Below are 132500 nucleotides of genomic sequence, written 5' to 3'. Positions count from 1 at the left end.
TTTTTAAACAAATTTACATTGTTTTATGTATATTTTGCATATCTATTTCAATACAAATTTACCTTATCTTATATGCATTTTGTATATATAATTTTATAAAAATATGCGTTATTTGATGGGTATTTTGCAACTTTATTTTCATACAAATTTACATTATTTTACTGATATTCTGTTTATTTATTTTGATACGATTTTACATTTTTCTATGTGTATTTTCTATATATTTTTTTATAGATATTTACATTATTTAAACTCAGACTTTATAAAAAGTATGGAGCTCCTCCCGAAGAAAAAAAAAATAACACAATATGTTGTCCATGTAATAAGTAGATATATGGTTATATAACCAACAAAACAAACACAACAATAATTAAATACATTAACAAAAGTAACAAAAACAGGTACTAAAAAATATAAATAATTGAAGGAGAATAATGAGTGCCAACACCAGACACTCATCTGAACATGCTTAGCACTGGCCTCAAGAACAGAGCTAAGTTTTTCATGATGGTAACATTGGTGGTTTGCATCAGTGATATATATTTGAAATGTGATGGCCTGTGTGTATAATAGCTTGGTATGTACATATCACGCAACCTTACAATTTCACTATCAGTGCACTCAAAAAGAACATGGAGTTCATCTCCCGCAACACCAGCATCACACTTATCTATTACAAAGCCGATCTTCTCTATTTACACCTTGATTCCTGCCAGCATTAACAGTTGCATTAACTGTTGTTACAAGTTCTCAATCTCGTCACCATTATTGGGTTGCTCTTCTGTACCCTTGAAATATACCACTCCATGCCATAATCCACCTCAAACATTTTGTAGTTACTGCACAGAGATTTTGTTACTATGTTGTTGTGCCAAGTTGCAATTCACTGGTCTTTCAATCTCAATTCCACAGCTTTTTTAACCCATGTTGTATTGGGAACATCTTGAGACAACCATAACCATGACATACCACACTCATCACAAATGTTTTTAATACAGGCTAACCATGGAGAAGTATATACCCCTAATCTATCCAAATGTAACAAGCAGTGATACACTACCGAACAAAATTTTGTATCTCTACCTAAAATAATGTTAGACCAATATCCCATCATTCTGCTCTTTACATGTATGTCAAGTGGAAATACTCCCAGTTCACCATATACCATGTCATTGCTAGTATTCCTATGAGCTCCCAATGCCTGTTTTACAAATTTCATATGCAAAGATTCTAACTCTAACTCTGTAAAATCCCCAAGTCTCTGAAGCAGAGGTCAGTACGGGCAACACTGGGTATTAAATAGTTCAGTTTGCATGTCGGCTGGCAAGTCAAATTTCCTACACTTTCCTATCAGTGAATACATTGCCCGTGTTGCCTGTTTTTTAAGCTCCAGCTCGCCTTTACGGAACCTTCCATTGTAATTAAATAACACAACAAGATACTTATTGTCTTGCACTACTTCAATGTTTTCGCCTCCAAATTCAAATTTGTAGTTATCAATGTTGGCTCTTCCCCTACTAAACATGACTATTTTTGTTTTGTTGCTGTTAAGTTGTAGTTTCCATTGATTACAGTACAACTTAAAAGCAGTCCAGGCTTCCCTCCTCACTGTCACACAAAATAATTGTATCGTCTGCAGACATTAATACCAGGAGTTTTAGGTATGAATTGAAGAAATCATCACTAAAATCTACATAATCACAATTAAAATTCAAGCAATTTACTTCCAATATCATTAATATAAAAAGCGAAGAGCAATGATGGCAAATTTGCTCCCTGCCTTACCCTGCATTACATACAAAGGTGTCTGATGTCTGTTGGCTCAGCGTGACACAAGACCTGATTATAAGTTTAGCAGGTTTGGAGTTAAAGTCTTTGCTTAAATTGTCCTTTTACTGGTTTTGTGGTTTACACGGAGCGTGTGATGCGAACTCTATCGAGACGAAATGATGACTGCCCTCGGCAGCCGCACAAGCTATGTGCGTCATCGTTCGTTCATGAGGTTGCCTAGTCTAAGAGGGTTTATACAGATAGAGGGAGAAGAAGTGGAAACGGATAGATATTTAGGAGTAATATTTACATGTTTACAATGCTCGGTCAGGCTAGCGTGGCGCCCACGCCACGATGAAAGTAAAACTCTATGTACAAGGATGGCCGGGCCAAATGAGGTATAGAAAGTATGAAGACGAGAAAGGAAGTACACAGTATAAGGGAATGGGAAAAAAAATAATGAATGGGTTACAGGATTATAAGCCCATAAGGGACAAATAGCAGTTAAATGTAAGTTAAACAATTGTCACATGGGTACATTACCTAGAGTAATGGTGTATAAACAAATAAAGACAAGTGCACAAAAAAAAATTCCTAATATCTAAACTCCCGGGAGAATGAGCTATTAACGAAATATAATATGAGAAATAATATATAATAGAAAATACTATCATGATCATGTATTAAATGGTATGGTTATACATACATGGTTTAGGTAAGTTAAAATATGGAAACAAAAAAAAATGGTGGTATATGGATATATAGGTGTATATAGAAATGGCAAATAGATATATATCACAGAGGACTTGCATGTTATTTAGTTATTGTAAAGAAATTATCCTGTCCTCGGGTTAGGGATAAATGGCATATGAAGATATTTATGCTCAAGGAGAAAAAGATATTATAGGACAATGGGAACATGGTCTATGCCGTTGCTGGCTGTAAGGTGCGCTGGAGGACGGCTCGACGCAGGAAGGCGTAGCGGCGGTGGAAGACACAAATGAGTAGGGTAGCTAGGATCACAGTGAGCGTGAGTACTGTAGTCAGTGACGCGAGGATGGGGTATACAGTGTCGGGGCGAAGGTCTGGCCATATGGTGAGAGATGAAATGGGTTGTAGGGTGATGTTTGGTGCAATGAGTTTGGGTAAGGTGTCTCCTAGTGGGTGTAAGGGTTTGAGTTGTAGGGGAGTTGTTGGTGCCGGCAAGTTGAAGGGTTTGAGGTTGTAGGTATGAAAGGTTTTGTTGAGCAATAGATGGTTAGATTGTTTAGTTGTCAGGTTGTGGGATGTGAGACTGCAGGCCTCCAAGATGACAAAGGAGCCGTGGACAGCGGTGTTGCTAGGTCGGGATCCAGGGCAAGTGACTGTAAGAGCATTGGAATGATGGAAATAGAAGTACCGCCAGGGTTTCACTCTAAGGTAGGGCGGTAGGGGTGAGAAGGGAAGGGGTTACAACACCATCTAACACGTCTCTGAGCAGTGTAAATGTGTCCTGCAGTGCTAATTTAAAATTTGTGATTGCAAGGTAGACAACTCTGAGGTTTGCTGCCATTAAAGCCAAATGGTGAGCCAATAAGTACTGGTGTTGGTCCTGCTGAAGCTGGGTTATGAGGGATGTGAAGTTGTTGAGGCGGTCTATGATAACTTTTCGAGTCCTAACAACCGTCTCAATAGCTTTGTTTTGGGAACTGAGAACAATGGCCTGGTTATTCAAAATAGTACCCCATTTGTCTAACTGATCGTGAACTTCAGCAACATCGGCTTCTGTAGCTGTACCAATGAGGCCTTTTAACAATCTCCCACCAATGTCGATGAGACCACGCTTGGACCTGGCGTGGGCTACTGGTGTTTTAAGGTAAGTTGAAAAATTGTTCCATTCTAGCAGACTATCAAATGATTGTTGGATATTTAGGAAAGATAGCATGAGAGTAGAGAAATATGTCAGCGTGAGTGGATGGTTTAGTTTATGAACTGTGTCCGATGTCTGCTGGAGAACCGCTTCCGCTTGCCGGATCTGGCGCCGGAACTGGGGTATATGGAGTCGCTCCAGCTTTTGAAAATCGCATAGGGTAATGCGGACATCGACCACGTCCTCCACCACCATCACGGGGCCGTCTGGCTCCACGATTGCCCCCACACGTAGGTGTTGTTCATATGAGGGCTGCTTCGTGGCATTTGTGGGGAGGACCAGGAGAACACCTCCCAAGACACATAGGCAAGGGAGTAGCATCGCAACTGGGTGAGAGAATAGAAAGTGGTTAGTGGATGGATAAGGTAAAAAAAAAAAGGTGTGAGAGAAGAGAAGGGACACTAAGGGATGAAGATGGTTCTCCGTACAAATGCATCAGTTTGCAGATGTGTATGATCTTAGTTTCTTCCTGTAGTCGTTGGTAGCGTCCACCTCAGCTGGGCCTGGAGTATTTGTCGGTGTCGTTAGAGGGTCGTCAGCCGCAGGGGTCGACGCCTCACAGGTTGAGGAAGAAGGTCGGTTAGTGCGTTTTAGGTGGTCTAGGTGTGCAAGCTTTGTTTCCAAGGTAATCAGGTGGCGGATCTTGACCTTATTCCCCTTGTCGTAGGCCAGTACGCGGTATGGTCCCTCAAAGCGAGGTGCTAGTTTGTTTTTGGGTTCCTGATTTTTTAAATAGGCAATGTCCCCTATGACCAATAATTTGTCGGTTGCTGATTTCCATTGTGACGCATTCATGGCAGCCTTGCTATCCTCGATGTTGGAGGTAACCCGTTTATAGATCTTCTGGAAGTCTGTCCCTCTGACTCGAACGTAGTCATCAAAATTATAGATGGGTGTGTCCTCTTTGAGGAGGAATGAGTACGGCAATCGATGGTCCTGGCCAAAAATGACATAGTGAGGTGTGTCACCTATTGATTTATGGAGAGATGAGTTAAGAGAAGCCATTACCTGAGGCATCCATTCGTGCCAAGTTACTGAGACATCACCGACCAGAGAGCGAAGTGTCTGAATGATTTTGCGATTGTGTCGCTCGACCATGCCATTGGAAGCTGGATGATAAGCCATGGTATTTACCTTATCAACTTGGTATTCCCTGCAGATTGCCTCCAAGATTTTATTGTTAAATTCTGTGCCATTATCTGAGAGGAGGACTTTAGGGGTGTTATATTTACAAAAGACTTCATCAATGAGAGCTTTAGCCACAGTAGTTGCTTGCTTGTCCACTATGGGAACTAGAACCGAGAAACGACTGAAATGATCAATGGCAACCAATAGGTAGTTGTGGCCTTCAGTAGTTTGTGGTAATTTCAATAGGTCAATAGCAATGGTATCCCATGGCTCGAAAGGTATGGGATAGCTTTTGATGGGGACTTGCTGAGTAATGGATCCATAATTTTCTGCACAAGTGTGGCAGTTATTGATGTAATCAATGATGTCGAGCCGCATACGTGGCCAATAATATAACAAACGGGCTTGCATCAAAGCTCTACTTTTTCCAGGATGGCCTGCATGAGGGGAAGAATGTATGTTATGCAAGATCATAGAGACTAGGCTTTCTGGTACGACGATTTGTGTAACTTCCCTATGCGGACCGTATTTAGTTGTGATGTATGTATTCCTGACGAGGATGCCGTCGTTGAGATCAAAGTCAGTTAAGGGTACAGGTAGCGTTGGCAAGGAATTGGGGTCGCCACTCTGCAGATAGTATAGGATGGGTTGACAGAAGTTATCTGTTTGTTGCGCTGCGCGTATGGAATCATTCAAAGTTGGGTCATGAGTTCGACTTGGGTCATCAAAATGATCTACATCCATGTCCATTATCGCGCCGATATTTCTGGATAGGGCGTCCGCTACATGATTTACTGCTCCAGGGACATGAGCAAATGAGGGATTAAAGTCTTGGACAATGAGGCTCCATCGGGCCAATTTCCCGTGAGGGTTTTAGTATTGAATAATTCCACCACGGCTGCGTGGTCGGTTCTGACATGGATATTGTAGCCATAAATGATGTCACGAAAATGACGTAATGCCCACACGACCGCAAGGGCCTCAAGGTGGGTAGTACTGTAGTTTGATTCTGCTTTGTTGAGCGTGCGACTTGCATATGCTAGAGGTTGTAATTTATTTCTAACATCATATTGCATGAGAGCGGCTCCTAGGCCCGTGCCACAAGCGTCTGTGTACAGGAAAAAGTCTTTTGTGTGGTCTGGGTAGGCCAGGACAGGCGGGGATGTTAGTGTTGTTCTAAGGTAATCAAAAGCTTCCTGATGTTCCGCCCCCCATGTAAATGTGGAGTCTTTGCGCAAAAGTTGAGTGAGGGGTCTTGCAATGCGTGAATAGTCCTTGATAAAGGATCGATAGTACCCGGACAGTCCTAGGAAGGAGCGGACAGATTTCACGTCTGTTGGCACAGGATAGTTAAAAATAGCCTTGACTTTGTCAGGAGTCGTATGTACACCATTCTGATCTAGTACATGGCCTAAGTATGTGATGCTTGGACGCAAAAAATGACATTTTGGGAAACGCAGAGTTAGACCTGCCTGGTAAAGGCGATTAAATACTTCTTGTAGTAAGGTAATGTGTGAGTCGACATCCTGTGACACTATGATGATGTCATCTATAAAGGCGAAAACCTGTTTGCCAAGGAGGCCATGCAAGACTTTGTTGACTAGCCTTTGGAACGTTAGTGGCGCACCACTAACTCCAAAGGGGAGTTTACGAAACTGCCAGTGACCCGAAGGGGTAGAGAAGGCTGTAAGCGGTTTACTATGCTCATCGAGGTCTACCTGCTAATAGCCACTTGCTAAATCTAAGGTCGTGAAAACCTTGTTGTTTATGCCCATGCTGCATAAAATATCCTGCAAGTGAGGTAAGGGGTATCTTTGAGGGTGCGAAACAGCATTTAGTTTCCTGTAGTCTACAACTGGCCGAAATTGGCCGTTTTTCTTCTTCACAAGGAAAATGGGAAAGTTCCAGGGAGAAGTAGTGTGTTCTATGATACCTGATGCTAACATGTCTTTAACTGCAGTATCTAGGATAGCTCTTTGAGAGTGTGGTGTTCTGTATGCAGGCACATAGATGGGGTTGGTATTGGGATCAACCGGTATTGTATGTGTTAAAACATTTGTGGATCCAATAGGATCATCCGGCAGACTGACAATGGAGTGGTATGTCTCTAGTAGGTTGTGCAATTTCTCCCTTGCTTCTGGAAAAGCCAGATCTTCGAGATGAGTAGCTAGATAATCATTTACGGTTTGTTTATGATGATCACTCCGCAAGATCTCAGAGGGGGAGATGATCTCTGATTCCTGTACGCTACCTATGTGTTCAGGTAGAACTTCAAAGTCAACGACGCATGTCCCTTGACGGAACTTGCGTACGTATGGGGAGGAGTTGTGCATTATTAGGAAGGTTTGACCATTTTTATCTACTTTGCAAAGTGCATCCTCCATAGTCATGGCTGTCATCTTCAAGCTCTCACTCATACAGATAGCCTCACATTCATCACTTATACCAGCAAGACGCATTTGAAGCATAGCTGATCCACGTCCTTCTAACGTGACGCTGCCACCAATATAAGTTTAGCAGGTTTGGAGTTAAAGTCTTTGCTTAAATTGTCCTTTTACTGGTTTTGTGGTTTACACGGAGCGTGTGATGCGAACTCTATCGAGACGAAATGATGACTGCCCTCGGCAGCCGCACAAGCTATGTGCGTCATCGTTCGTTCATGAGGTTGCCTAGTCTAAGAGGGTTTATACAGATAGAGGGAGAAGAAGTGGAAACGGATAGATATTTAGGAGTAATATTTACATGTTTACATGATGTTGTCATACATGTTTCTGATTACATTACATATTTTCCCATGCACCTTTTCCTTCACCAACTTGTACCACAAACCTTCACGCCACACCATATCAAAAGCTTTCTTGTAGTCCACAAACAGACAAAAAAGCTTCCTTTACCTCCAGCTGAACAAATCAATTATGCATTTAAGCAAAAATATATGATCCAGTGTAGAGTACTCATGCCTAAAACCTGCTTGTGTTTTATTAATAATAAACTTAGTGTTTGAGTACTCATTGAGTCTCTCGTAAGCAGCTTCCCCATACAACTAAGCAAAGTGATCCCCGGTAGTTATTAACATCCTGAGCGTCACCCTTATTCTTATAAAGTGGCACTATTGTCCCAACCAGCCACTCAGATGGCAGCATCAAGAATCTTATTAAACAGCTTAACATATAGGGGGGCAAAATATGCTGAGTACTTTTAATGTATTCATTTAATATCATGTCATATGCTGGGGATTTATTGTTTTTTTTTAAATATTTCTAGCAACCACTTCGTTGGTTATAGGGTCATTAAGTAATGGTGAGCGTTCATTATCCATATCATCATGATCATTTAGAATATTTACTTCATTATTATCAATGTTGTCATCACTCGCTAACTGTCTGAAATGCTCGGAAATTCATTTAATGTAATGGGGATCTGATGGCTCTTTTTCTGACCATTAAGGATTTTCCAGTATTCTTCAGGGTCATCACTTTTGCATTTCCTAAGTACTTTAATTATGTTTGTCTTCTTGGTTTTTTTTTATACTTCTAAGATTTGTTTTGTATTTTCTGCTTTCCTCAGTCATTCCTATTCCTATTCCTGTGCAAATGATATATATGCCTTGCCTTATGATACCCCTTTCTTGCTTTCCAGCATTGTTTGTCATAACCATGGAGGTATTATAACAGGAGGCGCCCTCCCGCGCCGTCCCCATACAGGCGAGTGAAGCCAGTGGGCGGAGCTTACTGCGTCTGTGGGCGGAGCTTACAATCGGCAGATAGACCCAAGACATTGCGATCTCCTGGGCTGAACTAAGGGAATTTACGACTTGTTTTTGCATACTAGACGAAAAATAAAATAAAAGAATTGATGCTTTGAGTTATGAAAAGTACATATTTTCCTATTTATTTCATATAGATCTATTATCAACGAGCCACCTTTTAGTGGTCAGTGGCCGCCACAAAATAATGGTCAAAATAGAACACACATATCTCTATGGGTGCATGCACACGGGACACTTTTTTTGTGGTCGCCACAAAACAGTGGCGAGTTGTGGCGGGCGGAGCCATTTTCCGACCACGCCACTGTGGCCAGCGATAGATACCGTTGTTTCAAATGGCAGCGTGCACACGAGCCACTATCGGTGGCCACCACCCTGCCACCCGCCGCTTTCCCTCTGTCTTGAGACACTTGAACACCTGAATTTTAACGGTCATAATGATATATAAGTATGACCACGAATAACTTGTGTTCAGGATATAATGAAAAAGCTCTTATATGCTTTCATAACTAATGTTTCATTTCGTTACACAGTTTTGCAAATTAATTGATTGTGGTACGGATTAATTACTGAATATGGTAGTTTTATTTACCCGGAAGTAGAGAGGGGGAAAGGTTAGTGTCAAGGATCCAGTGTTGGGTGCTGTAATCGGAAGGGATAACAAACAACAAGATAAATGGTTAGACACCAGTTTACTTCAAGTACAGTAGAAAACCCCAAAACAGGCCTCACAATCTGAAGTCTCCAACAAGAAGGCTTCAGCACGCCGGACACAGCAATGACCCGTTGCTCGGCTTCTTCCTCCTCTGAGCGTCTCGTCCAGTGGCAATGACGAGGCAGCACAGCTTCGTCCTTGAAGTGGTGTAGACGTAGGAGGCGCAGGCGGAAAAGGGGAGTCAGGTTCACAGCAGTAACGGGAGTCCAGGGCGTGGAGGGAGAGGTAAGGCACCCAGAACGAGCCCACGGTATCTGAGTTAGCCCAGTGAGAGCAGGGTGGAGCTTTAGTAGAAGCAAGTGTTCAGGGCGAGGCGAGGCCGCTGTATGACGAGGAAGGCGCTGGCGGCCAAGTTGCCTCCTATAGCGGATTGAGAAGCCTCGGTGGTTCAATCGACCGAGGCGTCGAACGGCGTCAGGCGAACGAGCAGCGGGAGTGAAGCAGGTGATTCGCTGCGCCTCGGTAGTTGAACCGCTTCGAACGGCAAGATGCGGGCGGGCGGCAGGAGTGCCCCGGTCGTTCGCCCGCTAAGTTGGTAGTTGCCCTCACACAGGCCCCCATACAAGAATCTAGTCCAGGTAGATTCCACAAACAACTACCAAGTGGAAAGAAAAAAGAACATAAGCCAATAAACTAAAACAGGGAGGAGACTGACGAGGAAACAGGAGTGACTTATGCAGGAAGTCTACTCAATAAATCGGCCACCACATTATCCTTCCCGGCCATATGGACGACACGGTACCCGTAGTCCGGTAGACCCAAGGCCTATCTCAACACCCGGACGATGTCCTGCTGAATCGCTGAAGTACAGCCAGGCGGGGTGGAGAATACGTCCCGGTCGTCCATAAGTGGTTCATCGATGGGAAGTTCTGTGGAGCTGGCGTCAGGTGATGGCTCCTCCACTACGGGAATGGGGCTGACAAGAGGTTCTTCCGTAGCTGGTGGAGACAAGGGTCCAACGAGGTCGATGGCAATTTGGGGAAGTAGTTCTGTAACGACAGGTAAGGGTTGGAGGGAGATAGGACGTACACGACCTCTCCCCGACATCCGTTGGCACTTATCACAGGAAAGACAGTAAGTACGGATGTCTGCTCCTATACCTGGCCTACCTTATTGGAAAGCGGGGAGGTGAGGCACTTCCTGTAGAGATGTCCGTTGCGATACAGGTACTGGAAGGAGGATCCGTTCCTTGCTTTGTCGACGTGTCCTGATGAGGCTTTCTGCCGTATTGCTGCTAAGGAGGCACAGGAGGCTTGAAGCTGGGAGAAGTCTTGAGGGGTTACTGAAGGAGGTAGAGGTTCCGGAAGGACAAGCGGATGAAGCCTCTTCAACCTACCAGCACGAGTGGTAATGGCGTCCGGGGATCCGGGGGTCAGGGGGTGCCGGGGATGTCGGAACACGAGGAGTAGAAGTCCCTCGCGGCAACTTTGAAGGTGAGGATGTTCTGGAAGAATCAGATGGAGATTGAGAAGAGTCAGGGTCATGGGGATCCCTTACCCCAGGCACGTTTCCGATGAGGGCCCCAACAAACTTAATAGGACCTCGTACCACTTCAGTCCAACCGGTGAAGTAGGGACAGCTTAAGTGGCACCTCACCACGGGAAACTTGTCCACTCGTCCTAGATAGTCAGCAAGGGAGACCTTTGGACAACTCTCAACATCTATATCAGGTAGCAAGTCTTCAGAGACGATCACACAGGAACAGCCAGTATCCCTGATGATGTTGGAGCTCCAAGACCCGTTAATAGTGCCCGAAACAGAAAACTTCGGGACACTTTTGTCACTAAGGCAAAAGCCTACCTGATATGATGGTTTAGCAGGTTCGACATCTTTGAAGGCGCGGGGATTCTTCGGGCAGCGCGGACGTAGATGGCCTTCCTCCCCGCATTGGTGACACCTCAGGGTTACTGTACTGGGCTGGGCAGAGGTCTTGGAGGAGGCTCCCGGAGAGGATTCTGAAGATTTCGTGGGCGAAGCAGCCTTAGAGGGGTCTCGGGAATTAGGAAATGAAGCTTTAGGGTAGGCATTGCGGGCAGACGACCAGTCGTCGGCAAGTCTCACTGCGTCGGGAAGATGTTTCGGCCGGCACTCCTTGATGAAGATCCTCAAATCTGGGGTGAGATTAGTTAGAAACTGATCCAGGAGCATAAACTCCCGGAGCTCTTCGTAAGTGCAGGGGACATCAGAGGCTTCCAACCACGCCTGGAACAACCGAGTCAGATGGATGGAGAACTGCTGGTAGTTTATCCCAACTCTTATCCTGGCGTGACTGAAGTCTTGACGGTAGTTTTCCGCCGTTTTACTAAAGCCCGTGAGGAGAGCTTTCTTCAAAAGAACGTAATCTTCGATTATATCAGCTGACAGGGAAGAATACAGTTCAGTGGCCTTACCCGTGAGGAGACAACCCAACCTCGCAGCGTAGCTATCCTTGTCGATCCGGAATAGTTCAGCCACCCTTTCTAAACGATGAGGTAGTTGTTGATGTCCTCTCCCTCTTGGTAGGTGGGCAATTTCGGTCCTCTCACGTTCTCGCAGGAAGGAGAAGCCGTTTTCCCATGGGCGACGACACGGGCGAGTTCTATTTTTTTTTTTCCACTTGCATCTTGGCAAGTTGAAACTCTCTCTCAGCAGCCCGCTCTTCTGTCTCCCTCTCGGCCAGGAGACGCTTTTCCTCTCTCGGCAAGGAGACGCTTTTCCTCTCTCTCGGCAAGGAGACGCTTTTCCTCTCTCTCGGCGAGGAGACGCTTTTCCTCTCTCTCGGCAAGGAGACGCTTTTCCTCTCTCGGCAAGGAGACGCTGTCCTCTCTCGGCAAGGAGACGCTTTTCCTCTCTCTCGGCAAGGAGACGCTTTTCCTCTCTCTCGGCAAGGAGACGCTTTTCCTCTCTCTCGGCAAGGAGACGCTTTTCCTCTCTCTCGGCAAGGAGACGCTTTTCCTCTCTCTCGGCCAGGAGACGCTTTTCCTCTCTCGGCAAGGAGACGCTTTTCCTCTCTCTCGGCAAGGAGACGCTTTTCCTCTCTCTCGGCAAGGAGACGCTTTTCCTCTCTCTCGGCGAGGAGACGCTTTTCCTCTCTCTCGGCGAGGAGACGCTTTTCCTCTCTCTCGGCAAGGAGACGATTTTCCTCTCTCTCGGGCAGGAGACGCTTTTCCTCTCTCTCGGCAAGGAGACGCTTTTCCTCTCTCTCGGCAAGGAGACGCTTTTCCTCTCTCTCGGCAAGGAGACGCTTTTCCTCTCTCTCGGCAAGGAGACGCTATTCCTCTCTCTCGGCAAGGAGACGCTTTTACTCTCTCTCGGCAAGGAGACGCTTTTCCTCTCTCTCGGCAAGGAGACGCTTTTCCTCTCTCTCGGCAAGGAGACGCTTTTCCTCTCTCTCGGCAAGGAGACGCTTTTCCTCTCTCGGCAAGGAGACGCTTTTCCTCTCTCGGCAAGGAGACGCTTTTCCTCTCTCTCGGCAAGGAGACGCTTTTCCTCTCTCTCGGCGAGGAGACGCTTTTCCTCTCTCTCGGCGAGGAGACGCTTTTCCTCTCTCTCGGCGAGGAGACGCTTTTCCTCTCTCTCGGCAAGGAGACGCGTTTCGTCTCTCTCGGCGAGGAGACGCTTGTCCGCTCTCTCGGCGAGGAGACGCTTTTCCTCTCTCTCGGCAAGGAGACGCTTTTCCTCTCTCTCGGCCAGGAGACGCTTTTCCTCTCTCTCGGCGAGGAGACGCTTTTCCTCTCTCTCGGCGAGGAGACGCTTTTCCTCTCTCGGCGAGGAGACGCTTTTCCTCTCTCTCGGCGAGGAGACGCTTTTCCTCTCTCGGCGAGGAGACGCTTCTCTCTCTCGGCGAGGAGACGCTTTTCCTCTCTCTCGGCGAGGAGACGCTTTTCCTCTCTCTCTCTCGGCGAGGAGACGCTTGTCCTCTCTCTCGGCGAGGAGACGCTTTTCCTCTCTCTCGGCGAGGAGACGCTTTTCCTCTCTCGGCGAGGAGACGCTTTTCCTCTCTCTCGGCGAGGAGACGCTTTTCCTCTCTCTCGGCGAGGAGACGCTTTTCCTCTCTCTCGGCGAGGAGACGCTTTTCCTCTCTCTCGGCGAGGAGACGCTTTACCTCTCTCTCGGCGAGGAGACGCTTTTCCTCTCTCTCGGCGAGGAGACGCTTTTCCTCTCTCTCGGCGAGGAGACGCTTCTCTTCTCCGACCGAGATCCTCACCCTCCAGCCCCAAGGCTACAGCCTGAGCTTTAAACACCTCAAAGCTGGACATGGTTAATATGGACAACAAAGCAAAAAAGTATAAACCCAACAGGTAATGACACCAATAAGACCCAACAAAAAAACAGACCAAGAAAATGTAACACAGAACCAAAACAAACGTGAAGAGTCAAGACACAAAAGGAAACAAGAAAAAGTAGGAAAAAGCCCTGCAAAAAGGGTACTAAGGGGCGTAGAAGCCAACCCAATACTCAAACGAGTGATTGGGTGATAAGGGCAGCACAAGGGCTGAAAAAGGGCTATGGCAGCACCAACAAATCCCACCGTGGGCGTACAACAGCCCAAAAGAACGGTGAAGGATTAAACACTCACTTCCGGGGCGCAGACAGCAAGTGGCGCGCAAAGGCGACTAAACAAGCCAACCCTTCCTGATTAGCAGTTGACCCAATCCTGGCGAGGTCGCCACATGTCAAGGATCCAATGTTGGGTGCTATAATCGGAAGGGATAACAAACAACAAGATCAATTGTTAGACACCAGTTTACTTTAAGTACAGTAGAAACCCCAAAACAGGCCTTACAATCTGAAGTCTCCAACACGAAGGCTTCAGCACGCCGGACTCAGCAATGACCCGTTGCTAGGCTTCTTCCTCTTCTGAGCGTCTCGTCCAGAGTGGCAATGACGAGGCAGCACAGCTTCGTCCTTGAAGTGATGTAGACGTTGTGGACGAGGGAGGCGCAGGAGAAAAAAGGGGCGTCAGGTTCACAGCAGTAACGGGAGTCCAGGGCGTGGAGGGAGAGGTAAGGCACCCAGAACGAGCCCACGGTATCTGAGTTAGCCCGAGTGAGACCAGGGCTGGAGCTTTAGTAGAAGCAAGTGTTCAGGGCGAGGCTCGGTCGCTGTCTGATGCGGAAGGCGCTTCCCATAGCGGGTTGAGAAGCCTCGGTGATTCAGTCGACCGAGGCGTCGAACGGCGTCAGGCGAACGAGCAGCGGGAGTGAAACAGGTGGTTCACTGCGCCTCGGTAGTTGAACCGCTTCGAACGGCAAGATGCGGGCGGGCGGCAGGAGTGCCCCGGTCGTTCGCCCGCTAAGTTGGTAGTTGCCCTCACAGTTAGGTAACCGCAAAGACTGCTGAATTGTCAATAAACTACATTTAATGTGACTTAATATTCTTCATGTTCAGTCTTATATTAAAATTGCCGCAAGTCTCTCTTCTACTGGGTCACAATTCCTCGTGTTGATGTCCTGCCGTGTTATACGTGGACCAGTTATTGTCATAAGATGATTAAACCTATCCTGTGACCTCCTAAAGTCGTAAAAAAATATCGTGTTCTTTTAGCTCTGTAAATGATGTGTGGAATGCTACACGCAGTAGTCTGTTGCTAAGTATATATGGGGTGAACCCATGGCAGTACTTTCTTCAGCGCTTTTTACCAAGAGAGCACAGACAGCTGCTGCGTCTACGAGATCCATAACGCCACGTGCTGACCTCATTAGTGGCTGCCACCGAGTGGCTCGTGTGAATGGTGCACCTACCCACCATTTTTCGTAGTGACCATTTTTTGTGGTGGCCACTTTTTGTGGCGGCCACTGACCACTAAAAGTGGCTCGTGTGATCCCAGCCTTAAGGTCAAGGCAGTCTCTTGGCCCAAAAAAAAAAGCAATGAAAGGGCCGCGGCATTCCATGACATAGTGTTGCAGTGTGTGGCCCCTCGGCCTGAGTGCAGAAGGCACAAGGGAGATACTAACCACCCAGTAGTACCTAAAGCCTAGCCTAAGGCGCATTCCTACCACATCGCGAGGTGCACTGTCGCCCATAGGGGTAAACACAGTGGTGGGAGACACTTGCATAATGGAGGCTGCTGGTGCTGCCATTGTCACAGCAGTGTCTGAATTGGGTAGCAATGCTATTATGGAAATAATCCCTAATTATATTCTTAACATAACTAAGCGTATAGTCAGTGCCAGGGTCCACTGTGTCATCCTGAAGGGCACGTCGACCAAGGCAGTCTGTCTTTTCATTGTGCTGGCTGCCCACATGGGATGGCACCGTGGCACCTGCGGCCTCAAGGGCACGGGGGGCAGTCAGGCACTTAGTTACAAGATCACAGTCTGTAGGGGAGGATGACACAAGTTTATGTAATGCAACCTGGCTATCGACAAACAAGTATACATCTTTGCGGAAAGCTGCTACAGTGTGGAGAGCCTCAAGTATGGCATACAGCTCAGCCCGGGTCGAGGACAGGTACCCTGGCAGCCGCCTGGTAACCTCAATGTCAGTGTACAACAGAACTGCAGATTTCTATCATATATAGCCCTATCTGGTTATAAAGTTCTCAACTCACCTGTGAAATGATATAGAACCACTACGCTCCCTTTTCGTACGGCCATATGAACATAAGAACATAAGAACGTAGGAGTCTACAAGAGGCCGGTAGGCAGGCCTGTACAGCTCCTTTGAACCTAAGCTCCTGTGTATCTAACCCCACCTAATATCGCTGTCCATGAATTTATCTAATCTATTTTTTAATGTGACAATTGTATTGGCACTCACCACATGACTGCTAAGCCTATTCCACTCATCCACCACTCTGTTAGTAAACCAATTTTTGCATCTGTCCCTGTTGAATCTGAATGTATCCAGTTTAAACCCATTACTTCGTGTCCTACCCGGTTCTCTTACCAACAAAACCTTATGAATGTCTCCCTTATTAAAGCCCTCTATCCTTTTATAAACCTCGATCATGTCTCCACGCACCTTTCGCCTTTCTAGAGAATGCAAGTTTGACAGTTTGAGTCTTTCCTTGTATGGCAAGTTTCTCAGCCCCTGAATCATCTTAGTCATCCTCCTCTGCACCAATTCTAGCATTTTGATATCCATTCTATAGTAAGGTGACCAGAACTGAACCGCATAGTCAAGATGAGGTCTAACTAATACTAAATATACTTTGAAGAAGACTTCGAGGCTTCTGTAGCTTACGCTCCCAGAAATAAATCCCAGTACCCTATTTGCTCGATTTCTAGCTTGACTACACTGTGCTCTTGGACGGAGATCAGAGCTCACTAAGACCCCTAAATCCCTCTCGCACCCAGACCTGCTTATGAAAGTGTCATTAAGCAATAGTTACGTGATGGGTTGTTCCTACCTACACTCAGAAAAGGCAGGGATTGTATGCACTTTCAATGCGTCCACTGGATCAGCTGATATATGTTTTGAGTCTAAAGGGGGTGGGAGACAGCGGACCAATAGCGCGTTGGCTTCGCGTTCGTGACGTCATGGCGGCTCCTCCCATAATACCTCCATGGTCATAACCCTTTACAGCGGCATTGCTCCACTTTCTGATAAATGTTTTTTTTCTTATGTTGTGGAAAAGTTGCAAGTGCAGGGTCAGTCAATATTTGCTTTAATTTCTGATTAATATCATCTATGGATAGATTATTCAACTCAACCATCAACTCATTTACATTATACTCACAAACATTCCCCACATGTACACCCCTTCTCTCAGCATTCCACTTTCCTGGCCTTTCACTTGCTCTTCTTTGTTCTGCCTCCTGGGCACTCATGCTTACAGCGGGTACATTACGTGGAACAATATATTTCATCATTACGTGTAATCCACAGTGTAAATCAGACAATAAAGAATCATAATCCAATACTCTAAAAACCACCACATACTGCATAACTTCAGGTGAACCTAAGAAGTAATCTATAGTTGTATTATATGCAGTTGTAGGCTTGCCAATACCACAGTCTTCCCCCATCCTTCCATTCAATATAAACACTTGATGATTTTTACAAAGTTCAACCAGTTTCCTGCCATAAAAGATCCTGTCTAGGGCCAGAGCTTGGTTTGTTGTGTGTGTCTTAGGTATACCATAAACAGTTGCACTTATCTGGGGTACCTCGGCAGGCACCCGATCATCATCACCAGCACCAGAGGGAACATCAGACATAGTGAGAGGATGAGCATTAAAATCACCACAAAGTACATGCATATAGTCATCACTGGTATAAGTTATCAAAACATTGTCCAACTCATCAAAATGCTCTTCAGTGCCATATCTTGAGTGTGAGGAGGGAAAGTAAACACAGCTTATTACCAACTCCTTACCTAAATTTGCACTCCCTCTGTCTACTGTAATTGAGAGTTTGTTCTTATGTGCCTCCACTGAAAGCCAAAAAAATTTCTTATGGCAGTAAGTAGACCCCCCAAACTGTGTGTGTGTGTGTGTGTGTGTGTGTGTGTGTGTGTGTGTGTGTGTGTGTGTGTGTGTGTGTGTGTGTGTGTGTGTGTGTGTTTTTGTGTGTGTGTGTGTGTGTGTGTGTGTGTGTGTGTGTGTGTGTATTTTTTTCTTGCAATGTGTGTGTGTGTGTGTGTGTGTGTGTGTGTGTGTGTGTGTGTGTGTGTGTGTGTGTGTGTGTGTGTGTGTGCCAGTCAGTCTGTTTTAATAGACTCAGTCTTGTGTTTGTTTCTGTGTGTCAGTGTGTTTTAACAGACTCAGTCTTGTGTTTGTGTGTGTTTGCCAGTCAGCGTGTTTTAACAGACTCAGTCTTGTATATGTGTTTGTGTGTCAGTGTGTTTTAACAGACTCATTCTTGTGTTTGTGTGTGCCTGTCAGTGTATTTTAACAAACTCAGTCTTGTGTTTGTGTGTGTGTCAGTGTGTTTTAACAGACTCAGTCTTGTGTTTGTGTTTGTGTGTCAGTGTGTTTTAACAGACTCATTCTTGTGTTTGTGTGTGCCTGTCAGTGTGTTTAAACAAACTCAGTCTTGTGTTTGTGTGTGTGTCAGTGTGTTTTAACAGACTCAGTCTTGTTTTTGTGTGTGTGTCAGTGTGTTTTAACAGACTCAGTCTTGTGTTTGTGTGTGTGCCTGTCAGTGTGTTTTAACAGACTCAGTCTTATGTTTGTGTTTGTGTGTCAGTGTGTTTTAACAGACTCAGTCTTGTGTTTGTGTTTGTGTGTCAGTGTGTTTTAATAGACTCAGTCTTGTGTTTGTGTCTGTGTGTCAATGTGTTTTAACGGACTCAGTCTTGTGTTTGTGTTTGTGTGTCAATGTGTTTTAACGGACTCAGTCTTGTGTTTGTTTGTACCAGTCAGTGTGTTTCAGCGGACTCTGGCACGGGAACTGGTTCAGGCTCAGGCTCTGGCACGGGCACTGGTTCAGGCACTGGCACGGGCACTGGTTCAGGCTCAGGCTCTGGCACGGGCACTGGTTCAGGCTCAGGTTCTGGCACGGGCACTGGTTCAGGTTCAGGGTCTGGCACGGGCACTGGTTCAGGCTCAGGTTGTGGCACGGGCACAGGTTCAGGCTCAGGCTCTGGCACGGGCACTGGTTCAGGCTCAGGGTCTGGCACGGGCACTGGTTCAGGCTCAGGTTCTGGCACGGGCACTGGTTCAGGCTCAGGTTCTGGCATGGGCACTGGTTCAGGCTCAGGCTCTGGCACGGGCACTGGTTCAGGCTTAGGGTCTGGCACGGGCACTGGTTCAGGCTCAGGTTCTGGCACGGGCACTGGTTCAGGCTCAGGCTCAGGCAAGGGCACCGGTTCAGTCTCAAGATCTAGCACGGGCACTGGTTCAGGCTCAGGCTCTGGCACGGGCACTGGTTCAGGCTCAGACTCAGGCACGTGCACTGGTTCAGGCTCAGGCTCTGGCACGGGCACTGGTTCAGGCTAAGGCTCAGGCACGGGCACTGGTTCAGGCTCAGGCTCTGGCACGAGCACTGGTTTAGGCTCAGGCTCTGGCACGGGCACTGGTTCAGGCTCAGGCTCTGGCACGAGCACTGGTTTAGGCTCATGCTCTGGCACGGGCACTGGTCCAGGCTCAGGCTCTGGCACGGGCACTGGTTCAGGCTCAGGCTCTGGCACGGGCAATGGTTCAGGCTCAGACTCTGGCACGGGTACTGGTTCAGGCTCAGGCTCTGGCAGGGGTACTGGTTCTGGCTCAGACTCTGGCACGGGCACTGGTTCAGGCTCAGGCTCTGGCACGGGCACTGGTTCAGGCTCAGGCTCTGGTACGGGCACTGGTTCAGACTCAGGCTTTGGCACGGGCACTGGTTCAGGCTCAGGCTCTGGCTCGGGCACTGGTTCAGGCTCAGGTTCTGGCACTGCCACTGGTTCAGGCTCAGGCTCGGGCACGGCACTCGTTCAGGCTCAGGCTCTGGCACGGGCACTCTTTCAGACTCAGGCTCTGGCATGGGCACTGGTTCAGGCTCAGGCTCAGGCACGGCACTCGTTCAGGCACAGGCTCTGGCACGGGCACTCTTTCAGGCTCAGGCTCTGGCACGGGCACTGGTTCAGGCTCAGGCTCTGGCACAGGCACTGATTCAGGCTCAGGCTCAGACACGGGCACTGGTTATGGCTCAGGTTCTGGCATGGGCACTGGTTCAGGCTCAGGCTCAGACACGGGCACTGGTTCAGGCTCAGGTTCTGGCACGGGCACTGGTTCAGACTCAGGCTTTGGCACGTGCACTGGTTCAGGCTCAGACTCAGGCACGGGCACTGGTTCAGGCTGAGGCTCTGGCATGGGCACTGGTACAGGCTCAGGCTCTGGCACGGGCATTGGTTCAGGCTCAGACTCAGGTACGGGCAGAGTCTTCAGCCTAAGGCTCTGGCACGGGCACTTGTTCAGGCTCAGGCTCTGGCACGGGCACTGGCTCAGGCTCAGGCTCAGGCACGGGCACTTGTTCAGGCTCTGGCACGGGCGCTTGTTCAGGCTCAGGCTCTGGCACGTGCAATGGTTCAGGTTCAGGCTCAGGCACAGGGACTGGTCCAGGCTCATGCTCTGGCACGGCTACTGGTTCAGGCTCAGGCTCAGGCAAGGGTACTGGTTCAGGCTCTGGCAAGGGTTCTGGTTCAGGCTCAGACTCTGTCACGGGCAATGGTTCAGGCTCAGGCTCTGGCACGGGCACGGGCACTGGTTCAGGCTCAGGCTCTCGCACGAACACTGGTTCAGGCTCAGGCTCTCGCACGAACACTGGTTCAGGCTCAGGCTGTGTTTGTGTGTGTGTCAGTCATTGTGTTTTGAGGGACTCGGTCTTTTGTTTGTGTTTGCCAGTCATTGTGTTTTAACGGACTCAGTCGTGTGTGTGTGTGTGTGTGTGTGTGTGTGTGTGTGTGTGTGTGTGTGTGTGCCAATCAGTCTGTTTTAACAGACTCAGTCTTGTGTATGTGTGTGTGTGCTAGTCAGCGTGTTTTAACAGACTCAGTCTTGTATTTGTGTTTGTGTGTCAGTGTGTTTCAACAGACTCAGTCTTGTATATGTGTTTGTGTGTCGGTGTGTTTTAACAGACTCATTCTTGTGTTTGTGTGTGCCTGTCAGTGTGTTTTAACAAACTCAGTCTTGTATTTGTGTGTGTGTCAGTGTGTTTTAACAGACTCAGTCTTGTGTTTGTGTTTGTGTGTCAGTGTGTTTTAACAGACTCAGTCTTGTGTTTGTGTGTGTGCCTGTCAGTGTATTTTAACAAACTCAGTCTTGTGTTTGTGTGTGTGTCAGTGTGTTTTAACAGACTCAGTCTTGTGTTTGTGTGTGTGCCTGTCAGTGTGTTTTAACAGACTCAGTCTTGTGTTTGTGTTTGTGTGTCAGTGTGTTTTAACAGACTCAGTCTTGTGTTTGTGTGTGTGCCTGTCAGTGTATTTTAACAAACTCAGTCTTGTGTTTGTGTGTGTGTCACTGTGTTTTAACAGACTCAGTCTTGTGTTTGTGTGTGTGTGTGCCTGTCAGTGTGTTTTAACAGACTCAGTCTTGTGTTTGTGTTTGTGTGTCAGTGTGTCTTAACAGACTCAGTCTTGTGTTTGTGTGTGTGCCTGTCAGTGTATTTTAACAAACTCAGTCTTGTGTTTGTGTGTGTGTCAGTGTGTTTTAACAGACTCAGTCTTGTGTTTGTGTGTGTGTCAGTGTGTTTTAACAGACTCAGTCTTGTGTTTGTGTGTGCCTGTCAGTGTGTTTAACAGACTCAGTCTTGTGTTTGTGTGTCAGTGTGTTTTTACGGACTCAGTCTTGTGTTTGTTTGTACCAGTCAGTGTGTTTCAACGGACTCTGGCACGGGAACTGGTTCAGGCTCAGGCTCTGGCACGGGCAATGGTTCAGGCATTGGCACGGGCACTGGTTCAGGCTCAGGCTCTGGCACGGGCACTGGTTCAGGCTCTGGCTCTGGCAAGGGCACTGATTCAGGCTCAGGTTCTGGCACGGGCACTGGTTCAGGCTCAGGTTCTGGCACGGACACTTATTCTGGCTCAGGCTCAGGCAAGGGCATCGGTTCAGGCTCAAGCTCTAGCACAGGCACTGGTTCAGGCTCAGGCTCTGGCACGGGCATCGGTTCAGGCTCAAGCTCTAGCACGGGCACTGGTTCAGGCTCAGGCTCTGGCACGGGCACTGGTTCAGGCTCAGACTCTGGCACGGGCACTGGTTCAGGCTCAGACTCTGGCACGGGCACTGGTTCAGGCTCAGACTCAGGCACGGGCACTGGTTCAGGCTCAGACTCTGGCACGGGCACTGGTTCAGGCTCAGACTCTGGCACGGGCACTGGTTCAGGCTCAGACTCATGCACGGGCACTGGTTCAGGTTCAGGCTCTGGCACGGGCACTGGTTCAGGCTCAGACTCAGGCACGGACACTGGTTCAGGCTCAGGCTCTCGCACGGACACTGGTTCAGGCTCAGGGTCTCGCACGGACACTGGTTCAGGCTCAGGCTCTCGCACGGACACTGGTTCAGGCTCAGGCTCTCGCACGGACACTGGTTCAGGCTCAGGCTCTCGCACGGGCACAGGTTCAGGCTCAGGCTCTCGCACGGACACTGGTTCAGGCTCAGGCTCTCGCACGGGCACTCGTTTAGGCTCAGACTCTGGCACGGGCACTGGTTCAGGCTCAGGCTCTGACACGGGCACTGGTTCAGGCTCAGACTCAGGCACGGCCACTGGTTCAGGCTCAGGCTAAGTCACGGGCATTGGTTCACTCTCAAGCTAAGGCACGGGCACTGGTTCAGGCTCAAGCTCAGGCTCAGGCACGGGCACTGGTTCAGGCTCAGGCTCAGGCACAGGCTCTGGCACAGGCACTGGTTGAGGCTCAGGTTCAGGCACAGGCTCTGGCACAGGCACTGGCTCAGGCTCAGGCTCTGGCACGGGCACTGGTTCAGGCTCAAGCTCTGGCACGGGCACTGGTTCAGGCTCAGGCTCAGGCACGGGCACTGGTTTAGGCTCAGGCTCTGGCACGGGCACTGGTTCAGGCTCAGGCTCTAGCACAGGCACTGGTTCAGGCTCAGGCTCTGGCACGGGCACTGGTTCAGGCCCAGGATCAGGCACGGGCACTGGTTCAGGCTCAGGCTCTGGCACGGGCACTGGCTCAGGCTCAGGCTCTGGCACGGGCACTGGTACAGGCTCAGGCTCAGGCACGGGCACTGGTTCAGGCTCAGGCTCTGGCACGGGCACTGGTTCAGGCCCAGGCTCAGGCACGGGCACTGGTTCAGGCTCTGGCACGGGCACTGGTTCAGGCTCAGGCTCAGGCACGGGCACTGGTTCAGGCCCAGGCTCAGGCACGGGCACTGGTTCAGGCTCAGGCTCTGGCACGGGCACTGGTTCAGGCTCAGGCTCTGGCACGGGCACTGGTTCAGGCTCAGGCTCTGGCACGGGCACTGGTTCAGGCTCAGGCTCTGGCACGGGCACTGGTTCAGGCTCAGGCTCTGGCACGGGCACTGGTTCAGGCCCAGGCTCAGGCACGGGCACTGGTTCAGGCTCAGGCTCTGGCACGGGCACTGGTTCAGGCTCAGGCTCTGGCACGGGCACTGGTTCAGGCTCAGGCTCTGGCACGGGCACGGGCACTGGTTCAGGCTTAGGCTCTGGCACGGGCACTGGTTCAGGCTCAGGCTCTGGCACGTGCACTGGTTCAGGCCCAGGCTCTGGCACGGGCACTGGTTCAGGCTCAGGCTCTGGCACGGGCACTGGTTCAGGCTCAGGCTCTGGCACGGGCACTGGTTCAGGCCGTGTGATTAACGGGCGTGTTGTTTACGGGCGTCTATTTGGCGGGTATTTAATTCGGAATGTCTCGGGGACGATGCCGAGGTGGAGGAGGCCTCTTCCGTGAAGGTGTCACCGGCCTGCACCTCTGCTGGGCTAGGGCCGGCAGTCTCCTCCTCTTCGGGCCCCGCGCAAGAAACATCCTCGTCCGCCTCAAGGTTTCGATTGAAAACTTGAGACGCCGCAAACGTTAGCTGGAATATTAAAATCGATGAACTAAGTGGTGACAGCGGTTGTTGCAGTGCTTGTAAGTTTTGAGATGGACGTGAAAGATTGAGTGAAGAGAAGGAACTCCGCCACCACCATTGTTTCCTTAAAATGGTGAATTTCCACGCAGCAATTCCGTCATCTTATGTCTCTCTTCTGTGGAAGAGTAGTATAAATATAGTAGTAGGAGAAGGAGGAAAGAACATATACGCGAGGGTGTGTTAGGGGGAGAGGAATAACCAAATAGAGTGAGGATGAGGGCGAACTGTGAGGTGTAAGAGGACAGAACAAGAGCTTGGGGAGGGATGGGAAAGGAACTGCGTAAGGTGAAATACAGAGGAATCGATTTCCCAGGGTTGAAAATCGAGTCTCTTGCGCATTATTATCTAAGGAATCGTTTCTAGAGTCGGTTCTCGCCCACCCTTAATTAATGAACAGCCGGTTAATCTTCTCTGTGGCTTCTCGTGGAAGTTGCTGGTGTTTTCGCAGACTATGTTGTGATACTGGCGATTATTTTACACGAATTCTGCACCTTGAACTGGGAAACTGCTAGCCATGAACACCCGGTTAATCTGTTCTCTGGCCTTGGGAAATAGTCGCAATGGGCGGCAGTCTGAGACGTTTAAAACTATGGACTTACCTTGAAGGGAAAGAATGTAGCTCGAAAAAATCTAAATATAAAAGAAAGATATGACTCGGTTTGTATGCATAGGAAAGTACTGTTTTATCATAGTCTTCATTAACAATAGTGTGGGCGATTTGTCTATTTTAACCCGTTTTTGAAGGCGTGGTCAGCTGGTTATATTGATGTTTTTTATATCCCTTTCCTTTACGAGTAAGTTTGTAATACGTCGACTTTACTCTGTGGATTTATACACTTCTAACTCTATCCCCCAAGAACTACCGAAGCCAAACTAGCCACATAACTGTAAATAAATAGCAATGCGACGTTTAAACTAATCTGCCTTTAGAATCTAGACTAGGCCAGAGTGAGTATGACTGACCCTGCTCCCCCCATCCTTTTTCTCCCCCCTCCCCCTCCCCCCCAAAAGTGTAGCCTATTATCTTATATCTGAATGTTGTTGTTGTTGTTGTTGTTGTTGTTGTTGTTGTTGTTGTTGTTGTTTATTCATAACTTTGACCTATGTCTGTATGTGGGATTTGGGCCCAGTTTTTGTTATGAATTTAAGTTGTGTGTGTGTGTGTGTGTGTGTGTGTGTGTGTGTGTGTGTGTGTGTGTGTGTGTGTGCGTCAGTGTGTTTTAACGGACTCGGTCTTGTGTTTGTGTGGCCCAATATTCCAGCTAACGTTTGCGGCGTCTCGAGTTTTCAATCGAAACCTTGAGGCGGACGAAGATGTCTCTTGCGCGTGGCCCGAAGAGGAGGAGGCTGCCGGCCCTAGCCCAGCAGAGGTGTTGGCCGGCGAGTCCTTCACGGAAGAGGCCTCCTTCACCTCGGAATCGTCCTCTAGACATGCTGAATTAAATACCCGCCAAATAGACGCCAGTAAACAATACGCCTGTTAATCACACGCCCTGAACCAGTGCCCGTGCCAGAGGCTGAGCCTGTACCAGTGCCCGTGCCAAAGCCTGAGCCTGAACCAGTGCACGTGCCAGAGCCTGAGCCTGAACCAGTGCACGTGCCAGAACCTGAGCCTGAACCAGTGCCCGTGCCAGAGCGTGAGCCTGTACCAGTGCCCGTGCCAGAGCCTGAGCCTGAACCAGTGCCCGGGCCAGAGCGTGAGCCTGAACCAGTGCCCGTGCCAGAGCCTGAGCCTGAACCAGTGCCCGGGCCAGAGCGTGAGCCTGAACCAGTGCCCGTGCCAGAGCCTGAGCCTGAACCAGTGCCCGTGCCAGAGCGTGAGCCTTAACCAGTGCCTGTGTCTGAGTCTGAGCCTGAACCAGCGCCCGTGCCAGAGCCTTAGCCTGAACCAGTGCCCGTGCCAGAGCCTGAGCCTGAACCAGTGCCCGTGCCAGAGCCTGAGCCTGAACCAGTGCCCGTGCCAGAGCCTGAGCCTGAACCAGTGCCCTTGCCTGAGCCTGAGCCTGAACCAGTGCCTGTGCTAGAGCCTGAGCCTGAACCTGTGCCCGTGCCAGAGCCTGAGCCTGAACCAGTGCCCGTGCCAGAGCCTGAGCCTGAACCAGTGCCCGTGCCTGAGCCTGAGCCTGAACCAGTGCCTGTGCTAGAGCCTGAGCCTGAACCAGTGCCTGTGCTAGAGCCTGAGCCTGAACCAGTGCCCGTGCCAGAGCCTGAGCCTGAACCAGTGCCTGTGCTAGAGCCTGAGCCTGAACCAGTGCCTGTGCTAGAGCCGGAGCCTGAACCAGTGCCCGTGCCAGAGCCTGAGCCTGAACCAGTGCCCGTGCCAGAGCCTGAACCTGAACCAGTGCCTGTGCTGGAGCCTGAGCCTGAACCAGTGCCCGTGCCAGAGCCTGAGCCAGAACCAGTGCCCGTGCCAGAGCCTAAGGCTGAACCAGTGCCCGTGCTAGAGCCTGAGCCTGAACCAGTGCCCGTGCCAGAGCCTAAGGCTGAACCAGTGCCCGTGCCAGAGCCTTAGCCTGAACCAGTGCCCGTGCCAGAGCCTGAGCCTGAACCAGTGCCCGTGCCTGAGCCTGAGCCTGACCCAGTGCCTGTGCTAGAGCCTGAGCCTGAACCAGTGCCCGTGCCAGAGCCTGAGCCTAAACCAGTGCCCGTGCCGGAGACGGAGCCTGAACCAGTGCCCGTGCCAGAGCCTGAGCCTGAACCAGTGCCCGTGCCAGAGCCTGAGCCTGAACCAGTGCCCGTTCCAGAGCCTGAACCTGAACCAGTGCCTGTGCTAGAGCCTGAGCCTGAACCAGTGCCCGTGCCAGAGCCTGAGCCTGAACCAGTGCCCGTGCCAGAGCCTAAGGCTGAACCAGTGCCCGTGCCAGAGCCTAAGCCTGAACCAGTGCCCGTGCCAGAGCCTTAGCCTGAACCAGTGCCCGTGCCAGAGCCTGAGCCTGAACCAGTGCCCGTGCCAGAGCCTGAGCCTGAACCAGTGCCCGTGCCAGAGCCTGAGCCTGAACCAGTGCCCGTGCCAGAGCTTGAGCCTGAACCAGTGCCCGTGCCAGAGCCTGAGCCTGAACCAGTGCCCGTGCCAGAGCCTGAGCCTGAACCAGTGCCTGTGCTAGAGCCTGAGCCTGAACCAGTGCCCGTGCCAGAGCCTGAACCTGAACCAGTTCCCGTGCCAGAGCCTGAGCCTGAACCAGTGCCCGTGCCAGAGCCTGAGCCTGAACCAGTGCCCGTGCCAGTGCTTGAGCCTGAACCAGTGCCCGTGCCAGAGCCTGAGCCTGAACCAGTGCCCGTGCCAGAGCATGAGCCTGAACCAGTGCCTGTGCTAGAGCCTGAGCCTGAACCAGTGCCCGTGCCAGAGCCTGAGCCTGAACCAGTGCCCGTGCCAGAGCCTGAGCCTGAACCAGATCCCGTGCCAGAGCCTGAGCCTGAACCAGTGCCCGTGCCAGAGCCTGAGCCTGAACCAGTGCCCGTGCCAGAGCCTGAGCCTGAACCAGTGCCCGTGCCAGAGCCTGAGCCTGAACCAGTGCCCGTGCCAGAACCTGAGCCTTAACCAGTGCCCGTGCCAGAGCCTGAGCCTGAACCAGTGCCCGTGCCAGAGCCTGAGCCTGAACCAGTGCCCGTGCCAGAGCCTGAGCCTGAACCAGTGCCCGTGCCAGAGCCTAAGGCTGAACCAGTGCCCGTGCCAGAGCCTGAGCCTGAACCAGTGCCCGTGCCAGAGCCTAAGGCTGAACCAGTGCCCGTGCCAGAGCCTTAGCCTGAACCAGTGCCCGTGCCAGAGCCTGAGCCTGAACCAGTGCCCGTGCCTGAGCCTGAGCCTGAACCAGTGCCTGTGCTAGAGCCTGAGCCTGAACCAGTGCCCGTGCCAGAGCCTGAGCCTAAACCAGTGCCCGTGCCGGAGCCGGAGCCTGAACCAGTGCCCGTGCCAGAGCCTGAGCCTGAACCAGTGCCCGTGCCAGAGCCTGAGCCTGAACCAGTGCCCGTGCCAGAGCCTGAACCTGAACCAGTGCCTGTGCTAGAGCCTGAGCCTGAACCAGTGCCCGTGCCAGAGCCTGAGCCTGAACCAGTGCCCGTGCCAGAGCCTAAGGCTGAACCAGTGCCCGTGCCAGAGCCTAAGCCTGAACCAGTGCCCGTGCCAGAGCCTTAGCCTGAACCAGTGCCCGTGCCAGAGCCTGAGCCTGAACCAGTGCCCGTGCCAGAGCCTGAGCCTGAACCAGTGCCCGTGCCAGAGCCTGAGCCTGAACCAGTGCCCGTGCCAGAGTTTGAGCCTGAACCAGTGCCCGTGCCAGAGCCTGAGCCTGAACCAGTGCCCGTGCCAGAGCCTGAGCCTGAACCAGTGCCTGTGCTAGAGCCTGAGCCTGAACCAGTGCCCGTGCCAGAGCCTGAACCTGAACCAGTTCCCGTGCCAGAGCCTGAGCCTGAACCAGTGCCCGTGCCAGAGCCTGAGCCTGAACCAGTGCCCGTGCCAGAGCTTGAGCCTGAACCAGTGCCCGTGCCAGAGCCTGAGCCTGAACCAGTGCCCGTGCCAGAGCATGAGCCTGAACCAGTGCCTGTGCTAGAGCCTGAGCCTGAACCAGTGCCCGTGCCAGAGCCTGAGCCTGAACCAGATCCCGTGCCAGAGCCTGAGCCTGAACCAGTGCCCGTGCCAGAGCCTGAGCCTGAACCAGTGCCCGTGCCAGAGCCTGAGCCTGAACCAGTGCCCGTGCCAGAGCCTGAACCTGAACCAGTGCCTGTGCTAGAGCCTGAGCCTGAACCAGTGCCCGTGCCAGAGCCTGAGCCTGAACCAGTGCCCGTGCCAGAGCCTAAGGCTGAACCAGTGCCCGTGCCAGAGCCTAAGCCTGAACCAGTGCCCGTGCCAGAGCCTTAGCCTGAACCAGTGCCCGTGCCAGAGCCTGAGCCTGAACCAGTGCCCGTGCCAGAGCCTGAGCCTGAACCAGTGCCCGTGCCAGAGCCTGAGCCTGAACCAGTGCCCGTGCCAGAGCTTGAGCCTGAACCAGTGCCCGTGCCAGAGCCTGAGCCTGAACCAGTGCCCGTGCCAGAGCCTGAGCCTGAACCAGTGCCTGTGCTAGAGCCTGAGCCTGAACCAGTGCCCGTGCCAGAGCCTGAACCTGAACCAGTTCCCGTGCCAGAGCCTGAGCCTGAACCAGTGCCCGTGCCAGAGCCTGAGCCTGAACCAGTGCCCGTGCCAGAGCTTGAGCCTGAACCAGTGCCCGTGCCAGAGCCTGAGCCTGAACCAGTGCCCGTGCCAGAGCCTGAGCCTAAACCAGTGCCAGTGCTAGAGCCTGAGCCTTAACCAGTGCCCGTGCCAGAGCCTGAACCTGAACCAGTTCCGTGCCAGAGCCTGAGCCTGAACCAGTGCCCGTGCCAGAGCCTGAGCCTGAACCAGTGCCCGTGCCAGAGCTTGAGCCTGAACCAGTGCCCGTGCCAGAGCCTGAGCCTGAACCAGTGCCCGTGCCAGAGCCTGAGCCTGAACCAGTGCCTGTGCTAGAGCCTGAGCCTGAACCAGTGCCCGTGCCAGAGCCTGAACCTGAACCAGTTCCCGTGCCAGATCCTGAGCCTGAACCAGTGCCCGTGCCAGGCTGTGTTTGTGTGTGTGTGTGTGTGTGTGTGTGTGTGTGTGTGTGTGTGTGTGTGTGTGTGTGTGTGTGTGTGTGTGTGCCACTCAGAGTGTTTTAACGGACTGGTTCAGGCTCATACTCTGGCACGGGCACTGGTTCAGGCTCAGGCTCTGGCACGGGCACTGGTTCAGGCACAGGCTCTGGCACGGGCACTGGTTCAGGCTCAGGCTCTGGCACGGGAACTGGTTCAGGCTCAGGCTCTGGCACGGGAACTGGTTCAGGCTCAGGCTCAGGCTCAGGCACTGGTTCAGGCTCAGGCTCTGGCACGGGCACTGGTTCAGGCTCAGGCTCTGGCACGGGAACTGGTTCAGGCTCAGGCTCAGGCACTGGTTCAGGCTCAGGCACGGGCACTGGTTCAGGCTCAGGCTCTGGCACGTGAACTGGTTCAGGCTCAGGCTCTGGCACGGCCACTGGTTCAGGCTCAGGCTCTGGCACGTGAACTGGTTCAGGCTCAGGCTTTGACACGGGCACTGGTTCAGGCTTAGGCTCTGGCACGGGCACTGGTTCAGGCTCAGGCTCTGGCACGGCCACTGGTTCAGGCTCAGGCTCTGGCACGGCCACTGGTTCAGGCTCAGGCTCTGGCACGGCCACTGGTCCAGGCTCAGGCTCTGGCACGGCCACTGGTTCAGGCTCAGGCTCTGGCACGGCCACTGGTTCAGGCTCAGGCTCTGGCACGGGCACTGGTTCAGGCTCAGGCTCTGGCACGGCCACTGGTTCAGGCTCAGGCTCTGGCACGGCCACTGGTTCAGGCTCAGGCTCTGGCACGGCCACTGGTTCAGGCTCAGGCTCTGGCACGGGCACTGGTTCAGGCTCAGGCTCAGGCACGGGCACTGGTTCAGGCTCAGGCTCAGGCACGGGCACTGGTTCAGGCTCAGGCTCAGGCACGGGCACTGGTTCAGGCTCAGGGTCTCAGGCAGGCACTGGTTCAGGCTCAGGCTCGGGCACGGGCACTGGTTCAGGCTCAGGCTCAGGCACGGGCACTGGTTCAGGCTCAGGCTCAGGCACGGGCACTGGTTCAGGCTCAGGCTCAGGCACGGGCACTGGTTCAGGCTCAGGCTCAGGCACGGGCACTGGTTCAGGCTCAGGCTCAGGCACGGGCACTGGTTCAGGCTCAGGCTCAGGCTCAGGCACGGGCACTGGTTCAGGCTCAGGCTCAGGCACGGGCACTGGTTCAGGCTCAGGCTCAGGCTCAGGCACGGGCAGTGGGGCACTGGTTCAGTCTCAGGCTCAGGCACGGGCACTGGTTCAGGCTCAGGCTCAGACTCAGGCACGGGCACTGGTTCAGGCTCAGGCTCAGGCACGGGCACTTGTTCAGGCTTAGGCTCTGGCTTCTACTTCCTTTCATAAAAACAGCCGCCCATACCGTTAGAAAACTACTTTTGAGAAGATTTATGTTTGCCCATCCATTGTTGAATATAATAACTGGGCAAAATAACACGCCTCACCTGTCCGCTCACTTCCGCTAACTGGTTATACCTGCGTGGGCATGTGTGTGTGTGGGGGGAGTTTCTCTCTTTCAAAATGTTCAATAGACAATTATGATCCTTAAAGGCAACAATTATATGGCCACATGTACTCAAGAGTATAAAGACCTTTCTACGTAACAGAAGTAAGTAGGAGCACACACACACACACACACACACACACACACACACACACACACACACACACACACACACACGAAGAATTGGATAATAACGTTTTATTAAGAGTTATAAAACTTGAATCATTGTTATAAAGCTTCTAGTGAAAATGTTGCCAGTGATACGCCAATATTACACTCATTATACAAGACAAGAAAGAAAAAAAACATGTCTCCATATGGAAGTAAATAAAAAAAAACAATTGTTCATTACTTCAACTTCCCAAAAATTTCTTAATTGATGCTCAAACCACATTCATCACAGTAAAAATTGCAGCGGTATACTTGTTGTCCTTCGTTTCCTTCTCAACTTCAATAAAAGCAAAATATAAAGCACAGGAATCGTTGGCCATTTTCTCTCCTCTAAACTTCATTCCTTCCTCTCAACTTCATTACAAGGACGAGTTAGAACAGAGGAATCGTTCGCCATTTTCTCTCCTCTAAACTTCATTCCTTCCTCTCAACTTCATTACAAGGACGAGTTAGAACAGAGGAATTGTAGGTCATTTTCTCTCTTCTATATTTCATTCCTTCCTCTCAACTTCATTACAAGGACGAGTTAGAACAGAGGAATTGTAGGTAATTTTCTCTCTTCTATATTTCATTCCTTCCTCTCAACTTCATTACAAGGACGAGTTAGAACAGAGGAATCGTAGGTCATTTTCTCTCTTCTATATTTCCTTCCTTCCTCTCAACTTCATTACAAGGACGAGTTAGAACAGAGGAATCGTAAGCCATTTTCTCTCCTCTAAACTTCATTCCTTCTTCTCAACTTCATTACGAGGACGAGTTAGAACTGAGGAATCGTAGGCCATTATCTCTCCTCTAAACTTTATTTCTTCATCTCAACTTCATTGCAAGGACGAGTAAGAACACATGAATCGTAGGTTATTTTCTCTTTATACTTCATTCCTTTCTCCCCCCAAGCTCACTACCACCGAGAGTAAAACCACAGGGATTATAGGTCTTCTCCGTATACTTCATTTCTTCCTCTCCTTCACTGCAAGCAAGACTCGTAGGTCATTTCCTCTTCTCTTTACTTCCACCTCCAGCCATACCGTCAACAGATCTCCAGCCCAGTGTGTAGGACCAATCAAGAACCTCCGCGATTGCCACTTCTGCAGCGACACAACCACAATAATCGCTGTCTCGAGTCTGGCCTATTATTCCGGACCTCCACGCCAGCCTCCCTCCATGCACTCTCTTTTTTGCTAACAAGAGCGGCCAAAGCGAGGCGATCAGGCACCAAGCAATACGGTCCAGTCTGCAGCCACGGGAAGTATGACAGTCACCACCTGGGTACGATGTCATTGCTAACTTTCATTCCCCCTCCACCTCCTCCTCCTCCTCCTCCTCTTGTTTTTTTTTTTTTTCTACTTTTTCTTCCTTACTTTTACCTCTTCCTTTTCTTCCTCTTTTCGATCTTTTTTTTTTCTCCTTTTTCTACTTTTTTCTTCTTCTTTATCTTCGTTTTCTTGTTTTTTTCTTTTCTTCTTTTTCTTCTCCCTCATTTTCTCCTCCTCCTCCTCCTCCTTCCCCTTCCCCCTCTTCGTGCACACTACCCGTACTATCATAATTATAGCTACTTCCAAACTACCTCTGCTATCTGACTTTATTTATTTGGCTACATATTAACTTTTTTCCTTCGGGGTGTGGTTAGTCGCCGAGCCCAGATCCGTGTAGCTCTTCACCAATCAGCCACTCGTTGAATATCATGTAGTAGAATCGGATCCGCCTCGCCAGTGATCCATGGACTTGAACACTGAGTAGATCAATTATTCAAGACATGTCGTGGTTCGTCTTTATCTTCGTATCTCGCGTGCACTTCAACTCGACCCTTTTCGCGGCCCTCAACACCAGTCATGTCGCTTTACACCAATGATACGCACTGCACACCCTCATCCTGCACCGCAATTGAAACCAGAACACCTCAAACACACCTCGCATCATGGCGCTCTCCGTTCTCCATCCTCCTTCACCCCTTCCATCCTTCCTTCACCCTGTCCATCCTTCCTTACACCGCACCCCTCACCCTCACCCTGGAACCAGAGCACCACCACCACACCCCGCACACCTCGCATCATGGCGCTCTCTCCGTTCTCCATCCCTCCTTCACCCTTTCCATCCTTCCTTCACCCTGTCCATCCTTCCGTCCATACTACAGACTCTTACCTCGCGTCACCCTTGGAACCATCAGGACACCATTCAACACCGCGCATCAATCACATCATAACCCTCTTCACCCTTTCCATCCTTCCTTCCAGCGCTCCATCTCCTGCAACAAAATTCAGTTCACTCTTTCGTACTTGCTCCAATAATTGCGTTTTCTTTATTTCAGATGTAAAATAAATCCTTGAAGTTTTTGTCTCGCTTCATTGCAACGTTACATACCACGTAGGGTGCCGCCTGACAACATACCAAGCCTAACCTTCTGGTTGAATGATTTGCGACAGGACTGGTGAAACTTGGCCTCCCATTGCGAACAAGTCCTCACCTTGCACAGTGCGATATAAACTGCTATATCATAGTTCTAGTGCTCGAGGCTCAATTTGTTTCCAAGTTGGTTCCCTCAAGGCTCCTTTCTTGTCTTTGAATACTGCAAACTTGATGCATCGCTCAGTCTTTCCTGACACCTTCACTTCAAGCCTTTTGCAGAAGATTCATTCTGGAGGGAGCAGCTGTGTGGCAGAGGAGGATGGTGGTTTGCGAGGGGAGCGAGATGTTGAGGCTTCGAGTTCTTTAGATGTTAAACTATAGACTTCAGGTGATCCTGGTTTGTAATAAAGTTTTGGTTGCAGCCTAGGTGATAGCCGATTGCTTCTAGATCTGCATCAGCAAAATTTTCTGGAATGCGACTCCAGACATCCACCATGCGACTGGGTGAGTCAAGAGGTTCAAGGCGACGTTTGTCATGAATACCATGTAACTGTGCCAGCTTGTCAGTGGCGGACCCCTTGATGTTACTGAGTAGTGTGAAATCACCATGCTGAATGCCACTCATATGCAGAATACAATATACAGTAGGACGTTTTTTTAGTTCTTCTGCCCCACCGCCGTTATCACATTTGTGTTTCTTTAGTTTTGGCATGACTGCCCATCAACACAATACCAATAACTAATGTATAGTTCAAAAGTTATCCCGATTATTGATTTCCATCATATATCCAAGATTGCCGCCAAAGAACCCCTGTTGAGGAGATGGGAGAAGATGAGGACAAGGAACTGGAGCAAGAGGTTGATTATGATGAGCTTCTTGATGACGATGACTAGATATACAATAGTTCAGTGAGTAATTGATATTGCATACCGCTTCTGTAGGATATCCTGTCATGCAAAATGGATGGGATAAATTCTTGCATATAATGACTTATTTAAATCATATCTTATTTCTTTTCCTAATTACTAGCAATTATCGGTGATTGCAGACCTCATCGGATTATTATAGTTTTGTATATATGCAAATAACTCATTTGCAAGTGTATGAGTATAAAAAAAAATTTTTTTGCATATTTATCGAGTTTTGTGTTCAACTTAACCTAATCACAAAAATATCCCCATCAATCAATTTCTCAAGTCAACTTTACCCAGAAAAATTTGTTCATTTGTCTCTGCATGATGGCTAGTTCAAAAGCTATGCGATTATTGATTATCGTCGGAAATCCAAGATGGCCGCTAAAGAACCCCTTGGGACAAAGTTTCATGATGGGAACATAAAAATCTGTTTACTAGACACCTTGAGGATTACAAACATGTAAGTGAGAAAAATATATCACCATGGTGCATGGGGACCCCATCTCCCGACTCGACTATCTTGACAGAGTATGAAGCCGACAGTTGTATCAAAAAGTTTAATTAAGAATACGCCGTTCAAGGGAGGCTGCTGTTTAGTTTACTACTGGAAGGGACGAAAGAGTGGAGATTCTGGTTAACCCTTTCATTTGGACACGAGGAAGATGGGGCGTGGAGTCGCTAGGGCAGGATAACGGGGCTTGACTAGGCTATATGGGTCTACCTCCATGATATGGGTCCCAGCGCGTGGCGGCCATATTCCGCGCGCGCCCAGTCCCTCCTCCCCTCCCTCCCCAATCTCTTCTCTAAGGGATACGCAGCTGTTACCGGCGCCCTTCACGCGGAGATGAGGTGACGAGAGGATTGAGTAAATGATATAGTGCCGTGAGGCAGCGGCGGCGTGGGGCACAGCGGGCGGGAGGCAGAGAAGAGGGTGTGGTGGAAGGAAGCTCCTGGAGACAGGCGGCTCATTCTGGCGCCCGACGCATCTGATTGGCTGTTCAGTAGCGCGTCTGTGATTGGTTCACTTCGCCTCCCATCTCTCCCTCTCGCTTTCGATGACGTCATTTGTAAACAAAACTCAGCTGACAAGCCTGACAGCGAAGGAGATGTACAGGGATGGGAGATGCCTGACATTATACGGCACCCTTTGCAGTCACCCTTGACGACATAGGGCATTATAATAATATAGATGGCTACATTAAACAAATAAGATGTGGCAAGTATAACAGGTGGGGGCACACCCAGATGATTCGTCACCCATGCTTCAAATAGTGCAACTTTCAGTATAAATGACTGCTTGTAGTGATATTAGCGAATATTTAGTGGCGTTAGTGACTATTTAGCGATGTTAGCAACTATTTAGGGGCGTTATCGACTGGTAAGGTCTTAAGGGATGCTTAGTGTAGCGAAACCTTTTTTTATCTTGGGCGAATCCACCAGGGAGCGAACAGTTTAAGGTGCGAATACCTACAGGTGGCGAAACCACTGGGAAGCCCTCTTTAAAGGTGTCCAGACCTTGAATACAAAGCATAAGCCGACTTACAATTGGAACCCATTTATTGCTAAGTAAACAGAGGTTTGGAGTTTTAAGTAAAAGTCGCCGTAGGGTTAGGTAAGTCAAGTCCATAAGGATATAAATTAATCAGCCCTGCAAAGTTAATTTCAGCTGGCTCACAAATTTAGATTAGCCATGCACTTCTCAAATAACTCGTTACCATAGCCTGCAACCTTGACTGCTGTGCAATATTCCATGAACATGTATCTGATCCATACGGTAATGTTGGCAAATGATGCTAGTCCTTACGTCCCTCTTCACCTCCATGAAACATTAAAATCCTACCCAGTGCTTCTAAAACATTCCTACATTTTACATCCCCTGTCCTTGTTCCACCATCCACTTCTACATGCTTACATAACACTGTCCCCAGGCATATACTAAAAATCTTTATCAACCTAACTTTCCTGTTCACCTATCACTACCCCACATTTTTCGGTATTCATTATGCACTTCACCACTTTCTTCTTGGTGTTTTACCCACCTCATGAGATAGAGCTCCTCATTACGAGTAAATTGAACCCCATATTGACAAGGCGCACTCTGTTTATAATGGCGACACAGAATTTTAAAATTTAATTGCATTTTTAGCGATCAGAAGTCGGCAGCGATACATCAACCGGCATCAAAGCCAGAGGGCACACTGGGTTAGGTTAGGTTAGTTGGTTAGGTTAGGTTGGGTTGGGTTAGGTTGGTTAGGTTAGGTTTGGTTGTCTGTTCTGGACGAAACTAATTTTTTCTGGTAGATTTCGGCTTGTTTTAATTAATCTACTAGTTATTTTTGTAAATCACATTAGTTTCTGGGGAATAAAAAAATTTGGTTGATTTGCCAAAAACAAGTGGTGGATTAATTAAAACAAGCCAAAATCTACAAAAAAATCAGTTTCGTCCAGAAAAGAGGTGTTGAAATACTTAATACTTACCTCTTTTTCTGTGACTGGCACATTCTCCATTTCTCCCTATTTAAGGCGTGCTGCACACATACACCTCTACCTAAACAGATGGAAGATACATTACCGAATGAACTAGGTGTATGAAATAGAAGATATAGTGGGGCTGGGGAGGTAAGTTGTGCATAATAGGGGTAAATTATAACAAGGCGTCATCAATAATGATATATTTACAAACTCCTTATGTAACAAAAACTTTTGCTAATTGCGATGACAATCCTGACATGCTCATTTTTAATAGGTTGTTTTATCCTTTATCCTTTGGCCAGAGGCAAAGGCCACATATCAGACACATTCCAGAAGAACATGGTACATTCAAGTACGTATAGCCTTGGTTGAGATAATACCGAATCCTCAAAAATAAATTTAAGTAAGGAAACCACTCACTGACATGGGACTCAATACATAATACAAAAGCATCTACGACTTTTTCCTTGACACTATCCTTTCCCTTTGGCCAGTGCCAAAAACCACATATCAGACACATATCAGAATTACATACTACATACAAGTATACCCAGCTTTGGTTAATATAATAATCCTCAAACATTAAAGTAAACAGACCACTCAGTGGACATAGGATTCAATACATAAGACAAAAGCATCTACTTTTTTTTTTTACCTTGATACACTAGCATTGCTTTTAATACAAAGGGTTACTGAAAAATTTGTGGACTATGGTAGAAAGACATGAGATAGGTACACCTTTAACTTGACACATTTTTCGATCACACCTTAGACCTTAATACCTCAATAACTATGTTCATCGTCTATTCTACCTTCTGATAGTACTGGAACACTTACATCAGACTCAGACTCCAGAGGTTTCGTCACCAGCTGGTGTTCGCACTCCAACCAGTTAAACTAAGGCTATCCTCAACCAGTTAAATCTGACATTCTCCTGCGTGTGGGGGGCTGCACCCACTACCCCCGCCTGATTCAAGATAAATTAATCTTCATGAAGTCGGGATTAGCATATTCAAATGAGATGATTAGGTACCGAAACTAATGCGCGATCGAACACCTATAGGTGGCGAAACCTCTGGCGGAAGTACCTACAGCAGCAAAGTTTCATGCACAAGTGTCAGCCTTGCTATTTTTATTCCTACCTAATTTGCTTCGGCGGTACATATACTAAAATTGCGGTGGTAATAAGTAAAGAAAACGCATATAGCAAGGCGGTCAGCCAGTCATGTTATAAGTTTTACTACATACATTCTTAACTGATTTTATATTCCACTAATTCTTTCATACCCTGTCTATCCCCACTTGAAACAAAATGATATCATTCTTACCAGGTGTGGGTGAAGATGAACAGCCACTGTTACAGGCTGTGGTGGAGGTATACCATGTCGGGATAGCGGCATCAGGTCATCCCTCTCTACCGTTGTGGCGGTGCCGCGGTGGTATTACTACTGTAGAACGTGTAGGCACTGCATCACACTATGTGGAGTAATGTAAATGTCTAAGGAGACAATGATATTAGCCGGGAAATGAATGAGTCTATGTTGAGCAGTCTCTGCTATGATATCCCGCCAGGTTTTGTTTACAAATGACGTCATCGAGAGCTAGAGAGAGATGGGAGGCGAAGTGAACCAATCACAGACGCGCTGCTGAACAGCCAATCAGATGCGTCGGGCGCCAGAATGAGGCGCCTGTCTCCAGGAGCGGAATGGGCGGTGGCGCCCGCGTGAGTGCGGCCCGTGTGATGTGATTGGTCAGCTCGCGGCCAACCCCGGCATTGTGTTCTCCCCTCAGCGTCACTGTTCCTGCCACCCTTCATGTACAGACGAGCCGCCAGCAGCCGTAAGTGACTGTTATCATGCCCACAGTGCGGTGACGAGGGGAAGGAGAGGCCAGGGCCGCAGAATGAGAGGCAGGGAGCGGGGCGCGGGGCGAGAGAGAAGGACGGGTGTCGCCCGGCGGCGGGCACGTCACCAGAGGCCACTTTGTGCTGTATCTGTCGCCCTATACTGTGCCGGTACTGGCGCCTCTCACACCGAGACGAGGTAATGTGAGCTTCAGGTCAATGGAGGCACCCCGTTGGGCAGCAGCAGGGGACGGGCAGGGCAGAGGAGGGCCGGGGCGGTGTGGCGGCGGTGGTGGAGGGCGGGGCGGCAACGGCAGCCCGTGACGTGATGGCCGTTACGCTGTGACTCATTCACACGTATTACACTAGCGTGGGCGGCTTTCCTGTGCCTGCGGGCTGTTGGCACTCCTCCTAGTGGACGTTGTCTTTAAAAAATAAATCAGTATGAAGATGACGTAGCAGCGGTAAGCATGTGAGAGCTTCGGCCGTGGCGGGGCAGTGTTCGGGGCGGCCATTTTACAGTGTGAGGCAGCGCGATGGAGCCCCGCAGGTGTGCAGTGCTCGCTGCGCCCCGTCGTCGCTCCGGCGATGGTCAGCTGACACGGGCATCTCGGAGTGTCCCGGGGCGTCCAGTGACTTGTGTATGTTGATGGCGTGACACAGCAGCAGCCTTTGAACTGTAATGACACCTCGTGAGGCAACACACACACACACACACACACACACACACACACACCGTCCCCGCCTCCGCCACACTCTTCAAAACGGGCGGAACAATAATAACAATAATAACAGTAATAACAGCCTTCAAAAAAAATCCCAAACTCGGCGGCGACCCTCCCAGGCTTGGTCACTTTTCGGCCTCCGTTGATTACCCCGCGCCACGCCTCGCCGCTCTTTCCTGGCTAATATTTGAGCAGTTTCTGGATACCACATCAACAATGCTTTCGACGGCGGCGGGGGCAAAATGTGTAATTGTGTACACAGTTTCGAGCGGGCTCTTCATCGGACTTCCTCTCCCTCGCCCGTGAATGGCCGCGTCGATAAAGTGAAGGAAAAATCGCCTTGACGGGGAAACAAGAGAATGATAGTAACTGTTGACCTCGGTGGTGCTGGTGCTGGTGGTGATGGTGGTAGAGATAGTGGTTGTTTTTGGTAGTTGAGGTGATGGTAGTGAAAATAGGAAATGGTGGTGGTGGTGGTGACGGTGGTGGTGGTGGTGATGGTGCTAATAGATTCATCACCACGCTAGCACCAATCAGTCAAGAGCGTGTTTCGTTGACTCAAGGAATCATATTTAGTATAACACGGTGCAAATAACTGATTATTTTCTTCTGCTCAAATCTTCTCAAGCGGTGCTTTTGTTTTAGGTCGAGGTAAATCATTTTACATTTGCGTTCATTTCCATGCATCGGCTGAAGAATTCACTTTTGGCTCATAAGTGTTTTTCACATTCATGGTGCAGAGGCCTTCTCAAACTATTACTAGGTTTATATAACTACCCATAGAAGCACCCACAACCGCCATGAAAGCCTTATTGAATGTGAATGTTTGTGGATAACGATCCAGAACCTCTATTTTGAGCTACATTCAAAATTCACAACGCTTAAAGTCTTGTCGAACTATCTATTTTTTTAAGTCATTGACTTAAATCAAAATTTATATTATTTGATTTCTTTTTAATTTCATTGATTTAAATCTTGATTTTATTGCAGAGCAACAATATAGAATGGAAAAATAAACAAAGAAAACACTCTAACTTTGATATCAATATTTTCCCTGTCAACTTCACATATTTTCCTGAGCTGATATAGATTCTATATCTTTAGTCAGCCACACATGTGCCGTCTTTTGTCCTGGGGCAGAACAAGACGATGACCGCCTTTTTGACGGTATCTTGCTGAGGCAGAGTGATGGTTTAATAAGTATTTTACAACATGAACCACATGTTCTTCTATGTTACCAATTTCCAAATCATGAGCCAAAACATTCAGAATGTGTGCAGGGCAACCATGGGTTAGCAACCTCTGTTCATTTGCTTTTTTTTATTACAGCTAAAGAAACTGCTCAAGGGTAACGAACAAAGCTGTAAAAAAGCCTGCTAATCGCTGTTCCCACAATAACATAAGTAATGAGCGGCCAAAAGAGAGGTCAATTTCGGGAGGAGAGGTGTCTTAATTCTGGATCTGGATCTGGACAATAATGCGAGTAGTTATATTTGTGCAATACACGATCACTTTTTACTTGCATGGATCCGAACACAGTGGGAGCGGAAAGTGATTCCCTATGTCATTGCCATGTTATAGTCTATGGATGACATACACGATCACTTTTGCGTGCAGGGGTTCGAACACAGTGGGAGCGGAAAGTGATTCGCTATGTCACCCCCATGTTATAGTCTATAGTCACGATCACGTGCAGGAGTTCGAACGTGGTGGGAGCGGAAAGGGACCGGTCCATGGTATGGTCTATGGATAACATAGACGCTCAAGTCCGTCCCGCGCTCCGCTCGCTTCCCTGCTGGCCGCCTCGTCCCGGCGGTGTGCCCTAGAGAAGGCTCACGATTGCGTGCAGGGATCCGAACACAGTGGGAGCGGAAAGTGATGCCCTATGGCCTATGTCATTGTCATGTTATAGTCTATGGGATGACATACACGATCACTTTTTGAGTGCAGGAGTTCGAACGCGATGAGAGCGGAAAGGGACCGGTCCATGTTATGGTCTATGGATAACATAGACGCTCAAGTCCGTCCCGCGCCCCGCTCGCTTCCCTGCTGGCCGCCTCGGCGGTGACCCATCATCACTTGGCAGAGGCGGCATGTCCTTCAGGTTCACCACGCTCTCCGGCGGTAGCATGTCCAGGGAGGTTTACCGCGGGAAGTGTGACAGTATGTGGATAGTTTTAAGTCACTCGGTGGTGACTGAAAAATCAGAGGCGGTAGCATGGGGATTCGAACCCGCGTCATCCATCTCGCGGTGAATGTAGGTCCACGACGCTACCAATCCAGCCACCGCGTACCCCGAGTCTCAAGGGCGCGTGCTGATGTGAGGAGGAAGTGACATCATGGTGAGACACTATACTTAACAAGCAACGAGGATACAGAACCAAAACCAGATACATTTTTATAATTCTTATTTAAAAACACAAAAACGCATACAATGTAGACGGATACAACTCGGAAACTTTTTTATAATTTTTATTTAAACACACATAAACGCTTCTTAGTAATTGTATACAAACACACGCAAATTAAATGGTTGCAACTCGTTTCTTTTTCATTTGAGATGGAGGTAAGGGTGCAGACGATGGATTGAGGGTTGATTTTTCTTCCTTTGACGGGTGCTTATCATCCTTTGTATAGTAACTGTATCTTTTTATTTTGGGGAAGATGATGTATAAGTAACCGCACACATGTTAAACATAGAGTTTGAGGTTAAGCATATACGTTAAGCACACAAAAAACAAAGTTATGTTAAGAAAAGGAGAAAGAGAAGAGAAAAGGAGGAAGAGAGAAGAGAAAAGGAGAAAGAGAAAAGGAGAAAGAGAGGATAAAAGGAGAGAGAGAAAGAGAAGAGGAAGGGAGAGAGAGAAAAAGAGGAGAAAAGGAGAGGAAGAGAAAAGAGAAAAGGAGAGGAAGAGAGAGGAGAAAAAGAAAGGAAGAGAAGAAAAGGAGAGGGAGAAAGAGAAGAGAAAAAGAGAGAGAGAGAGAGAGAGAGAGAGAGAGAGAGAGAGAGAGAGAGAGAGAGAGAGAGAGAGAGAGAGAGAGAGAGAGAGAGGAGAAAAGGAGAGGAAGAGATAGAAGAAAAAGAAAGGAAGAGAAGAAAAGGAGAGGAAGAGAGAGAAGAAAAAGAAAGGAAGAGAAGAAAAGGAGAGGAAAAAAGAGAAGAAAAAGAAAGGAAGAGAAGAAAAGGAGAGGAAGAAAGAGAAGAAAAAGAAAGGAAGAGAAGAAAAGGAGAGAGAGAGAGAGAGAGAGAGAGAGAGAGAGAGAGAGAGAGAGAGAGAGAGAGAGAGAGAGAGAGAGAGAGAGAGAGAGAGAGCTAGAGAGAGAGAGAGAGAGAGAGAGAGAGAGAGGAGAGAGAGAGAGAAAAAGAAAGGAAGAGAAGAAAAGGAGAGGAAGAGAGAGAAGAAAAAGAAAGGAAGAGAAGAAAAGGAGAGGAAGAGAGAGAAGAAAAAGAAAGGAAGAGAAGAAAAGGAGAGGAAGAGAGAAGAAAAAGAAAGAAAGAGAAGAAAAGGAGAGAGAGAGAGAGAGAGAGAGAGAGAGAGAGAGAGAGAGAGAGAGAGAGAGAGAGAGAGAGAGAGAGAGAGAGAGAGAGAGAGAGAGAGAGAGAGAGAGAGAGAGAGAGAGAGAGAGGAGAAAAGGAGAGGAAGAGAGAGAAGAAAAAAAAAGGAAGAGAAGAAAAGGAGAAGGAGAAAGAGAAGAAAAAGAGAGAGAGAGAGAGAGAGAGAGAGAGAGAGAGAGAGAGAGAGAGAGAGAGAGAGAGAGAGAGAGAGAGAGAGAGAGAGAGAGAGAGAGAGAGAGAGAGAGAGAGAGAGAGAGAGAGAGAGAGAGAGAGAGAGAGAGAGAGAGAGAGAGAGAGAGAGAGAGAGAGAGAGAGAGAGAGAGAGAGAGAGAGAGAGAGAGAGAGAGAGAGAGAGAGAAGACACGCCCCCAGCGGCGGGTCGTTGCCCGCTCATCGACATATATGTACCCATTTACAATATGTAAGATGTAAAAATAAAGAAAGAAAAAAAAGAAGAGAGAAGAGGAAGATGAAAAAGGACAAAGAGAAAGGAAGAAAGAGAAATTATATGAATGAAGGGGAGTTGGCTTATGGGAGCACGTGGAATCACTAACACAGTTGGAAATATACTATGGAAGATGGCGATGATGGGAAAGTCGTTACGTAAAATTCGCTACACACCTGCTTCCGCCCTTCACCCCCCCCCCCCCGCCCCCACCGCACCCCTACCTCCTCTAGCAGATGTGATAGGTATCTCCCACTCTCCCGCGTTAGGCGAACAAAGCTGAGCCCTGGTGGGGAATGGTTTAACGTCACGGTGTTGACTCGTCTCTGTTGCGGGATGATGGTATATTTCTCGTGAGAATGAGAAGCAATGCTTTGTGTAAACAGTGTGGGAGACGATAGTCGTTTAGTGGATCGTGTCGGTCGTGTGTCGTCAGTGACCGCCGTGGAGACGACTCATTGTTTAAACATTGTGGGAGACGTTTCACATCTCTCCTTCCGTCCATGAGTGTTCTTCACCACGAGCTAACAATGCAGAAAAACTCTGTGAAAGCTGTGGAATGGTATTCGGCGGGATACATCTCCACCCCCTCCCCCCTTTCCCGCGTTTTTCCGGGCGTCAAGATAAATAATTAAACTACCACCGCGATAGTCTTTATAAAAGGAATAGTTAAAATGAATGGGATTTTATGATTTTCATTGATATCTAGTGAGAAACTAACATGCCAAAATCTTATATTAGCTTAATGCAGGTCGATTATTTTTCGTTTGTCTTAAATCCAAACTTAATCCAGTCTGAATAGTTAAACCATTACATGAACACAATAAATTTTTAATTACACTCTAAAAATACATCTTAATTCTGGATGAGAGGGATTCAGACAAGTTATAGTACACACATAGGGCATACATGATAATAATAATAATAATAATAATAATAATAATAATAATAATAATATTGCAACGTTCTGTGGATCATATGTACGTTTCTACTACCTAGTTACCACGTCCCCATCACCTTTTAAGAATCCTTTTACTACATCCCATTACGCCAATGCTATGTATTGGTACCTTTAATGTGCATATTCCCACAACCTTTCTGATAATTGGGTGGCTTCGTGGTGCAGTGGTTAGCACACTCGGTTCATAACCGAGAGAGACCGGGTTCGATTCCCGGAGGGAGTGAAAAATATTGTTGATTAAACCTTCCCATACTCATATCTTTGAGCATGCGAAGACAATGAAGTGTAAAAAAAAAGTTGCTTTTTTATCTCTTAAAGGAAGAAATACAATCACAAAGGAGTAGGTCAAGTAGGTCATTGCGTTCTTTTTTGTGTGTGTTTTGCTACGTTACTGTTACCTTTAGCGTGAATATTGCCACATTCTTCCTACTAAGCATACCATTACCTTTCTGCTACGTTTCTTGCAACGGTTCCTTCTATTACCTGTGTCATACATCATATCTTCGTTAACTGCTCACAGTCACATAACCATAAATTTTACTTTTCGTTAATGCATATAAACGACGCTGAAAATCAATGTATTACTTGAAGATGAGATGATCGTAAAATCTAACTTGTTCTTAGTCAGCAAATGAGCAAAGATAAGACAAGACAAGACATTCTTAACTTATTATATTTTATTCATACTTTTCTCCATTCTTTTTTTTTTGGGGGGGGGGGTTGAATCAGTATATGCAATCCAATATAACACATTTATTTAGAACATGTCAAAGTGCTAATTATTGAGAGGGTGATTTTTTTTATTTGAAAAAACAGAAAACAGACATATAGTTCACTAGTTAAGGCACTTGTTCTTTCCAGACTTTATGGAAATGATTTGATGACGGTAAAATCTTGAACTCCATATAAGCATTGTAACGCTGTTACCTTCACTAATTCCACACATTCATTTGCTTACGGAGGACATAATAAGAAAGAAAGATAGTTATACTTTGAGCTTTCAGAAAAATAGGTAATTTAATCTACAACTTTAACTATATTTTTTTCCTAGACACTTAAAAAAAAAAAACACCCATAACATGACACACAATTCTCAAAATGAATCTTAAGTACATTAGGAAGAAGAGTATGCACTTTTTGGGGGAGTATAGAAAATGATTTTGTTGATTAAACCTTCCCATACCATATCCTTGAGCATGCAAAGACAATGAAGTGTGAAAAACATCAAAATTATAAAAAAAATACACTCATCACATTTTTTTTCTATCCAAATGTTCGATCCCACCCACACTATGCATATCTTCTGTTTTGAGTTTGTATTTTATTCCATTTGATACCAAGGTTTTGAGTATATTGAGGTATCACCACCTAACTCCTTGCTGATGTAATATATAACGGTTAGTATTCATTTCACAAATAATGCCTCAAAACACTAAAGAGCTTTAAATTGTCAACAGGAATAGAAAGAAAAAGAGAACCCAAGAATAGAGTGAGAGATTTACGTTACTTTTCATCTGTTGGGTTCTTAATGTTCTTTACGAAGGTTTAGCGGTAGTAGAAAATATATAACGTATTATGTAACGTGACAAAAATGTAACGGAATAGTAATGGAGGGTAACGAGAAGAGCAGTTGGTTGAGTAGAAATGAGATGTGTCGGCGCAAGAGCAATACAACTCTCAATTGTCATATGGTTATTGACCATTTTACAACAATGAGACACATCGCACTAAAAAGTGTTTAAAACTATCAAGGAAGAACAAAATTCCAAAAGGAAAGTGGTACAGAGAAATATTCACCTAATTGAATTAAGATCATGAAATACTTGGTATTAAGAACTACTGATCATAGTTCAAGGGAGGATTTATTTTTCTCATCAATCAAAGTCTTCCAGTAATATGAACAATATTCATTGAAACGTATTATTGGTCGACATTTTTCTCTGGTAATCATACTCACTTACTGTATACTGTGAATCTATGTATTTGTTTTTGGAGCTGCAATTCTTTACATACCTAATCCCGGAACGAATGAACTTTTTTATCTTGATACTTGTAACTAAAATTGATATGTACTTGTCGCACTTTTTATTTTCTTTCAGTTTAATTGTTAGTCATTTCATAACTCCTTTATTTTCTCTGCATACAATATTTTCTGATGATGACAGGATAAGATTAGGATAAAGTAAACCTAATCCAGCAATATATTCTATTATGCCCAATAAAGAATGCCAGAATTCATTTACAGCCATGTCCGAGTACTGCAGAGCATGTCTGGTTCCTAACATGCTTAATTTGGCAATGTGTTTTACATTCACTATTCTATTTATTAGTGCGTATCTTTGGTAATGATCATCAACAGGTGAAAAGATTATAATACGCTAAGCACATAAGAGAGGAGTTTGCCCACCAGAAGATACATGAGACACATGTCACTAATACCTTCCATACAGTAACCGAATTGGCTCTCCAGCACGTTTTGATAAGCTTTCTGAAGGCCCGGTCTAGGCAATATGGTTATCCTGAGTCCTTTCTAGGCTGTGTGTTCTGGCAATACAGAACACATAAATATTTTATTCTCATTGGTCTCATAAAACTTAGCATTACTGGTCACACACTGATAAAAAAATATGGTTCTCATCTTCTCCATATTTGAGAGTGTTGATGTTCTATGCGTTGACCACATTGAAGAAAAGGCTCCATACTTCCTGGGTGTTGACTATTATTACTACTTTTTTTTTTTTTTAATAGGATCTTGGAGATACACTTATATTGTTCCCTAATCCTGTGGTTTACTGTGGTTTGGTTCCATTCCACACTAAATAATAGGACCCACTATAATCCTTGGTATTGTTGACCTTGTCCTTAATGAATTAGGTAAAATATTATAATATATTTGCTCGATAAGATCATTTTATTTCAGGGAAAGTATATCAATTTTTTTTGTCGTTTTTATTTGGTGTTATTGACAGCTTGACTTACTCCTTTGTGATTGTATTTCTTCCTTTACGAGGAATACCTGTATATTTTTTTCGCCATTCATAGTGTGGGGGGGATCGAACATTTGGGTAGAAAAAATGTGATGAGTATTTTTTTTTTATAATTTTGATGTTTTTTTTTTTTCACACCATTGTCTTCGCATGCTCAAGGATATGAGTATGGGAAGGTTTAATCAACAAAATCATTTTCTATACCCCTAAAAAAGTGATACTCTGCTTCCTAATGTACTTAAGATTCATTTGAGAATTGTGTGTCATGTTATGGGACAGTTTTTTTGAACAACAGAAAAAGAGTGGGAGATAGGACAGTAATAACTGTGGGACACCACTGTTAATAGATTTAGGGAAGAACAGTGACCGTTTACCACGGCAGAAATAGAACGGTCAGAAAGGAAACTGGAGATAAAGGTACAGAGAGAAGGATAGAAACCGTAGGAGGGTAGTTTGAAAGCAAAGATTTGTGCCAGACCCTATCAAAAGCTTTGATATGTCCAGCGCAATAGCAAAGGTTTCACCGAAACGGCTAGAGAGGATGACAAAGAGTCAGTTAAGAGGCTGGGAGATCACCAGTAGAACGCCCTTGCGGAACTCATACTGGCGATCAGATAGAAGGTCAGAAGTGGAAAGGTGCTTTTGAATATTCCGGTTAAGATTGATTCAAAAGCTTTAGATGAACAAGAAAGTAAAGCTATAGGACGGTAGTTTGAGGATTGGAGAAGGCATACTTCCAGCAAGAAGGAAAGGTAGATGTTGACAGGCAGAGGCGAAAGAGTTTGACCAGGCAGGGTGACAGTACGGAGGTACAGTTTTTAAGGACAATAGGAGGCAGTCCATCAGGTCCATAAGCCTTCTGAGGATTGAGGCCAGAGAGGGCATAGAAAACATCATTTTGAAGAATCTAATAGAATCTTGGAGATCCACTTATATTGTTGACCTAATCCTGTGATTTACTGTGGTTTGGTTCCATTCCACACTACTCTCTAATAGGACCCACTTTAATCCCTTGGTATTGTTGACCTTGTCCTTAATGTATTAGGTCAAATATTAGAATATATTTGCTCGGTAAGATCATTTTTATTTCAGGGGAAAGTATATCTATTTTTTTGTGTGTTTTTGTTGGTGTTGACAACTTGACTTACTCCTTTGTGATTGTATGTCTTCCTTTACGAGCAATACCTATTTTATTTTTTATTTTATTTTTTTATTCGCGATGCATAGTGTGGGTGGGATCGAACATTTGGATAGAAAAAAAAAATGTGATGAGTGTATTTTTTTTTTTTTTTTTTAATTTTGATGTTTTTTTTTTTTTTTTTTACACTTCATTGTATTTACTCAAGGACCATATGAGTATGGGAAGGTTTTTAATCAACAAAATCATTTTTCTATACTCCTCCCAAAGAATTCATATTCTTCTAATATACTTAAGATTCATTTGAGAATTGTGTGTCATGTTATAGAATTATTTTTTTTTTTAGTGTCTAGGGAGAAAAAAAATAGTTCAAGATTATGGAATTAAATTACCTATTTTTCTGAAAGCTCAAAGTATAACTATCTTTTCTTTCTTATTATATCCTCCGTAAACCAGATGAATGTGTGGGTGAGTGAAGGTAACAGCGTTACCAATGCTTATATGGAGTTCTTGAATTTTACCGTCATCAAAATCATTTCCATAATGTCTGGAAAGAACAAGTGCATAACCTTGAACTATATGCTGTTTTGTTTTTTTCAAATATATATAAAAATCACCCTCTCAATAATTAGCACTGAGATGTGTTCTAAATATTGTGTTATATTGGATTGCATATATACTGATTCCACCCCCCCCAAAAAAAAAAGAGAAAGGAGAAAAGTATGAATAAAATATAATAAGTTAAGAATGTCTTCTCTTATCTTTGCTCATTTGCTGACTAAGAACAAGTTAGATTTTTACGATCATCTCATCTTCAAGTGTAACTACATTGATTTTCAGCGTCGTTTATATGCATTAACGAAAAGTAAAATTTATGGTTATGTGACTGTGAGCAGTTAACGAAGATATGATGTATGACACAGGTAATAGAAGGAACCGTTGCAAGAAACGTAGCAGAAAGGTAATGGTATGCTTAGTAGGAAGAATGTGGCAATATTCACGCTAAAGGTAACAGTAACGTAGCAAAAACACACACACAAAAAAAGAACGCAATGACCTACTTGACCTACTCCTTTGTGATTGTATTTCTTCCTTTACGAGATAAAAAAGCAAGTTTTTTTTACACTTCATTGACTTCGCATGCTCAAGGATATGAGTGTGGGAAGGTTTAATCAACAAAATTTTCCACTCCGCCCGGGAATCGAACCCGGTCTCTCTCGGTTATGAGCCGAGTGTGCTAACCACTGCACCACGAAGCCCCCGAGTATCAGAAAGGTTGTGGGAATATGCACATTAAAGGTACCAATACATAGCATTGGCGTAATGGGATGTAGTAAAAGGGTTCTTAAAAGGTGATGGGGACGTGGTAACTAGGTAGTAGAAACGTACATATGATCCACAGAACGTTGCAATATTATTATTATTATTATTATTATTATTATTATTATTATTATTATTATTATTATTATTATCATGTATGCCCTATGTGTGTACTATAACTTGTCTGAATTATCCCCTCATCCAGAATTAAGATGCATTTTAACAGTGTTATTATTATTATTATTATTATTATTATTATTATTATTATTATTATTATTATTATTATTATTATTATCATTATCATGTATGCCATATGTGTGTACTATAACTTGTCTGAATCCCTCTCATCCAGAATTAAGATGTATTTTTAGAGTGTAATTCAAAATTTATTGTGTTCATGTAATGGTTTAACTATTCAGACTGGATTAAGTTTGGATTTAACACAAACGAAAAATAATCGACCTGCATTAAGCTAATATAAGATTTTGGCATGTTAGTTTCTCACTAGATATCAATGAAAATCATAAAATCCCATTCATTTTAACTATTCCTTTTATAAAGACTATCGCGGTGGTAGTTTAATTCTTTATCTTGACGCCCGGAAAAACGCGGGAAAGGGGGGAGGGGGTGCAGATGTATCCCTCAGAATACAATTCCACAGCTTTCACAGAGTTTTTCTGCATTGTTAGCTCGTGGTGAAGAACACTCATGGACGGAAGGAGAGATGTGAAACGTCTCCCACAATGTTTAATCAAAGAGTCATTTCTACGGCGGTCACTGTCGACGCACGACCGACACGATCCACTAAACGACTTTCGTCTCCCACACTGTTTACACAAAGCATTGCTTCTCATTCTCACGAGAAATATACCATCATCCCGCAACAGAGACGAGTCAACACCGTGACGTTAAACCATTCCCCACCAGGGTTCAGCTTTGTTCGCCTAACGCGGGAGAGTGGGAGATACCTAACACATCTGCTAGAGGAGGGTGGGGTGGGGTGGGGGGGGGTGAAGGGCGGAAGCAGGTGTGTAGCGAATTTTACGTAACGACTTTCCCATCATCGCCATCTTCCATAGTATATTTTCAACTGTGACAGTGTTTGCACGTGCTACCATAAGCCAACTCCCCGTCATTCATATAATTTCTTTTTCTTCCTTTCTCTTTGTCCTTTTTCATCTTCGTCTTCTCTCTCTCTCTCTCTCTCTCTCTCTCTCTCTCTCTCTCTCTCTCTCTCTCTCTCTCTCTCTCTCTCTCTCTCTCTCTCTCTCTCTCTCTCTCTCTCTCTCTCTCTCTCTCTCTCTCTCTCTCTCTCTCTCTCTCTCTATCTCTCTCTCTCTCTATCTCTCTCTCTCTCTCTCTCTCTCTCTCTCTCTCTCTCTCTCTCTCTCTCTCTCTCTCTCTTCTCTCTCTCCTCTCCTTTTCTCTTCCTTTCTTTTTCTCCTCTCTTCCTCTCCTTTTCTCCTTTTTCTCTCTCCTTTCTCTTCTCTTTCTCTCTCCTTTATCCTCACTTTCTCCTTTTCTTTCTCCTTTTCCTTTTTTCTTCCTCTCCTTTTCTCCTCTTTTCTCTCTCCTTTTCTTAACATAACTTTTTTTTTGTGTACTTAACGTATGTAACCTCAAACTCTATGTTTAACATGTGTGCAGTTACTTATACATCATCTTCCCCAAAATAAAAGATACAGTTACTATACTTTCTTTCTCAAAGACAGAGTTTTAATGTACAACACAACTTTGTGTACTTGATTAATCTCAAACTCTTATTTACCATGTGCGTGTGTGTGTGTGTGTGTGTGTGTGTGTGTGTGTGTGTGTGTATGCAAAGCTAACAGGTAACAAAGTCGTAACTGTTTCAATCCGTCGTTTACACACAATATCTAACCTCCATCTCTGTTGAATAAAATAAAAATTATAAAATGATTCTGGTTTATTTCTGTATCCTCGTTACTTGTTAAGTATAGCATCTCAGCATTTTATTTATTTATTTATTTATTTATTTTTTTTTATGTCGTTGCCTGTTGCACCGGTAGGCATCTTCCTGGTGTCCTGATGGTCGCTGCATCCCGTTCTGGCGCAGGCGAGTGTTTATAGTAGCACCATCTTGCATTGGTTCTTGATTCACTTGGACGGCTTGATGGATAGTGTTCAGAACACCATGTGGATAGTTTTAAACCCCTCGACGGTGACTGAAAAATCCGAGTGGTATCCTGGGGGTTCTAACCCGCGTCGTCCACCACGCGGCGAATGTGAACCCAGTACGCTACCAGTTCGGTCACCGCATACCACCCCTACGCTCCCTCTTAGACAGAACGAGGCATGGCGCAGCCCATGTCTCGCCGCTCCGGACTCGTCACCTCCCACCAACCGCACCATAGCACATCCCTCGCCCCTCCCCATAGCATGTCACTGCCGATCCCTCTCTGTCCCGCCCCACGCTCCCTTGCCCCGCCAAAACAAGCCGCTATGACATAGGATACTACGGAAGTCTTTCCGCCTCCGCCCCACGCTCCCTTGCCCCGCCAAAACAAGCCGGTATGACAGCCTGCCACTACGGCTGATTTTTCCGCCCCGCCCCACGCGCCATTGCCCCGCCAAAACAAGCCGCTATGGCGCAGGATACTACGGATGTCCTTCCGCCCCCCCACCCACGTGTTTTTCCGCCCCGCCCCACGCTCCCTTGCCCCGCCAAAACAAGCCGGTATGGCGCAGGATACTACGGATGTCCTTCCGCCCTCCGCCCCACGTGTTTTCCGCCCCGCCCCACGCCCTTGCCCCGCCAAAACAAGCCGATATAACAGCCTGCCACTACGGCTGTTTTTCCGCCCCGCCCCACGCGCCATTGCCCCGGAAAAACAAGCCAGTATGGCGCAGGATACTACGGATGTCCTTCCGCCCCCCCTCCCACCTGTTTTTCCGCCCCGCCCCACGCTCCCTTGCCCCGCCAAAACAAGCCGGTATGGCGCAGGATACTACGGATGTCCTTCCGCCTCCGCCCCACGTGTTTTCCGCCCCGCCCCACGCTCCTTGCCCCGCCAAAACAAGCCGATATAACAGCCTGCCACTACGGCTGATTATTCCGCCCCGCCCCATGCGCCATTGCCCCGGAAAAACAAGCCAGTATGGCAATATTATAACTACTGCCATGACCCATCAAAAGTCACTCTTATGTCAAATACACCATCTTCATCAGGGCCCATCTTCAGTTCTTTCAAATAATGTTTCTTTACAGCATCAGCACACAACTGTAATACACTTTCTGCTCTTTTCTTGGCAGCGTCAGCTACTTCTGTGGAATACTTGAAATATCTTTCATACAGTGGCTTCATACACAAGTTACTCAGTAATTTATGAAATCCCTCATACCCACTGCCCATCTCCATATTACTGTACACCATCATTTTTGTCAAAGGGGTTTCATTTATTTTCAAATTTTGTTTTCCATCACAGTTATCACACATAATAACAACTTTACTGTCCAAATCATGTTGACCTAAACACAGTTTCACTTTTCCATAACATTTACCACAAGACAAATTTGCTGCAGCCTCTTCTAGTTCCCTTTTCTCAATGATGATACATTCTCTGTCCACAGACACACAAGGCTCTGGAGATGCAAGCATCACTTTCCTCCTCTTGGCACTAGACATCTCTGACAATGTAGGGGTGGAGGTGGAGGGGGTGGAGGGTGCAGTGGCCAGCGTGGTGACGAGTTATCAGTTTCATTCTCACTCCTATTTCTCTTTCTCCTTTCTTGGTCTTTCTTCCTTTTTGCTTCCCTGGCCTTCTCCAGGTTCCCGCGTCGATGCTGGGCAGATTTCGTAACTCCACCCATGCTTCCGACCAAGCAAGAAATGAATGGCAGATAGACGCGGTGATAAATCCTCTTTACTCATCTGCGTTCATCTGACTTCTGATGCCCTGCAGATAGGATAGGCATCTCTGGGAAGGGTGTACAGTTGTCAGATGCTTCTAAAGACATAAATATTGTTGTTGAAAACAGAAAAAATCCAAAAGGTCCAATACTGCCAGGTTAATAAGCTTCAAAATAGCTGTACTACCTGTAAGTTAGATTGCCGCTACTTGAACATTTCCATCTATTTAAGTAAAATAAGTAAAGATAGAAACTCCGTACCGGCACGAAATTTGGTGAGAATGCTGCCCACCACATCCCTATTTTAGCAATAAAAAAAGAAAAAGAGGCTTTTCATCAAAAACACTCATTCGGCCTGAGTTAAAACTGCAAACAAACTGGTTGGCTTCATCGGACGAGTCTTCAATAATAAATCGGAAAAGTAATATTAAAACTGTATAATTTGTTGGTTCCCCGTCTAGAGTACTGTGTACAGTTTTGGTCTCCTACTACAGAAAAGACATAGAAAAGTTGGAACGGGTCCAACGAAGAGTAACAAAGATGATTCCTAGATTGAGAAATTTGGCATATGAACAAAGGCTTAAAGAAGTAAATTTATTCAGCCTATCAAAACGAAGAATGCGAGGCGATCTAATAGAAGTGTTTAAAATGTTTAAAGGATTCAGTGATATTAATGCGGAAGATTACTTTACAATGGATCGATCAAATAGAACAAGAAGAAATCGCCTAATTTGAAGATAAGTGGTAAAAGATTCTTCGTCGTACGAAGTTAAAACACTTCTTCAATCGAGTTGTTAATGTTTGGAACTTCTCATCACCTTGTGAGATGCTGGTTGATAGTACAACAAAGTTACGGCCTTCAAGAATAGAATAGATAAAGTGCTTTTGAACCAACCAGCAACTAAGATAGTTACCCATTGTCGTAATAACGTAACACTAAGTTCTTTTGAATACTGGTGTCCTGTCCGCTTTTTATCGCCCGGGTTAGGGGTGGTAGCAGTAATGGTAGTTCTTTCCTCTTTCCTACATAAATTCCATGCAGTTTTTCCATGCTGCACATGGTTCTTTCTTCTTCCTGCCAGCTTTGGCTGGAGGGATGGGGGTGGGAGGAGCCTTCTGCCTTTTAGCTGTCCTTCTCATCTTCCACCTTGATTAGATAGTTAGTGTAGCTTGTCATGAAACAGCCTCAAAAGGACCATTAGGTCTGCTGTTGTTTGCCTCTTTTCTTTGTGTCTTGTGTTCCTTTGTGTTCCTATCTCTCCCTCCTTCCCTCCTCTCTTCTTCCCCTCCTTCCTCCCCTCCCTATCTTTTGCTCCTCCTTCCTTCCCCTCCCTATCTCTCCTCCTTCCCTCCTCCTCCTTCCCTCCTTCCTTCTGCTCGCTCCCTATCTTTTTTTCTACTTTCCCTCCCTATCTCTCCTTCCCTCCCTCCCCTCCTTCCCTCTTTCCTTCCCTCCTCCCTATCTTCCCTCTTTTCTCCTCCCTCCTCCCTCCTTCCCCTCCTTCCTTCCCCTCCTCCTATATCTTTTCTCCTTCTTTCCTCCTCCCTATCTCTCCTTCCCTCCTCCCTTCCCTTCCCTCCTTCCTTTCCTCCCTCCCTATCTTTTCTCCTTCCTTCCCCTCCCTCCCTTATCTCTCCTTCCTCCCTCCCTCCTTCCTATTTTCCGTCTTTCCCTCCTTCCCTCCCCCCCTTACTTCTCCTTACCATAAACTCCCACGAAACCTATTTTCCTTTCTCCCTTCTCCTTTTCCCCTTCCTCCCTTTCCCTCTCGTCCTTCCTTCCCTCTGGTTTCTCTCTCTCTCTTCACCTCTCCCTCCTCCTCCTCCCTCCCACTCTCCTCCTTCTTTTCTCCACTCCCCTCCTGTTCATGTTTTCCTCCTCCGTCTTCTTTGTCTCTCCTATTTTCAGCCTATTTTTCCTCTTTTCTTCCCTTGTTCTTCCTTTCCCCTTCCTTTCTTTCCCTTCTATTGAAATTCTCTTCCTCCCTCCTCCTCCTCCTGTCTTCCCTGTCTTCTCTCCTTTCCTGATCTCTGTCTTCTCGCCTTCGTCCTGTCACTTTTGTTTTCATCTCCTCACTTGTCTCTCCTTGATCGCTGGAAGTGTTCCTCTTCTCCCTTCATCTCCTCCTCCCACTCTTTCTTCCCCTTCTCCTTTCTCTTTCTCATCCGTCTGGAGTCGTTCGTCTCTCTCCTCCTCCTCTTCATCCTCTCTCTTCATTCTCTTATTTTCTTCTCTCTTCCTTCTTCTCCACTCCTTTAGCTCCTTCCCTTTCCTTTCTCTGCATCTCTTCCTCTCCTTCCTTCCTCCTGTCTTCCATTCTCCTCCTCCCCTGTGTTAATGGTTTCGGTCTCTTCTCTCTCCTCATCCCACGTCTCCTTCCTCCTGCTTTTCTCTCCATCTCCTCTTATTCTCTCTCTCTCGTCTCCTTCCGCCCTTCCCTCCTCCTCCTTTTTCCTCCTCATCAAACCCTTCCTTTCTGTCTCCTCCCTCTTCTCTCTCTCTCTCTCTCTCCTCACACACACACACACACACACACACACACACACAGCTTATGAGAGAGAGGTGAGAGAGAGAGAGAGAGAGAGAGAGAGAGAGAGAGAGAGAGAGAGAGAGAGAGAGAGAGAGAGAGAGAGAGAGAGAGAGAGAGAGAGAGAGAGAGAGAGAGAGAGAGAGAGAGAGAGATATTTACCTTCTTTTGATATCCTTCGCTGCCGGAAACGCCACATCACCACCACAAGAACAACAAGAACACCAACACCTATCATTGCCGACACAACGATGATGGTGATGGTGGTGGTGGTGATGGTGGTTGTAGGGGTGGTGGTGGTGGTGGTGGTGATGTAGGTGCAGTTTATCCATGAGAGGCTTTGTCTTGTGTATCCTTTTCTGGTGCATGGTCGATTCAGGTACTGTGATCTCCACCTTGAGGGCCCGTGAGCCTCAACAGTAACAGCCCGGTAATCAGGGAAGTAGCCTGTTCTGAGGCACCCAAGAGCACAATCACCAGCCCATACTGCAAACTGAAGACCGTGGCCATTGTTGCTGCCATAGTTCAACACACGTGCCCACAACCCCCACCACTGTGCGTCCCCAGGGAAGCAAGTGGCGTCCAGCGTGAACCAGGCGTCACTCAGCCAGCCATCGCCCTCCGCCACGAGCCTGATGCCTTTGAACCCTGGATCGGGGTACGTATAAGGCGGTGCTCCAGGCGCCCTGTTATGTTCCTGGTGGTAACGTTCTTCCATCTCATCCCCTGAGGTGGTAATTTGGGCAGGGCAGCGGGTCCCAGCGGGTCTGAAGGAATTTCCGGCCGCAAGCAACGATGATTCAATAAACACCAAGAGTAATGGCAGCCTGGCCTTCATCGTGGCTCACCGTGTGTGTGTGTGTGTGTGTGTGTGTGTGTGTGTGTGCAGGGGAAGAGTGTTGAGTCTTGGAGACGCACCAGCGAGCAGCGACCACTCCTGCAGAACGAGAGAGACACTGGGGAGAAATGGCTGTGCCTGTGATTACATACTGGGCGCGTTTTAGATAATTTTCCACAGCTTCCAGATCTGGGACAGGATGTTTCGTGCGTGCCTTGCGGTGTACTACTTCACGCCTCAACACAACTTACCTGGGCTCAGTACGACTGTTACTCAGCGCCACAGAGAACATCAACCGGGATCTCACGGTGACTTTCTGTTCAAGGTGCAGAAGCTGAGTAAAACTATCGCGAGGATCACAGAACAGTCCATGCTGGAAAGTCTCAGCACCTTTCAATAGAGGTTTTTTCAAACAGGCGAAGTGAGGCGCCGAGACGCTTGAAAATGCGGCTTTTTGTCTCCCTTGCAGCCGACGGAAGGAAGGGAAATGATCAGAGAAGAATGGACACGAAAGGAAGGGAAATGATCAGAGAAGGATGGACACGAAAGGAAGGGAAATGATCAGAGAAGAATGGACACGAAAGGAAGGGAAATGATCAGGGAAGGATGGACACGAAAGGAAGGGAAATGATCAGAGAAGGATGGTCACGAAAGGAAGGGAAAGGATCAGGAGAAGAATGGACACAAAAGGAAGGGAAATGATCAGGGAAGTATGGACACGAAAGGAAGGGAAATGATCAGAGAAGAATGGACACGAAAGGAAGGGAAATGATCAGAGAAGAATGGACACGAAAGGAAGGGAAATGATCAGAGAAGAATGGACACGAAAGGAAGGGAAATGATCAGTGAAGGATGGACACGAAAGGAAGGGAAATGATCAGAGAAGAATGGACACGAAAGGAAGGGAAATGATCAGGGAAGGATGGACACGAAAGGAAGGGAAATGATCAGAGAAGGATGGACACGAAAGGAAGGGAAATGATCAGAGAAGGATGGTCACGAAAGGAAGGGAAATGATCAGGGAAGGATGGACACGAAAGGAAGGGAAATGATCAGAGAAGAATGGACACGAAAGGAAGGGAAATGATCAGGGAAGAATGGACACGAAAGGAAGGGAAATGATCAGAGAAGAATGGACACGAAAGGAAGGGAAATGATCAGGGAAGGATGGTCACGAAAGGAAGGGAAATGATCAGAGAAGAATGACACGAAAGGAAGGAAATGATCAGGAAGGATGGACACGAAAGGAAGGGAAATGATCAGAGAAGAATGGACACGAAAGGAAGGAAATGATCAGAGAAGAATGGACACGAAAGGAAGGGAAATGATCAGAGAAGGATGGTCACGAAAGGAAGGAAATGATCAGAGAAGGATGGACACGAAAGGAAGGGAAATGATCAGAGAAGAATGGACACGAAAGGAAGGGAAATGATCAGAGAAGAATGGACACGAAAGGAAGGGAAATGATCAGAGAAGAATGGACACGAAAGGAAGGGAAATGATCAGAGAAGGATGGACACGAAAGGAAGGGAAATGATCAGAGAAGAATGCACACGAAAGGAAGGGAAATGATCAGAGAAGAATGGACACGAAAGGAAGGGAAATGATCAGAGAAGAATGGACACGAAAGGAAGGAAATGATCAGGAAGCATGGACACGAAAGGAAGGGAAATGATCAGAGAAGAATGCACACGAAAGGAAGGGAAATGATCAGAGAAGAATGGACACTAAGGGAAGGGAAATGATCAGAGAAGAATGGTCACGAAAGTAAAGGAAATGATCAGAGAAGGATGGACACGAAAGGAAGGGAAATGATCAGAGAAGAATGGACACGAAAGGAAGGGAAATGATCAGAGAAGAATGGACACGAAAGGAAGGGAAATGATCAGAGAAGAATGGACACGAAAGGAAGGAAATGATCAGAGAAGGATGGACACGAAATGGAAGGAAATGATCAGAGAAGAATGGACACGAAAGGAAGGGAAATGATCAGAGAAGAATGGACACGAAAGGAAGGGAAATGATCAGAGAAGGATGGACACGAAAGGAAGGGAAATGATCAGGGAAGGATGGACACGAAAGGAAGGGAAATGATCAGAGAAGGATGGTCACGAAAGGAAGGGAAATGATCAGAGAAGAATGGACACGAAAGGAAGGGAAATGATCAGAGAAGAATGGACACGAAAGGAAGGGAAATGATCAGAGAAGGATGGACACGAAAGGAAGGGAAATGATCAGGGAAGGATGGACACGAAAGGAAGGGAAATGATCAGAGAAGAATGGACACGAAAGGAAGGGAAATGATCAGAGAAGAATGGACACGAAAGGAAGGGAAATGATCAGGGAAGGATGGACACGAAAGGAAGGGAAATGATCAGGGAAGGATGGACACGAAAGGAAGGGAAATGATCAGGGAAGGATGGACACGAAAGGAAGGGAAATGATCAGAGAAGGATGGACACGAAAGGAAGGGAAATGATCAGAGAAGAATGGACACGAAAGGGAAGAAAGAATAAAAGGAATGCAAAGGAAAAAAAAGAACAAGGGACGAAGAACAACAACAATAAAAGATTAAATTAAAGAAGAAGAATAAAAGGTTAACAAAAGAAGGGAAAAATTGAAAATACAGAGAAGAAAGAAAGCAGAGAGAGAGAGAGAGAGAGAGAGAGAGAGAGAGAGAGAGAGAGAGAGAGAGAGAGAGAGAGAGAGAGAGAGAGAGAGAGAGAGAGAGAGAGAGAGAGAGAGAGAGAGAGAGAGAGAGAGAGAGAGAGAGAGAGAGAGAGAGAGAGAGAGAGAGAGAGAGAGAGAGAGAGAGAGAGAGAGAGAGAGAGAGAGAGAGAGAGAGAGAGAGAGAGAGAGAGAGAGAGAGAGAGAGAGAGAGAGAGAGCGAGAGAGAGAGACAGAGAGAGAGAGAGAGAGAGAGAGAGAGAGAGAGAGAGAGAGAGAGAGAGAGAGAGAGAGAGAGAAAGGAGGTCTGAGTCTGAGTGTATGTGATACGAAGTTATGACTCTCCCTCCTCCACCTCCTCCTCCTCCTCCTCCTCCTCCTCCTCCTCCTTTCATTCATTCATTCATTCAACCGGTCAGTTCAACTAAACAAGGTCCCGGAAGACTGGAAGATGGCGAACGTAACACCGATTTTCAAAAAAGGAGACAAAAGCGTTGCATTAAACTACAGGCCCATAAGTTTGACATCAGTGGCAGGAAAAATACTGAAAAGATTAGTAGAGATAAACTTGTTAAGTTTCTAGACAACAATAATATAAGCGCCGACACCCAGCCTGGCTTCAGAAACAAGCGCTCCTGCCTAACGACTTTTTTAGACTTCTTCCAAGGTATATAGACGAACTGGGATGCCCACATTCCCCAATGATGTTATATACTTGACTTTCAGAAAGCCTTCGACAAGGTACCGCACGAGCGACCTTAAGAAACTGCACTCGGCGGGCATCGGAGCCAATCTGATCGCGTGGATAAGAGATTGGTTCACCGACAGAAAACAACGAGTACTACTCAACGGACAGCCTGATTGGCTACCAGTCACTAGTGGAGTGCCTCAGGGTCAGTGCTGGGACCCATCCTCTTTATCATATATCAATGACCAGAATCAGGACTGAAATCCACAATATCGAAATTTCCAGATGACACCAAGGTGGGTGGAGATGCCTCACAAAGACCGACTGCGAAATCATTCAGAAAGACCTCAATCACATTATCGAATGGTCGGAAAATGGCAAATGTCTTTTAATGTTGACAAATGCAAAGTCATGCACATTGGGTCCCAAAATAGTAACCATACATACATCATGAATGGGAGACCTCTGCAAGCGATGCAGGAGGAGAAAAGGATCTTGAGTCACTATCAGCAGTGACTTGAAAACACGCGAATCACTGTAAAAAAGCATATAACAAGGCCAACATTATGCTCGTGTTCATAGCGAGGAACTTCGAGTGTAAAACACCAGACGTGATGCTATCCTTGTATAATTCCATGGTAAGACCGCACCTCGAGTATGCAGTGCAGTTCTGGTCTCCCAATTACAGAAAGGACATTGCTCTACTGGAAAGGATTCAGCGACGCGCCACAAAGATGATTCCAACCTTCAGTGCTCAACCGTACGAGGAACGACTCAAGCGACTCAATCTCTTTACATTGGAGAAAAGACGCCTACGAGGGGATATGATTCAAGTCTTCAAGTATCTAAAAAAGTTCAATAACGTCGATTACTCCAAATTCTTTGAACTGCAAACCAACTCAAGAATTTGTAATAACGGTTTTCCCATTCAGTCTAGTCGATGTAACACAGACATTGGAAGGAGTTTCTTTCAAACCGAGTCATCCGCCACTGGAACACCTTCCCTCAGAAGTAGTAAATGAATACCATCAACTCCTTCAAATATAGAATCGACCGTCACTTCGCTGCGTCGGGAGTAAACTGAATAACGAGGTGCTTTCATCTGCTCACCAACCCCCAAGTGGCGGTCGAGCAGACTAAATCACCCAAGCGGGCGACCTCGTAATGAGCCAATAGGCTTTCTGTTGCCTGCATTTCCATGTTTCCATGTTTCCTTTAATTGTATATAATGGAATAGTGAAATTTGGATGTCCGTTCCGAGACTTTACTAACACTTGTCGCTAATCAACTCTCTCCAGCCTTTCCGTCTTTATATAATTAATGACCCGTCTTATTCCCTTATGCTTGTTCAGTAAGTTTGTTGATCGTGTTTCTTTATTTGTTTATTTTTTCTCTTCTCTCGTTTGTGTGTCCCGTATTTTTGTGCCTCAGTGGTCAGTTTGTCTTCGTCCAGGCTGCATCAGCAGGTATCATTCATAAACTCCCTTTCGGTTTTCCTATGACTAATTTCACGTCCCATTCCCTTTAAGTTTCGTTCGGTTAATCTGCTTCAGTGTGTATTCGTGAACTCCCTTTCGGTTCTCTTATGATTAATTTCACGTTCCAATCCCTTTAATCTAAGTTCGGTTAATCTGCTTCAGTCTCTTCGTAAACTCCCTTTCGGTTCTCTTATGATTAATTTCACGTCCCATTCCCTTTAATCTAAGTTCGGTTAATCTGCTTCAGTCTCTTCGTGAACTTCCTTTCGGTTCTCTTATGATTAATTTCACGTCACATTCCCTTTAATCTTCGTTCGGTTAATCTGCTTCAGTGTGTATTCGTGAACTCCCAAGAAGGGGTCGGGTAACCTTTCCCTGCAGGCCATACACTCAGGCGATGCGGCGCCCAGGGAACACATATTTGATACCATTTTCGTAGGAGTTTGGGTCATTTTCAGGGCTAGTTGAAAGACCCCGGTGATGGTTGGACCCTTCTTCTGTACCCTGAAAGTGAAAAAAACCCTCATGAAAACCCGAGTGATATCCTTTTCAGCTCTTGCAACTAGTTGACATGAGAAGGGTGTGTGTGTGTGTGTGTGTGTGTGTGTGTGTGTGTGAGAGAGAGAGAGAGTCTGGAGACAACAAAGGCTTGCTGGTGACAGGATATCGTTTCCGCTGCTGATAACATGAGTACACGTGACACCTTTTACTACGACAAGAAGGAGAAGAAGATGAAGATGAAGAAGGTGAAGAAATAGAAGAAAGGAAAAGAAAGAGTACATTAGAGGAATAAAGAGGAAGAAAGAAGAAAAATGAAAAGAAAGAGAGGAAGAGAAAAAAAAGAGGAAAAAAAGAAAAAAAGGGAAAAGGAAAAGAAAGAGGAAGAAAAAGAAGGAAAGGAAAAAAGAGGAAAGAGAAGAAGAAAGAAAAAGAAAAGAGAAAGAGGAAAGAAAAAAAGAGGAAAACGAAAAAGAAAAAGAAAATGATAAAAGGGAAAAAACAAATAAGACGAAAAAAAAATAAAAAAGGAAAATAAAAATAAAAGAGGAAAAATAAGAGGAAAGAGAAGAAGAAGAGGAAGAAGAAAAAGAAAAAGAAGGAGAAGGAGAAGAAGAAATGAAAATAAAATAAAGAAAAAGAAGAGGAAGCAGAAGAAGAAAAAGTAAAAGAAGAAGAAGAAGAAGAAGAAGAAGAAGAAGAAGAAGAAGAAGAAGAAGAAGAAGAAAAAAAAAAGAAGAAGAAGAAACGAAAATAAAATAAAAAGGAAAAGGAGAGGAAGAAGAAGAAGAAGAAAAAGAAGAAGATAAGAAGATGAAAAAGAAGAAATAAAGATAAAAATATTAAGAGGAAAAAGAGGAGGAAAGAGAAGAAGCAGAAGAAGAAGAGGAAGCTAAAAAGAGTCGGCCATCCATCTCATAATCTAACCTTTGGACTCACTGAAGAAGCAAAAAAAAAAAAAAAAAAGAAAAAAAGAAACCCATATCCCCAGTAGAACGCGTCGCCTTCCAGTTCTCATTACTCTTGGCGCAATCGTGAACAGGTCAGGTCAATACTAGAGGTCATCAGGGCAGAAAATGAAAATCGGCATATTCAGAGAAGGGAAAAAATCCCGCTGAGATTGAAAGGTGACTGTGTGTGTGTGTGTGTGTGTGTGTGTGTGTGTGTGTGTGTGTGTGTGTGTGTGTGTGTGTGTGTGTGTGTGTGTGTGTGTGTGTGTGTGTGTGAAAAGATTAGTGAGGAAGTAGAAATATGAAGGAAAAAAGGGAGAGGAGGGAGAAATATTAAGGGAAGAGAAAGGAAGGAATAATATGAAGGAGGGAGAAGGAGGAAAGAAATAGGGAAGAAGAGAAGAGAGAAGAGACGAAGGGAAAGGGGGAGAGAAGGAAGAGAGGAAAGGAGGAAACTAAAAGAAGAGAGAAAACAAAAACAATAAAAATAACGAGAAAAAAAAAATAAATATACGCAATATACGCAGAGAGAGAGAGAGAGAGAGAGAGAGAGAGAGAGAGAGAGAGAGAGAGAGAGAGAGAGAGAGAGAGAGAGAGAGAGAGAGAGAGAGAGAGAGAGAGAGAGAGAGTACAAATGATAAGAGTTCTCCAATACAGTATCTCTCTCTCTCTCTCTCTCTCTCCAGAATGACACAGAATTACACCCATAAATATTAACGCACAAAGTTCACGCACATGAAAATATACGCACATTCACTTACGCACGTAACAATTTAAGCATGTACACACACACACACACACGTGGTTTTGATGAAATTTCTCCCTTGGTCGTAAGACAAACTGCCAGCATAATTTCCTTGCCATTAACACACATAGTTAACCTCACATTAAAGAAAGGAGTTTTTCCGGACGAACTTAAGAAAGCTAAAATTATTCCATTATTTAAGTCAGATAATAGAGATGATGTCAATAACTACAGACCTATATCAGTTCTTCCTGTGTTCAGTAAAGTCTTTGAAAAAGTGATATGCACTCGTCTTGTAAATTTCATTGAGAAAAATAATTTATTTTCGAATTGTCAGCATGGTTTTAGACCAGGGCGCTCTACTGAGTCGGCCATATTTCAGTTTACCAATAATGTATAAATATCTGAAAAGAAACATTATTTAGTTGGAATTTTTTAGATCTTTTCTAAGGCTTTGATTCGCTATGTCATAAAATTCTTTTAAGTAAACTTAGTAATTTTGGGATTCGGGGAGTTCCTTTAGAATTATTCAAAAATTATTTAACAAATCGATTTCAAGCTGTTTACTGTAATTCTAAATATTCTTCTTTCAAGCCTATCAACAAGGGTGTACCGCAAGGATCTATCCTAGGACCTATACTTTTTCTCATCTATATTAATGATATTGTCAATGCTAGTAATAAATTTACATACCATTTATGCTGACGACACTAATTTACTATTAGATGATAAAAATATAAATAGTTTGCATATAAACATTAATAATGAGCTCAATTCAATTAATATGTGGCTTAAACATAATAAGTTAAGGTTAAATATCACTAAAACAAAATACATTATCTTTCAAAACCGATCAGTCACTACTAACATGCCACCTATAACACTTGAAGGAAAAGTACTTGAACGAGTTTCTTATACTAAGTTTTAAGCGTTTTCATAGATCAAAATATCAATTGAAATACCAAATTAATTCTGTTGCAAATAAACTATCTAGATATGTGGTATACTGTATCGAATAAGAAATAGCCTTACACAAGAAGCTAATTTATCAGTATTTATTATACACTTTGTTACCTGCATCTCATTTATTGTGTATCTGTGTGGGCGTGTACGTGGCCTTCCTTTCTTAAAAATCTTCAGGTTTCTCAAAATAAGATATTTAGGTGTATGTTTTATATGAACAAGTTTGATTCCACACATAACGTATTTTCCACACATAGATTTCTTTTAATTTTGAAAACATTCATTGTTATTTTCTACTATTATTTATTTATAAAAACCTCGCACTGATGCATGGAACTCATCCTTTTCAAGTTATTAATACATTGCATAATACGCAGGAACAATATAAACCTTATCTCTCCACAGTTCAGGACAGTTCTTTTCAGAAATAGTATTTTATGCTCAGGACCTCAAGTTTGGAATTCTTTTGCCAGTAGAAATAAAAAATCTCCTTAATAGTAATAATTTCTCTCTATTTAAAAGTCAGTAAAACACACTTATTTGCAATCCAAAACAATCACGGTTAAAATTATAATTTATTCTGAAACATGAACACAAATTTACATTATTAAATCTAATCAGTGAATTGCCTAGTACTATTGTCCATATTATTTTTATTATTGTTATTATTCTTATTATTATTATTATTATTATTATTATTATTATTATTATTATTGTGATTATTATTATTATTATTTTTATTGTTCTTATTATTATTATTGTTGATGCTGTTGTAGTTGTTATTATAGTTAACATTTTAGATATAACTATTATAACTTCATCTGGTATTATAGTTAATGTTGTTATTTATTGTATATTTGTATTTAGCTTTATGGTTGGGAGCTATCTGCAACCTTTAGAAAGATATTAATAGTGCAATGAAATAAATATACAGTCTGTCGGGAAGCTTCGGCTTGACAGGCTAGATTCGTTGCCAGAATTATAATTATATTCATATGTATATATCAATGTGTGTATATTATGGCAATAAACATTACTTACTTACTTACTTACTTACACACACACACACACACACACACACACACACACACACACTGATTATTATTATTATTATTATTATTATTATTATTATTATTATTATTATTATTATTATTATTATTATTATTATTATTATTATTATTATTATTATTATTATTATTATTATTATTATTATTATTATTATTATTATTATTATAAGTAACTCCGGCTTATCATTAACCATTCTTCCTCCAAGAGCATAACGGGGCGGCGGCTCCCATCACACAGGAAGTTGAGGCCGTGAAACAGTCTCCCCTCCATTGATACTGATATCGCCACTCGCCAGCATGGTCCCGCGACACTGTTTGTTGACTTCCCATCGTGCTCCGTGGCCACTAACGCATGATTCGTAGCGTTCATAAACATATTAGCTGGACCCACCCCTGACTTCCCATCGTGCTCCGTGGTAGCGGCCACTAACGCATGATTCGTAGCGTTCATAAACATATTAGCTGGACCCACCCCTGACTTCCCATCGTGCTCCGTGGTAGCGGCCACTAACGTGGATCGCATGATTCGTATCGTTCATAAACATATTAGCTGGACCCAACTAATCTGCCGTCTTGATAGTTCAGGACCCATAGTTTCAAACGTTTCACATCGCCGTGTCAAGAACCTCTCAGGATACGGGTGTGTTCATATCTCTGGCGGTGTTTTGTAAGATTTCTACGGGACAAGCACTCTTGGGAACCCGACGCGGTTCGGGGTGTGGTGCGACAATCTGATCAGGAGGAAAAGTGGAAAGAAAAGAGTGACGATGGAAAGAAAAAGTGACGATATAAATATGAGGAAAAATGTCCTTAATTTAAATTCAATGCAAAGAAGGACGGACGAGACGCGGGCGGGGAGGGTGTTGCGACCGTCTGAGCAGGAGGAAAAGTGGGAGGAAAAAGTGATGAATTAAATACATGAGGAAAAAATGTCCGTAATTTAAATTCAGTGGAAAGAGGGAATCTGGACTTCGTTGTAAAAGAGAGAGAGAGAGAGAGAGAGAGAGAGAGAGAGAGAGAGAGAGAGAGAGAGAGAGAGAGAGAGAGAGAGAGAGAGAGAGAGAGAGAGAGAGAGAGAGAGAGAGAGAGAGAGAGAGAGAGAGAGAGAGAGAGAGAGAGAGAGAGAGAGAGAGAGAGAGAGAGAGAGTCCAATCTAAGACAAAAACAGCTTGATTAAAAGAAAAAAAGACCAAGTGAAATTTAAGATGAAAAAGAAAACATGAAAACCAACGCAAAATTAGAAAAAAATGTAGGAAATAGAAGAATATTTGGAAGGGAAATCATTTGTGCTTCCTGCAAAGGTCTGAGAAAGAACCTCAGAAAACTTTGCATCAGACAAAGAGGAAAGAATTAATTATATGGACCTGAGGGGGAAATATAACAAGATAAAAAGATTAACTCAAATTTAAAGGAAAAAGAGATTTATATGAAGGGCTAAATAAAATATGCGAAAAATAATTACAAGAGAAAAGACTAATTCAGCACATCAACACACACACACACACACACACACACACACACACACACACACACACACACACACACACACACACACACACACACACACACACACACACACACACACACACACACACACACACACACACACACACACACACACACACACACACACACACACACGGCCATAGGCAAAATTGGTGTACAGTCAGGGTGGTGGATAAGGAATAGGGTTAGAGTCATGTGGTGAGTTAAGATAAGTTGGGTTTATCATTTCACGTGTAGATAAATTCACCTAGCAGTGATATTAGGTGGGGTTAGATACACGGGAGCTACACGGGAGCTCTGTGTTCCTCCAGAGGAACGGCTACCTGAGCTGTCTCTGCAGACTCCAAGTTCTTATGTTACACACACACACACACACACACACACACACACACACACACAGACTACCACCTCCATTACTACTACTACTACTTAACTACTTAACTCTCTAACTACCTAACTAATTAACTATGAACGGATAAAAAGGGGAGGAAAAGAGGGAATGGAGAGAGGGGGAGGAGGAGGAAGGGAGGGAGGAAGAGGAGAAGGAAAGGAGGGAGGAAGAGGAGGAAGGGAGGGGGAGGAGGAAGAGAGAGGAAAAAGGACTGGCTATTTGCTATCTGGACGTAAAGAGAGGAGGAGGGAAGGTACGCGTGTGTGTGTGTGTGTGTGTGTGTGTGTGTGTGTTACCTGCGCTGATAGTCGTGTGAGGTAATTAAGATTTCAACACCTGTCAGTATGAAGTTAATGAACAGTGCAATGATCTTTTTAGTGGTTTGAGGTAAAATTGAATCACCGGTCAGTCTTTGTGTCATTAAGAACGTACTGGTTGGCTTACGAGTCGTGTGAGGGAAGACGTTAGTAGTACCTGTCAGTAGTAAGTACTGGAACATTAAGGTATGGTGTAGTTTTGTGACCCTGGTGGCAGTTCGACTCCTCTGTACCGTGAACCTAAGGAAACACACATTTGACAAGGCTTTCCTAGGAGTTGTGGGCATTTCCAGGGGTAGTTTTGTGGCCCTGGTGACAGTTTGACCCTTCCTCTTACCGTGAACCTAAGAAAACACACATTTGACAAGGCTTTCGTAGTAATTGTGAGCATTTCCAGGGGTAGTTTTGTGACCCTGGTGGTAGTTCGACCTCTCCTCTTTACCGTGAACCTGAAAACACATATTTGACAATGCTTTCCTAGGAGTAGTGGGCATTTCTAGGGGTAGTTTTGTGACCCTTCCTCAGTACCGTGATAATAACAAAACACACATTTGACAAGGTTTTCGTAGTAGTTGTGGGTATTTCCAGCAGGGTAGTTTTGTGACCCTGGTAACAGTTTGACCTTTCCTCTGTACCGTGAACCTAAGAAAACACACATTTGACAAGTTCTGGGCATTTCCACGGGTAGTTTTTTTTACCCTGGTGGTAGTTTGACCCTTCCTCTGTACCGTGAACATAAGAAAACACACATTTGACAAGGCTTTCCTAGGAGTTGTGGGCATTTCCAGGGGTAGTTTTGTGACCCTGGTGGTAGTTTGACCCTTCCTCTGTACCGTGAACCTAAGAAAACATACATTTCATACATTTGACAAGGCTTCCCTAGGAGTTGTGGGCATTTCCAGGGATAGTTTTGTGACCCAGGTGGTAGCGTGACCCTTCCTCAGTATCGTGAACCTAACAAAACACACATTTGACAAGGCTTTCGTAGTAGTTGTGGGCATTTCCAGGGGTAGTTTTGTGACCCTAGTGGTAGTTCGACCCTTCCTCAGTACCGTGAACCTAACAAAACACACATTTGACAAGGCTTTCGTAGTAGTTGTAAGCATTTCCAGGGGTAGTTTTGTGACCCTGGTTGTAGTTAGACCCTTCCTCTGTACCGTGAACATAAGAAAAAACACATTTGACAAGGCTTCTCTAGGAGTTGTGGGCATTTCCAGGGGTAGCTTTGTGACCCTGGTGACAGTTTGACCCTTCCTCTGTACCGTGAACTTGAGAAAACACACATTTGACAAGGCTTTCGTAGTTGTTGTGAGCATTTCCAGAGGTAGTTTTGTGACCCTGGAGGTAGTTCGACCCCTCCTCAGTACCGTGAACCTAAGAAAACACACATTTGACAAGGCTTTCGTAGTAATTGTGAGCATTTCCAGGGGTAGTTTTGTGACCCTGGTGGTAGTTCGACCCTTCCTCAGTACCGTGAACCTAAGAAAACACACATTTGACAAGGCTTTCCTAGGAGTTCTGGGCATTTCCAGGGGTAGTTTTAGACCGGGTGGTAGTGTGACCTTTCCTCAGTACCGTGAACCTAACAAAACACACATTTGACAAGGCTTTCGTAGTAGTTGTGGGCATTTCCAGCAGGGTAGTTTTGTGACCCTGGTAACAGTTTGACCTTTCCTCTGTACCGTGAGCCTAAGAAAACACACATTTGACAAGTTATGGGCATCTCCAGGGGTAGTTTTGTGACCCTGGTGATAATTTGACCTTTCCTCTGTACCGTGAACATAAGAAAACACACATTTGACAAGGCTTTCCTAGGAGTTGTGGGCATTTCCAGGGGTAGTTTTGTGACCCTGGTGGTAGTTTGACCCTTCCTCTGTACTGTGAACCTAAGAAAACATACATTTGACAAGGCTTCGCTAGGAGTTGTGGGCATTTTCAGGGGTAGTTTTGTGAACCTGGTGACAGTTTGACCCTTCCTCTGTACCGTGAACCAAAAAAACAATACACATTTGACAAGGCTTTCGTAGTAGTTCTGGGCATTTCCAGGGGTAGTTTTGTGACCTTGGTGGCAGTTCGACCCCTCCTCTGTACCGTGAACCTAAGAAAACATACATTTGACAAGGCTTTCATAGGCGTTTTGGGCATTTCCAGGGGTAGCTTTGTGACCCTGGTGGCAGTTTGACCCCTCCTCTGTACCGTGAACCTAAGGAAGCATACATTTGACAAGACTTTCGGAGGGATTTTGGGCATTTCCAGGGGTAGTTTTGTGACCCTGGTGGCAGTTTGACTCCATCTCTGTACTGTGAACCTAAAAAAACACACATTTGACAAGGCTTTCCTAAGAGTTTCGGGCATTTCCATGGGTAGTTTCGTGACCCTGGTGACAGTTTGACCTCTCCTCTTTACCGTGAACCTGAAAACACATATTTGACAATGCTTTCCTAGGAGTAGTGGGCATTTCTAGGGGCTGTGTTTTGACCCTGGTGACAGTTTGACCCTTCCTCTCTACCGTGAACCAAAGAAAACACACATTTGCCAAGGCTTTTGAAGGAGTCATGGGCATTTCCAGGGTTAGTTTTGTGACCCTGGTGACAGCTTGACCCTTCCTCTGTACTGTGAGCCTAAAAAATCATTAAGGAAAACTCAACTGAGCGCCATTTTAGCCTTTGAAACTTGTTGACGTAAGGGTAAAATAGTTACACGTGGTTACCCTGTTCACTTCTATAGCCTGTGTGTAGGGGAGTGATCCAGAGGTGCGCGCGGCCTCAGTGCGCATCTCCGGGGTAATAATATATAGTAATTACCCTGTTCACTTGTATAGCCTGTGTGTAGGGGAGTGATCCAGAGGTGCGCGCGGCCCCAGTGCGCATCTCCGGGGTGAAAACAGATTATACAGTGATTTATTGGTGTTGTGTTAGTGTTGTGGTTTGTGTCTCTCTCTCTCTCTCTCTCTCTCTCTCTCTCTCTCTCTCTCTCTCTCTCGTATGATTGAGAGAGTGTGTATGTGTCATTCTCTCTCTCTCTATCTACTACTACTACTACCACTACTACTACTACTACTACTACTACTACTACTACTACTACTACTACTACTACTACTACTACTACTATTACTACTACTACCACTACTACTACTACTACTACTACTACTACTACTACTATTACAGGTCATCGTGGAGAAGGCCCCTCAGGCTCGTATCGACAAGAAGTATTTGTTTCCTTTGCCAGTCGGTCAATTCTACTTCCTCATGCGCAAGATAATTCCCCTGAGACCCGAGGATGCCCTCATCTTCTTCGTCAACAATGTGATTCCTCCCACCAGCGCCACCATGGGATCGCTCTACCAGGTATATTAGAGTGGTTGTTTGTTTGTTTATGTTTTCCTCTGAAGGAGTTGTAGATTCATCATTTCTCTTTCTTTTGGCTTGATCTGCATCCTTCTATCTTTATTCAATTATGACTTATTTTGACTTTTATCAGAACTTTTTATGAGTCTTCCCTCTAGTCTTAACACCGTAGGCTCGTTTTACCAGGTATACGAGTGTGCTTGTTTGTTTGTTTGAGATTTTCTCTTATGAAGTTGTTGATTGATCCTTTCTCTTCCTTTATTGCTACCTGCATGTTCCTATCTTTATCCAATTTTGAGTAATTCCCATTTTTATCAACATTTTTCATACACGTTTTTCAATTTCCGGGGTCGCTCTACCAGGTTCAAGGATGTTTTTCTCTGCTTTCTGTTTGTATGTTTGAGATTCGCTTTTGTGTATTTGTAGAGTATTTAATTGTCTTTCTTTTGACACTTATCTGTATGTTTCTATCTTTATCCAATTTTGAGTAATTTCTATTTTAATTGACATTTTTAATTCTTGTTTTTCAATTTCTGGTGTCGCTCTACCAGGGTCAAGGATGTTTTTCTCTGCTTCCTGTTTGTTTGTTTGAGATTCGCTCTTATGTATTTGTAGAGTATTTAATCTTCTTTCTTTTGACACTATCTGTGTTGTTCTATCTTTATCCAATTATGAGTTAGATTGACTTTTTTTTTTCTCTCTCTCTCTCTCTCTCTCTCTCTCTCTCTCTCTCTCTCTCTCTCTCTCTCTCTCTCTCTCTCTCTCACTTTCTCTCTCTATTAATTTTATTATATACCATGAAAATAACTATGCTGTCAGGAATTGGTATGCTCACTACATAAAGGAAATTGAATAAGATTTTAGGAGGCGAAGGATTACACTTACCGCTCTCAAAGGTGACAAAACACTGGTGGAAGCTGTCCCTGTGTTGTTAGTTGTCCCTGTGTTGCTAGTTGTCCCTGTGTCGGTAGCCGTCCCCGTATTGGTAGTCGTCTCTGTGTTGGTAGTCGTCTGTGTTGGTAGTCGTCCCTGTGTCGGTAGCCGTCCCTGTGTTGGTAGTCGTCCCTGTGTTGGTAGCTGTCCCTGTGTTGGTAGCCGTCCCTGTGCCGGTAGCCGTCCCTGTGTTGGTAGTCGTCCCTGTTAAAATAGTCAATTCCTCATGTCAAAAAACTATCTTCCGAGCCAAAGTGTCTTCTGAGCGGTGGTGCCAGATTGTCGTACTCAGGGCATCATAATTACCTGGTTTTGACCCTTAATTATTCCCCAAAGACATCTGCAATTGACGATTTTAATGATAACTATAAATTTTTCCAGCTATTGGGATGAAGGAGGCAGTTTTCAGGTTAGAAGTCGGCAAATGTAAAAGGATTGAGTAGGACATTTTGTACTCCCGTTTACACACTTAATAAGTTGCTAACGTGTCAGAGGGAGGTGTAGTACGGGGATGGTAATGACTAAGTTGCTTATAATATTTATTCTAACAGTGAAAGGAATCTACCTGAGCACATGAGTAAGTACAGAATCAACAAGTTAACGTCACTACTGACTGTCACACGCCCAAATGAAATCAACAATCTTCACGGCAGACACACTCGTAGTCGCAGTCACTAATGAAACACACATGTACGGTTGGTTACGTTTCACTACCAACAACACTGAATGTTCCTACTCAACATAACAAAGTTCCTAATACTCCAGAACGATCACATGCTACACAGTCACAAGAAATACGGCTTCTCCTAACAGAGTCTCGTAATTCTACTCACCAGTGTTGCCTCAAGTACAGTAACGGCCACAGCCCCAAAATAGGTTGACTGTTACTGAATTGGTGAATGCGACACTCCTGCTCCTTGCCGAGGAGCTCTTATATAGGGCCAGCGGCTACCATACAAATCGTCACCACCGTGTCGTTTTACATCACAACACGTCACAAAACGTCATGACAACGCCCACGTGAACAGTTCATGCCCGCCGGCCTTATACCCGTCCATAGGAGGACCCACGAGTGTTCCGCCTCCCGGCACTTCCTGCCTACGCGCTCACTCCCTGTCTATTCACACATCAGGTCGTGGAGCCCTTGTTATTAGTAGTAGAATTTGCATCTATGAACTCCTGCTTGTAACCATTTCTCAGAACATGGTCCAAAGTGACCCTTCATGCGGTTAACTCGCATACTTAGCCGTGCTCCCCGTTGAGGGTCCAAAAGCCAGCCATCCCAGCCTAGTCCTGGTAGCGAAGGGTCACCTCTCACAAGGTCCACGACATCCCCAAATGATTTGGTTCCTCGTGTCACAGGAGCTAGAAGCACTGCCAGTTACAGGTGTTGTAGGCGAGTGTTAGGAGCATCTTGTGTTAGAATATTGTGTTCCTAACTGTTGTCCTTGCAGAGATATTGGCACTTGAAGTTGACACACACACACACACACACACACACACACACACACACACACACACACACACACACTAACTCCGTGATGGTTCTTGCAGGGAAGCAACCGAGATAAGACCAGACTCTGCCCTCCAGTGAGCCCAGGAGACCACCGAGGGACACCCACGCACCTCATGGCATGGGGGAGGACGGATGGAGATGGTGGGTGAGTGAAGCAACCCACCCCCTGTGTATGCTCAGGCCCAAGGTTACGTCAGGTTAGGGGCTGCCTTAAAAACAGGTCCTTTCTCTCACTGATTCTCTCCAGGTTTCCTCCGTTTTTCCCTTCTTTCCTCCTCTCTTCTTCCTTTCCTCCTATGCCAAAAAAATAGCTTAATCTTTCCTCTTCCTCCTCCTGTCTTCTTCTTCTTCCTCCTCCTCTTCGTTTCCCAGTTATCTCCACTTTTATCAAGGTCTGTGTATTTCTCCGGCGCAGTTTTGGTGGTTTTGTTCATTTCCTCCTCCAAGTTCAAGTCCATTTTTCTCCTCTTTCCTCCTCCACCTCTTCCTCCTTTCCTCCTATGCCAAAAAATAGCTTAATCTTTCCTCTTCCTCCTCCCATCTTCCTTTTCCTCCTCATCCTTTTCAGTTCAGTTATCTCCATTTTTTTATCGAGGTCTGTGTATTTCTGGCATAATTTTGGTGGTTTCATTCATTTCCTCCTCCAAGTTCAAGTCCATTTTCCACCTCTTCCTCCTTTTCTCCTACACCAAAAAATAGCTTACTCTTTCCTTTTCCTCCTCCTCCTTTCCATTCCTCTCCTATCTCCACTTTTATAAAAGGTCTGTGTATTTCTCCAGCGTAATTTTAGTGGTTTCGTTCATTTCCTCCTCCAAGTTCAACTCCATTTCTCTCCCTTTTCCTTCCTCTCTTCCTCCTTTCCTCCTATGTCAAAAAATAGCTTAATCTTTCCTCTTCCTCCTCATTTTCGTTTCTTTGTAATCTCCACTTTTATCAAGGTCTGTGTCTTTGTAAACTTTGCAGAATGGACGAAAAAAAACACCAGAAATTGCTTGTATATTTATTGAGCAAACTGACATTTCTTGCAGAGAGAGAGAGAGAGAGAGAGAGAGAGAGAGAGAGAGAGAGAGAGGGGGGGGGGGGGTTCGTATGTGTATGGGGGGGCAAGTGTCTGTGGGGGTTGTCAACACACGGTGGGGGGGACACCCTGTGGCGCCGGGGAGCTGAGAGAGAGAGAGAGAGAGAGAGAGAGAGAGAGAGAGAGAGAGAGAGAGAGAGAGAGAGAGAGAGAGAGAGAGAGAGAGAGAGAGAGACACACACACACACACACACACACACACACACACACACACACACACACACATTCTTGGCACTAAACTCTGCCAGACTCTTGCAGGGAGGGAGACAGAGACGAGACCACTGAGCCGAAGGAACCAGTCAGGCCTTCAAGATGCTGCCTGGATGCTGGGGGAGACCAGACGAGACGAGTCCTGTAGAGGAGAAGATGGAAGGAGATTAATTGAAGGGCAGAGATGAGCGAGAGATGGAACTAACTCTCTCTCCCTGTATTTTTATAAAGAGAATACTAATAAAGTTTGGAAATATATATTACAATGGATATATTTAAACCTACTCTTCTTCTTCTTCCTTGTCTCTTTCCTCTGTCCACCAGTGAGCTATTGTATTCTTCCCTTCCCTTCTCTTCTCCTCCCCTCCCAAGATGCCGCCTGGATGTTGGGGGAATAGAGAGAGAGGGAGAGAGGATGAGATGGAACACACTCTCTCTCTCTTCTTTTCAATGGACCTTATACACTTTTACGCTACTTTTTTTTTTTTGTGTGAGAGAGAGAGAGAGAGAGAGAGAGAGAGAGAGAGAGAGAGAGAGAGAGAGAGAGAGAGAGAGAGAGAGAGAGAGAGAGAGAGAGAGTTCCAGCTTCCAGTCCCTTGCTGAGCTGAGTGACCAGACAGCATCAGCCAGTCAGCCATAGCCCTGAAAAGATTTATGGTGGTTAGGTCCCGGTAGATTGTGGTGGAATGGTAGAAATCGTGGTTGAATGTCAGGTCTTGGGTTGAAATTTTGGGGTTACAGAGCTGAAAAAGTTTTGAACAAGTTGAGTTTTTGGGTTGAACTTGTGATGACTGATGGTTGAATTGTGGAAAAAACTGGCAGAGGGATGTTGGGCGAATATTGTGTAGTGGTTAGACCCTGGTAGATTGTGGTAGACTGGTAGAAATCATGGTTGAAAGAGACAATAGTAGCTTACCAAATATCAGCAACTTCCTGTCCCAGCTTCCATCAGTTGCACGATCAGTAATAATAATAATAATAATAATAATAATAATAATAATAATAATAATAAGTATATAAAATTAACCTGTATTTTCTCATTCCTGAGAGAGAGAGAGAGAGAGAGAGAGAGAGAGAGAGAGAGAGAGAGAGAGAGAGAGAGAGAGAGAGAGAGAGAGAGAGAGAGAGAGAGAGAGAGAGATACCTCCACATCTGAAAAGGAAAAATCTATAATCTTCCTTCCTCTTCCTCTTCACACACACACACACACAAAAAAAAAAAAAATGTTACACCCCAAAGTTATGACCGCAGCAGCAGTCAGAGGCTGAATTATAGTCACAAGTTAAAGTGTGTGTCGTGCCAAGTCCCTGCTGGTGAGCCTGGTTCAGACCCTCACACCAACCACCTCCCAGGGCCAAAACGGAGGTGGGTTGAGTTCTAATGTGTGTTTCCTTAGGTTCACGGTACAGAGGAAGGGTCACACACCTAACCCGGGAAATGCCCACAACTCCTAGGAAAGCCTGGTCAAATGTGTGTTTCTTTAGGTTCACAGTACAGAGGAAGGGTCACACTACCACCAGGGTCACACACCTAATCCGGGAAATGCCCACAACTCCTAGGGAAGTCTGGTCAAAAGTGTGTTCCCTTAGGTTCATGGTACAGAGGAAGGGTCAAACTACCACCAGGGTCACACAACTACCCTGGGAAATGTCCACAAATCCTAGGGAAAGCCTTGCCAAATGTGTGTTCCCTTAGGTTCATGGTACAGAGGAAGGGTCAAACTACCACCAGGGTCACACAACTACCCTGGGAAATGCCCACAAATCCTAGGAAAAGCCTTGCCAAATATGTGCTTCTTTAGGTTCACGGTACAAAGGAAGGGTCACACTACCACCAGGGTCACACAACTACCCTGGGAAATGCCCACAAATCCTAGGGAAAGCCTGGTCAAATGTGTGTTTCCTTAGGTTCACGGTACAGAGGAAGAGTCACACTACCACCAGGGTCACACAACTACCCTGGGAAATGCCCACAACTCCTAGAAAAGCCTGGTCAAATGTGTGTTTCCTTAGGTTCACGGTACAGAGGAAGGGTCACACTACCACCAGGGTCACACAACTACTCTGGGAAATGCCCACAACTCCTAGGAAAGCCTGGTCATATGTGTGCTTCCTTAGGTTCACGGTACAGAGGAAGGGTCACACTACCACCAGGGTCACAAAACTACCCCTGGAAATGCCCACAACTCCTAGGAAAACCTTGTCAAATGTGTGTTTTCTTAGGTTCACAGTACAGAGGAAGGGTCACAAAACTACCCCTGGAAATGCCCACAACTCCTAGGAAAGCCTGGTCATATGTGTGTTTCTTTAGGTTCACAGTACAGAGGAAGGGTCACAAACTACCCCTGGAAATGCCCACAACTCCTAGGAAAGCCTTGTCAAATGTGTGTTTTCTTAGGTTCACAGTACAGAGGAAGGGTCACAAAACTACCCCTGGAAATGCCCATAACTCCTAGGAAAGCCTGGTCATATGTGTGTTTCTTTAGGTTCACAGTACAGAGGAAGGGTCACAAACTACCTCTGAAATGCCCACAACTCCTAGGAAAGCCTGGTCATATGTGTGTTTCTTTAGGTTCACAGTACACAGGAAGGGTCACAAAACTACCCCTGGAAATGCTCATAACTCCTAGGAAAGCCTGGTCATATGTGTGTTTCTTTAGCTTCACAGTACAGAGGAAGGGTCACAAACTACCCCTGGAAATGCCCACAACTCCTAGGAAAGCCTGGTCATATGTGTGTTTCTTTACGTTCACAGTACAGAGGAAGGGTCACAAAACTACCCCTGGAAATGCCCACAACTCCTAGGAAAGCTTTGTCAAATGTGTGTTTCTTAGTTTCACAGTACAGAGGTATGGTCAAAAAACTACCCCTGTAAAGGCCCACAACTCCTAGGAAAGCCTGGTCATGTGTGTTTCTTTAGGTTCACAGTACAGAGGAAGGGTCACAAAACTACGCCTGGAAACGCCCACAACTTCTAGGAAAGCCTTGTCAAATGTGTGTTTTCTTAGGTTCACAGTACAGAGGAAGGTTCACAAACTACCCTGAAATGCCCATAACTACAAGGAGAGCCAGTTCATATGTGTGTTTCTTTAGGTTCACAGTACAGAGGAAGGGTCACAAAAATATCCCCGGAAATGCCCACAACTCCTAGGAAAGCCTGGTCATATGTGTGTTTCTTTAGGTTCACAGTACAGAGGAAGGGTCACAAAACTACCCCTGGAAATGCCCACAACTTCTAGGAAAGCCTGGTCAAATGTGTGTTTTCTTAGGTTCACAGTACAGAGGAAGGGTCACAAAGCTACCCCTGGAAATGCCCACAACTCCTAGAAAAGCCTGGTCAAATGTGTGTGGCGGTCGAAATGTGGGCCGAGAGAGAGAGAGAGAGAGAGAGAGAGAGAGAGAGAGAGAGAGAGAGAGAGAGAGAGAGAGAGAGAGAGAGAGAGAGAGATAATGGTCCATAATAGACTCGGAGCAGAGTGAGGATGACCCATTTTCTCGCCGGCAACACACGCCTCAGTGAATAAGTTACCCGAGTAATACGTTCACCTGGATCACAGTCTGTTCACCCCAGGAAGGCAATGAGTCAGTATTTTTTTTTTTTTTACAGCTAAGGAGACAGTTCCAGGGCATAAAAAAAATAAAAAAGCCCGCTACTTACTGCTCCTGAATAGAGGTCAAAGGTTTGGCGCACGAGGTCACATGTTGCCTCCTGCCCGGGGTCGCCTCAGAGCACGCTGCATCCTGCTGAACAGATCGTCGGCGGCACATATTAACCAGGCGGTGGTGGATCATGTTTCTTAATGGTCCCTCTGAGCGAGAAAAATTAGAAAAAATCAGCCCTCACACAAACCATTTCATAATATATATCAAAGCATTTGTGATCAGTTTATGCATCATCTATTTTGGGAGGTATAATTATATCATGGCACAAATTTGACCCGTCGCTGCTGCCGGGTTAATATGCTTGCTTGTATGAGATCACTTGAACACAATGCATGCTTTGGTGAGGTCTGAACTAGGTTGTGATACACACACACACACACACACACACACACACACACACACACACACACATAATGTCCACCAAGTCGACAATGTCCCTCTTCATCTCCTCGGCCTGGTGCTTTTTCTCCTGAGCAGCCTCGTCAAGGCAGCGCAGCGTCACCCCTCGGCAATTCAGCCTCTCCCTGCTTTCTCCGGTCATCAGCTGGTATTTCTTCCACTGTTCCTCTGGGAGTGCCTGTGGGAGGGGGGTAAAGAGGGTACATTCATCACCCCATACAGGTTATAACTATTTGCATCGGGGAAAAAAAAGCCTGGAAAATTCTGCATAGCCCCTTGACTGTGGATTTCCTATAAGAAGACCTCACCATGTTATAGGAAAGGCACAAAAGGTGGCTGCTACAATTCAATGAAGAAAAATGGAAAGTCCTGCACCTTGGGAGGGGATGTCCAGCACACCAATACCACATGGGAAACACTCCACTATCCACCACAGAGGCAGAGAAAGACCTGGGATTGTATGTAACCAGGCTACCAGTGAAGGGATATCCAGCACACCAATACCACATGGGAAACACTCCACTATTCACCACAGAGGCAGAGAAAGACCTGGGAGTGTATGTAATCAGGTTACCAGTGAAGGGATATCCAGCACACCAATACCACATGGGAAACACTCCACTATCCACCACAGAGGCAGAGAAAGACCTGGGACTATACGTTACCAGGCTACTAGTGAAAGCCAAATCCGTGCCAATCGCAGCGGACGGGTTAAAAATTAAGTAAAAAACTGACTCTCGGGGCAAAGTTGGAATATGATAAACTGATTAAAAACATACAATTCATCTAAATATCTATGTTCAGGGCTTAGGTGTTGGAGTTCATTCTCTAAGAGTTATGGACCTGGAGTAGTGAGCACATCCCACATGATCTTGAACCCCTGAAGGGCGGGTGTTTTGACCACAAGGGCTCCCTCAGGGGGGGGGACTGGGCCACAAATAGCTGTTCTTCAAGCACTTATAATCCTTGAAATAAACATCTTATGGATATACATGTAATACCATGATGTGCAGCATACAATGAACTCAATGGTGAAAGGAGCCTGATATGTGTGATGCCTGAGCGGGCCAAGCCAGACCTATTGCTGGGCTGAGCCTGGTGGACGGGACAATGTACTGGATGGGGGACTCACGCAAGCTAATTTATTATATAACACATGAAAATTTACTTTTTAGGTGTGCATATGTTGTACATATCTTGTGCTCTGTCTGGCTGGCTATCTTGGTTAGACTCTCTCTCTCTCTCTCTCTCTCTCTCTCTCTCTCTCTCTCTCTCTCTCTCTCTCTCTCAGTTGACGTGGAGTTCTTCAACGCATGGGACAGTTTCTATGGACAAAGTGAGCTCTTCCACAGGGACGGATTGCACCTGTCTCCCATCGGGGCAGCCAGATTCGGAAGGCTCCTCAACGACGCAGTACGTGTCATCCGAGCAAAAAACGAGTCACAGCCACGTCCCCCCACCCCGCCCGTGTAAATAGACGCCGTGCATCGCAACAAACCCGTAACCGTGATCCCGCAAGTACCACCACCTCTATTACCAAGCCTCAAGATAACTTAAAAATCCTTAGTTTCAATGCGCGTAGCCTAACAAACAAATTTGATGAACTGAGATGTCTTCCTCTAACAGAAAATTTTGACATAATTGCTATAACCGAAACATTTATCGACACCACAAATATTGATTTAAGTTCCGAATACAACATAGATGGCTACAGACTCTTCAACAAAGATCGTGTAAACCGTAGAGGCGGTGGCGTTGCCCTTTATGTCAAAAGCTATTTGCAACTCACTGACAAAACACCGGGAAACAGTAACGTTGAACATTTGTGCGTGCGAGTAACCATTGCAAAAGTCAATTTAAATATATCTGTCACCTACAGACCTCCCGGGCAATCACTCGATGACGACCTTGAAATGTACAGCGTCTTAAGGCAGTCACTTAATAACAACGACTCACTGATATTAGGAGACTTTCACCTCCCCCATATCGACTGGGCGACACTGTCAGGTACAGAAGGCGAGTCACATAGAATGATCGAATTTCTAGAAGAAAATTATCTAAGCCAAATGGTTTCTGAGCCAACTCGACAAAATAATATACTCGACCTTGTTATAACGACCCAAGATAACCTAGTCAGTAGTGTCACGGTAGGTGAACACCTCGGTTCTTGCGATCATAAATTAGTGCGCGTCGACATTAGAGTCAATCATCAGTGACTGAAAATAAAGTAAAGGTGCCCAATTTCAAAAGAGCTAACTTCGTAGAAATCCGACAAAAACTAATAGAAATACAACTATCAGATGACGGCAACGTAGAGGAAGCCTGGCTAAGCCTTAAAAATCACTTACTCACTCAGCAGAACACATTCGTCCCCTTGTGCGAGAAACGAATTAACACTAATAAAAGCCCACCGTGGTTTAATAGCGAAATTAAACAATCAGTCAATGAGAGAAAATTGTTTTACAGGTTAAAGAAAGAACAAAGCACGCCCGAAAACATTAGACTTTATACTGATGCCAGGCGACGAGTAAAAAGACTAGTAGGTCAGGCAAAGCGTAGATATGAAGAAAATATTGCAGCCAACTGTAAAAATAATCCGAAATCTTTCTTCAGTTACATAAACAACAGAAAGGCGATCAAAAGTGGTATTGGACCTTTAACAAACAGCGACGGTGCACTAGTGACTGACAGCCAACACATTGCAAACCTCTTCAACAATTACTTTTCCTCGGTGTTTAATACTAACAGTCTTCCTCTTGCTCCCACCAACACCAGTACTATTGTAAATCTCGAGCATGCATTGCCTAATTTTGAAATAACAACCGATGAAGTCCTTAAAGCTCTCCATTCACTTAAAACAAATAAAAGTCCCGGACTCGACAAAGTATATCCTATACTGCTTAAATGTCCTTGCGACAAGGCATCGTCCCTTCGGATTGGAAAAAGGCTAACGTGACACCGATTTTTAAGAAAGGAGACAAAAAAATACCAGGTAACTACCGACCCATTAGTCTAATTTCAATTGTAGGTAAGCTACTCGAGAGCATAATTAGAGACAAAATTGTGAGTTACCTCGAAAGCCACTCATTAATTGGGGATTCACAACATGGCTTCCGAAACAAAAGATCCTGCCTGTCAAAGCTACTGACCTTTTATAACGATCTCTTCTCAATTTATGACGTAACCATATCAGTGGACGTAGTCTATCTTGATTTCCAGAAAGCGTTTGATAAAGTCCCACATCATAAATTACTTTATAAATTAAAGCAAATAGGCATTGACGGTCAAGTAAACCAATGGATCGCGAATTGGTTGAGCAACAGACAACAAAGAGTTGTGATTGACGGATTTAACTCAGAGTGGGCGCCGGTCACTAGTGGCGTCCCTCAGGGCTCGATTCTTGGCCCAGTGCTCTTCATTATTTACATCAACGACGTGGATGTTGGACTCAATAATCGCATTAGTAAATCTGCAGACGACACAAGGATTGGTAACTCGGTTTTCACTGACGAAGACAGGCAAAGCCTCCAAGAGGATTTGCACAAAATTTCAGCTTGGTCGGATAAATGGGAGATGCCCTTTAACGTAGACAAGTGCCAGGTCCTTCAAGTTGGAACAAAAAATAAGAAGTTCGATTACGAAATACACGGCGTTAAACTCACAAGCGTTCAATGCGTTAAGGACCTGGGGATTAAAATCGCGTGAAACCTCAAATTCTCACATCAATGCATCGATGCAGCAAATAAAGCGAACAGAATGTTGGGCTTCATTAAAAGAAACTTTTTTATTCAAGAATAAAGATGTAATACTTCCGCTCTACAATAGTTTAGTCAGACCCCACTTGGAATATGCGGTACAGTTTTGGTCTCCCCACCATGCAAAGGACATTGCTAAACTAGAAGGTGTTCAGCGTCGAGCAACAAAAATGATCCCTTCCTTACGCAACAAATCCTACGAAGAAAGGCTTTCCACCCTTAACATGTTCTCTCTTGAGAAACGTCGCCTCCGAGGAAAACTGATCGAATGTTTTAAAATACTTAATGGTTTCACGAATGTAGACAGAACAAAATTGTTTATGATCGATGACACTTTGCGAACGAGGAACAATGGCACAAAACTCAAATGTAGACAAGTAAATTCAGACTGCACCAAATTTTTCTTCACCAGCGTTGTAGTGCGAGAATGGAATAAGCTCCCACCATCAGTGGTCCAGTGTAACACGATTGAATCCTTTAAAAACAAGCTCGACCGTCACTTCCTTGAACTTAATATTAACTAGAGTAGAAAAGCAACGTTTTGGAGCCATCTGATTAATGCAAAATCACTTAGGTTTAAGGACAGACCACCTAGTCTGGACCATGGGGTCTGTGTGGTCTGATTTTCTATGTAAATCTATGTAAATCTCTCTCTCTCTCTCTCTCTCTCTCTCTCTCTCATATACAGTATATAAAAATCAATATATTTCAACATAACCTATATCTCTTGAAAACATGTATGTGTAGAAAAACATATCATAATTTTCAATGGGAGTGTAACATATGAAATGCATTTTTTTTCTAATGTTTACCAATATTCTGATACAATAATAATGGCAGGTGTTGGTTGGTGCCACTGGGAGTCAGGGGTGCAAGCAAGCATTTTGTGTAGTGTATCTTTTCAGACTTGTGCTGCCCACCTGTGCCTGTGAGTTCCCTGCCTGGCTGGCTGGGTTTATTTTTTGTGTTTTTGGGTGGGTTTTTTAATGCCAACCCTGAGGATTACTAACAAGTGGAACAGCCTCACTGAACATGTAATCACCAGCACTAGTGTGAATATGTTTAACCCGGTAGCAGCGACAGGCGAAATTTGTGGCTTTACCGTGTACCAGCAACGGGCCAAATTTTTGCCATGACATAACCCCCCCAAAATAGATGAAGCATAAACTGATCACAAATGAGTTGATATATATTATGAAATGGTTTGCACGAGTGATGATTTTTTCTCATTAATTCGCTTAGAGCGTCCTTTAAGAAACATGATCCCCGCTGCCACCACCGGGTTAAGAACAGATATGACCAGGTTGAGGCTGAACAGAAACAGAGAAGAGGCACCAGGCCCTTATGACTCTCTTGCCTCTTATACCTTCACTGGGTAAGCATCTTCACTCAGGATCGGACTAGCCTATATGCCCGTGTGCCAATGTACTTACTCGTATTTCTTATTTATCTGGTCCCACTTCCGCCGAAGTGCTCTGCAGGACCCACATATTTTAATTCATTAAATTTTCAATATTGATCACAACTGATATGCTATGTTAATTGTCAATGGCACATGGGCCCCCCAAGGTACATGTGTAGTGCGGCGACAAGGCCTGATGAACGAGCCTCCCATAACCCACTTAGCTAGCGGGGTACCTCTTTGGCCGACTCGGTAAGGAGTGGCTCTCCTGTCACGTTGGTTCAATGCCAGGCAGCCGGCGAATACCCTCACCTTGTCTTGATTAATTTCTCGTGTGTTTCGATACAAGCAGAGGACGTGTTGGGAAATAGAGGAAATAGAAAAGAAAATCCTGGGCATGACACATGGGCCCCTGGACTTAACCCATGCCAATGTGTATTATTTGAATATTTTGATATTTTAGCTTATATGGGCCCGGGCCCCCTCCAGCCACTAGATGGCACGGTCCCCTTCAGCACCCCAGTCCAACTCTATCTTCGCTAGGTAAGCACGTCAGCGCTGCCACGAACCCTTGAAGCTCGATTGCAAGTCTTACGTAACAGTGCCACACCTCGCCTAATCGCCCTTACCGGAGCACCCGGCAGCCCACACAACCCTGATGACAATGAGTGTGTGGTAACTGCCCCAACAATAGCCACTTTTAAAGCGCGTTATGACAGACGCCTTGATTTGATTAACTAAGATACTGGCTAACTAGTCCTAAGAGGTGGGGGGCATCATAAGAAGTCCTCTTAATTCCCCACTATTTATTCCTAGATAAGCATTCCTAGATAAGACAGGCACGGGGGAAGGAAGGAGGGAGGGAAGAATAAAGGAGGAACCAGTGAGTGCCATGCGGTACCTCACCTGCCACTCCGCCGTCACCAGCTTGGCCATATCCACCTTTCTCTTGAGCCGCTTCTCTACTTCGGGTTTCTTGGCCATCATGAAGTAGAAGAAGAAGGCGTTGCGTCTCTTCTGCTTGCTCATCGCTGCCCGCCAGGAATACTCAGGAGGTGGAGGAGGAGGGAGAGCACCGCCGTACATCCTGCCTCGATGGTGGTGGACGGAGCACTGACTCGCATCGTCGCTCGCAAGTTACCATATTGTCGTACTAGGCATAATTTTTTCTTCTGCTTGAGGCCCAAAACTGTCGAGGCAACACTGATAACGATATACATTCACAATTAGAGTTCAGATGGTTAATTATCGATGTTTATCTGCAGTTGTTATGGGTCAGAAACAGGAAAATGCGATGTTCTGAGTACGACAATATGGCAACGCTACTCGCAACGTTGCCAAAGTGTCGTACTCAGCTGCTTATTTTTCCCGATTTCAGGCTAAAAAATGTCCCACCCACAAAACTAACGATACTTAGATTTCCCAACAAAAACTCCTAATGTATTCAGATGCAAACCTTTCCTGAGTTGTGCTATAGCAGTGTCCGAACATGGGAGAAAAATAGCTCTTCGATAGTACTCCTATGATTGATGATTGATTGATATAGTTTATTGTTGCAAGTAAAACAACAAAGGAGAAGGAAGGAGCATGCCATTTGCTGTTGGAGGGTTAGCCTTAATTATGTTTCTGATGACCACTGATTGTTCAAGGCTTCTGGCTTCCGTACCTTTCCTCAGCTTGGGCAAAAAGTTGGTTGAACTTATTTCCATCACGATAGGACTGAAATGCATCTATGCAGCTCTGTACACTTCCAAGAGCATTATCAGTTCTTGTTGTGACCCCTGCATCTTTTCTGGCAAGGGTTTAGTGACACTTAGAACTGAGGTGAGCACTTCCAAACTCATGAGAAAACCTGGGTCACTTATTGCTTTAGATTAGGCTTGGCTGCTGATTCTTCACCTAACGTGTTCTGCAGTAATTATTCTTAATCATTATTTCATTATTTACCTACCTGATTAACTGAACTATCCGGGGCATCAGCCGAGTCAGTGGTGACTTTCCTACACCAGTTAGAGTACGTACGTGAAGCGTTTTGTGACCAAGGAGGAAATATGTAAAGAATGGAAAGGCACAAATCCCAAGCCTGCGGGAATTCAAGGAATGACACACGCTACAGTAAAAAAGTACTACATAAACAGAAAATGAAATCTATCAATCATAATTTTCAGAAATTTGAAATTTGTGGTCAGAAAATATTATACGGATAACATGAATAGGCTATGTGAGCCTACGTCGTCAATTAATGTTTCTCAGAATAGATCACCTGCTCTTATTCAACTCAACAGCTCCATTGTTCAGGTGCTGAACATATAATAGTCACTCAGCCACTCTACACTGTCCACTGTCAAGCACAAAACGGTCATTAAAGGTGGTAATATAGCGGCAAAGGTCGACCTTACAGGTCCCATACGCGTCTCGCGTCGCCTGCCACTCTCCCCGTCATAATACAGAATTATATTTCATACTCACCACTGTCACCAGACAAATTCACTTGGTGCCTCTACAGTATAATTATATAGTCCTCCAATCACTTTGACTGCACCTTACACCTAAAATCAAGTAAATTTGAGAGGCAAGAAGGAGAGAAGGCACACTTACGACTTTCGTGCTCTCTCTCTCTCTCTGCCAGAGCCATCCCAATCTCGTATTCCTCTTCTTCCTGTCACCCGCTACAAACACCCGTCCGCCAGTTGACAGCTTGACATCGCACTCTACACACAATTTTATGAGCCCATCATTTAACGCCTTACTTTTTTTTCACTCAGAGCAAACCTTATATCCTACCATTAACTCAAAACAAAACCAAAGGGGAAATAACTCGGTCACTCGGTGCCACTGAGCTCTCAACTCCACACACACACACACACACACACACACACACACACACACACACACATTCGTAATCGTAATACTAATATACATATTCCTATTATTTTCCCGTAACATTTATTTATTCATTATTATGTTTCTTTGCAAAAGGGGGGGGGGGGGGGGCATGTCAACCCCCCCCCTCGGTACGTCACTGCGTAGAAGGCTTACGGTGCGTCCTTTACCTTTTCCGAGGTGCCAGTCTTGTGACGTCGGCGATCACGGACCTCCATCTCTCCCTATCATCAGCCATTCTCATAACTTCTGCCACACTGTGTCTTCCATCCATGTCTTGTAGCAGGCTATCCATAAATTTAATTCTTTGACGTCCTCTTGCTCCTCTTCCTTCCACTCTTCCAAGCAAGCAGTCACTTTCTAGTCCTCTCCTTCTTAGCACATGACCCAGAAACTTTAGTTGTCGCCCTCTTATACTTTTCATTAATTGCCTATCTACTGCTGCTCTTTGCATAACTTCCTGGTTTGTCACACTGTCTGTCCAGGGAATTCTCAACATTCTCCTTAAAAACACATTTCCGCTGCGTCTATCTTTTTCTTTGTATTTGCTATGATTGTTCATGTTTCGCAACCATATAGTAAAGTTGACCCCACAAAACATTTTAATAATCCCAATCGCATTTCCATATTCATACTCAAATTATTCAGCAGTTTCCTCATATTTCCGAATGCCGTCTTTGCTATACATAATCTCCTGCCTATTTCCTTCTCACTTTCTCCGTCTTCACTAAACATGCTCCCAAGGTAATTAAATTTTTATACTTGCTCAATAAGCCTTTCATCAATCCGTATCCCCACTCGAAATTTACTTTTTCTTTGTAACCACAATAACCACTGTTTTACTGGCATTGATTTTTAGCCCTTTTCGCTCACAGCTCTCCTGTATCCTGTACACCAGTGCTTGTAGTTTCTCCTCTGAGTCAGCCAAAAGTACAGTGTCGTCTACATACTTTATATTGTTAACATTTCTACCTCCAACCCTTTATCGGGCAAGTGACTGTCAACAGTCACTTAAAACGGCCATCTTCTCGGCCTCCTCGTATATATCCGTTAACTCCAAGCTGATGTGTTCTGGGCGTCAGCCAATCACAAAACACTCTTCTATGTTGTGACTCATGAAGCAGACGGAATCCTTTGTTTTTATTGGCTGGGCAGCAAGACAAACACGGCAGTGTGTGATCGGCTTCGAGACGGGGTGCATCTAACGTTGAGTGCTCTCCACTCATCTCGTCTCTGCATACTACAGAATGTCGGTAAGTGTCTGTATTCTTTACTGTGGATAGTTGAAGAGTTGTGCTAACTAATGATACATAAAAAGTTTTGGTAAGTGATAAACTTACTTTGATAAATATGTAGTGAAATATGAAGTGACTGCTGGTGACAACATGCCCGGAGCGTCGAGCATGATGCTTGACTGCTGGCGGTCACTTTGCCCGGGGCTTCGGGATTGACGCTTGCTCGTCATTACACACATATATAATATTTTTTTATGATTAATACATATATATACACTAAGAAATTCGTATAATGAGGTCAGAGTTAAAGCTGAATTTCTATATTACGTAGTTCCGCATAACACAGTGTGAATATTTTTTTTTTTTATCTTACAGATCAGCCTCACTTCATTTTACGGTCAAAACCGCAAAGTCATTGTACCAACCAACCCTGCTGGTAGTGATGATGACCAAGAGCTTGACCTATCTGCTGATGATGACGCTGACCCTGACTTCGAGCCTGTGCTATCCCAGGATTCTTCCAGTGAAGATGAACTCAGGCCTAGCCACCAGCTCAAGCGTCAGAAAGGTAAGGTGTTATTGCTCTTGTTGTTGTTGTTGCTGTTATTATTATTATTATTGCTACTTTTTAGTTATCATTATTATTATTGAGCGTGTGACAAATGCAAGCATCAATCTACGATGATAATTTCTAAACACTTTAAATAGGCTACCTTTTTTTCTTTCAAAATCCCTTTTAAATGGGCTTTAAATCATCGTCGTATTGGCTGTCGGTACTTTAAATTTCATTTATACTTATATATAGTGTACATTATTGTAATTGATGCATTCAGCTGTTGTTTTACGACAGAGTTAGAAAATGGTAATGTTATATTATTTGTTAACGAACCGTATATATTTTGCTCTCTTTATTGTAAGAAAAGTTATACGTACTCAGCTAAGACTAGGCTATATTTGCATCTGTGTATGACACATTTTGCTTTATTGTAAGCTAGTCTTACAAAGTCATCTTTGCCACTGAAGTAGGGTAATTTATTTCTATTTTATTTTGTAAGAATATTAAGGTAAGGCTTTATGTTATTCTTTTGTTATTTATTTGCAGCTTCTTCTCAAACAAGGAACCTTGCAATAGCTGATGTGGAAGATGACTCTGGAGAGGATGGAAGCGATCAAGAAAACACCACTTCAGCTTCATCACCGTCATGGGAAAAAAATGATATATACCTACCCACCTCCTCTTCCCGAGAAGCCATACCCACAGCCTGATCATATCTCTACACCATATGAATATTTCCTGAAGCTTTTTCCCTTAGAAGTCATAGATCATATTGTTTACCAAACAAATTTGTATGTGAAACAAATAGACATAAACACGTCATTTGCCACTAACAGGGATGAAATTATGAACTTCATAGGCATACTCTTGTATATGGGAGTTTGTGAATTACCATCTTTGGAGGATTACTGGGCAAATGAGACAAGAGTCCCCCAAGTAGCTAATGTGATGTCATCCAAACAATTCAAATACCGGAGAAGACATATACATTTCAATGATAATGAGTTTGCTGAGGAGTCAGATGACAGGTTTTATAAGATCAGACCAATGTTTAACTTCATTAGAAAAACATTTCAGCAAATTCCTCCTTCTACCAAACAATCCATTGATGAAGTTATGGTAGGTTATAAAGGCACAAGAGCAGGAAATCTCAGACAGTATATCAAATCTAAGCCAACCAAGTGGGGTTTCAAACTCTACTGTCGTGCCAGTGATGATGGTTTTATACATGACATTATTTTGTATCAAGGGGGAACTACATTCACTGCACACCCAGTTTCCCTTACACAAGCTGAGAGTAGTGAAAAGATAAGCACTAAGGTTGTTTTGACCCTTGCTAAAACAATCACCAGCACTACTACTAGTTCTATATATGCAGACAACTTTTTCACCAGCCTACATCTAGCCAATATGCTCAAGAAGCATTATAACTGTAGGTACACAGGCACTGCAAGGGATAATAGAGTTGGGAGACCTCCACTTATGTCACCTAAAGATATGGGAAACACTAAAACCAAAAGAGGTTGTTTTGACTATTGTTCAAGTAATGGGATATTAGTAGTAAGGTGGAAGGACAATAAGGTTGTGACACTAGTAACAAATGACAAAGGTGTCTTCCCACTGAAGAAGATACAGCGGTACATCAAGGAAAAGAAGAAGAAGGAGGAGGTGGACTGTCCCCTTGTTGTGTCAGAGTACAATGCTCATATGGGGGGGATTGATAAGAGTAACATGCTTGTACAGCTTTACAGGACTCCAATGAAGTCAAAGAGATACTATCTAAGGCTCTTTGCCTATGTCTTGGACCTATGCTCTGTTAATTCCTGGCTCCTTTACAAGAGAGATTGTGAGGCACTGAAGACTCAATTCATGTCTCTCAAGAAATTCAGGCTAGCAGTGTCTAGCTTCACAAGGTGTACCAAACCAACTCTTGGTCGAGTTTTGAGGAACTCAGACTCCTCAAGCTCAGCTCCTGACTTTGAAATGCCTGTTGCAGTCAGGGGACAAAGAGTCACCATCCCAGAAGACTGCATTAAACTGGACAGCAGGAAATTTCATTTCCTATGTATGTTGACAGGCAAACCTGCAAGCACTGTAGCAGAAAGGGTAACATCATAAGATCACACATAGCCTGCTCTGTTTGCAAAGTAAACCTATGTCTAAAGCAGACCAATAACTGCTTTGTAGACTTTCTTCAAGCTAAATAGATTTCACTAAACAGTCTAATGAATCATGTAGGTGAAGTAATGGGTTTGTGGAAAGCATTTCATGTTTTATTTTTTTTCTTTCTCTGCAACCTAACAATGTATTTACTCAAGAAACAAATATTTTTTTTCTGTTAAGTACATTTTTAGAGACATATGTGAATCATTTGCATATATTTCTGATGAAACTACTAGTAATTTCTATTTATGATGGTAATGTGGTATGTGATTAAAATTAGTCATATCATATTTTCAAGGATAAACTGGATCTGTTATATATTATTTTTTGCCATATCTTTAGGTGAGAAAATATACAGATCTATAAACTGTGAAGATTATAATTTCATGCCAAGTTTATGAGGAAGGGTCATGATTATGCATATATTTTTATATAAATATATTAATTAAATACATTTATGTGCTTCAATAAAGCTTCAAATGTCTATATGAGTTTCAGTAAATAAAAATTGTTTATTACATAATACTGGTGTAGCCTTTTTGGTCATATAATATAATAAGATATGTTCAAATGCATTTCACCGTGGCCTGGGCCAAGTGACTGTCAGCAGTCATGCATGGTTTACCGCGAGCCGGGAAGGTTACCTTTTGTAGTCACTTCGGGTGGAGTTAAATGCCCCAAGACTTTTAAATTTTTGAAAAACTGTTCATCAGTAAAAGTGTCTTATATTTTATTGTACTTTTGACCTACTATAGTTTTATTATGATATAACTCCGATTTCAATGAGTGCCTGATAAAGGGTTCCATCCATATCTTCCAATTTTCCTATCACTCGTTGATCGTATAGAGAAAAGAAGTCTGGCGACAGGACACATCCCTGTCTGACTCTTGTAATCTGTACCCAGTCTGTCTTCTCCTATCTCCTCATCCCTTGTCTGTCAAATTCCCATCTTTGTTTTTTCATCTCTTCCGCTGGTAATCTCTGGAACAGCCTTCCCTCGCCCGTATTTCCTCCTGCCTACAACTTTAGCTCTTTGAAGAGGAGATTATCGTGACATCTCTCCTTTCGAAGTTGACCTCTCTCCTGGCCTCTCATTATTTTCCCTCTGAATCTCAAGTTGTTGTTGTCCTTATCTTCTTTCTCCGTTCTTGTTTTTTGTTCTTCTTTATCCGTTGTTCTTCGTATCCTTCATTTACCTTTCTTGTTGTTCCTCATCTTCTCCACCATATATATGTTTCTTGTTCTTGTTTTTTTGTTTTTTTATAGTTTTTTTGCTTTTGTTTCTATTTTTTTTGTTCTTTGTCTTCCATTTCCTCTTTTTCTTCTTTTTCTTCGTTTATTTTTTTTTCATGTTCGTCTTCTGGTTGTAGCGTTATTGTTGTTGTTGTTGTTGTTGTTGTCATTTGAGCAGGTTCTAGCGGGCTTTTTTTCTTGAGCTTCCTCCCTTGCTATAAAAACAAACTTTGCAGACAATACGGAAAAAACGACGTAGCCGGCACTCACGTGATCAGTAAATTTCTGTGCATAACACTAGCATGTCTGCAATGACACGGGGGGAGAGAGAGAGAGAGAGAGAGAGAGAGAGAGAGAGAGAGAGAGAGAGAGAGAGAGAGAGAGGGTATGAATGATACATGAAGCTGCTGCATATATTTATTTTCTTGGGGCGGTTATTGTAGAACACTATAAGGATGCTACTGTTCCTCGTTTATCAGCTGACTTGGCTTACCAGTGATATGATTTTAAACAAAGAAACATCGTGGGCAAGAAAATGTCAAAACCTTGCTTTCTCTAACTCTTCCCGTGACTTCTGGCATCTAGCCAAAAACATCTCCTCCAACTTCACTTCTTCATCTTTCCCTCCACTCCTCAGTCCTGACGGCAACACTGCCGTCTCATCTATCTCTAAGGCTGAACTCTTCTCTCAAACTTTTTCTAAAAACTCCACTCTGGACGATTCTGGGCATATTCCTCTGACTCCTTTATGCCTGTTATAAAGATTCTTCAAAATGATGTTTTCTATGCCCTCTCTGGCCTCAATCCTCAGAAGGCTTATGGACCTGATGGAGTGCCTCCTATTGTCCTTAAAAACTGTGCCTCCGTGCTGTCACCCTGCCTGGTCAAACTCTTTCCCCTCTGCCTGTCAACATCTACCTTTCCTTCTTGCTGGAAGTATGCCTTCATACAGCCTGTACCTAAGAAGGGTGACCGCTCCAATCCCTCAAACTACCGTCCTATTGCTTTACTTTCTTGTCTATCTAAAGCTTTTGAATCAATCCTTAACCGGAAGATTCAAAAGCACCTTTCCACTTCTGACCTTCTATCTGATCGCCAGTATGGGTTCCGCAAGGTGCGTTCTACTGGTGATCTCCTAGCCTTCTTAACTGACTCTTGGTCATCCTCTCTTAGCCGTTTCGGTGAAACTTTTGCTATTGCGCTGGACATATCAAAAGCTTTTGATAGGGTCTGGCACAAATCTTTGCTTTCAAAACTACCCTCCTACGGTTTCTATCCTTCTCTCTGTACCTTTATCTCCAGTTTCCTTTCTGACCGTTCTATTTCTGCCGTGGTAGACGGTCACTGTTCTTCTCCTAAATCTATTAACAGTGGTGTCCCACAGGGTTCTGTCCTATCTCCCACTCTTTTTTGTTGTTCATTGATGATCTTCTTTCCAAAACGAACTGTCCTATCCATTCCTACGCCGATGATTCCACTCTGCATTATTCAACTTCTTTTAATAGAAGACCCACCCTTCAGGAACTTAACGACTCAAGGCTGGAGACTGCAGAACGCTTAGCCTCAGACCTTACTATTATTTCCGATTGGGGCAAGAAGAACCTGGTGTCCTTCAACGCCTCAAAAACACAGTTTCTCCATCTATCCACTCGACACAATCTTCCAAACAACTATCCCCTATTCTTTGACAACACCCAGCTATCACCTTCCTCAACACTAAACATTCTCGGTCTATCCTTAACTCAAAATCTCAACTGGAAACTTCATATCTCATCTCTTACTAAATCAGCTTCCTCGAGGCTGGGCGTTTTGTACCGTCTCCGCCAGTTCTTCTCCCCTGCACAGTTGCTGTCCATATACAGGGGCCTTGTCCGCCCTCGTATGGAGTATGCATCTCAGGTGTTGGGGGGCTCCACTCACACAGCTCTTCTGGACAGAGTGGAGGCTAAGGCTCTTCGTCTCATCAGCTCTCCTCCTCATACTGATAGTCTTCTACCTCTTAAATTCCGCCGCAATGTTGCCTCTCTTTCTATCTTCTATCGATATTTCCACGCTGACTGCTCTTCTGAACTTGCTAACTGCATGCCTCCCCCCCTCCCGCGGCCCCGCTGCACTCGCCTTTCTACTCATGCTCATCCCTATACTGTCCAAACCCCTTATGCAAGAGTTAACCAGCATCTTCACTCTTTCATCCCTCACGCTGGTAAACTCTGGAACAATCTTCCTTCATCTGTATTTCCTCCTGCCTACGACTTAAACTCTTTCAAGAGGAGAGTATCAGGACACCTCTCCTCCCAAAACTGACCTATCTTTCGGCCACCTCTTTGGATTCTTTTTAGGAGCAGTGAGTAGCGGGCTTTTTTTCCATTAATGTTTGCTTTTTGTGTGCCCTTGAACTGTCTCCTTTGCTGTAAAAAAAAAAAAAAAAAACTGAAAGGGTCGCAGGTGTAATAATGAATTCGTGCCCGTACAGATACATTGGAGTAGTGATTGCATCGTCCACGGAGTGAGCGAGAAAATCCAGGAACGTTTGACTTAGATGACGGTATACTTGATAGTGACACCGCGGCTGCTGCTGCTGGTGCCTTGATAAGCTGCGTACATCTCATTGGTCTTGGATGTCAGAGGTGAAGACACTACCCTCTTGCCGCAGATAATTAAGCTGGTGTCTGACGGGTACATCCTCTCACTCCTCCCGTTCAGCAGAAGCCAGTCAATTTCACAGTTCCTTGTCCCTAGAATCCTTGATGTAACTTCATCGACCTTCACGCGACTTCCAGAAGGAGCCTTTGGACAAAAAAAGAAAAAAAAAAGAGTTGCGTTGGTTTAGAGGTAGATATGGAACGGGCCTCTAATGTTTCATTGGCGACCTGCTCGAAGGAAAATGGGTGTTTGAAGGGGGGATAAGCAAGTGATAATATTATAAATCACTGGAGTGTTGGAGGAAGCAAGCGCATGGTACGTGTGGAGGACTCAAGTATAATGTAACCTTTTGTGGAGTTGGTGGTGATTGTTTTAACCCCTTGAATGCGGATTTCCTACCAGAAGACATCACCAACTACAGGAATGGAACAAAAACTGGCTGCTACATTTCAATGAAGAAAAATGTAAGGTCCTGCATCTTGGGAGGGGATATCCAGCACACCAATACCACATGGGAAACACTCCACTATCCACCACAGAGGCAGAGAAAGACCTGGGAGTGTATGTTACCAGGCTACCAGTGAAGGGATATCCAGCACACCAATACCACATGGGAAACACTCCACTATCCAACACAGAGGCAGAGAAAGACCTGGGAGTGTATGTTACCAGGCTACCAGTGAAGGGATATCCAGCACACCAATACCACATGGGAAACACTCTACTATCCAACACAGAGGCAGATAAAGACCTGGGAGTGTATGTTACCAGGCTACCAGTGAAGGGATATCCAGCACACCAATACCACATGGGGAACACTCCACTGTCCACCACAGAGGCAGAGAAAGATCTGGGAGTGTATGTAACCAGGCTACCAGTGAAGGGATATCCAGCACACCAATACCACATGGGAAACACTTCACTATCCACCACAGAGGCAGAGAAAGACCTGGGAGTATGTGTTACCAGGCTAACAGTGAAGGGATATCCAGCATACCAGTACCACATGGGAAACACTCCATTATCCACCACAGAGGCAGAGAAAGACCTGGGACTATATGTTACCAGGCTATACAAGGCAGCTCCTGTACACTCAACCCCACCTTACCTCACCATCCATGGCTTTATTTAACCTCTTCTTGAATGTATCTATGGTATTGGCACCCACAACATGGCTCCCAAGCCTGTTCCATTCGTCCACCACTCTATTGGTGAACCAATTCTTGCCTATGTCTTTGTTGAATCTGAATTTGTCTAACTTAAAACCATTGCCACGCGTCCTACCTGGCTCTTTCACTCTCAAAATTTTATTGACATCCCCTTTATTAAATCCCTTCATCCATTTATAGACCTCGATCAAGTCTCCTCGCAACCTTCGCCTTTCTAGAGTGTAGATTTAACTGCTTCAGCATGTCTTCATAAGGCAAGTTTCTCACCCCCTTAATCATCTTTGTCATCCTCCTCTGTACAGATTCTAACATCTTGATATCCATTCTATAATATGGGACCAGAACTGAACTGCATAATCGAGATGAGGTCTAACTAGTGCTAAGTAAAGTTTGAGGATGACTTCAGCGCTCCTATTGCTCACGATCCTTGAGATGAAACCTAGTACTCTGTTTGCCCGATTTTTAGCCTGAATGCATTGAGCCCTAGGACGGAGGTCAGCGCTCACTAGGACTCCTAAGTCTCTCTCACGCCCAGACCTGCTCAGAGGAGTGTCATTTAAGGAGTAATTGTGTAAGGGGTTATTCCTACCTACACTCAAAATGCTACACTTCCCGACATTGAATTCCATCTGCCACTTCCTCACCCAATCATATAGTCTGTCAAGCTCATCCTGGAGAACGGTAGCGTCGCTGTCTGATTGGATTACTCTACCGATCTTGGTATCATCTGCGAACTTACTAACATCGTTACTAATTCCTGTGTCCAAGTCACTGATATAAATAATAAAAAGCAGAGGAGTATGTGTTACCAGGCTGCCAGTGAAGGCCAAATTCGTGCCAATCGCAGCGGACGGGTTAAGGTTTGATGAAAATAGATGACATGACCAAACAAATCTCTTGTCGACACCCCCGCAGGAGTGGCAGTGTTGTGGAGAGAGACACACACTAATACCTTTCTTGTGTTACATCAGTTTTTACCTGGATTCGGTATTCGCAGTATTTTTCTGCTGGAGGGGAAGTTATTGTGCCAGTCTGACCAACAGCTGCCGTGATTATCTGTGGATGGATACCATAGTGATTATGATACCAGGCTTGAGGGTGCATCGAGCAGGGATTATAAGCAGCTCTCGTATGTGCTTGTACGATGGGTCGAATTCAAATACAAACTATGTTCCATAATTTATCTTACTATTATTAAACACAAATAAATATATATACAATGGATAATATTATACATCTACTGTCAATATGTCCATCTGGCGAGAATCTCAACTTAGCAAGCAGCACAGTTGTATATTGCCGAAGTAGCGAAGCTCAGATAAATCCACAATGTTCCTTAAGGGGCTACTATTACTCTGGGCAAATTTTCCGTGGATCTTCAGTCAAACCACGATTTCCGCTGGGGTGGTTCTCATTTGTTTCGTGTTATTGTTGATGATGATGATGGCGAGTAATACCGTTTTCCTTCGGTGAAATCTACCGTAGCTTTGGAAGATCGTGGACACGTCAGACAACCACGGAAATATGAGAACCACGCCAGCGGAAATCGTGGTTTGACTGAAGATCCACGGAAAATTTGCCCAGTGTAATAGGGTTGTATTATAAGACAGTTTCACTTCTCACATCAACTCTTTCTAAAGGTCAAAGAAGGTGTCGGTCGGGTTCTAATGAGTGGTTCTTTAGGCTCATGCTACTGGGGAAGGGTCAAACTACCACCAGGGTCATAAAACTACTCCTGGAAATGCCCTAACTCAAACGAAAGTCTTGTCAACTATGTGAACTTGGGCGACGAAATGTCTTAAAATACGGCCCATAGTCCCTTTACCTGGTGACAACTTAGCAAGCAGCACAGTTGTGTATTGCCGGAGAAGCTCAGATAAATCCACACGTTCCTTACCTGGTGACAACTCGTGGTTGCAGGCGTGAAGGAGATGTTGTAGCCCTGATAGGTCCTCGTGGGGTCGGTGAAGAATCTCGCGTTGAAATTGAAAGATGGCGATGTAAAGACTTTCCCTGATTGAGATCCACACAACCTGGTGATTAAATTAAGAACAAGGTTATCTCTCTCTCTCTCTCTCTCTCTCTCTCTCTCTCTCTCTCTCTCTCTCTCTCTCTCTCTCTCTCTCTCTCTATCTCTATATATATATATATATATATATATATATATATATATATATATATATATATATATATATATATATATATATATATATATATATATATATATATATATATATATATATATTTTTTTTTTTACGTCTACGCCTATAGCGCCGGTAGGCTCGCTTGAGGGGCCTGGATGGTGTTCGGCCCCAGCCCATAATGGCGCAGGCAAGTGTTTATAGTGGCGCCATCTTCTCTTGGCTCATGCTGCCCCCTGGAACTCCTTCTTGATTCACTTGGACGGTTTCCTCTAGAGTCCGGGTTGATGGGTGGTCTTCAGGACAGCATGTGGGTAGTTTTAAGCCACTCGGCGGTGACTGAAAAATCCCAGGTGGTAGCGTGGGGACTCGAACCCGTGTCGTCCATCACGTGGTGAATGTGGGCCCAGCACGTTACCACTCAGCCACCGCCTACCCAGCGTCGTCTGTAGTGGCATCGTCAACGTTACCAGATTGTCGTAGTTGGCGTATTGTTTTTGCCGATTTCTGACCAAAAACTATCGTACCCACAAAGATAACGATATGCATTTATAATTATCGTTAAAAGCGGTAATTATTACTGCTCTTTTTTTTTGCAATATTTATGGGCCAGGGGTGGGTTTCATCAAAGTTCCCAAGTCCTTGGAGGTGTGCTCAAGGAGTCCCAAGCGTGCGAGAAACCTTGGGCATGTTTCACGAAAGCTCCCAAGCCTTGGAACTCTGCCTATCTCGATCGCCGCCTTGGGAGGCCGTGCGGAGTCTCCCAAGCGCTCCCAAGGAAGGCTCCAAGCGTCAGACTGTAAACATGGCAGCCCGTGAACAACCCCGCCAGCACCGACCAAGGAATTTTCGCGCGAGAAGGGACATCTTTAACCAGTACGATGACACCGAGTTCAAGAAGAGGTACAGGGTGGATCGTGGCCTGTTGCTCGTCACTGACTTGGTGCGACACGTGACTGGCAACAGGACTGAGAGGAGCCGTGCGGCCACAGCGGAGCTGAAAGTGGCGTTGACTCTGCGATACCTCGCCACCGGGAGAATGCAGCAGTGCAGCGCAGATGACTTTGGAGTTTCCCGGGCCACAGTCAGCAGAATCATCACCCAGACCGTGGATGCTCTCGTGACACAAGAGGATATGAGGCGGTTCATGGGCTTCCCTTTAAACCGGGGGGCTCAGCAGAGAATGACGGCGGAGTTTGCCGAAATTGCTGGTTTTCTCGGTGTGGTGGGTGCTGTTGATGGCACCCACGTAAGAATAGTGGCCCCACATGAGCACGAAGAAGTGTACGTCAACCGCAAGTACTACCACGGCATCAATGTGCAAGTGTTATTTGATGCACAGTACAAGCTGCGGGCCAGGGTCTACTCACGACTCATTAAAGGTTTGTTTACACCGTGGTGCCGTTGAAGATGCAGACGGAACAAAAATACGTGCACATATTCCTTACAATGAAGATACTATCGCTGTATTTCAAGTAAATATCAATTGTTTATATTTATAACTCCATAACTATACATAATAAGTGTTATTTAGGTTAATTGAAGACATATTAGACGTCAAAGCGACGCGAAAGATTGGCAACGCTGGTTTCTCCCAAGACCGCCCCCAATCCTACTTGGAAGTGCTTGTGGCGCGGTGATGAAACACGCCCAAGGAATTCTCCCAACTGCGCGTGACGTCACCACGCCTGGGAGACCAATATGATGAAACCCATCCCAGAAACAGGAAAATACAATGTTATGCGTACGGTAATCTGGTAACGTTGGGCATCGTTCCCATCTCTCGTTGCCAACCAAACATGTGAATTAAGTATGGAAACCCACTCCGCTCTTCCTCCTTAATATAAGAACATAAGAACGTAGGAGTCTGCAAGAGCCGGTAGGCCTGTACGAGGCAGCTCCTTTGAACCTAAGCTCCCGTGTATCTAACCCCACCTAATATCGCTGTCCATGAATTTATCTAATCTATTTTTGAATGTGACAATTGTATTGGCACTCACCACATGACTGCTAAGCCTATTCCACTCATACACCACCCTGTTAGTAAATCAATTTTTGCCTATGTCCCTGTTAAATCTGAATTTATCCAGTTTAAACCCATTACTTCGTGTCCTACCCGGTTCTCTTACCAACAAAACCTTATGAATATCCCCCTTATTAAAGCCCTTCATTCATTTATAAACCTCGCCATAACACCATAACTCTCCGTGTCGAGGGACAAAACGCCCAACCATTCCACCCACCCCAGTCATTAACACTAATGCAACGACTACCCATTAAACAAGCGGACCATCCCTTGACACCTACCCTTACCTGCCGCTGTATAAGGGGGGAGCTTCGTGGTGCAGTGGTTAGCACACTCGGCTCACAATCGAGAGAGCCCGGGTTCGATTCCCGGGCGGAGTGGAAAAATTGGGGCGGTTTTTCCGATATCCTACACCCCTGTCCACCCAGCAGTGATGGATACCAGGTATTAATCGGGGGTTGTGTCCCGTCTCCTGGGGTCTGTTCCCTTCTCCTATAATCCTTCCCCCTCCTGTCTCTCTCCGGCATATGACCACAGATGTTGCCTTCTCCTATAATTCCTTCCCCCTCCTGTCTCTCTCCGGCATATGACCACAGATGTTGCGCCGACTAAACGAAACTTTCCAGCTTTTCCGCTGTATAAGGCATCACCTGTTACTCTTATGTCTTAAGCATGCACACTGACACCTTTAGTCACTCAAGCAACAAACCACACACGCTACTCACGTTGTCGTTCGATTGTACAAGAATGTTAACTTGACGCCGTCCACACATCTTCTCACCTCTCCCTGCAGCGTGAACGTTTCCAGTTTCAGCGTCAACATGGATCTCGTCTGAAGAAGCAAAGGAACACTTCTATAAGCCCTGACTTGTTTGCCTGTATGCGGGTTTGCTACAAAAATAACGGAGCAGTTTATTACTTTCATAAACCCTGAACTCTTGGGAGCACCTTTTATCACTCCACTACTACGTCGAGTGGAATTATTATCGTGGACACTGTGATACTGCCCGAGTCAGATTGTTAGTGGCGTGTTTCGAGGATATATAACTATAGCTCTGTGTGTGTGTGTGTGTGTGTGTGTGTGTGTGTGTGTGTGTGTGTGTGTGTGTGTGTGTGTGTGTGTGTGTTTACAGCAAAGGAGACAGCACAAGGGCACACAAAAAGGAAACAATAAAAGAAAGTAGCCCACTACTCGCTGATCCAGTAAAGAGTCCGAGGAGGTGGCCGAAAGAGCAGTCAATTACGTGAGAAGAGGTGTCCTGATACCTTCCTCTTGATTGTGTGTGTGTGTGTGTGTGTGTGTGTGTGTGTGTGTGTGTGTGTGTAAAATGCACTTTCTTACTTGGAAGTCTTTTTTTTTTCTTTTTTACGTGTACGCCTATAGCGCCGGTAGGCTCTCTTGAGGGGCCTGGATTGTAGTCAACCCCAGCCCGTCATGGCGCAGGCAAGTGTTTATAGTGGCGCCATCTTCTCAGCTTCCAGGAAATGCGAGAGATATATAGTGTATGCCCTGACTACTTAGATATACTCAGCGTCAAGGCGTTTTATAACAGTAATTCTTGATTTGAACAATAACATGGAAACGCAAGCGAATAGGAATGGCAGACAGAACAATGATCTTAGGCAGTGCACTAACTCGGCTTTCTTCTCCTCTGGTATAGAATATCATGTCTCGTAATATCATGGACGCTTTGTGAAGCTGGAATGAGCTATTACTTACCTCACCCACCACGGCCAGAAAAGTAAGGCACATACCGAAACTCCTCGCACGGCGCAGTTAAAGTTATTCGGGTACTTGGTGATCCCGAATCCTGGGGAGGACCAGTAGAACACTCCGTTGAAAGCCTGAATTAAACATCTTGGTGGTTTAGGCCTGGTGGTGGTGGTGGTGGTCGGTTTAGTAGTGGTGGCTTTTGCTCTGGGGGTGGTGGTGGGTTTTTTAGTGGTGATGGTGGTCGGTTTAGTAGTAGTGGTTTTTGCTCTGGGGGTGGTGGTGGTGGGTTTTTTAGTGGTGGTGGGTTTTTTAGTGGTGGTGGTGGTCGGTTTTTTAGTGGTGGTGGTGGTCGGTTTTTTAGTGGTGGTGGGTTTTTTAGTGGTGGTGGGTTTTTTAGTGGTGGTGGTGGTCGGTTTTTCAGTGGTGGTGGTTTTTTTAGTGGTGGTGGTGGTCGGTTTTTTAGTGGTTGGGGGTTTTTTAGTGGTGGTGGGTCTTTTAGTGGTGGTGGTGGTCGGTTTTTTAGTGGTGGTGGGTTTTTTAGTGGTGGTGGTGGTCGGTTTTTTAGTGGTGGTGGTGGTCGGTTTAGTAGTGGTGGTTTTTGCTCTGGGGGTGGTGGTGATGGGTTTTTTAGTGGTGGTGGTGGTCGTGGGTTTTTTAGGTGGTGGTGGTGGTCGGTTTAGTAGTGGTGGTTGTTGCTGTGGGGGTAGTGGTGGTGGGTTTTGTAGTGGTGGTTGTTGCTGTGGTGGTGGTGCTGGTGGTGGGTTTTGTAGTGGTGGTGGTGGGTTCTGTAGTGGTGGTTGTTGTTGCTGTGGTGGTGGTGGGTTCTGTAGTGGTGGTGGTGGGCTCTGTAGTGGTGGTGGTGGGTTCTGTAGTGGTGGTGGAGGGTTCTGTAGTGGTGGTGGTGGGTTCTGTAGTGGTGGTGGTGGATTCTGTAGTGGTGGTGGTGGGTTCTGTGGTGGTGGTGGTGGGTTCTGTAGTGGTGGTTGTTGCTGTGGTGGTGAGTTCTGTAGTGGTGGTTGTTGCTGTGGTGGTGGTGGTGGTGGGTTCTGTAGTGGTGGTTGTTGCTGTGGTGGTTGTGGTGGTGGGTTCTGTAGTGGTGGTGATGGGTTCTGTAGTGGTGGTGGTGGGTTCTGTAGTGGTGGTGGTGGGTTCTGTAGTGGTGGTGGTGGGTTCTGTAGTGGTGGTGGTGGTGGGTTCTGTAGTGGTGGTTGTTGCTGTGGTGGTGGTGGGTTCTGTAGTGGTGGTGGTGGTGGTGGGTTCTGTAGTGGTGGTGGTGGTGGTGGGATCTGTAGTGGTGGTGGTGGATTCTGTAGTGGTGGTGGTGGGTTCTGTAGTGGTGGTGGTGGTGGGTTCTGTAGTGGTGGTGGTGGTGGTGGGTTCTGTAGTGGTGGTGGTGGTGGTGGGATCTGTAGTGGTGGTGGTGGGTTCTGTAGTGGTGGTGGTGGTGGGTTCTGTAGTGGTGGTGGTGGTGGTGGGTTCTGTAGTGGTGGTGGTGGATTATGTAGTGGTGGTGGTGGGTTCTGTAGTTATGGTGGTGGGTTCTGTAGTGGTGGTGGTGGGTTCCGTAATGGTGGTTGTTACTGTGGTGGTGGTGGGTTCTGTAGTGGTGGTGGTGGGTTCCGTAGTGGTGGTTGTTGCTGTGGTGGTGGTGGTGGTAGGTTCTGTAGTGGTGGTTGTTGCTGTGGTGGTGAGTTCTGTAGTGGTGGTTGTTGCTGTGGTGGTGGTGGTGGTTTACATAGATTTACATAGAAAATCAGACCACACAGACCCCATGGTCCAGACTTGGTGGTCTGTCCTTAAACCTAAGTTATTTTACATTAATCAGAAGACTCCAAAACGTTGCATTTCTACTCTAGTTGATATTAAGTTGAAGGAAGTGACGGTCGAGCTTATTTTTGAAGGAGTCAATCGTGTTACACTGGACCACTGATGGTGGAAGCTTATTCCATTCTCGCACTACAACGTTGGTGAAGAAAAATTTGGTGCAATCTGAATTTACTTGTCTACATCTGAGTTTTACGCCATTGTTCCTCGTGCGCAGACTGTCATCGATCATAAACAATGTTGATCTGTCTACATTCGTGAAACCATTAAGTATTTTAAAACATTCGATCAATTTTCCTCGGAGGCGACGTTTCTCAAGAGAGAACATATTAAGGGTAGAAAGCCTTTCTTCGTAGGATTTGTTGCGCAAGGAAGGGATCATTTTCGTTGCCCGACGCTGAACACCTTCTAATTTAGCAATATCCTTTGCATGGTGGGGGACCAAAACTGTACCGCATATTCCAAGTGGGGTCTGACTAAACTGTTGTAGAGCGGGAGTATTACATCTTTATTCTTGAATACAAAGTTTCTTTTAATGAAGCCCAACATTCTGTTCGCTTTATTTGCTGCATCGATGCATTGCTGTGAGAATTTGAGGTTTGACGCTATTTTGACCCCCAAGTCCTTGACGCATTGAACGCTTTTGAGTTTAACGCCGCGCATTTCGTATTCGAACTTCTTATTCCTCGTTCCAACTTGAAGGACCTGGCACTTGTCTACGTTAAAGGGCATCTCCCATCTATCCGACCAAGCTGAAATTTTGTGCAAATCCTCTTGGAGGCTTTGCCTGTCTTCGTCAGTGAGAACCGAGTTACCAATCTTTGTGTCGTCTGCAAATTTACTAATGCGGTTATTGAGTCCAACATCCACGTCGTTGATGTAAATAATGAAGAGCACTGGGCCAAGGACCGAGCCCTGAGGGAGGGAGGGTGGGGGTTTCTGCAGTGGTGATTCTGAAGAGAAACAAAAATAAAGGAATCGTTAGGACGTAAAATATTTGCGATCTACGAGTAAACACAGGCTGATGAAGGTACAACGCAGAAGGGTGATTCTACTCTTCACTGGTCCTGAGACTCTCCCCTCCCTCTTTTTTGTCACTTACGTGCATCCCGGTTGCGGCACAAAGGTGAGTTGGGCAGACCATCCCCTGCGAAGATTATTACTTATCGCCCTGAAGTATAAAATCATCTCTTGACCGGCTCCGGTGAAGGTCTGGCCTGCAGTGATGTCCGTGCCACAATACCTGCCGAGGATTGGAAGACCTTGAGTGGTCACGGTCACCATCGTGCAAGTTTAGTGGCACAAAGGAATATCACAAACTAAACTTGTTACGTAATAATTAGAAGTGAATACGCCTTGTAAGAGTAACAGTGGCAGCCTTGCTCGCCGTCACGGGGCAGGTAGGCGGTGGCTGAGTGGTAGCGTGCTGGGCCCACATTCACCGCGTGAAGGACGACGCGGGTTCGAATCCCCACGCTACCACCTCGGATTTTTCAGTCACCGCCGAGTGGCTTAAAACTACCCACATGCTGTCCTGAAGACCACCCATCAACCCGGACTCTTGAGGAAACCGTCCAAGTGAATCAAGAACGAGTTCCGGGGGGCAGCATGAGCCAAGAGAAGATGGCGCCACTATAAAAACTTGCCCTGCGCCATGACGAGCTGGGGCCGACTTCCATCCAGGCCCCTCAAGAGAGCCTACCGGCGCTACAGGCGTACACGTAAAAAAAAAAAAAAGCCAGAGCGAGCAGGGTCTCTGTATACTCACACTTCACCGTTGTACAAGTTGTCGGTTCTGATCTCCAGACCATCAAAGTAGCAGCACGTCTCTGTAGTCGAGCCGCAGTAGGGACTCTTTTCGTACAGGTAAAAATCTGAGAAGGTCACTCGGGGCACGTGGCAAACGGGAGCTGCAATCCACTTGACGCACTGGACTGCCGGGTCAGGGAGAACGGAACAGAGGGTGAACAGACAACACCACACAAAGGGAGCCCGCCCACCCACACTGTGTCTGGCTTCAGTACAAGACACACACACACACACACACAAACAAATCTCTCTCTCTCTCTCTCTCTCTCTCTCTCTCTCTCTCTCTCTCTCTCTCTCTCTCTCTCTTTTCTTCTTTTCTTCACCAACGTTGTAGTGCGAGAATGGGATAAGCTCCCACCTTCAGTGGTTCAGTGTAACACGATTGACTCCTTTAAAAAACAAGCTCGACCGTCACTTCCTTCAACTTAATATCAACTAGAAAGGAAATGCAACGTTTAGGAGCCATCTGACTAATGTAGAAGCACTTAGATTTAGGGACAGGCCACCTAGTCTGGACCATGGGGTCTGTGTGGTCTGATTTTCTATGTAAATCTATGTAAATCTTTCACTCACTATTTGGGTAGTTGCTTGGATAGCCCAGCGAGGTGAGGAGGCCTTCCTGAGTTACTTTCTCAGTGCAGGGATTCGTCAAGTCGTCTGTGGAAGACGAGGTTTGGTGTCAACAGTTATGCCAAAACAGCCGGATTTTGCATAATCCACTAGAAAAAGAACGATTATATAGTCACTGGATCATTCCAATTTTTCAAAATGGTTCGCTGAGCAATAGATATGATTTAATGAGGAATTCTTGGACTACACTGTAATTGAAGGTTGAACTGTTATCCTCTTTTATCCCAAGAGCCAAGCTATCGTAAGGTGCTTCCTCACTACAGAGGAACAAAGAGAACAGGTATTCTGAGAGCTCCAGAGACAAGGTGTGCAAAGCGGCGGCCAATCACCGTAGTAGTCTCCTGTCACTGTCTGGCAGTTGGCCCCTGAGGTGCCCGAGGGACACACACAAGCGCAGCCTTTTCCATAAAACCCGCCGTTCTGGCAGGGGTCGGCGTTCACTCCGCAAGCAGCAAGCCACTTATCTATAAAAAATGAAAATTGTTGATCATTTTAGTTGGTGTCGACGGTCAAATTATTTAATACTAGTACCTTACCATATGCATACATGTTTGTTTCCTATCGCGATGGGATTTTTTCATCATCCAATTCAAAGTGCATGGTAAGTGCATGGATACTTCGCCGATGGAAACGGTTCGAAAAAGTAATGGTGATTGAAGCCTGGCGAGTGTTAAAATAGGAGCGATATAAACATTATTTGTAAAAAAGATCAATTCCTACAATAAGTCCGAGTAAGCAAACGTGCTCATTTTTCGGCATAGGAAGGAGTTCAAGTCACAGACAGGAGGGAATATAGACCAAGGAAGGCTGTTCCAGACATTATCAAAGAGAGGGACGAAGGAATGAAAATGCTGGTTAACACTTGCATAAAGGATTTGGCTCGGATAGGGGTGAGCAAGAGTTCAAAGTTGTGTGAGGCCGCGGAGGGGAGGAGGCATGCAGTTATAGTCTGTTCAGAGCATGAAGTCGGTTCAGGGTGGAGCTGGTATCGTCGCTTACCTCTAGCCATCCTGCCAAATCAACCTTCGTACATGCGTCTTTCTCTTATTTCCCATCCCTGTGCTATTTGTGATATTTTATATATTCTGTATATAGTAAAGGAAGCTACATAGTACGATGAGTGTCGATGTTTAGGATTATAACAACGATTTGTATAAATTCTATGACATGTGGCAACGATTTTTACCCATATTGCCACGTTTTGGTGGTGGTGGTAGTGGTGGTGGTGTTGGTGGTCGGCGTGTCCCCTTAGGTCCCTCCCCCGGGTCGAGAGGGAGAGAGAGAGAGATAAACAGGTGGGTTGTGGGTGGGTAAGTAGGGAGACGGTGCTAATCGGATAATTGGCGGTCGAACTGGCATTGCCGCACTCATGGGAATTCAGGAATCTGCCACACCTTGAACCGACTTCATGCTCTGAACAGACATTTTTTTTTTATAGCATGCCTCCTCCCCTCGCAGTCAGGATGAAAATATCGGTAGGAAACAGAGAGGCAACACTGCTGCGGAATGTAAATGATTGGAGACCAGGGGCGTATTTAGGACCTTGAAACATTGGGGCTATTGGGCGTATTTTAAAACATTTCGTCGCCCAAGCTCACATATTTGACATGGCTTTCGTAGGAGCTGTAGGCCTTTCCAGGGGTAGTTTTATGACCCTGGTGGTAGTTTGACCCTTCTGTGCCATGAACCTTAAAAAACACTTATGAAAACCAGATTGATCTCCTCTTTGACCTTTAGGAATAGTTGATGTGAGAAGCGATGGTGTCTTAGCCCAGCTCAAAATGCTGGGTGGTTGGAGCGCGAGAAGCGCGTAGTTTTTAGGGTAATTCTGAGGCCTCTCTGACAAACATTAGGGACAATTTGTGTTATTGTATTTAGACATAACACGGAAAATATGGCAGGTGTGTCAAAACAAGACTTTCAAGGTAATGATCAAATTATGGTAAAGCATAACCACATTTAAGTGGTTAAGACTGATGTATCATACATATAAACCTCAAATTAAAATTTATTCTTTCAGATACGTTTACTGCAGAGAACAGGGCACTAAAAACTGATGAAAAGCAATTGGCCGTGTTTACAATATACCATAGAAAAATAACGAACATTAAGTGAGCATCAAGTATTTAGTAATCAGAAACTACCATTTTTCATAAATTCATATAGTATTTCATTAAATTTATTCTGTTACCAAGGAGATTGAAAACTACAACTCAGCACTCTTACACTTAACTCTCTTGTTTTTTTGCATGGAAAAAAAAATTGTACGTGGAAATTAGAACTCCAACACGTTCAATATAACTTATAAATAGGAAGATTAAGCAATTCATTTTGTAAATTATAGTAATATTAATGGCAGCCACAACTTAAGGGAAGAACTGGATAAGGGAAACTGGATAAAAAAAAATACTGTACATGTGCCGTAACTTACTTACATTAGAGTTTCATTGTTTGTCGCTTCCACTGACACGCCTTTCTTTAAACCCGGTAGCAGCGACAGGCCAAATTTGTGGCTCTACCGTGTACCAGCGACGGGCCACATTTTTGCCATGATATAAACCCCAAAAAATAGATGATGCATAAACAAATGCGTTGATATATATTATGAAATGGTTTGCGTGAGTGTTGATTTTTTCTCATTTTTCTCGCTTAGATTGAAGGGCCTTTAGGAAACATGATCATACCACGATTTCCGCTGGCGTGGTTCTCTTATTTCCTCGGTTTTCTGACGTGTCCACGATCTTCCAAAGCTACGGTAGATTTCACCGAAGGACGACGGTATTACTCACCATCATCATCATCATCAGCAATAACAAGAAACAAATGAGAACCACGCCAGCGGAAATCGTGGTTTGACTGAAGATCGACGGAAAATTTGCCCAGTGTAATAGTAGCCCCTTAATTACTCATATATCATACTCACTGATGCAGCCGTACATGGTGTTGGCCAATAGTATGTCCCTGTGAGAGAGTCCCGTGCGCTGGCCGATGAGCTCCTGCGCCAAGGGATATAGGGTGGCGATGGTCATCTTGCCGTTGTTGGTGAAGCCCTGAAAAATGTGTCAAGGGGAGAGTCTGCTGCGGGGAGTTAAGGGCCAGTTCGACAGTCCAACACTCTGAGCCGATTTCACAGTCCAACACAGTGTCTTCGTAACAGCCCGAACCAAACTATAGAATCCCATACAATCCAAAATGGTGAGGCCTTCGATGCCACACTAAATACACAAGACTTCTCCTGTATAGTTTCATAAAATTTGTGAACTTAAATATAAACACCAGACACTATACAAGGAAATTTCGAAGGCTCTGGTATTGGTTTGGGAGCTTACGAACCCATCATGGGGAACTGTGAAACTGGCTCTCTGTCATTGTAAGCTCCCCAACCAAACCATATCCACTACAATGATCCGCTATTTCTACTCATTATATGATATACTAATTAAGAGATTTCCTGTGTAGTTTCCTAAAATTCCCTCCACCTTTTTATATCAACTAGAGCTACAAGGAATTTTCGTCGTATTTTGTGTTTGGTTGGGGAAAAGGAAAGTTTGGTTTAGTCGGCGCAACATCTATGGTCATATGCCGGATAGAGACAGGAGGGGGGAAGGAATTATAGAAGGGAACAGACCCCAGGAGACGGGACACAACCCCCGATTATTACCTGGTACCCATTCACTGCTGGGTGGACAGGGGCGTAGGGTATCAGAAAAGCCGCCCAAATTTTTCCACTCCGCCCGGGAATCGAACCCGGGCTCTCTCGATTGTGAGCCGAGTGTGCTAACCACTGCACCACGAGGCCCCCGTTTGGTAGGGGAGCTCGCAAACTTGCTGTATTGGATTGTAAAACTGGCCCTAAGACGACGAGACGTTTTACAATAGGGGAGCGTATAGTCATCATGGTAAGAAGGAAACCATACTCATGCAAAGTCCCTCACCGTAGAGCCGTAGTGCATGTCGGATGAGTAGTCGTATGGTATGCCGTAGGTGTTGACCACTGACGTGCTGTACTTATTGAAGTTGTTTTCCTTGCCAGTTTGGATGTTGCCATAATTGATGACCACATAGTCGTCACGGTCGGGGCGACTCTGCTCGTGCACGAACCCAATGGCGTGGCCGATCTCATGGGCGACAATGCCGAGCTGACCCGCGTCGAGGAGAACGATGTTATTAAGACTTTGTCAAGCCTCTGGCAACTAAATTACTACACACACACACACACACACACACACACACACACACACACACACACATAATAACTACCATTATTTTTGTTATTGTTATTCATCATTATCTCATCTATTATTATTACTATTTATTATTTAGTTATCAATGGTAATGTTTTTGTGGTGCTGTCATCTTCTGTGCAAACAGCTGCGACTCCTGAATTTCATTTACTTTCGTATGGTTTCTTAATAGAGGAAGGTTTTAGGAGAAGACTTCATGGGAAGGTTTAATGCAAGGAATCAGTAGAGGCATGGAAAGACAGTTAAACCAAGTGGCATAAGTTTTAAATGTTGAGGGAACAGAGTATGTCATGGGAGCAGAACCAGTGTAGAGTGAGCGGTATTGGGGAGTGCAGTATGGTAACTATATAATTTATTGTGTTACGACATAATATTACCATAGTGTAGTTACTTCTTTGCAGCCACTTCCAATGGAAATGTCTTGTCCATTCTGGGCCAGCATGCCGACATACGACCAGCATCCAGACCCTTCAAAAAACCTGACGTGCCGTTGAGCGAGGTTGGACGTGAGCTGGAATCTGATGCAGGTGTTTTGCTCCCAGTGAGCAATCGCTGCATTTATGGCAGCCACAGTGACGGCTGAGTCCGAGGTGAAAACCGAAAACAATTTTTTTTATTTTTTTATGGTATAAAGAAAGAGACTGGCTGTGTTACTGAACTATCGTATACAATCGAGATTTATAGTTCAGGTTCTTTTGAGTATGTTAACACATCTCGATAGTAGGCCAAATACTCTTCGGTCGGCATTACAAGACACTTTCGCTTCTCACATCATCTATTTCTAAAGGCCAAAGAGTGGGTCAGTCGGGTTTTAATGAGTGTTTCTTGAGGATCACGATACAGAAGAAGGGTCAGACTACCACCAGGGTCATAAAACTACTCCTGGAAATGCCCACAACTCTTACGAAAGCCTTGTCAAATATGTGTTTTGGGGAGGCGAAATGTTTTGTAATACGACCCTAACCTGTACGCTCGTCTTTGTCTGTTTGTGAATGGAAACATAATTTTTACATACAGTCGGTAGTGTCGAGGTAGTAGGGCACGGTGGGGAAGCCGCCCTGTTCAGGCCAGCGCGCTGAGAGGTCTGCAAGGGCCTTCCTCTCCCTGACCGCTCGCCACTGGCTCTCCGTCAAGACCATGTCTCCTTCAAAGACTTGGTGGCCGTTCACAACACTAGGATTGGTTTCCATGAAGTCTCGTGTCTTAATGAAAAAACAGAGGAAAGAATAAAAGAATATTCGGAATAGCTGACAGGAAGACAAGAGTGATGAAACTATGTATTGCGGAGTAATTACGTATTCATTGTAATTTTATTCAGACTCACCAGATCTCTCATTTCTGCTTTGCCATCCGGTCCCTCGTGTCCTTTGTCATCACTCCCCTATAGAGAGAAAAAATATATTTACATTAGTGCAATATAAAGGTGAAGTTAAAGCTGGGTGCATCCACTATAGCTGAGCGTGGCTGCGGTGCTCAACTCCATCGCTTCCTTTGAGCCTGTGGTGGGAAGCTAAGTCTATATACACCAAGTCAAGTCATACGCAGGTTTGTGGGAGGAGACACGGCCGAGGCGTGGTTTATGCGTGACACTACTTGGAGCCAAACTATAAGAGAATTATAGAGAATGTAGAAACCGGGATTTAGAGAAAACGAGGAAAGGCGGACTAATTTAAATCAGTCACTTCAACATGCCCTCCCTCACACCCCACACCGCCGTTTGTAGGCATTGAAATTACAGTCACGCACAATAAAGACGTATTTTTTCGTCAGTGGCTTGCCTGAACACGCTGTGAAAGAAGGCGAGAATGCACAACCAGAGTGCACACACGGCCCCAACTTAGTCACCACTGAACTGGCGGGTATTTTTTTTTTTTTGCTCCAAGTGACGTCATCCCGCTGCTCCGCCCCACAACCGCCTCCTGCGCGTACCGGTCGCAGTTTTGAAGCAGAGTGACTTGACTTGGTATATATAGACTTAGGTAGGAAGAACTCATTACCGGGGACACGGGCCAGTATGAAGCCCGGTATTGCCACAGTTTATGTTCACCAGGTGTGCCCAGGTAATCATTTCTCGATCAGCCCGAAAAGAAGGATGAACAGCTGGGTGGAAAAAGTTGGAAAGTTTCGTTTAGTCGGCGCAACATCTGTGGTCATATGCCGGAGAGAGACAGGAGGGGGAAGGAATTATAGGAGAAGGGAACAGATTCCAGGAGACGGGACACAACCCTCAATTAATACCTGGTACCCATTCACTGCTGGGTGGACAGGGGCGTAGGGTATCGGAAAAGCCGCCCAAATTTTTCCACTCCGCCCGGGAATCGAACCCGGGCTCTCTCGGTTGTGAGCCGAGTGTGCTAACCACTGCACCACGAAGCCCCCAACAGCTGGGTGGGTTGAACGCGTTCCGTCCGGGCTGGGGTACGAACCCGGGTCCGCAGATTCATAGCTAAGCACGCTAACCACTGCACCTGTAAGTGGAGTTCAGAGAAATAAGTAGGTGAGGTTATCCAGTGCCACACAAAGGTTATATGTGCACATTAAGTTTCTCCTTTGCCTTATCTGCTGCTTAGAGTGATCCCTGGTGGATAACCCACTGCAGGGCCTGAGGCTTCTCCGCGACAGTAGGAATTTGATTTGTCTGATTATTATTATTATTATTATTATTTTACATCTTGGTCTATAGCGCCGGTAGGCTTTCTTGAGGGGTCTGGGTGTCGGCTCCAGCCCATGGACGCAGGCAAGTGTTCATAGTAGCGTCAACTGATCTTGGTTCATGCTGACCCCCGGAGCTCATTTTTTATTTCCTTTGAAAGTTGTAAAGTTTGGTTTAGTCGGCGCAACATCTGTTGTCATATGCCGGAGAGAGACAGAAGGGGAAGGATTTATAGGAGAAGGGAACAGATCCTAGGAGACGGGACACAATCCCCGATTAATACCTGGTACCCATTCACTGCTGGGTGGACAGGGGCATAGGGTATCAGAAAAGCCGCCCAATTTTTTCAACTCCGCCCGGGAATCGAACCCGGGCTCTCTCGGTTGTAAGCTGAGTGTGCTAACCACTGCACCACGAAGCCCCTATTATTTCCCTTGAACAGTTCCTCTGGAGTCAGGATTGATGGGTGGTCTTCAGGAAAGCATGTCGGTAGTCTTACGCCACTCGGTGGTGACTGGAAGATCCCAGGTGGTAGCGTCGGATTCGAAGGGACATCATCCAGGACACGGCGAATGCGGGACCGGCACTCTAACCACTCAGCCACCGCCTCCCCCTCCTTTGTGGTGTTTGTGATTCGTATATGAATGATATATAACTAAGAGTAAGCTGATAGGACGGTTATTTCTTATGTTAGATCTTTCTTTACTTTCAAAGCGCTTCGACGGTCTAAGACTCTAGGGGTTAGCACGCTTATTTTTTTTTTCTACGTCACGGCCTATTGCGCCGGTAGGCCTCTTCCCGGTGGGCCCTGATGGTCGACCCAGCCCGTTCTGGCGCAGGCGAGTGTTTATAGTGGCGCCATCTTAAATTGGCTCATGCTGCCCTCCCGGAGCTCGTCTTTAATCCTAGAATCTAGAGTCCGGGTTGATAGGTTGTCTTCTGGACAGCATGTGGGTAGTTTTAAGCCACTCGGCGGCGGCTGAAAAATCCCAGCTTGGTGGCACCGGGCGGGGATTGAACTCACGTCCTGCTGAACGCGGCGCCATCACTCAGTCGACTCAGCCACCGCCTCCCCATGAATCCGCGTACCCGGTTTCAAATTGACTGGGCAGTCGGCGCACAACCCGCCAAGCTGTTTATTCTCCTTTTCGAGCCCAAAAATTGGGTACCTGGGAAGGTAAATTGTGGTTAACCGTGTAGTAGCGACGGGCCAAATTTGTGGCTTTACCGTGTACCAGCGATGGGCCAAATTTTTGCCATAATATAAACCCCCCAAAATAGATGATGCATAAACTGATCACAAATGCTTTGATACATATTATGAAATGGTTTGCGTGAGTGATGTTTTTTTCTCATTTTTCTTGTTTAGAGGGACCTTTAAGAAACATGATTCCCGCAGCCACCACCGGGTTTACCTGGATGTCATACTGGCCCGAGGTAATGGGACCCCCCCCACTACTGGCACAAGGGCCAAGGTGACGGCCTCCGCAGGTAGGGCGATTTCTCCTAACGTTGCCTTTTCTGTATATATTATTGCCTGCATGTCGCAGTCGTATGGATTCTTTTATGATGATTTTATGAGAAAAAATCATGTTTTTATACCATTCTCCAGCTTTTATTTGCAAAAACTCGACACTCACTCCATCTTTCTCGGAAGTTTTCCACACCCGGGGTGCGACGCGCACCGCGGGTGTGCCCCAATGACTGATTGATACACAGCAAGGTCCGAGGGGGGGTGCTTCCTGAAGAAGTCATTTGTGTCCTCACACTCTGTGTCCTCTTCTGTCTCAAATATCACCAAGGAGTAGCTGAGCATACTCTTATCATCTTTTCTTTCATTTACTGTTGTCATATCCTTTAAAAGGTTACAAGATATATTACATTATAAAAGTTCTTAACACTGCCTAGAGCTTCCGACCTTAGGCAGGGATGAGAAATGTCTTAATTGGATTCCACTTCAGGTGACGGTCAAAAGAGGTGTCTTAATGGATCCTGTTGTTTTTGTATCCATTTTTTTAAACGTTCGCAGTCCACACGGATTTACATTTTGTTGAGCATCATTTATTTTGTAAACTTCATCTTCTTTTCCCAATCGAGGCATACGTTGTTAGGATACTGCCGATTATCTAAGTACCGGTACTGGCGGCACTAAGTGTACTGGGCCCGAATTTACAATTAATCTTAATCTTTAACTTAAAAGTTCCAATGAATCTCGAGTTTAACTTATAGCTGAGCTTAAATGAAAAAATAAGTTCAACTTCACTCAACAGCTGATCCAGTATGAAAATTTGTCCCGGCAAAAGATGTATTTTTCAAATTGCAGAACTGCAACACTTCAGTGACTGAATATGCAGTAATAGTAATTTATCAATGTTATATGGTGATATACTTCAGAAATATGGGCATAATAAGGTAGTATTTATAAAATAAAGGTTACGTTTATCATCCGCGCAAGGTGATATTCTTTTTTTTTTCTCTTGAATGTAAACACGGACACGCGTTCCTGTTCGTCTTCCTCATTCCTGCATCACCCACCCTCTGACGAAGTAATCATGGAAAATATTGCCGCTTTCACTTCTCCCAAGAGGAAAAGGGGATTGAATTGGAGAGACTGCCACACTCTACACATAGTAGAGGGAAGGGAGTTAACAGATACCGTCTGCAAGGGTAGCCACTGTCCCCTAATAGATGACATGAGTCCGGTGGCATACGATGATCCTCAAACATGCGTTTGAGGCCACTCTCACGCCAAATACGAGCATCATGAGTGGACCCAGGCCAATTAGCTACAACATTAAGAATATTATATTTGGCATCAAACACTAATTGTGTGTTTATGCTATGGAAATTCTTCCTGTTGACATGGTCTGCTTCATATTCCCTGGGGGCCAGTATCCTGACATGCGTGCAATCTATTACACCAACAATGCCAGGGAAGTTTGCAACTTGCACAAATTCTTGTTGTTTATCTCGGATTTCAGGGACGTGCGAGGAAATCGAATGAATTGGACAAGTATGGCTAGTTGTGTAAGTGCCTTGAGGGTATTGGTGATCGCTTTGCTTACTGACGACTGTGATGGACCAAGATCATCACTGTTACACATCTGCATTTTCCCCGTTGCTAAATAACGCAGTGTAATAATTACTTTCATTTCGGGTGTCAATGCAAAACTCCTTGAAGTAGGGCTTTGCAAGGCCCCTCTCACCAAATCCGTTACGAACAGTACTCCTGCACGATCCAGTCTGTAGCGTTTCAATAGTTCTGCGTCACTCAAAGTATTCAGAACGTCTCTTCGCTCTTGAAAAGTCTTCTCTAGGCGCTGACGGGCTTGTTGACGTTCGGCCATCTTGGCGACTGAAGTTCGACTTAGGCTCCTTAATACGGGTTTGGGCCCGTCTAAAATATCCCGTCAGCTAAGATCAACTTATGAGGGATAAGATGAAGAATAAAGTTAAACTCGCCCTAAAGTCAAACTTAGCGGTTTAAGATTAATTGTAAACTCGGGCCCTGGTACTGAGGTGATACTCGAAACTGGCGCCACCAACAGGTACCGGTACTGGTACTGCCGGTACCTGAGTTTTCCGAACTGGTATCACCGGTATTCAAATTAATGGACTATGCGGATAATATATGTCATATAGATCTCACGGAGTAGTCGCTGATTTGACACAGTCATTTCAGCGACACACTTATTACCAAAGGCCGCCTGTTCAAGTTACTGTTCAGTGTTCATGCCTTAGAGAAAGACAGGAAGCACAAGGGACTCAAAGATCCGGATCTTAGTCCTTCTACACAGGTATCGACAACGCCAGACACTCGCGCTGAGCGTGGTCATAACACCGTGGGCCAGGCCAAGCAGCCATAAAACTTTCTAGCGAGACTCACCGTTGTTCTGAACTACTCTACCAAGATATGTGAACTTTTCCGCGATCTCAGTGTCCTCGCCACACGCATGAACAGACTGTACTGCTTCATGTAGCAAGCCTCCAAACACCTGTACCTTGGTCTTGACCCAGGAGACCTGAAGTCCCAAGTAATAAAAGCAGCACTTAAAAAAAGTGAAAATATTGATTCTGTACTTACGTCAAGAATGATTGAGTCGCCGCGCTCCTCGTCCTGTTGGAAAGAAAGAGGTAGTGTATCTCTCTCTCTCTCTCTCTCTCTCTCTCTCTCTCTAAAATTATGCGGTTAATTACACACACACACACACACACACACACACACACACACACACACACACACACACATGAGATACATCCTCCATAAGAGGAAGGAATAAGTCATAGTAAATGGACAGCATCTGGGATGGGAAAACAACTGGTGGAAACGGTACAGAACGCTTAACCTCGGTGAAGTTGATTTAGTAAGAGATGAGCAATTTTCAGTTAAGACAGCGAGTTGAGGATTGACCGAAAGGGTTCAATGTAAAATAAAATGTCAGCTGAGATATATCGGATAATAGGGGATAGGTGTTTGAAACATTGTCGAATTTAGAGGTGGAGAAATTGAGTTTTCGAGACATTAAAGGACATCAAGTTATCTCTACCCTGCTCAATATTATGATATCAAGGTCTCAGTTAAGCGTTCTGCAGCCTAAAGGTCCGCAATACCTGTTTAAATTGTCTTCTGTTAAAAATATTGGGTAATTGGTGTTGAGTAGTCAGGGAGGGGTGGCTGAATGCTTAACCGTCAGCGTGAAGGCGCGGCGTCCACGAGGAAGCTGGTTCAAGTCCTGCCCGCCGCCACAGCTGCATGGGAGTTTTCAGCCATCGCCGAGTAGCCTAAGACTACCCACATGCTGTCCTGAGGACCACCTATGAACCCGGACTCTAGATTATCTCTCTAAAGGGAGGCTCAAAGATGACCTCCGAGGGGCAGCGTGAGACAAGCAGGATGGCACCACTGTAAACACTTGATTACTCCACATCGAGCTGGGGTCGACCATCAGGCCACACCACCGGCGCCATAGGCCAAAACATATAAAAAAAGATGCAGAGTAGTCTTTGCCGGAAGGTTGAATATCGAACAATTTGTTTTAAAGAGATCATTAATGAACAAATGAATAAGTGGGAGATAGAACAGAGCCCTGTGAAACAGCACTGTTGATAGGTTTAGGGGAAGAACAATGACGGTCTACCACAGCAGAGATGGATCGGTCTTAAAGGAAACTAGAGAAAAAAGTACAGAGAGACGGAAGGAGGGTAGTTTAGAAAGCAAAGATTCATGCCAGGGTCTGACAAAGGCTTTCGAGATGTCTAAGGCAACAGCAACAGTTTCATTGAAATTGCTAAGAGAGGATGACCCAAAGTCACTTAGGAAAGCAAAGATCACCAGTTCGTAGACCGCACCTTGCCGAACCCACACTGGTAATCAGAAACAAGATCACCAGTTCGTAGACCGAACCTTGCCGAACCCACACTGGTAATCAAAAACGAGATCTCCAGTTCGTAGACCGAACCTTGCCGAACCCATACTGGTAATCAGAAAAAAGATCACCAGCTCGTAGACCGAACCTTGCCGAACCCACACTGGTAATCAGAAACGAGATCACCAGTTCGTAGACCGAACCTTGCCGAACCCACACTGGTAATCAGAAACGAGACCAAACGTTGATAGATGCTCGAGAACTTTTCTGTTAGGGATTGTTTCAGTTGCCGAGGAGAGGCAGGAAATCAAAACTATACGACGGCAGTTTAGGGGATTGGAACGGTCACCCTTCTTAGGCACAGGCTGTATGTAGGCGTACTTCCAGCAGGAAGGAAAGGTAGATTTTGAAAGGCGACGAAAAGGTTCGACCAGGCAGGGTGTCAGCACGGAAGCACAGTTTAAAGGACAATAGGAGGCACTCCATCAGGTCCATAAACCTTCTCAGGGTTGTAGCCAGAGAGGGAGTAGAAAACATCATTCTTAAGAATTTTAATAACAAGCATAGAAAGTTCATAAGAACAGTCAGCATGTAAATATCGATAGAAGATAGAAAGAGAGGCAACGCTGCAGCGGAATTTAAGAGATTAATTTTTACGTGAGGTAGTGAGTGACAGTGCATGAACGTTCTGTTTGTGCACTCCTGAAACTGCTGATATTCGACAATGGCGAGCAGCAGGAGCAGGACTCTGAGAGACATGTGTTGCGTCTTTGAAGACTATTCATGCAATAAGTGGATGGCATGCTGTTTGTGCCCTAAGTGGTGTCATGAGAAGTGTGCTCATCTGACAGGGGTCAAGCAGATTATTACGTATACCCAAAATTAACTGGGTGTGTTCGCCATGCTTACACAAGGCATCTTTAGCAACCAACATTGTGGAAAAATTGGATCAATTTAGTCAAGAATTATCTAAAGAAATATTAGTTGTGAAAAATGAGGTTGAAACTCGGGCACTCAGTGTGAAAGAGAAGTTGAGCGAGGTGGCGGATGTGTTTTGTGCTGACAAGACAGAGTCGGGTGGCGCCAGCTGGGTTGATGTAGCAAAACGGAGGAGCAAGAAGCATCTCCTTGTCGTGAAGGCCTCTGATCAAGATAAAGAGGCTACTGAGATGAAAAATGAAGTTTCCCAGGCATTACAAGGCATTCAGATTACTGATTCAAGATTCACGAATGGAGGTAACATTGTTATGAACTTTGATGATGAGAGTATAAGGAATGAAGTAGCTCAGAAATTAGAAAATGTAGAGTAAGTTAGCACAAAAAGTGTGGGGAAATTAAGGCCCATGATCTGTAATGTGCATAAGGAGGAGACCGGGGATAAGATAACTGAGACATTGTTAAACAGGAATGAGTTCCTACACTCGATTCCGGGAGATGAGGGGAAAATTGAGAAGATTCTCAACAAGCTGATCCACAAGCATCATGACAAGATAAAACTAAAATGAGGAGTGTACACTGTGAGAGATACATACCATGCAATCATATGTTACCATTGTCAAGGATACGGCCATCTTGAGGCCAACTGTACTGCCTAGAACAATGGAGAAGACCCAAAATGTTTCAAATGTGCTGGGGATCATAAATCAGGGGAGTGCTCCATGGCAGAAAAGAATGCATAAATTATATGAAGTACAAGAAGCCTGAAATCAAGCACTCGGCGAATGACCAGTGTTGTGTAGTCCTTCAGACTGAAATTGAGAGAATTCGTAACATAACCGATCATGGGTATTGATTGGTGTTTGAGAATCAAAGCTAAATTGAGTGTTAAATGTTCAGTGAGTTGGAAATAATCGCTGGACATTAGATTGTGATACTATAAAGAAAATATCAGATAAATGGAAAATGAAGTAATGGATATTTGTGATAGTGTAAAAAGGAAATATATTGTGATTGGTGCGAACCAAAACATGGCCAAGTGACTATAATGATGCCAAGTTTATTAAAATGATATCAGTAGGCTATCCATGAGAGCAATTAAGACTCACTCACTCACTACAACGTTGTGAATGAGTGCATATCGAGGATTATTAAAGAGGCTAACATCATAATTGTTGATACCTTGCGGAGCGCTGCGCTGGCGGTGGAGCGGGGCCTGAAACCTCATCAACGGTAACGGTAACGGTAGATAGAAAACTGTCAGTAGGAGGAGGGGAGTTGATGAGACGAGGGGGAGCTAGTAAGGGGAATATGCCCTGAATCGTCCATAGTGATTTTTTAGATAAGGTTTGAAAGAAGAGGGGGATTAGTAAGAGGAATATGCCCTGAATTGTCCAGAGTGATTTTTTAGATAAGGTTTGAAAGAAGAGGGGGATTAGTAAGAGGAATGTGCCCTGAATCGTCCAGAGTGATTTTTTAGATAAGGTTTGAAAGAAGAGTGGGATTAGTAAATGGAATATGACCTGAATCGTCCAGAGTGATTTTTTAGATAAGGTTTGAAAGAAGAGGGGGATTAGTAAGGGGAATATGCCCTGAATCGTCCAGAGTGATTTTTTAGATAAGGTTTGAAAGAATAGTTCAGTTTTAGAAGGATGGAACAGCCGTGCTGCCATCGGACTAAGGAGAGGTGGAAAAGATGAAGTAAAATTGTTAGAGATATTTATGGGGAGGCGGTGGCTGAGTGGATAGCGTGACGGCGCCGCGTTCGGGAGGACGCGAGTTCAATTATCGCCCGGTGCCACCAAGTTGGGATTTTTCAGCCGCCGCCGAGTGGCTTAAAACTACCCACATGCTGTCCAGAAGACCACCTATCAACCCCGTCTCTAGATTCTAGGATTAAAGACGAGCTCCGGTGGGCAGCATGAGCCAATGCAAGATGGCGCCACTATAAACATTGGCCAGCGCCACAACGGGCTGGACCATACCATCAGACCCCTCCAAAAAACAAGCCTACCGGCGCCATAGACGAAGATGTAAAAAAAAAATTGTCAGAAGGCAATTCCTCTTGAACTTACATAAAGCTTGTGTTGCAACGGCAAGCATATGATAAATTACAAAGAACTCAGCACTTCGGAAAAACCTGCATGTTTCAAATCCTCATCAGGAGGCCCTCCCCGCCCTGCAGCTCACCACCTTCAGGCCCGCCACCAACACCTCCTCCAGCAGTTTGCCACCAAACTCCTCCACCACCCACGACACAGGAACCTGCTCCCCCCGGTAGCTCCCCCTCCCCGCCACAATGTCCGACACCACAACAAGCTGCTCCCCATACGTGCGCTTACTGACAGGTATAAGAACAGTGCAATACCCACAATAGTTAAAATCCTGAACACATAGACTCTTTACTTTTAAGTTTGTAGTTTTAATGATCTCCATACATAATATGTATATTTTCAGCTCTAGAGCTGCTTCTCCCTAAATAAACCGTATATTATTGTTATTATTATTATTATTAATATTATTAATATTATTATTAATACTAGATCAGCTTCCTCGACGCCAGATATTTTTCCCCACTTACATGCTATCCATGTACAGGGGCCTTGTCCGCCCTCGTATAAAGTATGCATCTCCTGTGTGGAGAGCTCCACTCACACAGCTCTCTTGGACAGAGTGGAGTCTAAGGCTTTTCGTCTCATCAACTCCCCTTCTCCTGCTGACAGTTTTCTATCTCTTAAATTCCGCCGCAGTGTTGCATCTCTTTCTGTCTTCTATCGATAAATTCATGCTGGCTGTTCTTATGAACTTGCAAACTGCATGCCTTCCCCCTTCCAGCGGCCCCGCTCCACTCGACTTTCTACTCAAGCTCATCCCTATACTGCCCAAATCCCTTATGCAAGAGTTAACCAGGATCTTTAGTCTTTTATCCCTTACACTGGTTAACTCTGGAATAGCCTTCCTTCTTCTATATTTCCTCCTGCTTATGACTTGACCGCTTTTAAAAGGCGAATATTTCGACACCTCTTCTTCCGAAATTGACCTTTCTTTTGACCACTCTCCTGAACTCTTCTTTTTATAGGGGCAGTGATTCATGGAATTTTTTTCTCAATTATTATTTCCTTTAAGCTGCTTAATATGCTGTAAAATAAAAAGGTCTGGAGGATCCACCAAAGGGCATTTGGAGGAATGTGGTCAAGTTTTCCCTTCCGGCATTCCTATATCAAGTCCAGCCCTGCAGTTCTGGTCTCCGGTCCTAAGAACCTGCAATGCTCAACATTCTAGACCTTACAAAATGCAGGAGGCGAGAACTGTTGCTGTTCCTGGCACCAGAGCGATTTGGACCAACACTTACTCCATTACAAAGCCATCCAGCTCTGCCAGGCCTCCTCGTCTACATAGTTCCACTATGTCCAACTACAGGTTGATCCGGGGGACGGTTCTGCGGTCGGGCGCCGCTTCTGCGCCTACCCAGACACTCCGAAAACAAGGAGAGGAGTTAAGGGATCCTTCCTCCTTCAATATGCAGGGGTCCTATAGGCTTTGCCCTCCACCTGCCATTGACAGCAGGCTCGCCAAATGTGCCGCACGGTCGGGCCCCAGCAATACGGGATTGGGGTCGAGGCTGACGCCGTTTTTTTTAGGACCAATAGGACATTTTAGGAGGAGGGGTGCAGGCCCCTCCCAAACCAGGGATTGGACTGAGTGCTAGCCGTAGAGCACGGACGCTGGACCGCTGAGAGGATGTTTTACCTGGCTACCCAAAGCAAGAGACATAAACAGGAATTTGGGAAAGAAAAAAAAAAGAGAAAAACAGCTCAGGGCCCGAATTCACAAACAGACTCAATAACTACGAACTAATATAACTACGCACTATTGATTTAGCTACCGACGTTAGCGTCAGATTCACGAAGCAAACCTTAGATTGTAGTTAGAGGCGCGCTAAGTCAGCGACGCCGCTGATTGGTTGATGACGTCATTGGCCTTGCAGCGAATCGCAAGCACGTTTACAGAACCGTCAGGCAATCCTAGGGAGGCCCCTCCAGGTGCTGGTTCAAGAAACCCATTCTCTTTTCCCATTTTTCTTCCTTTCAAGGCAAACTGTACTAAATCGTAATCTACGAATTCAATTATTTCGTTGTTTGCTGCACATTTACGTCAAAGTAACTCTGCTGTTCGATGTCTTGTTACCTACGAACATGCTTAAGATGAAGAAAAAGAAGATACGGAGGAGATTGAGGCAGGAAGAAAGCAAACATAAATATGGGACAGATATCGAGGCAGACAAAACGAAGGACGGAAGGAAGGAATAGGGAAAATTAAGACTGTCTTGCCATATCTGCGGCCCAACTCATGGGATAGTTGTCACTCGACAAAGGTCCATGGTCCCTCCACGAATGGGGGCGGTGTCACGGGCAAAATTAAGCCCGGGCATTCACATGCCTCTGTTATCTTAGCTCAAGCTCGTGTATGTGGGGTTCTTTTCGACTGATATGGCGTCTAGAACTAGCATGATCATCATTCTTTATTATGATGACAAAGACCATGTCAAAATTTGCCTCATTAAATAAGAAAGTACATAAAGTTCGGCAGCTTTTCCTCGTCGCCAAGCCAAGCCAAGGGTAGGCGGTGGCCGAACTGGTAGCGTACTGGGCCCACATTCACTGCGTGATGGACGACGCGGGTTCGAATCCCCACGCTACCACTCGGATTTTTCAGTCACCGCCGAGTGGCTTAAAACTACCCACATGCTGTCCTGAAGACCACCCATCAACCCGGTCTCTAGAGGAAGCCGTCCAAGCGAATCAAGAGCGAGTTCCGGGGGGCAGCATAAGCCAATGCAGGATGGCGCCACCATAAACACTCGCCTGCGCCAGAACGGGCTGGGCCGACCATCAGGCCCCACCTGGAAGAAGCCTTGGGCCGACCATCAGGCCCCACCAGGAGGATGCCTACCGGCGCAACGACGTAAAAAAAAATAAATAAATAAATAAATAAAATCCTCCAGAGCAGCGCTCCGACACCCATGATCGCACATTCATTTTTCTCAGAAAATAGGATACCAATCACATATACATCAATATATTTCCACAGGTGAATACTTAAGGCATGTTTACACCAAGTTGCGACACCTGAGATTCATTAATAATGACAGGGGAAGGAAAAATATAGGCCCCTGTCATCGACAAAATTGAGCCTCGGGCAGAATTGAGTCTGGGCATCTATATGCCTCAGATTTCTTCGCTATTATATATTGTAAGATCGTTCTGTTAACATGTATGGGTAAATTAACGCTTTCTGTATCTACATATAGAAGGAAAACGCAAAATTCTCCCAAGTAAATCAGAAATTACATAAAGTTCGGCAACTTTTCCTCGTCGCCAAGCCATTCTCCAGCAGCAGGCAGAGGTGGGAGGTCTGGCAATCCCCCGGCCGGGTGTTGCCATACCGCCCACACTTATCATATACCTCTCAAAGGGTGCATATCTCATCATTTTATAAAGAAATGGGCCTCCTCTACTCGCAAAGTTATATTTCAAGTTGAAAAACGCAATTTATAAGCATTTATACGTAAATCTGATAATATTGTTAGCGTTACCGTCAGCTCCGAGGCAGTAGTTATTTAATAACAAATTTAGCGTCACACAGAGCGCGGTAAACGTTTGTAGATCCGCGCGCTAACCCGTGACGTCATCGATTAGTTGGTAGTTATTGGCGCAAATGGGAGATGTCCCAGTGACCAGGAGAGAAGATTGCTAGAGTTGCCGCCAAGAATGGGTGGGCTCGGCATCACCAACCCGCAAAATATGGCTGAGTCTGAATTCGGGAACTCAATCCGAATCACAGCCTCCTTGACCGGATATATTACCAATCAAAATGAAAGGGGAGAAGACAACCCTCAAGATATTAGGTCACTAAGGAATGAAATCTCCATAAACAGAGAAGAAAAACAGAGACACTCTGAGTGACCTAATGAGAGAACTCCCAGAAGACACAAGGAGGAGGACAGATATTGCACAGGAAGTGGGCGCTTCAAACTGGCTAACTACACTATCTATCAGGGCAAAAGGCTTCAACTTAAACAAAAAAGAATTTACTGATGCCCTTGCCCTCAGGTATGGCTGGCCAGTGGATGGGCTCCCAAACATGTGTAACTGTGGCTCACCCTTCAACCAAAATCATGCCATGACATGCAAGAGAGGAGGTTTCGTCTGCATGAGACATGATGAAGTAAGAGACGTAACAGCTCAGATGCTGAAAGAAGTCTGCCACGACGTGACTGTGGAACCCATGCTGCTCCCCCTGCAAGGCGAACACCTCGCCAGACGCACCGTTAATGTATCGAACGAAGCACGAGTGGATGTTAGCGCCAGAGGGTTTTGGACTCGTGGACAAAGGGCATATTTTGACATAAGGATCTTTGATCCCATGGCCCATTGCCACAGAGACCTGACCCTTGATGTAGCCCACAGAAGAAACGAACAAGAGAAGAACAGAGCATATGAAGAAAGAATACAGAATGTGGACCAGGGCTCCTTCACCCCGGTAGTATTCACGACGGCAGGAGGGATGGTACCAAGGGCGCAGAGCTTCTACGCAAGACTCGCCGAAACACTGGCGGATAGGAAACAGCAGCCAAGAAGCAGTGTGGTCGCCTGGATGAGATGCAGGCTGTCCTTCTCCCTCCTGAGGTCAGCCTTGGTCTGCCTGAGAGGAACCAGGTCACCTGCACCCAAAACCACCCGCATTGCTGACCTGGACTTTGAGGCGACGGTGGTTGATACTCGTATCAACCACAAGCTCTGTTAGCTTAAAAATAAAATGTTTAGTAAAGTTTGTAATATTAAATAAAGATGGTTGTCGGCCACAGTCATTGGCGGGGTGGGGCCAATGAATTGCTTTGTGAAAGGATATGAGAGAATATACCGCTCACAACGCAACTCTAATAGATGGAGGCCCGTATAAAAAAAAAAGTAGTAGTAATAAAAATTGTAGTAGTAGTAGTAGTAATAGTAGTAGTAGTAGTAGTAGTACGTATTATTATTATTATTATTATTATTATTATTATTATTATTATTATTATTATTATTATTAGTAGTAGTAGTAGTAGTAGTAGTAGTAGTAGTAGTAGTAGTAGTAGTAGTAGTAGTAGTAGTAGTAGTAGTAGTAGTAGTAGTAGTAGTAGTAGTAATAGCAGTAAAAGAATTAGTAGTAGTAGTAGTAGTAGTAGTAAGTAGTAGTAGTAGTAGTAGTAGTAGTAGTAGCAGCAGCAATACTAGTATTAGTAGTAGTACATAAGAACATAAGAACGTAGGAGTCTGTAAGAGGCCGGTAGGCCTATATAAGGCAGCTCTATTGAACCTAAGCTCCCGCGCATGATGGCGCCACTATAAACACTCGCCTGCGCCATAATGGGCTGGAGCCGACCATCAGGCCACACCAAGAAACAGGAGCAATAAATAACAGAACCATAGAGAAGAAAAGGAAAAACGTTGTCGATGTAGCAGTCAAAGGAACAAGAGTTCGTAGTAGTAAAGTAGCAGAGGCAGCCCTTGCCGAAGTAACAGATCGTTCAATCAAGAAATGGTGGCATAAGCCTGGGGGCGCGTTCCCTACGACGCCAAGTCCCGGGGTCCCTCCGTTCAAGTCTCCTACAGGCCGCCTTTCCATCCGAAGCACCTCCTGGAGAGATCTGTCGATTTGCTCAAACCATGAACTCTGGACGTCCCCTTGACCTCCTCCACTCAGGGTTGTCTCTTACAAAAACAACCCGATGAGCAGGTCGGCTTCTGGGCAGCGTGCCACATGCATGTATAGCTGGAGTTGGCGTTGACGGACTATGCGGCTAATATATGTCGAATCAGTGTCACGGAACAGTCGCCGGTTGGACACAAAATAAGTCATTCCAGCGATTCACTTATTACTGAAGGTATCTATCCGCCTCTTCAAGTTACTGTTCAGTGTCCATGTCTCACAGCCTTAGAGAAAGACAGGGAGCACAAGGGACTGGAAGATCGGGAGCTTTATCCTTCTATACAAGTATCAGCAACGCCAGACACTCCTGCTGAGCGAGTCCATAACACCGTGGGCCAGGCCGATCAGCCGCAAGACTTCCTGGCGAGACTCACCGTTGTTCTGAACTACTCTACCGAGATATGTGAGCTGGTATTACAAGACACTTTCCCTTCTCACATCAGCTATTTCTAAAGGTCAAAGGGGGATATCAATCAGGTTGTAATGAGTGTTTTTAGGCTCAGGGTACAGAAGAAGGGTCAAACTACCCTCGCCACACACATGAACAGACTGTACTGCTTCATGTAGCAAGCCTCCAAACACCTGTACCTTGGTCTTGGCCCAGCAGACCTGAAGTCCCAAGTCATAAAAGTAGTACTTAACAAAAGTGAAAATATTGATTCTGTACTTACGTCAAGAATGATTGGAGTCGCCGCACGCTCCTCGTCCTGTTGGAAAGAAGCAGTGTATCTCTCTCTCTCTCTCTCTCACATACACACACACACACACACACACACACACACACACACACACAGAATGCTTGATATTTTCGAGGATAAATACCTAAGTCACATGGTTACTGAACCAACTCGACTAAATAACACGTAACACCTTGTTAGAGGAACTCAAGGTAATCTAGTCAGTAAAGTCCGGGATGGCGGCAGCTGAGTGGTTAGCGTGATGGCGCCGCGTCCAGGACGACGAGGGTTCGTGCCCCGTCCGGTGCCACAAGCTGGGATTTTTCAGCCACCGTCCAGTGGCCTATAGGTACCCACATGCTGTCCAGAAGACCACCTATCAACACTGACTCTAGATTCTATGTATGTAAAGGTATGTAAATAGGCAATAAAAGCAGGCAAGAGCGCATGCATGCCCCCCTTCCCCCGCACACACAAGGGAACATAACCACGGAGACACAGGTACAACCACATACTGAAAAGTACTGATGACACGTTCAGCGCGCTGCATGTTTTTAATGTTGCCACATATTACAGATGTAAGGACAAGATGCCATCATCATTATTATTATTATGAATATTATTAGGATTATGATTACTATTATTATTATCATTATTATTATCATGATTATTATTATTATCTTTACTATGATTATTGCTATTATTGTTATTTCTATTTTCCTTTTTATTTTCAATCATGCTACTTTGTTCATTTGTCCCATTCATTTCATTTCATCTTCCACTGATGTATATTTTCAGCTCTAGGGCTGCCGGGTACTTCATGCAATAAGCCGTTTATTATTATTATTATTATTATTATTATTATTATTATTATTATTATTATTATTATTATTATTACGTCCAGGACATCTGCACCAGAACTGACAGCGGCACCACGTCCACTATTGCATTTCCCTATTGTCAGCAGCGTTTTGTTCCCTCTAACACAATTTCATAAATAATCTCATATCGTCTATCTGTTCTATCTGTATATCCGACGCCCTGTTCCCTCCAGGGGGTGGCCGCGGCAGAAGTGTCTCCCTGTTCTGGCACTCCCTCTCGGCACACTCCATCCTGCTACTTCCTAATCTTGCTCCAGTACTCGCTCACCCTATTGATCCACTTCACAGGTGGTCTCTCCCTGACACCTCTTCCCTCAATCCTTCCCTCATAAACTCTTCACAAATTAATTCTCCTCCATGCTCATCACGTGTCCAAACCGTCTCAGCGCACCACACTTCACCCACTCGATCACTCTACAATTCATGTCTCACAACCTTAGGAAATGACTGGGAGCACAAAGGACTGGAAGATTGGGAGCTTTGTCCTTCTATGTATACAGGTGTCGACAACGCCAGACACTTGCGCTGAGCGAGTCCATAACACCGTGGGCCAGGCCGATCAGCCGCAAGACTTCCTGGCGAGACTCACCGTTGTTCTGAACTACTCTACTAAGATATGTGAACTTTTCCGCGATCTCAATGTCCTCGCCACAGGCATGAACAGACTGTACTGCTTCATGTAGCAAGCCTCCAAACACCTGTACCTTGGTCTTGGCCCAGGAGACCTGAAGTCCCAAGTAATAAAAGCAGTACTTAACAAAAGTGAAAATATTGATTCTGTACTTACGTCAAGAATGATTGGAGTCGCCGCGCGCTCCTCGTCCTGTTGGAAAGAAAGAGGCAGTCTCTCTCTCTCTCTCTCTCTCTCTCTCTCTCTCTCTCTCTCTCTCTCTCTCTCTCTCTCTCTCAACATTGTTTGTGATCGATGACACTTTGCGAACGAGGAACAATGGCATAAAACTCAAATGTAGACAAGTAAATTCAGACTGAAACAATTTTTTCTTCACCAACGTTGTTGTGCGAGAATGAAATAAGCTCCCGCCTTCAGTGGTCCAGTGCGACATGATTGAGTCCTTTAAAAACAAGCTCGACCGTCACTTCCTTCAACTTAATATTAACTAGAGTTGAAATGCAACGTTTTGGAGCCATCGGATTAATGTAGAATCACTTAGGTTTAAGGACAGACCATCTAGTCTGGACCATGGGTTTGTGTGGTCTGATTTTCTATGTAAATCTATGTAAAATATCTCTCTCTCTCTCTCTCACACACACACACACACACACACACACACACACACACACACACAGAAATCTTTGATATTTTACAGCAGTGCTGCCCAAACTTTTTCGGCTATTGTACCCTTTAATACCTCTCCTGCTGTTACGCACCCCCATGGCTGATTAAATTAAATCATATTACATTTATATTTATTATATATTATATTTACATACACGTATATTACGCGTCCCTCCTAGGTACCCGTCCCTCCCTCTCTCTTTTCCTTCATACACTTTCATTACTTTCTCCATCCCATCCTGACCCACTACATGCACCTCTTGCATAACTCATGTCCACTGCACGTATTCTTGATTGTTGTGCTACATTCCATGTCTCTGATCCATATGACAGAGTTGGCAGGATAATACTGTTACCTGTTCACTTTTGTACCCCCATGCTCATACTATTTCCTCTCATAACTCTCCCCAACACACTACTACCTATCTGTCCTTCCCTGCTCTTTCCCTCACCTCACCTTCCATACCTACAACCGCATAGCTGGGCACGATAACAGAAAACCTTATTCCCGATAACCGGTAACTGATAATGGAAAACCTTATCGGTGATAACCGATATTCGTTAACTGGAGACACAAATATAGGCGATAACCGATACCCGATACCCGATACAGATTCACAATTCCGATACTAGTTAGCGATAAGTCCCATAGGCGAAAACGATACTATATTGATATTTCAAATAAAAAAAAACAGATGAATTCAAATTTTCATTATCTGTATTTTAGAAAACTTACAAAACCTGAAAACCACACGTTGACACGTACCTATGGACGGTAATACTACAAACGCCTGAACCGGTGTTGTGTTATTTGGCGTCCCCACCGTCAAAAGCTGGTGCTTCTGTTTACAAACACTGGTCTCTCAGAACTGTGCATGCTCAGACCAGCAAGCGTAGATTGTATAGTCTCACAAAGCTTTTTAACCGTATTGAGAGATGCTGGAAGGCTGAATCAGACAGACAGTACCACTACATTATCTCGCTGTTTCTAGAACGACACTGTACGAGTTGTATTTGTATGTACAGAGTGTCGTTCTAGAAACAGCGAGGATGGTGGTACTGTATGTCTGATTCAGCCTTCCGGCAACTCTTAATGCGTTAAAAAGCTTTGTCAGACTGTACAGGGCTACGCTTACTGGTCTGAACATGCGTAGTTCACGAGAGCCCAATGTTTGTAAACAAAAGCGCCAGCTTTTGACGATGGGACACTAAATAACACAACACCGGGTGCCTTCAATACCATGGCATACTCACACAAACGAATATGGAATATCAAATTTGAGGCAGTGAATAATCATTTTTGGGGCAAAGTTAAATGATTTTTCTCTTTGATATATTGATTTTTGAGTCTAACATAAAAAAATAACCTAGTGTTTTAATGTTGATGATCTAAGTATGAAATCTCTTCACCGAAGATATTTCATACCCCGAAGTTTTTTCATACAACACCGGGCGCCCGGGCCTTATCGCTAGTTTGGTTACAAAAGTAACGAAGATACCGATATATATATATATATATATCTATATATATATATATATATATATATATATATATATATATATATATATATATATATATATATATATATATATATATATAAGTAGCGGATGGCCGATAACCCGATTTTGTTATCAGCGATAAAGTATCGCGATAACTTATCGCGATGACGCCCAGCTATGTACATGCGTATATAAAAGTGTCCTTAAATATTTAAACTCAATACTCTTTTTCCCGAGCCTTATCCTACACTTATTTGTTTGTTTGTTTGTTTGTTTGTTTGTTACATCAAAGGAGACGGCTCAAGGGCAACAAAAAGAGTACAAAAAAAGCCCGCTACTCGCCGCTCCAATAAAAGATAAAAGTAAAGAGTAGCCAAAAGAGAGGTCAACCTCGGGTGGAGAGGTGTCCTGATACACTTTTCTTGAAAAAGGTCAAGTCATAGACAGGAGGATATACAGACAAAGGAAGACTGTTCCAGAGTTTACCAGTAAAGGGGATGAAAGAATGGAGATGCTGGTTAACTCTTACACAAGGGGTTTGGACAGCATATGGATGAGCAGTATAGGGATGAGTCGTGTGCAGCGGGGCCGCGGAAGCGGGGAAGGGATGCAGTTAGCAAGTTCAGAAGAGCAGTCACAT

At 45.3% G+C, this 132500-nt stretch overlaps 4 protein-coding genes, 1 long non-coding RNA gene and 1 other non-coding gene across 8 annotated transcripts; 2 read left to right on the top strand and 4 right to left on the bottom strand.

Moving 5' to 3' along the window:
* Window positions 1-10047: 10047 nt before the first annotated feature.
* Window positions 10048-10923, bottom strand: LOC127003597 (uncharacterized). Its single transcript, XM_050870507.1, has 2 exons — window positions 10398-10923; window positions 10048-10277 (listed from the first exon to the last, which is right to left on the bottom strand). Exons 1-2 carry the CDS (start codon window positions 10770-10772, stop codon window positions 10191-10193), a joined length of 462 nt encoding a protein of 153 aa, XP_050726464.1. The 5' UTR covers window positions 10773-10923; the 3' UTR covers window positions 10048-10190.
* Window positions 10924-68139: 57216 nt separating this feature from the next.
* On the top strand, window positions 68140-75567 carry LOC127003210 (uncharacterized). The gene is made up of 4 exons (XR_007757003.1): window positions 68140-68161; window positions 71393-71572; window positions 74060-74166; window positions 75358-75567. It is a non-coding gene; the product is annotated as an uncharacterized LOC127003210 (long non-coding RNA).
* On the bottom strand, window positions 75303-85791 carry LOC127003209 (uncharacterized). 3 transcript variants are annotated; one of them, XR_007757002.1, is made up of 4 exons: window positions 85434-85791; window positions 78967-79548; window positions 75595-75951; window positions 75303-75451 (listed from the first exon to the last, which is right to left on the bottom strand). XR_007757002.1 is itself a non-coding variant. In XM_050869586.1 (4 exons), exons 1-3 carry the CDS (start codon window positions 85611-85613, stop codon window positions 79078-79080), a joined length of 387 nt encoding a protein of 128 aa, XP_050725543.1. In that variant the 5' UTR covers window positions 85614-85742; the 3' UTR covers window positions 75317-75451; window positions 78967-79077. The 3 variants fall into 3 exon arrangements, 2 of the variants coding, with proteins under 2 accessions (XP_050725543.1, XP_050725544.1); XM_050869586.1 differs by lacking the exon at window positions 75595-75951 and having other exon boundaries at window positions 75317-75451; window positions 78967-79117; window positions 79382-79548; window positions 85434-85742; XM_050869587.1 differs by lacking the exon at window positions 75303-75451 and having other exon boundaries at window positions 75783-75951; window positions 78967-79117; window positions 79382-79548; window positions 85434-85744.
* Window positions 85792-88392: 2601 nt separating this feature from the next.
* Window positions 88393-90168, top strand: LOC127003596 (uncharacterized). Its single transcript, XM_050870506.1, has 3 exons — window positions 88393-88663; window positions 89021-89213; window positions 89748-90168. Exons 1-3 carry the CDS (start codon window positions 88658-88660, stop codon window positions 89909-89911), a joined length of 363 nt encoding a protein of 120 aa, XP_050726463.1. The 5' UTR covers window positions 88393-88657; the 3' UTR covers window positions 89912-90168.
* Window positions 90169-95711: 5543 nt separating this feature from the next.
* Window positions 95712-128208, bottom strand: LOC127003208 (protein SpAN-like). Its single transcript, XM_050869583.1, has 13 exons — window positions 128177-128208; window positions 112123-112179; window positions 111814-112000; window positions 111190-111377; window positions 110490-110693; window positions 109478-109604; window positions 106884-107018; window positions 106498-106581; window positions 105884-106049; window positions 105218-105358; window positions 101303-101409; window positions 98308-98443; window positions 95712-97466 (listed from the first exon to the last, which is right to left on the bottom strand). Exons 2-11 carry the CDS (start codon window positions 112132-112134, stop codon window positions 101394-101396), a joined length of 1260 nt encoding a protein of 419 aa, XP_050725540.1. The 5' UTR covers window positions 112135-112179; window positions 128177-128208; the 3' UTR covers window positions 95712-97466; window positions 98308-98443; window positions 101303-101393.
* On the bottom strand, window positions 113799-113872 carry Trnav-uac (transfer RNA valine (anticodon UAC)). Its single transcript has one exon. It is a non-coding gene; the product is annotated as a tRNA-Val (tRNA).
* Window positions 128209-132500: the final 4292 nt, after the last annotated feature.

The sequence above is a fragment of the Eriocheir sinensis genome, chromosome 25 (assembly GCF_024679095.1).
Source record: "Eriocheir sinensis breed Jianghai 21 chromosome 25, ASM2467909v1, whole genome shotgun sequence".
Lineage (NCBI taxonomy): Eukaryota > Metazoa > Arthropoda > Malacostraca > Decapoda > Varunidae > Eriocheir > Eriocheir sinensis.
This window is presented reverse-complemented; position numbering and strand designations above follow the sequence as displayed.

Coding starts and splice junctions, on each gene's coding strand:
- LOC127003208 (XM_050869583.1), bottom strand. Junction 111,378..111,813: donor CTACCTCGACACTACCGACT/GTATGTAAAAAT, acceptor CCTCGGACTCAG/CCGTCACTGTGGCTGCCATA. Junction 105,359..105,883: donor AACTTGTACAACGGTGAAGT/GTGAGTATACAG, acceptor AATCCTCGGCAG/GTATTGTGGCACGGACATCA.
- LOC127003209 (XM_050869587.1), bottom strand. CDS start 85,613: ATGTACGGCGGTGCTCTCCCTCCTCCTCCACCTCCTGAGTATTCCTGG. Junction 79,549..85,433: donor TGGTGACGGCGGAGTGGCAG/GTGAGGTACCGC, acceptor CCCCTCCCACAG/GCACTCCCAGAGGAACAGTG. Junction 79,118..79,381: donor GTCGACTTGGTGGACATTAT/GTGTGTGTGTGT, acceptor TTTCTCGCTCAG/AGGGACCATTAAGAAACATG.
- LOC127003596 (XM_050870506.1), top strand. Junction 89,214..89,747: donor CCAGCTCAAGCGTCAGAAAG/GTAAGGTGTTAT, acceptor ATTTATTTGCAG/CTTCTTCTCAAACAAGGAAC.
- LOC127003597 (XM_050870507.1), bottom strand. CDS start 10,772: ATGACCCTGACTCTTCTCAATCTCCATCTGATTCTTCCAGAACATCCT. Junction 10,278..10,397: donor CCTCCCCGCTTTCCAATAAG/GTAGGCCAGGTA, acceptor CTGTCGTTACAG/AACTACTTCCCCAAATTGCC.